Source organism: Bufo bufo, chromosome 5 (genome assembly GCF_905171765.1).
Source record: "Bufo bufo chromosome 5, aBufBuf1.1, whole genome shotgun sequence".
In the NCBI taxonomy this organism is placed as follows: Eukaryota; Metazoa; Chordata; class Amphibia; order Anura; family Bufonidae; genus Bufo; species Bufo bufo.
The window spans coordinates 96,305,960-96,450,138 of NC_053393.1; the positions used below are offsets into that span (position 1 = coordinate 96,305,960).

General features: G+C 45.4%; 1 protein-coding gene across 4 annotated transcripts; it reads left to right on the forward strand.

Annotated features, from left to right (window-relative positions):
- The first annotated feature begins 247 nt into the window (after positions 1 to 247).
- LOC121001282 (myosin-9-like) lies at positions 248 to 96,098 on the forward strand. Of its 4 annotated transcripts, XR_005779021.1 has the most exons (12): positions 514 to 582; positions 6,323 to 6,389; positions 7,445 to 7,534; positions 17,235 to 17,313; positions 33,091 to 33,205; positions 43,855 to 44,039; positions 55,456 to 55,610; positions 61,709 to 61,871; positions 68,130 to 68,288; positions 68,896 to 69,063; positions 79,723 to 80,129; positions 96,088 to 96,098. XR_005779021.1 is itself a non-coding variant. In XM_040432277.1 (11 exons), the coding sequence occupies exons 2-11, from the start codon at positions 6,370 to 6,372 to the stop codon at positions 79,903 to 79,905; spliced, it is 1,317 nt and encodes a 438-aa protein (XP_040288211.1). In that variant the 5' UTR covers positions 248 to 360; positions 6,323 to 6,369; the 3' UTR covers positions 79,906 to 81,021. The 4 variants fall into 4 exon arrangements, 3 of the variants coding, with proteins under 3 accessions (XP_040288211.1, XP_040288210.1, XP_040288212.1); XM_040432277.1 differs by lacking the exons at positions 514 to 582; positions 96,088 to 96,098 and adding an exon at positions 248 to 360 and having other exon boundaries at positions 79,723 to 81,021; XM_040432276.1 differs by lacking the exon at positions 96,088 to 96,098 and having other exon boundaries at positions 79,723 to 81,021.
- The last annotated feature ends 48,081 nt before the right edge of the window (positions 96,099 to 144,179 follow it).

Below are 144,179 nucleotides of genomic sequence, written 5' to 3' on the forward strand. Positions count from 1 at the left end.
TATATATTACGTTTGCTGAAGGTGACAGTTCTTGTTTTCTAATGACTGGTCTAATATTACATTAACACATCATTGGGGCATTCTTATTTTCCTTTATTTACTGCACTGGTCTATGCTGTAGTGACAGGAGTACAGACAATACATGCCATTGTTAATGAGAGTGCTGCCCTCTAGGGATACAAATGGGTATTTTTTTTTATATCCCAGAAAATCTCCACACTATGCTTTTCTTCTCTGAGGGGCTGAACAATGTACCCGGGTACCAGTGAAAAGACTCCGACAAAATGGCTGCCAAGTATGGACGTGCAGAGTTTGTCGTGTGAATCCCTCCTATAGGGAAATATTTCTAAAGTACTTGAGGTAACTTTGTTAGCATTTTAAGAAGCGACTCTTTCACAGCCCCTCTTCTTGCAGCTATGGGCTTCGTTTGCCCACATCCAAAATGGCCGCCGTAATGCAGACTCCGCCTAGCAGCAGTGATGTAGAGGCGTTTGTGTATGCTGCTATGGTGACGGCCGAGCCCGTGCTTTCTCCTCTGACAGCTGTGCACCTGACTGCGTCTGCTGGGGCCAGGAATGGCTGGTGAGTGCGTGTGGTCCATTATACACGTCCTGACTGACAGGGCTACAGGGGGTGAATCTGAGATACCGAGAGCAACCAGTCAAATTGTAGTTCTCATTACACATAGGAGATGCAAGCAGCAATCTGATTGGTAGCTTTGTGTAACTCCTCCCACTCTAGATTTTATTCTTTTATGACTCTTCCCCAATGGATTTTCTTCTGCATTGTTATTATAGGAAACCTAGAGAAAACGTTATAATTAGAGCCCGCCGCATGTGGGGAGATTTATCAAAACTGGTGCAAAGGAAAAGTGGCTTAGTTGCCCATAGCAACCTACCAGCTTCCACCTTTAATTTTTCCAAAATGAAAATGAAAGGTGGAATCTGATTGGTTGCTATGGGCAACTAAGCCACTTTTCCTTTGCACCAGTTTTGATAAATCTCTCCCATAGGTTTTGCTCATATAGTGGTGTGTGGTCGCAGCTGCCACTGCGCCTCTTGTGCTCTCACCTCTCCTGACATGTCTGTCCTAGTAACTACTTGCATCCCCCATGTAATACCAGTTCTGGAGCCTCTACTCTTATGACTCTATGTTGGGCCATTCCTTTATTATTACTGCTAGATGTTTAGGAATTGACAGCAATTTGCAGTAAAGGTACAGATGGGCGTTACCAGTTGCGGGTGTGTCCCTGCACAGTCTGACATCAGCAGCGCTGATTGCATAGTCAGACACACCCACTACTGGTAACACCCAGCAGTACCTTTACTACAATTTATACAGATAATCCACTCAGTTGTATTAGGGTACTTTCACACTTGCGTTTTTCTTTTCCGGTATTAAGTTCCGTCCTAGGGGCTCAATACCGGAAAATAACTGATCTGTTTTATCCTAATGTATTCTGAATGGAAAGCAATCCGTTCAGGATGCATCAGTTCAGTCCCTCTTACGGTGTTTGGCGGAGAAAATACTGCAGCATGCTGCAGTATTTTCTCCGTCCAAAATTCTGGAACACTTGCCGGAATGCCGGATCCGGTATTATTTTCCATTGAAATGCATCCGGCACCAAGTGTTCCAGCAAAACGGATCCGGTTTGCTGGTCTGCGCATGCGCAGACCTTTAAAAATGCAAAAATAAATAAATACCGGATCCGTTTTTTCCGGATGACACCGAAGAGACTGACCTGGTGTTTCAATGCATTTGTCAGACTGATCCGCATTCGGATCCGTCTACAAATGCTATCCATTTGCACACGGATTTCCGGATCTGGCAGGCAATTCAGGTGGCGGAACTGCCTGCCGGATCTTCACAACGCAAGTGTGAAAGTACCCTAATACACTCGTATGATCTGTACAAGTGTATTATCGTACAGCAGCGGCGGCACGAAGCGCACGGCGTCATAGCAACCTGCACTAAGCAGGATGCCAGTCTGGTATCTCACAGACTGTGTTCCAACGGCGTGTGAATTCAGCCTTTCCCTGAACGCATCCGGACCTGATCCGTCACGCTCGTGTGAAAGAGGCCTAAACCCCTTCAGGACCAGGGGATTTTCCATTTTTGCGTTTTTGTTTATTACTCCTCGCCTTCCCATAGTCCTAACTTTTTTATTTTTCCAGTCACATAGCGTTATGAGGGCTTATTTTTTGCGGGACAAGTTGTACTTTCTAATGGCAACATTCACTGTTGCATACCATGTAGTAGGAAGCGGGAAAAAAAATCCAAATGGGGTAGAATTGTGAAAAAACACAATTCTGATAAAGGCTTTTATTTAATTTTTTTTAAACAGTACACTATGCGGTAAAATTTACCTGTTATCTTCGTTCTCTAGGTCAGTACAGTTACAACGATACCACACTTGTATAATTTTTATTGTGTTTTAATACTGAAAAAAAAATTAAAACCTTTGAGGAAATTTTTTTTTTTATAACCATATTCTGACCCCTATATCTTTTTTGATTTTGATTATATTGCCAATTGTGTTCATTGATGTCTATATAGACATCACTGAACACTTTATTTGCACTATACCAATACAATGCTGCCACCTAGTGGCCTGTATTGGTATATTCCTGAAATAGTATATTTTAGCGAAGTAACAGGTTCCCTGATCTCAGTCGGGGAACACTGTTACCAGAGCGGAAGTGCGTGACTGCTGCTTCCTGTCTGATCAGATGCCGTGGTCACATTTGACCACAGCATCTGAAGGGTAAAATGTATGCGATCAGCCTTATGGCTCATCGCATATATGTGCCGTGAGTCTCTGCTATTTAAAATAGCAGAAACCCGGCAGCTATGGCGCCCACTATACGTGCGAGTGGGCACCATGTTTAGGGACCGGACCTCCACAGTACATAAACCGCGGAGGTCCTTAAGGGATTAATGAATATATGTAAATGTGAAATGATGATGATGAAAGAGATTGTATTTAAAGCGCATGGTTACAACCCACAGGCACGCATGATTAAGGGGGCGAGATCCCCGAAACATCGCGCAGCATGGGGTAGCAATCAGTTCAGCGCTCTCAGGATTACTCTGCATTATAGCGATTTATTTATATGAAAAATAAAAGGACTGAAAAATACAAGCAAAGCTTCAAAAGAGTGAGTATTATCTATACCTCACGAATAACCTTTTGAATAAGGCCTCATGCACACGGCCACGGCTGAGAGCGGTCCATGGTAACCCGGCCGGGATTCCTGCTGACAGCAGGAGCGCACGGCGTCATTGGTTGCTATGACGCCATGTGCTTCATGCCGCCACTACTGTACAGTAATACACTCGTATAGATCATACGAGTCTATCACTATAGTGCAGCGGCGGCATGAAGCACACGGCGTCATAGCAACCAATGCCGCCGTGCGCTCCTGCTGTCAGCAGGAATCCCGGCCGGGTTACCACAGACCGCTCTCGGCCGCGGAACACGGCCGTGTGCATGAGGCCTAAGACTAAGGCTAGGTCTACAACACAATGACATTTTTTGCGACTGTTGCGTCGCAGTCGCAGCATGTCGCATGTTGCAGTGCGACACCATAGACTGCCATTATAAAAATTGCCGTGCTACATTGGTGCAACAAAATGTCGCGCAACAAATGTCGTTGTGTAGACCTAGCCTAATACGACTGAGTGGATTATGTGGATATAACTGTGGAGCCTGAGTGAGGGTCTGAATCCGGTCGTGGTATACTACAGGGGGAGCAGCAGGTGATGAGTTATACAGGAAATACAGGAATGGCCCAACATAGAGTCATAAGAGTAGAGGCTCCAGAACTGTAATTACATGGGGGATGCAAGTAGTTACTAAACTGACAAGTCTGGAGAGGTGACAGGTTCTCTCTAAGGCCGAGTTCACACGAACGTGTGTGACCCGTGCCCGTGCTGTGGCCTGCAAATGGCGGGCCGCAATGCACGATCGCCGGCCGTAGGTCAGCCGCATCGGATCCCGGACCCATTCACTTTAATGGGTCTGCGATCCGGCCGTTCCGCAAAAAGATAGGACATGTTCTATCTTTTTGCGGAACGGAAGTACGGGACGCAACCCCACGGAAGCACTCCAAAGTGCTTCCGAGGGGTCCCGTTCCGTGCGGCCGTTCCGCAATTCCGGATTTGCGGACCCATTGAAGGGAATGGGTCCGCATCCTTGATGCGGAATGCACACGGAACTGTGGCCGTGTATTGCGGCCTGCAATTTGCGGCCCGCAATACGGCCACGGATCACACACGTTCGTGTGAACTCGGCCTAAGGCTACTTTCACACTAGTATTTTTTGCGGATCTGTCATGGATCTGCAAAAACGGATCCGTTACAATAATACAACCGCATGCATCCGTCATGAACGGATCCGGTTGTATTATATCTATATCTATATTATAGCCATGACTGATCCGTCATGAACTCCATTGAAAGTCAATGGGGGACGGATCAGTTTTCTATTATGTCAGAGAAAACGGATCCGTCCCCATTGACTTATATTGTTTGTCAGGACGGATCCATCTTGCTCCGCACCACATCGCGAACAGAATAACGCTGCTTGCAGCGTTATTCTGTCCACGATGGGAGAGCAACCAAACGGAACGGAATGCATTTTGGTGAATTTCGTTTCGTTCAGTTCAGTTTTGTCCCCATTGACAATGAACGAGGACAAAACTGAAGCGTTTTTTTTTCCGCTATTGAGACCCTATGACGGATCTCAATAGCCGAATTGAAAATGCAGATGTGAAAGTAGCCTAAACTGTCTTAAAATGGCACCACAAAAAAAAAACTGGTCACAACATTTTTTGCTAAAAAAAAGGGACAAATAAAAGCATTTTACTACATTATTACTACACTTAAAGGGGCTATGCTGTGATTAATATAAACGTCAGACATCCTATAGTGCATGACAGTCTGTAACTATGCTGGAGCCGGCCCTGTACCTCCGGCAGAGGCTTCTTCCTTTCTCCGGGGATTAGGGGCAATAGGAGGTGAGTATTCAGCTTAGGCTACTTTCACACCTGCGTTTAGGTCGGATCCGTCTGGTATGTGCCCAGACGGATCCGCACCTATAATGCAAACGCTTAGATCCGTTCAGAACGGATCCGTTTGCATTACCATGAACAAAAAAAAAAAACTTTTTTTTTGTTTTTTTTTTTTGTTCATGATAATGCAAACGGATCCGTCCCCATTGACTTACATTGTAAGTCTGGACGGATCCGTTTGCCTCCGCACGGCCAGGCGGACACCTGAACGCTGCAAGCTGCGTTCAGGTGTCCGCCTGCTGAGCGGAGCGGAGGAAAAACGGAGCCAGACTGATGCATTCTGAGCGGATCCGCATCCATTCAGAATGCATTAGGGCTGGACGGATCCGTTCGGGGCCGCTTGTGAGCCCCTTCAAACGGAACTCACAAGCGGAGCCCCGAACGCTAGTGTGAAAGTAGCCTTATTTATTATGTGTCGTTATTTAGACTGGTGTTTTAGACGCCCCTTGCGCTGGAGCATGATGTGCCTCTACATAACTTCCACACCTCCAGCCTAACTCTATGCCAGCTCCCTTTCTGGTGTAGATTTAGATCATTTTCTACGCCTAAGGCTACATTCACACTTGCGGCAGAGGATTCCGGCAGGCAGTTCCGTCGCCGGAACTGCCTGCCGGATCCGGCAATCCGGACGCAAACTGACGGATCTGAGAAATGCATTGAAATACCGGATCCGTCTCTCCGGTGTCATCCGGAAAAACTGATCCAGTATTAATTTTCTTTGCATTTTTAAAAGTCTGCGCATGCGCAGACCACAATGCCGGATCCGTTTTGCCGGCACACTTAATGCCAACACTTCAATGTAAATTAATGCCGGACTGGGCATTCCGGCAAGTGATCAGTATTTTTGGCCGGAGAGAAAACTGCAGCATGCTGCGGTATTTTCTCCGTCTAAAAAACGTAAGAGGGACTGAACTGATGCATCCTGAACGGATTTCTCTCCATTCAGAATGCTTTAGGATAAAACTGATCAGTTCTTGTCCGGTATTGAGCTCCTGTGACGGAACTCAGTACCGGAAAACAAAAACGCTAGTGTGAAAGCACCTAAAACAGGCGTAGAAAATTATAAATGAGGCGGGCCAGCCGTCCCATCCTCTTCCCGCCCACCCCAAGCCCCCTTTTTTACACCTGGCGGGAGTGGGGAAAAGTCGCAGATTTGGCTGCAAATTCCCTCAGTGACCGAATCTATGACAGATATCCGTCAAAAATTGGCGTATATCTAATAAATGATCCCCTATTTATTTTTTCCTCAGAAACACTAAGGAAATCCCTTACTATTAAGGGTCTGAAATTTGCTTCTATGGACACTTCAAGTTCCAGGTTAGTTCTTCAGATGCGATGTGCGAATAATGGAAGCCGCGATTCCTTTTATAAAATATTGTGTCTTTGTGCCAGATTTCACCATATCCATCATAGGCACATCCTGCCAGAACCCATTGACTATAATGGGATCTGACGGGGACCTGGCAGGTTTCCAGCTTGAGTGGGGGGTTTCGGCTGGACAAAAACCTGCATGCACCTGTTTTTGTCTGGCTGAAACCTCGTACTCATGTCGGAAATCGGCTGGATCACTGCCGAATACGGTGAAATCTGGTAGTCCTCTGCCTGAACAGACTACTGGATCAGGTAGAGGAGATGTGAACGTACCCTAGGAGACTTTTGGAAAATGTAGGTGGCGGCGGTTTTGGCTGCTGTGGGTAACGTCTCCGCTTTCTCTTTAATCATGATGAATCTGTCAGTTAGGCCTCTTGCACACGACCGCAGGTGTCCCGTTGCCATATTGCGGACCGCATTTGAGGATCCGCAATACACGGACACTGTTCCGTGTGCATTCCCCATCACCCATTCACTTCAATGGGTCCGTATATCCGGAGATGTGGAATGGTGCAGAACAGAAGCACGGAACGGAACCCTACGGAAGCAGTACGGAGTGCTTCTGTGGGGTTTCGTCCCGTACTTCTGTTCCGCAAAAAAATAGAACATGTCCTATCTTTTTGCGGAACGGGCAGATCACGGACCCATTAAAGTGAATGCGGTCAGCGTTTGTGCATTGCGGCCCGCCACGGGGCGCACAGGTTCGTGTGCGTGTGCAGGAGGCCTTAGGCAAGGGCTACATGGTTGTAATGACAGTCAATGGTATCACGCTGCGACGTACTGCGACTGCAACACGACAGTTGCACATAAATCCAACTTGGATTTTTTGCGACTGTCATGTTGCAGTCGCAGAATGTCGCAGTGTGACATCATTGACTATCATTATAGAAAAAAGTCGCACAAAACACACCTCGCCGTGTAGCCCTAGCCTTAGTATGTCCAAATGAAACAATCCACACAACCCCAGAATCCTGATCATTTATCTGTGCTTGGTATTTTAGGAAAATGGATCCTTGTGTCTTAATAGAGACAGAATACATCAAGAATCTTCAGAAACAAGTCTACCTCCTGGAGCTGGAGACCTCCTTCTTATATCCTTCCATTAGTGGACATGATATTACACATCGCCCTGCATTATATTTTATAGGAAACATGCAAGCACATGTGCTTAAAAACCCTGTAAGGTCTCATGCACACGAACCGGCAAACAGTGAGTCTGCAATACATGGGCACCGGCCTTTTGTGCACCTCATCACGGATTCACTTGAATCGGTCGGCAATCCGGACAGAGCGGTGTAGAACGGAGGCACGGAAGCACTACAGAGCACTTCCGTGGGGTTTCTGTCTGTGCCTCCGCACCGCAAAAAAATAGAACATGTTCTATTTTTGCTGTGCGGATGGATGACGGACCCTTGCAAGTTGAATGGGTCTGCATCCGTCTGCAGCAGCCGCACGGATGGTGCCTGTGCATTGGGGACCGCAATTTCCCGTCCCCAATGCACGGAATGGCCGGCATTAGCCCTAATGCTTGTCCTGTGAATATCTAACAGTGTCTACTCCTAGACAGTGCTGCGACATCTGCAGGCTGCCATGTTGGATTTCTATTTATCCAGTCGTATGTTTTCCATGAAGATAAGCAGAGCAGTGCCAATGGTGTCTGGCAGCTGCTTATCGTGTCCTCCCTATGTTCAAGTAATGAGCACGGGGTAGTCAGTGACAGCTGTCACCTGAATGACTGGCTGATAGATATCTCATGTCTCTGGTAGGTTTAGGCCTCCTGCACACGAACGTGTGCGCCCCGTGGCCGTGCAGAGGCCCGCAATGCCCTTCCGCGGGGCAGCTGCAGCGGATCGCGGATCCATTCACTTTAATGGGTCCGCGATCCGCCCGTTCCGCAAAAGATAGGACATGTTCTATCTTTTTGCGGAACGGAAGTACGGGACGAAACCCCACGGAAGCACTCCGTAGTGCTTCCATAGTGTTCCGTTCCGTGCTTCCGTTCCACACCATTCCGCATCTCCGGATTTGCGGACCCATTGAAGTGAATGGGTCCGCATCCGTGATGCGGAATGCACACAGAACGGTGCCCGTGTATTGGTGATCAGCAAATGCGGTCCGCAATACAACAACGGGACACCTATGGTCGTGTGCAGGAGGCCTTAGGGTGAGGCTACACTGCAACATTTTGTTGCGCGACTGACTGATTTTAACTATTTAACTACAGCTGCAGTTCACAAGATTGCATTCAACTGAATGCATCCATTTGGACTGCAGTTGTAGTTAAATAGTTAAAATGTTCAGTGGTTAAAATCAATCAGTTGCGCTACAGAAAGTCGCAGTGTAGCCCAGGCCTTAGGCTAGGGCTACACGACGACATGTGTCGCGCGACAATTTTTATAATGATAGTCTATGGTGTCGCACTGCGACATGCTGCGACTGCAACACGACAGTAGCAAAAAATCCATCCAAGATGGATTTTTCCGTGACTGTCGCGTTGCAGTCGCATCATGTTGCAGTGCGACACCATAGACTATCATTATAAAAAAAATTGCGCGACATTGGTGCGACATTAATGTCACGCGACACATGTTGCAGTGTAGTTGTGACCTATGTGTCGCGCGACTTATTGTCGTCATGTGGCCCTAGCCTTAGGTCTCCTGCACACGACCGTATGGCTTTTTCAGTATTTTGCAGTCTGTTTTTCACGAATCCGTTTTTCAGTTTTTTTGTTTCAGTAGTGTTTCCGCTTCCGTTCCATTTTGCCGTTTCGTTTTCCCGTTTGGTTACCATTTGTGATCCGTTTTTTGCGGATCGGAAACGAAAGCATACAATAATAACATAAAAAAATTGGGCTGGCCATAAGATGTTCAATAGATGGTTCCGCAAAAACGGAACAGATACGGAAGACATACGGATGCATTCCGTATGCATTCAGTTTTTTTTGCGGACCCATTGACTTGAATGGAGCCACGGATCGTTATTTGCGGGCAGTAATAGGACATGTTCTATGTTTGATAGGAACGGAAATACGGAAACGAAGGCATACGCAGTACCTTCCATTTTTTTTGCGGATCCATTAAAATGAATAGTTCCGTATACGGAACGCAAAAAACGGAACGTAAGCAGAAAAAAAAAACGTTCATGTGCAGGAGGCCTTAAAGAGGAGTTGTCACCTTTCTTGATATGTCTTTTTTAGTAAATAATTGTATTGCCCATTGAATAAAAATTCTGGAGCAGCTATTCTTATAAGGGCTCGTTCACACCACCGTTGCCCCTCCGTGCCCATGCTGTGGACCGCAAATTGCACGGGCACCGACTGTGGGCCAGCCGCTTGCGGATCGCGGACCCATTCACTTGAATAGGTCCGCGATCCGTCCATTCCGCAAAAAGATAGAGCAAGTTCTTTTTGCGGTGCGGAGGCTCGGTCCCCAATGCACGGGCAACGTCTGTGCGGCGGCAGGGACGGATCGAGACCCATTCAGCTTGAATAGGTCAGTGATCCTTCCGCACCGGAAAAAAGTAGAACATGTTCTATTTTTTTGCGGTGCGGAGGCACGGACAGAAACACCACGCAAGCACTCCGTAGTGCCTCCATGGGTCCATGCCTCTGTTCTGCACAGCAGCTCCGGATTGCGAACCCATTCAAGTAAATGGGTCCGCAATCTGTGATGCGGAATGCACACGGCCGGTGCTCGTGTATTGCGGACCCGCCGTATACGGGCCGCAATACGGCCACGGGGGGCACACGGTGGTGTGCATGTAGCCTTACTGGCATTTATTTTTAGTCGGTAAAAAATCACCAAAGCAAATTCATGTTCTGGGGTCATTTAAGGTCTATGGAAAGGGGCGTTCTCCAGTGTCTGCTAACAGTAATAAAATAAAAAATGACATTTTTGTTAAGCAGAAAGTCCTTTTAAATTTGCGATGTGATGTCTTTTCTATTACTTAGTCACTAGGTGGCAGTATTTTGTCATTTCTCAGTTCCACCTAGGGCCTAGGCTAACAACCAGATCCCACCTTTCATTTTTCACAGCTCCTTTAGCAAATGAAAGGAGGAATCTGATTGGCTGCTATCGGAAACTAAGCCAGTTTTCCTTTACACCAGTTTGATAAATCTCAGTGCCTTGTAGGACTAAGGGCTCATGCACACAAACGTATTTTCTTTCCGTGTCTGTTCCGTTTTCTTTGCAGAACGTATGCGGAACCATTCACTTCAATGGGTCCGCAAAAAAACCTGGTTAGTCCTCTTTCACACAACCGTATGGCTTTTTCAGTGTTTTGCGGTCCGTTTTTGACGGATCCATTGTTCCGTTTTATGTTTCCGTTCCGTTTTTCCGTATGGTATATACAGTATACAGTAATAACATAGAAAAAATTGGGCTGGGCATAACATATTTTCAATAGATGGTTTCGCAAAAACAGAACGGATACGGAAGACATACTGAGTGCATTCCATTTTTTTTGTGGAACCATTGAAATGAATGGTTCCGTATACGGACTGTATACAGACCGTATACGGAACGCAAAAAACGGTCCGTAAACTGAAAACGGTCGTGTGAAAGAGGCCTTAGGACTCATTCACACGACCGTTGGTGTCCCGTTCCCGTATTGCGGATCCGCAATACACGGGCACCGTTCCGTTGTCATCACGGATGCGGACCCATTCATTTCAATGGGTCCACAAGTCCGGAGGTGCGGAAAGGAAGCACGGAATGGAACACTACGGAAGCACTACTGAGCGCTTTCTGGGGTTCTGTTCCGTGCCTCCGCACCGCAAAAAGATAGAACATGCTCTATTTTTTGCGGAACGAAGGGATCGCAGACCCATTCAAGTGAATGGGTCTGCGATCCCCATGCGCCTGCCCCACGGAAGGTACCCGTGCATTGCGGACTGCAATTTGCGGTTCACAGCATGGGCACGGGACACCAACGGTCGTGTGAACGAGCCCTTACTCCGTGTGCATTCCGTTTCCATATGTCCGTATATCTGTTCCGCAAAAAAATAGAACATGTCCTATTATTGTCCACATTATGGACAAGGATAGGACTGTTATATTAGGAGCCAGCTGTTCCGTTCCGCCAAATACAGAATGCACACAGATGTCATCCGTATTTTTTGCGGATCTGTTTTTTGCAGACCGCAAAATACATACGGTCGTGTGCATGAGCCCTAAACTCATCTGAATGTAATAATACCTTTCATTTAGGTCTCTTGCACGCAACCATATGTAATTTACTGTATTTTACGGTCCGCAAAAAACGGATCCGCAAAATTACGTCCTTGTGCATTCCGTATTTTGCGGAACGGAACATCTGGCCCCTAATAGAACAGTCCTATCCTTGTCCGGAACGGAAATATACGGAATCGGAATGCACACAGAGTACATTCTGTTTTTTTTGCGGAACCATTGAAATGAATGGTACCGCAAATGGAAACGCCAAAAACGGAACGGAAACGGAAATAAAATACGTTCGTGTGCAAGAGGCCTTAGGGATCTGTTGCTTCATTCCGGAGAAAAAGTTAGGGCTCGTTCACACGAACGTGTGCTGCCCGTTGCCGTATTGCCGACCGCATTTGCGGATCCGCAATACACGGGCACCGTTCCGTGTGCATTCCGTATCACGGATGTGGACCCATTCACTTCAATGGGTCCACAAATACGGAGATGCGGAACGGATGCAAGGAACGGAACACTACGGAAGCACTACGGAGCGCTTTCTGGGGTTCTGTTCCGTGCCTCAGCACCGCAAAAAGATAGAACATGCTCTATTTTTTGCGGAACGAAGGGATCGCAGACCCATTCAAGTGAATGGGTCTGCGATCCCCATGCGCCTGCCCCACGGAAGGTGCCCGTGCATTGCGGACCGCAATTTGCGGTTCACAGCACGGGCACGGGCTTCACAAGTTCGTGTGAACGAGCCCTAAGGACCGTATATGGAACCATTCACTTCAATGGGTCCGCAAAAAAAATGGAAGTTACGCTGTGTGCATTCCGTTTCTGTATGTCCGTATTTCAGTTCCGCAAAAAAATAGAACATGTCCTATTATTGTCCGCATTACAGACAAGGATAGGACTGTTCTATTGGGGGCCAGCTGCTCCGTTCCGCAAAATACGGAATGCACACGGATGTCATCTGTATTTTTTACGGATCCGTTTTTTGCATACCGCAAAATACATACGGTCGTGTTCATGAGGCCTTAGAGTACAGCCATATTTAATGGGTCTGCTGTGGCCTTAGGGCTCATGCACATGACTGTTGCCTGTTTTGTAGTGCGCAAATTACGGATCCACAAAACACGGATACCGGCCATGTGCATTCCGGATTTTGCGGAACTTAATGTCCAAGCCATAATAGAACTGTCCTATCCTTGTCCACAATGCGGACAATAATAGGACATGTTCATATATTTTTGCGGATGCCACTGAACGGACATACGGATGCAGACAGCACATGGTCTGCTGTCCACACCTTTTGCAGCCCCATTGAAGTGAATGGGTCCTCATCCAACCCCCAAAAAATGCGGATCGATGCAGACAAAAAATACGTACGTGTGCATGAGCCCTTAGGGGAAGACGTGGATTTCCATGCTGAAAAACCACAGTGTTAGGGCCTCATGCACACGACAGTGATTTTTCACTGTCAGTGATTTGGCTTCAGTGGTCCGTGTCCGATTTTGCTTCAGTTGTGTTTCCTTGTGTCTTAATTATTTTTTTGTCTGACAGGGGGGAAAAAAGGAAGGTTAATGAGAAGTGTAATTTTATTGCACCAAGGTCTTGTAGAAAAAAACGGACACGGACACGGATGACATGCCAGTAGTGCATCCGTTTTTTTTTACGGACCCATTGACTTAAATGGGTCCGTCCTCCGTTTTCTGACAAGAATAGGACAGGTTATATTTTTTTGACTGACTGGAATCACGGACGCGGAGAAAAAACGGAGGACTATCAGTTTTTTTTCACAGTTCCATAGAAATGAATGGGACCTCCGCTAAACTGTGAAAAATGACGGAACGGACGCGGATGCACACAACGGTCGTGTGCATGAGGCCTAAGGCTGCATTCACACATCCGTGGTGTGTTGCAGACCCGCAAATTGCGGGTCCGCAACACACCAGCCCGGCACCCCCATTGAAATGCCTATTCTTGTCCGCAAGCTGCGGACAAGAATAGGACATGCTCTATCTTTCTGCGGAGCTGCGGACCCAAAGATCGGGGCCGCGCACCGCAAATGCGGATGTGGACAGCACACTGTGTGCTGTCCGCATCCATTCCGTCCCCATAGAGAATGAATGGGTCCGCACCCGTTCCGCAAAATTGCAGAACGGATGCGGACCCATTTTGCGGACGTGTGAATGGAGCCTTAGGCCTCTTGCACACAACCGTATGCCCTCCGAGATACAGACAAATCTTGTGGATTTTCAAATCTGCAGCATGTCAATTGTTATGTTTTTATTGTGCAGATTTCACCTTTTTTTTGCAATGGAAGGATGAAATCTGCAGCAAATCCACATAAAAACTACACAAAACTATGAATATTGTTTTTCTGTAGTTTCAGTGCAGAGTTTCTGCACATAAACCTGCACTGTGTGCAGCCACCCTTAGGCCTTTCACACGGGCGCCTTTCACACGGGCGTCATGGTGTTGGGCTGGATAAGATGCCGGTGCGTCATGGAAAAATGCGAGAGTGCAAAAAATTTTAATGCCTTTTGCACGCTCGTAAGAAAAATCACCATGTTTGGTAACCAAACCCGAACTTCTTCACAGAAGTTCAGGTTTGGGTTAGGTGTCACAGAAGTTCAGGTTGGGAAAATAATAGCATTCTGAATACAGAATGCACATAGTACAATAGCACTGGAGGGGTTAAAAAAAATTATAATAATTTAACTCACCTTAATCCACTTGTTCGCGCAGCCCGGCTTCTCTTCTGTCTTCTTTCTTCAGGACCTGGGTAAAGGACCTTTGATGACATCACTGCGCTCATTACATGCTCCATCACCATGGTGATGGATCATGTGACGGACCATGTGATGAGCGCAGTGACGTCACCACAGGTCCTTTTCCTACTGCACAGCAAAGATGAAGACAGAAGAGAAGCCGGTGTAACGTTACATTACCCTACTTCGTGAGATTTCCCTACCTCGTAACTTCCGGTCGCACTGGAAATGACGTGAGGAGGCGTGCCGGAGTTGTGCCGATCTGCGCATGCGCAAAACGACGGTTTAGGGAAATCTCACAGCGGAGTTCAGCTGGACACTGGGACACTGCGCATGCGCCGGAGAGCCTCACCAGCCTTAGAGTAGGGGGAAAATTACGGCCCAGTGCGCAAGCGCGGCTAACTACAGAACATCCATCCGATCTCCGTTAGCCGCGCTTTGCGCACTGGGCTGTAATTTTCCCCCTACTCTAAGGCTGGTGAGGCTCTCCGGCGCATGCGCAGTGTCCCAGTGTCCAGCTGAACTCCGCTGTGAGATTTCCCTAAACCGACCGGAAGTTACGAGGTAGGGAAAGCTCACGAAGTAGGGTAATGTAACGTTACACCGGGCTGCTCGAACAAGTGGATGAGGTGAGTTAAATTATTTTTTTCTATTTTTTTTAACCCCTCCAGCCCTATTTTACTATGTATTCTGTATTCAGAATGCTATTATTTCCCCTTATAACCATGTTATAAGGGAAAATAATAATGATTGGGTCTCCATCCCGATCGTCTCCTAGCAACCGTGTGTGAAAATCGCACTGCATCCGCACATGCTTGCTGATGCTTGCGATTTTCACGCAGCCCCATTCACTTCTATGGGGCCCGTGTTGCGTGAAAAACGCACAAAATAGAGCTTGCTGCGATTTTCACGCAACGCACAAGTGATGCGTGAAAATCACCGCTCATGTGCACAGCCCGATAGAAATGAATAGGTCCGGATTCAGTGCGGGTGCAATGCGTTCACCTCACGCGTTGCACCCGCGTGGAAAACTTGCCCGTGTGAAAGGGGCCTAAGGCCCCTTGCAGACGAGCGTGAGCGGATTAGGTCCGGATGCATTGCGGATGCGTTCAGTCAAAATTGCACGATTTCACAAGCAAGTTTATTGAGTTTTGCCTGCGTTCAGTTGTTCAGTTTTTATCGCGCGGGTGCCATGCGATTTAATGCGTTTTGCACGCGCGTGATAAAAAACGTAATGTTTACAAACTACATCTCTTAGCAACAATCAGTGAAAAACGCATCGCATCCGCACTTGCTTACGTAATCGACATCGTGTGCAGCCACCCTTAGGCCACCTGCACACGGGTGCAGAATACCTGCGGAAAAACCGGAGCGTAATACAGTACCAGCAAAGTGTATGAGATTACACAAATGCACACTTTGCTAAAAAAAATTCAGTGCAGAAATGAACATAAATCAGAGCGGAAATTAGTGCAAAACCAGGCGTGGATTAAAAAAAGAGAAGTAATATCTTTCCTTTATACTTTCTCTCCTTTTATGCTTCTCTCCTGATTTTGGCTTTAAAAACTGCATAAAAAAAACCCTAAACTCCACAGTGGATCTGCAGCAGCAAAATCTGTACAAGTGGTGCGGATTTTATTGTGGAATTGTATAGAAATGCTGTAGGTTTGTCTCAGATTTAACCCACCATCCAAATCCGTGGCGGAGATCCGCAATGTAAATTGACCACTGCTGTCAAGTCATGTGTGGATTTTGTCCGTAGCGTTAAAATCTCATCTACTTTGCTGCTACTGTAGATTCTGCGGATTTTTCCACATGCAAATCCGTTACAGCATTTGCTCCATGTGGAGAAGTACCCATGCAAATATTTTCCTCCACTGTAAGGACTTGGCTCATTCCAACCACGTTATCTGTAAATTCTACATTGCAAAAGGCCCAGGTGTTCAGCTCCCAAGTTAGAAAGAACGTTAATAATCTGTATTTCAAACGTTTAGTTTCAAGTGCGATAGTAAACTGGAATTTAAAGGGGAACTGAACCATTGTCGTGCAGGAGTGCGGAGTGCGTCTTATGTGCTCTGATCTGCTTCTCCAGCGCACGACGTACCGATACCATTTACTTTTTGTGGACACGTACTCTGCATGCTGGAAGAGCCAATGAAACGATGAGAAGAGCTGCTGCATGATTGTGGATTCACCAAAGGTTTACGTCCCCTTTAGAGGCTATGGACACCTTTGCCGTATTTTATATATTTTTTTTATTATTATTTTTGCATTCTACTCATTTTGGGCTAAAAATCACTTTTTGAATTGGTCTTTATTAAAAGTTTTCAACAGTTTTTCCTCTACAGCTTTCACATTCAGTGTGTCTGCAGACTTCTCCCTTCTCAGTGAATCTCAGAGAGTAGCCCTTATCTGTACTTTCCTAACAGCTCATAGACATCATTCTAGATGCACTCTTACCAGATTTATAAGAATCTGAAGTGATCGTATTTAATAGTGACACTATTTTTCGTTGTAGTCTACAATGCTATAAAACGGCAGGGTTCAGACAGACTTCGATGCGAATTTGCAGGTGACCCCACCCTCCCCCCACCCAGCCAACGATTGGCTGAACAGTCACTCCCTGTCTGTCACGATGGAGCAGGAAGCAAAGACCAGTGGGTAACTGGGAAATATTGGGACTGCAGTGCAGGGGTTTTCGGTGAGGTGGGTGTGATTTATTTTATTATCTTATACTGCTTTGAGCCTTTTTAAAAGACATTATAAATGACTGGACGGCCCCTTTAATTTAGCAAAGATAGAGAAACCTGTTTGAATTGACCGACACTGAGAAAAATTACTTAACAAAACTGCACAAGGAACCAGGTCCGAAAAGCCACAAGCAACCAGCCGAGACTTGCGGCAGAAGCTGGACAGATGATTGCAGAACTAAAAGTGGGTATTTATGTTTTATTTGGTCACACCATCATGCCAACCATCATAAAACACTAGTCTATGGGGGTCCAGCTGCTGAGACCTCAAATTATCCATTCCTTAGTATAGTAAAAAATAAAAAATAAAATACTGCACACAAGGTAATGCCTCCACAGTGGTAATGCCCCCTTTTGAGCCACCTCTAATAAAGGCCCCTTTGCATCCATGAAAATAAAAAAATGGGCACTTCCATGATAAGCAGGGGCTTCTTTCTGTCTGCCACCGGTGGCGCAAGCATTGTGACGAGGTGACATTGCTGCACTGGGCTTACCAGAGTACATAGCGGGACAGGAAGCCAATAGTCCTCAGGTCCACCATAGTGCGCACGCCCTGGTGCAGCTTTTGTTGGGCTTCGGGACAGAAATTCCAGATGTAATTTGCATCAAATTTATGAAATGTCACAGGATGTTTGATACATTTGGTGTATCTTACAGGAGGAGTACTCCGGTTGTTTGAATTTATTCCCTATCCACAGGATAGGGTATAAATATTAGATTGGTGGGGATTCTACCGCTGGGACCCCCCCACCGATCATGAGAACGGGGGCCTCGTCCCCCCTGCACGCCCCCATGAAATTAACGGAGTGGCCGTTCACGTGCGTGGACGCTCCATTAATTTGTACAGGAGTTCCAGAGATAGCCAAGTACAGCGCTCACCTATCTCCGGAATTCCCATCGAAATGAATGGAGTGGCCACACGCATGCCCGACCGGCGGCTCCATTCACTTCAGGGAGGATGCAGGTGGTACAAGGCCCCAATTCTCGTGATCAGTGGGGGTTCCAGCGGTAAGACCCCGACCGATCTAATAACAACCGGAATACCCCTTTAAGTGCATCATAAGTCTAAAGGGACTGATGATCTGTCAGGTTATCGGGGAGGAGTGTTTGTATAAATGCTTATTACCGATAATCTGGCAGTGTAAGGTACCAGCCATCACCGGGGACGCACAGTATATCATTGATCCTGGTGTATGAACAACAATCTGCTGCACTGGAACAATGATTTTCTATAGGGGAGAAGCAATCGCTGTACGATCGCCTGTCCCCATACCGCGGAGGTGATTGCTGCATGTAAAAGCCGCCCTCATCTCCGCTGATGATCTGACAGCGATTGGGAGCCTCTGCTTCGTTCCTGATAATCTGCCAGATCATTGGTCTGTGTAAAAGGACCCCGACATTAAGGGGTGCACATGTTAAACCTCCACTCACCAGACACAAATAACCACGCCAAAACACTATTGTGGCAAATAATTTGTGGCAATAGCCTATTTATAGGATCATACAGCACAGCTGGGTGAACTGGACCGACTGCAGCATCTCAGATGATGGGCCGGGGGTCAGACATGCCACAGACAAGAAACAATGCCACAAAGCCTGTGCTTGTCCTGCCATGGCCTGTCCGAAACTGGTTTTCTGCCATGAAGCCCGAGTGCCCACAGAGATGAGAAGCAGTTCCACAAAGTCCATGTACATCTCGCCATGACCGACGCCATGAGTGTGAAGTGCCGCAGTCCAGTCTTACAAGATAAAATATCACAAGAAAACGTATAATAAGGCCTGTTGGGTCTTCTTTTAACATGTAATGTCATTCTGCTATTCCTCACCTGCTCTGTCCTAAATCCCCCCAACATTACCCCCCCCCTAATCCCCTCACCCACTTACCTTTAAACCTATCTTCCATGAGAAAGAACCACCCGCTATTGTTCTCTTATCTCCCCTTAGATTAGCTGTTGCCAGCTGTGCAGCCATCTACATTTTGCACAAAGGGACCCCTACCCCAACCTGTTTAGGTGTCCCCCTCTACTACCACCTTTTCTTCCCGGAGGCTCTCCTTGTGGTTCCTTACATCACGTCGTCACTCTTTCTATCTTGAGATGTTACTCTACTTGCGCCCTTTTTTCCAGGTCGAAAAATGGAGACTTTTTTAAAAATCTCAATTGATAAATCTGGAGTGAAACTTCTTTTTAAAATCAAAACTGTGGGGTAAAAATGCAAAATATCGCAAAAATGTTTGCACAAGTAAGCTCAAACTGTTGAAATCCCTATTTTGTGACTTTTGATGCCAGAATTCTAGAGCGAAGAGCGCAATAACACCCCCTGCTGATAATTATTTCATGTCAAGGACCAGTTTAAGCAGCCATGTCTGCATTGATGAGGTAGGAGGTAGTAACAAAGGGGGTCATTTATTATCCAGAATTATGCCTATATTAGGCGTATTTCTGGCGCAGATTGTGGCGAAACGGTTAGTTGCTCCACAATCTGCAACTTCTCCCCGCTCATGGCGGGTCTAAAAAAGTGAAAAAAGTGGGCATGACGCGAGGGAAGTGGAGGGGCCAGGAGGCCATCTCATTCATCATTTTGTAGGCCTGTTTTAGGTGTAGAAAATGGTCTAAATGTCTAAAACGCTGGTCTTAATAAATGACCCCCAAAGTTCACAACTGTCTGCGCTTTGTTTTAACCACTGTATTGGTAGCTCATATTAAAGGCTATGTCCACCTTTACAACTAGGGATAAGCAAATTGGAACCAAACCCGAGTTCGGGAAATGTTTTTTTTCCAGTACAAATCAATTTATGAAGTCTCACGAGACTTCGCAAAGTAATAACTTCGGCTCATCGGAGCCAATACATTCTAATACTGTACGGAGCGCTCGCTCCGTACAGTATTAAAACTAAGTTTTATGCGAATCGACTTCAGATGTTTCATCCGAAGTCGACTCGCTCATCCCTATTTACAACCATAATTCAATTTTTTTCAATGGATCTAAAACGAAAATGAAATGAAAACCTACTGCAGAGTTGCAACATTTTTAATTTTAGATGCATTAGGATAAGAAAAATGGTTGCAACAAAAAAAGGTGATAAAAAATAAACGTACACAGTAAGGCTACTTCCACACTGGCGTTTTTCTTTTCCGGCATAGAGTTCCTGTCCTAGGGGCTCTATACCGGAAAAGAACTGATCAGTTTTATCCCCATGCATTCTGAATGGAGAGTAATCCGTTCAGGATGCATCAGGATGTCTTCAGTTCAGGCCTCTTTCACACTTGCGTTGTTGGGATCCGGCATGCACTTCCGTTGCCGGAGGTGCCCGCCGGATCCGGAAAAACGCAAGTGTACTGAAAGCATTTGAAGACGGATCCGTCTTCAAAATGCGTTCAGTGTTACTATGGCACCCAGGACGCTATTAAAGTCCTGGCTGCCATAGTAGTAGTGGGGAGCGGGGGAGCGGTATACTTACTGTCCGTGTGGCTCCCGGGGCGCTCCAGAATGACGTCAGAGCGCCCCATGCGCAGGGATGACGTGATCGCATGCGCTTGGGGCGCCCTGACGTCACTCTGGAGCGCCCGGGGAGCCGCACGGACGGTAAGTACACTGCTCCCCCGCTCCCCACTACACTTTACTATGGCTGCCAGGACTTTAGCGTCCCGGCAGCCATGGTAACCATTCAGAAAAAGCTAAATGTCGGCTCCGGCAATGCGCCGAAACGACGTTTAGCTTAAGGCCGGATCCGGATCAATGCCTTCCAATGGGCATTAATTCCGGATCCGGCCTTGCGGCAAGTGTTCCGGATTTTTGGCCGGAGCAAAAAGCGCAGCATGCTGCGGTATTTTCTCTGGCCAAAAAACGTTCCGTTCCGGAACTGAAGACATCCTGATGCATCCTGAACGGATTTCTCTCCATTCAGAATGCATGGGGATAATCCTGATCAGGATTCTTCCGGCATAGAGCCCCGACGACGGAACTCTATGCCGGAAGACAATAACGCAGGCGTGAAAGAGCCCTTAGTCGTTTTGACTGATCAGGCAAAAGAGAAAACCGTAGCATGCTACGGTTTTATCTCTGGTGAAAAAAAATTTAAGACTTGCTTGAATGCCGGATCTGGCATTTTTTCCCATAGGAATGTATTAGTGCATTCAAAATACCGGAATGCCGGATCCGCCCTTTCGGTCTGCGCATGCGCAGACTGAAAAAAAGGTGAAAAAAATAAAAGCCGGATGCGTTTTGCCGGATGACACCGGAAAGACGGATCCGGCATTTCAATGCATTTGTTCGACTGATAAGGATCCTGATCAGTCTTACTAATGCCATCAGTTGGCATACGTTTTGCCTGATCCGGCAGGCAGTTCCGGCTCTCTCTGCCGCAAGTGTGAAAGTACCCTTAGGCTACTTCCACACTGGCGTTTTGGCTTTCCGTTTGTGAGATCCGTTCAGGGCTCTCACAAGCGGTCCAAAACGGATCGGTTTTGCCCTAATGCATTCTGAATGGAAAAGGATCCGCTCAGAATGCATCAGTTTGCCTCCGTTCCGTACTGCTTGCAGTGTTTTGGTGTCTGTCTTACGAAACTGAGCCAAATGGATCCGTTCTGACACACAATGTAAGTCAATGGGGACGGATCCGTTTTCTATGACACAACCTGGCACAATAGAAAACTGATCCGTCCCCCATTGTCTTTCAATGGTGTTCAAGACGGATCCGTCCTGGCTATGTTAAAGATAATACAAATGGATCTATTCTGAACGGATGAAGACAGTTGTATTATCTAAACGGATCCGTCTGTGCAGATCCATGACGGATCCGCACCAAATGAGAGTGTGAAAGTAGCCTTAGGCCTCCTGCACACGAACGTATTTTTTTGCGGTCCGCAAAAACGGGTCCCGTTTTTCCGTGATCCGTGACCGTTTTTTCGTCCGTGGGCCTTCCTTGATTTTTGGAGGATCCACGGACATGAAAAAAAAGTCGTTTTGGTGTCCGCCTGGCCGTGCGGAGCCAAACGGATCCATCCTGAATTACAATGCAAGTCAATGGGGACGGATCCGTTTGACGTTGACACAATATGGTGCAATTTCAAACGGATCCGTCCCCCATTGACTTTCAATGTAAAGTCAGGAGTTAATATACCATCGGATCGGAGTTTTCTCCAATCCGATGGTGTATTTTAACTTGAAGCGTCCCCATCACCATGGGAACGCCTCTATGTTAGAATATACCGTCGGATTTGAGTTACATCGTGAAACTCAAATCCGACAGTATATTCTAACAGAGGCGTTCGCATGGTGATGGGGACGCTTCAGGTTAGAAGATACTAAAAGAACTGTGTACATGACTGCCCCCTGCTGCCTGGCAGGTGCTGCCAGGCAGCAGGGGGCAGCCCCCCCCCCCTGTAGTTAACACATTAGTGGCCAGTGGGCCCCCCCCCCCTGTAGTTTACACATTGGTGGCCAGTGCGGCCGCCCCCCCCCCCTCCCCTGTAGTTAACTCGTTGGTGGCCAGTGGGCCCCCCTCCCTCCCCTGTAGTTAACTCGTTGGTGGCCAGTGGGCCCCCCTCCCTCCCCTGTAGTTAACTCGTTGGTGGCCATTATACTTACCTGCGAGCTGCGATCTCTGCGTCCGGCCGGGAGCTCCTCCTACTGGTAAGTGACAGGTCCGGCCGAGAGCTCCTCCTACTGGTAAGTGACATGACCTGTCACTTACCAGTAGGAGGAGCTCTCGGCCGGACCTGTCACTTACCAGTAGGAGGAGCTCCCGGCCGGACGCAGAGATCGCAGCTCGCAGGTAAGTATAATGGTTCTACAAATTGCTAAGTAACCATGGCAACCGGGACTGCAGTAGCGTCCTGGTTGCCATGGTTACCGATCGGAGCCCCAGCGATTAAACTGGGACTCCGATCGGTACACTCCGCTGCCACCAATGATAGGGGGGGAGATTTTAATTAGGAGGGGGAGGGAGGGGAGAAGGCCCACTGGCCACCAACGAGTTAACTACAGGGGAGGGAGGGGGGCCCACTGGCCACCAACGAGTTAACTACAGGGGAGGGGGGGGGGCGGCCGCACTGGCCACCAATGTGTTAACTACAGGGGGGGCCCACTGGCCACTAATGTGTTAACTACAAGGGAGGGAGGGGGGCCGGCCGCACTGGCCACCAATGTGTTAACTGCAGGGGGGGGGCCCACTGGCCACCAATGTGTTAACTACAGGGGGGGGGCCCACTGGCCACTAATGTGTTAACTACAGGGGGGGGCTGCCCCCTGCTGCCCGGCAGCACCTGCCAGGCAGCAGGGGGCAGTCATGTACACAGTTCTGTTAGTATATTCTAACCTGACGCGTCCCCATCACCATGGGAACGCCTCTGTGTTAGAATATACTGTCGGATGTGAGTTTTCACGAAGTGAAAACTCAGCTATGAAAAAGCTTTTATGCAGACGGATCTTCGGATCCGTCTGTAAAAAGTAACCTACGGTCACGGACACGGATGCCAATCTTGTGTGCATCCGTGTTCTTTTACGGACCCATTGACTTGAATGGGTCCGTGAACCGTTGGCCGTGAAAAAAATAGGACAGGTCATATTTTTTTCACGGCCAGGAAACACGGATCACGGATGCGGCTGCAAAACGGTGCATTTTCTGTTTTTTCCACGGACCCATTGAAAGTCAATGGGTCCGCGAAAAAAAACGGAAAACGGCACAACGGCCACGGGTGCACACAACGGTCGTGTGCAGGAGGCCTTATTCTGGCATTTTTACAGCCTGAGGAAAAACAGCAGTGCAAATTCATGTGTATTGACCTTAAGGCCAATGTCAAACCGCGTCTGTGAAATACAGCAGTATTTCCCAGACTGAACGCTGCTCCTGTGACATGGGCCTACGGTATTATAATGCTGTATGTTGTGGCCCGACCTCAGCTGTACTGAATTGTACTAACAAAATGCCGGCAGTACAATCCAGTACAGCCCTGGTCGGGCCACAACATACAGCATTATAATACCGTGAGTTTGTGTCACAGGAGCAACATTCAGTCTGGGAAATAGCGCTGAGCTTGTTTGTCGGCTGATCCCTACCCTGTTTACACTGGTGAAGGATTCGGCACCAGCCTTCTCACGAATATTCATTCACCCGTGTAATAGGGTTTACTCATAGGACTGCAGCAGATTTAAACATTTGCAGCTTGAGGGCTCATGCCCACGAGCATAATGGCTTAGTTCCTGCAAATAGCGGTCCGCTGTATACCGGCACTGGCCATGTGCTTTTTCGTTTGCGGACCCATTGACTTGAATGGGTCCGCGATCCACCAGATATACGACCTAAGATAGGACTTCATCTATCTTTTGCAGACTAGAGGCACGTATCGGAAGCCCACAGAAGCACTACGAAGCGATTCTGTGGGCTTCCTGGTCCGTGCCTCCGCACCGCAAAAAGATAGAACACGTTCTATCTTTGACTGTATCCTGCAGATCACGGAACCATTCAAGTCAATGGGTCCGCATCTGCAAACAAAGAGCACACAGCCAGTGCCCGTGCATTGTGGACTGCTATTTGCGGTCCACAGCACGGGCACTGAGCCATCACGCTCGTGGGCCTGAGCCCTGACTGGAATTCTCCGTGGATTTGTGGTTTAAACCCCATTCCCTACATTGTGCAGTACTCTATATACAATTATGGTGGGAATTACAATACAGTGCAATGTAGTATGAAAATACTGCATCAAAATCCCTTCCAGAGTGGATTCTAGGCATGCTGCAGACTTTCAAATCCAAGTCTGGTGTGTATCTTTTTCTGGAAGATTTTGCGTCCGCAGCATCCGGATGTAATACACGTGAACGCTGCGAGTTCTTAACCCTGGTGAATCCTTGGGCTTACTGATTTTCAGCTGACAACTCTGGCTAATCCCTACAGCTGATGTTAAGAACTGAGGCTTTAGCCAATGTATTCCTGTCAGGGACACATCGGAGCCCTTTTGCACCACCGTCAAGGTACTTCAGCGTGGCATGGGTTCCTACCATTAGACTACCTACGGAGTGTGAACACGGTCTGAGAGGTTCTAAGATACAACTTACAGCCAAGCTCCCACATATCTAAACATATCAAGAAAAATAACTAAAATAAAGTGGCCTAAATGGGAGGAAATGCTCAAAAACCCCAAACACTGTGGCGTGTTTATAACCGGGGGAGCAATTCCTCCTCATGTGGTCCGTTGCTAACGGCGATCCCCAGCAACAAATGCGTACAATGGAGGATGTCGGCAGCGGACCACATGCACCACAATGGCATCCTACACAAGATGGGATAATGTGTGGATGCAAATATAAAAATACATAAATCACTGCGAAGGGTGCACCACAATGATAGGCAACGGACAACACTGGCCAATCCCTCAAGCTGATGTTAAGAACTGAGACTTTAGCCAATGTATTCCTGTCAGGAATTGGACACATCGGAGCCCCTGTGCACCACCGTCAAGGTATCTCAGCGTGGCTTGCAGCCCTATCCCCTCTCCCACTACCTGAGTGATCTCACTATGGAGGTATGTGGGAGCTTGGCTGTAAGTTGTATCTTAGCACCTCTCAGACCGTGTTCACACTCCGTAGGTAGTCTAGTGGCAGGAACCCGTGCCACGCTGAGGTACCTTGACGGTGGTGCAAAAGGGCTCCAATGTGTTTCTGACAGGAATACATTGGCTAAAGTCTCAGTTCTTAACATCAGCTTGAGGGATTAGCCAGAGTTGTCCGTTGCATATCATTGTGGTGCACCCTTCGCAGTGATTTATGTATTTTTATATTTGCATCCACACATTATCCCATCTTGTGTAGGATGCCATTGTGGTGCATGTGGTCCGCTGCCGACTTCCTCCATTGTATGCATTTGTTGCTGGGGATTGCCGTTAGCAACGGACCACATGAGGAGGAATTGCTCCCCCGGTTATAAACACGCCACAGTGTTTGGGGTTTTTAGGCATTTCCTCCCATTTAGGCCACTTTATTTCAGATATTTTTCTTACTGATTTTCAGTTGCAGAACTTTCTGAACATCTTAGAAAATGAGAAGTAAAATTTCCTCCTCTCCATTCACGCGTGCACCTAGAAAATGATGGAGAGATAAAAGTCCTTTTCCAGCACCTCACCTTCGCCCAGAGGTCACCGTGTTTCTTGTAATCCATAAATCACTGGTCGTGCTGTGCTAATCATGTGCAGATCATTTTCAGAATATTACTCTGTGGCTTGAAATCTAATCTGTCTGGCTCTATGAGGCATTCGATTGTAAAGTGTGGCTAATGGAGGGTTTAATTCCTCTTGGTACAAAGCACTCGCAGGGAATCCTCTGGGGTCCCTGAGATGGAGAGCAAACATCCTGCACTTCCAAGAACCAGGCCAGCCTGCCATTCTTATCTGACATACTATTCTACATGGCTGTGGCCGTAGGATGTACACTAGGGTGTACTATAGGATGTAACATAGGATGGACCATAGGGTGTACTATAGGATGTAACATAGGGTGTACTATAGGATGTAACATAGGGTGTACTATAGGATGTAACATAGGATGTAACATAGGGTGTACTATAGGATGTAACATAGGGTGTACTATAGGATGTAACATAGGGTGTACTATAGGATGTAACATAGGATGGACCATAGGGTGTACTATAGGATGTAACATAGGATGGACCATAGGGTGTACTATAGGAAGTAACATAGGATGGACCATAGGGTGTACTATAGGATGTAACATAGGGTGTACTATAGGATGTAACATAGGATGGACCTTTGGATGGACCATAGGATGAACCATAGGGTGTACTATAGGATGTAACATAGGGTGTACTATAGGATGTAACATAGGGTGTACTATAGGATGTAACATAGGATGGACCATAGGGTGTACTATAGGAAGTAACATAGGATGGACCATAGGGTGTACTATAGGATGTAACATAGGGTGTACTATAGGATGTAACATAGGATGGACCATAGGATGTAACATAGGGTGTACTATAGGATGTAACATAGGATGGACCATAGGGTGTACTATAGGAAGTAACATAGGATGGACCATAGGGTGTACTATAGGATGTAACATAGGATGGACCTTTGGATGGACCATAGGATGAACCATAGGGTGTACTATAGGATGTAACATAGGGTGTACTATAGGATGTAACATAGGGTGTACTATAGGATGTAACATAGGATGGACCATAGGATGTACTATAGGAAGTAACATAGGGTGTACTATAGGATGTAACATAGGATGGACCATAGGGTGTACTATAGGAAGTAACATAGGATGGACCATAGGGTGTACTATAGGATGTAACATAGGATGGACCTTTGGATGGACCATAGGATGAACCATAGGGTGTTCTATAGGATGTAACATAGGGTGTACTATAGGATGTAACATAGGGTGTACTATAGGATGTAACATAGGGTGTACTATAGGATGTAACATAGGGTGTACTATAGGATGGACCATAGGGTGTACTATAGGATGTAACATAGGGTGTACTATAGGATGGACCATAGGGTGTACTATAGGATGTAACATAGGATGGACCATAGGGTGTACTATAGGATGTAACATAGGGTGTACTATAGGATGTAACATAGGGTGTACTATAGGATGTAACATAGGATGGACCATAGGGTGTACTATAGGATGTAACATAGGGTGTACTATAGGATGTAACATAGGATGGACCATAGGGTGTACTATAGGATGTAACATAGGATGGACCATAGGGTGTACTATAGGATGTAACATATGATGGACCATAGGGTGTACTATAGGAAGTAACATAGGATGGACCTTTGGATGGACCATAGGGTGTAACATAGGATGCACCATAGGGTGTACTATCGGATGGACCATAGAATGAACCTTTGGATGGACCATACAATGGACCATAGGGTGTAACATAGGTTGTAACATAGGTTGTAACATATGATGCACCATAGGGTGTAACATAGGATGTACCATAGGATGTAACATAGGGTATACCACTGGGTGTATCATAGGGTGTACTGTAGGATGTATCATAGGGTGTACCATAGGGTGTACTATAACATGGGATGGACCACAGGATGTACCCAGGGGCGTAACTACCATAGCGGCAGACCATGCAACTGCTATGGGGCCCAGGGCAAGAGGGGGCCCAGTCTTAGTTGGGATTATCTCCTCTTCTACTGGAGGTGAAAATTTGGTCAGGACTCTACTCTCTAAAGGAACAACTTTTAGCAAATGAGGCCGTGGCAAAATGGCCCAATGGTCATTGAAAAGGGTTTAGGCAGAAACCTTCTGTCCTGTGTGGGGGGCCTGGTTTGATTATTGCTATGGGACCCTTACTTCTCTATGTACGCCACTGGATGTACCATAGGGTTTACTATAGTATGTACCATAGGATGTACCACAGGGTGTATCATAGGATGTACCACAGGGTGTACCATAGGATGTACCACAGGGTGTACCATAGGATGTACCATAGGATGTACCACAGGGTGTACCATAGGATGTACCACAGGGTGTACCATAGGATGTACCACAGGGTGTACCATAGGATGTATCATAGGATGTACCACAGGGTGTACCATGGGATGTACCATGGGATGTACCACAGGGTGTACCATAGGATGTACCACAGGGTGTACCATAGGATGTACCATAGGATGTACCACAGGGTGTACCATAGGATGTACCATAGGATGTACCACAGGGTGTACCATAGGATGTATCATAGGATGTACCACAGGGTGTACCATAGGATGTATCATAGGATGTACCACAGGGTGTACCATGGGATGTACCATAGGATGTACCACAGGGTGTACCATGGGATGTACCATAGGATGTACCACAGGGTGTACCACAGGATGTACCATAGGATGTACCACAGGGTGTACCATGGGATGTACCATGGGATGTACCATAGGATGTACCATAGGATGTACCATTATTATTTATTAAAGCGCTGGTCATTCCCTGGCGCTGTAAATATGATCTCTGCAGAACCAGTAACCAGAGAGGAACACTTTTTTCATAGTTGGTACAAAGTTAGACAGAAGTGTCTATACATTCACTGGATTTATCATCCAGCCACTGTGATAAACATAGCGCTGGTCTACACTTTAGTAAATCTGCCCCATTTTCTTCAGAAAAGAGGTTGTTAAAGTGGATTTACACTGCTCGATACTCGTTCCTGTGAGCGCTCGTTCCTGACAATCTGCCTGTGTAAATGTGCCGCCGATCACCCAATGAAGAAGCAAAACGCTCATCCATCGGGTGATCCTGTCGTTCACATAAATGATCGTATCTGGGCGGCAGATCGTGCTGTCTAAACATCTATCTGCAGCCCAGAAACAGTGCAGCTGTACGAGGACGAGCGATCACAATAGTGACCCCTTGTCCTCACACTGTGGAGGAGAATGCTTCCTTCCCAACCATGGGCTGCTCCTCGGCCTTTAGTATTGATAGGCCATCAGTATCTGGGCGGCGGTGGTCTGACACCCCGCACATCAGCAGGAGCAGTGCTGCATTAACCAGTCCTCAGGGTCCACCTGCCGGTCATGATTACACAGTGGATGGAGCTACTCTAAAAAAGCTGATCGGCGGGGGTATGGAGAGACCTCCACCAATTGGATATTGATGGCCTGTCCTGAGGATAGGCCTTTAGTAGTAAAATCCTGCACAACCCCTTTAAGAATGGAAAACTGAGAACAAGGGAGGGGGGGTTTATCAAAGGAAAGGCGGATTCTGATTGGTTGCTACGGACAACTAAGCCAGTTATCTTTACAACAGTTTCGCTAAATCTCCTTTATGGTTTTCTATATACTATTACTGCAGCACTATTAGGCTATATTCACCCGGCTGTATGTATTTTACTGTCCGCAAAATGTGGCCCAAAATAGGCCATGTTCTATCTTTTGCAGAACGGACACCTTCTGTGTGCTTTCGGCATTCATATGTCGGTTCCGCAAAAGATGTCAATTTTTTTTGGCCAGAAAATGCAGTTCAAGACCCATTGAAGGCAATGCGTCTGCAACAAAAAAAAGGATGCAACATTTTGCGGATCCGCATTTTGCAGACTGCATAATACTTCCGGTCGTGTGAATTTAGCCTTACGTTGTATATTGGGCAGTAGCACTAATAGAAGAATTGCTGGTACAGAATGCAGACAGCACTGAGGAGGCGTCTGCAAGGACTTCTGTCCGGGAACTTAGACAGCAGCGTATAAACAATGAAGGCTCCTTGTAGACGTGTAGACCTCGTATCCAGCAGAAGGAGACACGAGTTACTACAGCGCAATGTGACCATAAATGGTTTGTTATAGGATGTGGGGGTTTATAGTTCTCTCCTCTGCCAAGTGCAGCTCAAGGGTTTCCAACATAGTCCAGACTGCTGCCTGCATTGCTGCCTCCGTATAGCATACCGCCGCCCAAGTGTCTCACAAGGACTTATCTCTTCTTTGTTTCACCTTTTTGTCTTTGCTTCTGAATTGCCTTTTCTTTTGGCACTGATCAATAGATCCACATGAATACATTTACTATACTGTACACTCAGTACATTCGTTTACGACGTCTGTGCCCAGAGGGTTGTGTGTTTAGGTGATTTTGTGCTAGTTTGTTAGTTGAAAACCCTTGAAGAACAATATATGATCCTTCACATAATGACTCTGAAGCACACAGTCACAGACGGGGGCCACGTGTGGAAAGCAGTACGTTTCTGTGTGGCACTCAGCAGGTGGGCAACACACAATGCACAGTGTGCCGCAAGACTGATAGAGATGGAAAGACGATTCAGAGTAAGGCCTCTTTCACACTACAGTATGTCGATTTCAGTGTTTTGCGTTCCGTTTTTCACAGATCAGTTTTTCCGTTTTTTTGTTTCCGTTTCGGTTCCGTTTTTCCGTTCCGTTTTTCCGTATGGCATATACAGTATACAGTAATTACATAGAGAAAATTGGGCTGGGCATAACATTTTCAATTGATGGTTCCGCAAAAAACGGAACGGATACGGAAGACATACGGATGCATTTCCGTATGTGTTCTGTTTTTTTTTTGCGGACCCATTGACTTTAATGGAGCCAAGGAACGTGATTTGCGGCCAAATATAGGACATGTTCTATCTTTCAACGGAACGGAAATACGGAAACGGAATGCATACGGAGTACATTCCGTTTTTTTTTTGCGGAACCATTGAAATGAATGGTTCCGTATACGGAACGCAAAAAAACGGCCCGCAAAACGGAAAAAAAAAAAAACGGTAGTGTGAAAGAGGCCTAATGGGGAGAGACACAGAACGAAAGCTGAAAGGGGGCGCAATATGGGGGCGTCAGTAATGTTTAGGTTAGGACTTCACGGTGATATATGGTACTCATCAGTGTCTTGTCTAAGCATCTTTGCAGATGGATGAGACCCAATGCATGTTCTACAAAAAGATGGAACCTATATTACCCTAAAGACTGAATGTTGTTGTGTTCTTCATTAGTGAATGCAGGTCTGGGAACAATCACGGTTGCACGCATGGATTTTGTTGCAGAGATTTCAGCGACCGAAAATCCGTTTCATGCTGCCATTCATTTGAATTGGGTCATTTTGGCGAGAAGCTCATGGATTTCTGAAAGCTTCATTCAAATGAATGGAACTGATTTTCAGTGGCAGAAATTTTCCTCAACAAATTCTGATGCTCTTAGGCTGTCTTCACACGCGGTGGATCTTGTAGAACTCTGTGACTGAAAATCAATTCCATTCATTTGAATGGGGCGGCAAGCGCGGTGAATGGAACTGATTTTCAAGGGCGACACTGGTCACGGCCAGGATCACTGAGCAGCGGTGATCCCATAGGAATGAATGTTGTGTTGGATTTCTTGTGACTGCTGCGGTGATCCCATTCATTTCTACGGGATCACCGCTACTCATCCATCCTGGCCGTGACAGGTGTTGCGCGCCCAGTGTAGCCCTTGCCTTAGAGATCTGAAATCTTGTATAGAGTATAGATGAATGGATTTGTCTCATCAAGCAGTGTTCTGCACCTGTGACGGGTCCCCAAAGCTGAGAACGCTCCCCCTGCAGCTTGATTGACAGAACTGAACATCTCGCCCGGCCCTGACAATTCCACACCTATGTTGCGGCTTCGGGTAGTGATGCAAGCGCAGAGGCTCTGCTTCCGCCACTGGAGCAGTGACTGTTCATGCGCCACTACCCAGAAGTGTAGTGGCGTATGCACAATTGGTGCACCATAGGTGGAAGCAGAGCCTCTGCCTTGCACCACTATCTGGTGCAGGCACCAGATAGCCCGGCCCTGTCAATCAAGCAGCACGGGAGTGGACAATAATCATGGCGGACATGATCTTTACTTGGATCCAGACAAGCTTCTAGTGCCTTCATCCCCCAGAACCCAAAGAGGTTTACTGAATCCATCCCAAATCTTTGAACACATTGCAGCGATATCATGCTATATATATTAGTGGTCTCCAACCTATGGCTTTCCCAATATTGCAGAACTACAACTCCCAGTATGTCCAAGCAATCTGTGTATAGCAGTGCCTGCTGAAAGTTGCAGTTGTAGGCTGGCTACTACTTTGCTGCAGGTAATCTGTCACACGTGAAGTACCCTGTATTGCATGCTCTGTCCCAAATTCACACGCATGCATGCAATGTAGTTGTAACTGCACCGCAACCATTACATGTGAAAATATCTTAAGGGTATGACCCGGTAGTGCAGCTGGTTGTATATGACCACGCCCACCGTCAGCAGCCAATGACTGCACAGTTTTGCGGGAAAAATTGTATGGCCATTGGTTGCTGTAGGTGGGTGTGGCATGGGTGTATACCGCCAGCCGCACTGTTGGGTTGTACCATTAGGGTGGTTTTACACATGGATTTCTGTAGAAAGAAGCCAGAAAAAACTGCCAGAAAACCTGCCGCCATGTCTGTAACCACCCATATAGTGTATATTCTTCTCCCTCTAGGACTTGCAGTCTGAGATTAACAGCATGCAGGTGGAGCTGGGCATGAAAGAGGCCACCATCAGAGCACTGAAAGCAGAGGTGGAGTCCCAGCGAAGGCGCCTGCAGGATATCTCAGGTAGTCTCATTATGCAGATGGGGTTTTCTTTGTTTCTCCTCTTCTGTCTCCTTCTTAAATAGCGGGTGTGCCCCTAACAGAATGGAAACGAGACACCAAATGTCTGGGGGACAGGGGCCACCTGTTGTGGTGAGTGTTTCTCCAGACTGGGAGCACGGTGCAGTGTGAGAAGGACAGATCTCTGCAGGGAAGCTCTGTCTTCTCAGCTCGGGTACAATAATCCCTATCACTTCATTGTATTGTCTTTCCGGATACAAAAGCTTCTTACCTTCTTACATTTTTTGTAGATAAAGGTGCACTGAAAATATACAGAATCAGAGGCTGTTTAGATGGAGCGATCTGCTGCCGTCAAATAATGATTTAGTTGACTGCATGAGCAACCCTATTACCCGATGAACTTCATCAGGTAATCGGCGGCACCTTTATACAGACAGATTATCACTACCAGTGTTCCTACTAGTAAGCAGATTAAAAGGGCCTTAGATGGGTTGTGTAAGAATAGGGCGGGTTTTGGCATCCCCTCCCCCTCCCCCATTCTGCCAGACCTGCGAAGGGAAGATAACTTACCGTACCTGCTTCCTAGCACCGTCTCCTGCTGCTTCTTCTCCTGGCCTGTGGTGATCCTCTGGGCTTCATCCATGTCAACATCCAGTATGACCTCGCTGCAGCTGTGTCCAGCTCCCCTTGCGACATGTGACCATTTGTCATGACACAAGGGGAGCCAGTTACCGCCGCAGCCAGTGATTGACTACTGTGATGTCAAACTGGATATTGACATAAATGAAGCATCGCAGGCCAGGAGAAGAAGGAGCGGGGAGCCAGGGAGAAGGTAAGTCATCTTCCATTTGCAGGTCCAGCAGAATAGGGGATTTTGCCCCCCACTCCCATTCTTACACACTCCCTTTAAGCGATCACTTGTCCTCATACAGCGGCATTGTCTCTGGGCAGCAGGTTGTGCTGTTTTCACAGGATGATACCCAGAAACAGTGATTTAGTGTGATGCATGAAAGATCTGCAGCACCTTCACACAGCCCAATTATCTAGAATCAGACTGATAGATACTGATAGATCAGGTTCAGAGGATTCATTCTGAAGGTCGGGGTGAAGGGTTAGATCAGGGGATGCGATAGGCTAACCTAAAAACTGTGGATGTAATAGATTGCCCTAATTCCCTGGGGTAGGGCATTCCAGAGAACTGGTGCAGCTCGGGAGAAGTCTTGGAGCGAGAGGTTCGGATTACAGTGGATGTCTGTAGTAAGTCATTAGCTAAACAGAGAGCATGGGTAGGATGGTATTCAGAGATGAGGGAGGAGATGCAGGGGTACAGCACTGTGGAGGGCTTTGTGGGGGAGAATGCGCATTTTAAAATGAATTCTGTTATGTATGGGCAACCAGTGCAATGACTGGCAGGGCGGAGGCATCGGAGTAGTGGATAAGTTGAGTTCACACTTCAGTTATATGGTCATATATTTCCATCAGTTATTATGAGCCAAAACTAGGTGCGGGTCAAAAGCACAGAACAGGTGCAGATCTTTCCATTACACCTTATCTCTGTGGAGGCTTCACTACTGGTTTTGGCTCACAATAACTGATGGAAATAACTGAAGTCTGAAGTGTGCCTAAGGCCTCATGAACACGACCGTATTTTTTCACAGTCCGCAAAACGGTGTTCCGTTGTTCCGTGATCCGTTTCCGTTTTTTTTTTCGTGTGTCTTCCTTGATTTTTGGAGGATCACCAGACATGAAAAGTGAAAAAAAAATCTAAGTCAAGTTTGCCTTGAAAATGATAGGAAAAAAACGGACACAGATCACGGACGCGCATGACAATCTTGTGTGCCTCCGTGTTTTTTCACGGATCCATTGACTTGAATGGGTCCGCGAACCATTGTCCGTGAAAAAAATAGGACAGGTCATATTTTTTTCACGGACTGGAAACACGGATCGCGGACGCGGATGACAAACGGTGCATTTTCCGAGTTTTCAACGGACCCATTGAAAGTCAATGGGTCCGCAGAAAATCACGGAAAACGGAACAACGGACACGGAACCCAACAACGGTCGTGTGCATGAGGCCTTACACAGATAGACGAGCCTGGCTGCTGCGTTCAGGATAGATTGGAGAGGGGAGAATCTGGTGAGGGGGAGGCCAATCAGTAATGAGTTACAATAATTAAGGCGGGATGGATCAGGGCAACAATAAGAGTTTTTGTTGTTTCCACAGTAAGAAAGGGGCAGATTCTAGAGATGTTTTTGAGGTTCAGACGGCATGAGCGTACCGTAGTATGCCCCAGAAGTAATAATGCTTGCCTATGGTGTTGAGGACAACAATACATCTTAATCCTAAGAGGCCCTACGAACCAGCAATAAAACATTGCTGACAGCTAGGGCAGTCTTGTGTACCCCCTCAACCTGCAACGCATACCCCTTCGGGTACACATACGACAGGTTGCAAAACACTGGTCTAAATGTACCATAGTTCACGGAAATGTACTTTTATATTGATGGCCTATCCTCATGATAAGTCATTAATATCTGATTGGCTGGGGCCCGACTCCCGGCGCCCCCCCCTGATCACCTGTTCTGCAGTAGCAGTGACGTGAATGGGAGCAGCGCTGCAGTACCCAGCTCTAGCCACCACACAAGGCGAAGAGATGTGTCGTTTCGGCATCAACTTCCAATACAGGAGCTATTGCAGAACAGCTGACTGGCGGAAGTAAGAGGTGACGGACCCCTGCCAATCAGATACTGACAGCCTATAAGGATTTACTGATACGGATGATCTATCCTGAGGATAGGTCATCAGTAAAAAAATTCAAAAATCTCAGAAAACCACTTTTAACCTTTTAAGCGTCCATTCAGACGACCGCAAGTTTTTTGCGGTTGGCAAATTGCAGATACCGGAACGCACATGGCACATATCTGTTTTAGCAAACCTTGCATCCCCCACAATATAACAATTCTGGAGCTTTGTTTCTTAGGTCGTTCCTCTGTTATTCCTTCTAGAAATGTATGAATAAATTGACAACTAGGTGTTACCATGGGTATGTGGGTATGTGTTCCTAGAGTCTGATACTGTCCAGTCAGCGCTGGCAGTGTTGGGATACAAGCCTTTGACAAGGAGAATGGTCGCAACCAGTTGTCAATTTATGCATACATTTCTAGGCGGTATAGTAGAGGAACGACACAACATAGGGGGAGATTTATCAAACTGGTGTAAAGTAGAACTTAGTTGCCCATAGCAACCAATCAAAGGAGCTGTGAAAAATGAAAGGAGGAATCTGATTGGTTGTTATGGGTAACTAATCCAGTTCTACTTTACACCAGTTTGATAAATCTCCCCCATGGAGTTATAAGAAAAGATGGTTCAGAATTTTTACTAGAACAGACATGTCAGGAGGGGTAACAGATTCCCTTTAAAGTGGTTGTCGCGTGATGGATACGTGCGAACAGGTGGATAAGTGAAGCCAGGTGACGTTATGGCTAGAAATGGTTAAAAAAGCCTATTCTCCCAGTAGTAAACCAACAAGTAAGGATTCCGTAACGACAACCGTTAGAGTGTGTGGTTGTCAGGTGGCTGGGACATATGTGGAGGCTTCTGCTGTAACGTGACACCACACGGCTGAGTTACTGAACCCAGTAATAAAGGTGACGTGAGGGAACAGCAGCTTCAACGGATGTCTCACTAAGCTCTTGGGAAATTCCGCTATGAAAAATACACTTGGGCCCCTTTTACACGGGCGTGAGGTGAACGCATTGCACCCGCACTGAATCCGGACCCATTCACTTCAATGGGGCTGTGCAGATGAGCCGTGATTTTCACGCATCACTTGTGCGTTGCGTGAAAATTGCAGCATGTTCTATATTCTGCGTTTTTCACGCAACGCAGGCCCCATAGAAATGAATGGGGTTGCGTGAAAATCGCATCCGCAAGCAAGTGCGGATGTGGTGCAATTTTTCACGCATGGTTGCTAGGAGATGATGGGGATGAGCAACCCCGGACCCCATTAAAGTCTATTCACTGTATTATTTTCCCTTTATAAGGGAGTGCAGAATTATTAGGCAAATGAGTATTTTGACCACATCATCCTCTTTATGCATGTTGTCTTACTCCAAGCTGTATAGGCTCGAAAGCCTACTACCAATTAAGCATATTAGGTGATGTGCATCTCTGTAATGAGAAGGGGTGTGGTCTAATGACATCAACACCCTATATCAGGTGTGCATAATTATTAGGCAACTTCCTTTCCTTTGGCAAAATGGGTCAAAAGAAGGACTTGACAGGCTCAGAAAAGTCAAAAATAGTGAGATATCTTGCAGAGGGATGCAGCACTCTTAAAATTGCAAAGCTTTTGAAGCGTGATCATCGAACAATCAAGCGTTTCATTCAAAATAGTCAACAGGGTCGCAAGAAGCGTGTGGAAAAACCAAGGCGCAAAATAACTGCCCATGAACTGAGAAAAGTCAAGCGTGCAGCTGCCAAGATGCCACTTGCCACCAGTTTGGCCATATTTCAGAGCTGCAACATCACTGGAGTGCCCAAAAGCACAAGGTGTGCAATACTCAGAGATTTGGTCAAGGTAAGAAAGGCTGAAAGACGACCACCACTGAACAAGACACACAAGCTGAAACGTCAAGACTGGGCCAAGAAATATCTCAAGACTGATTTTTCTAAGGTTTTATGGACTGATGAAATGAGAGTGAGTCTTGATGGGCCAGATGGATGGGCCCGTGGCTGGATTGGTAAAAGGCAGAGAGCTCCAGTCCGACTCAGACGCCAGCAAGGTGGAGGTGGAGTACTGGTTTGGGCTGGTATCATCAAAGATGAGCTTGTGGGACCTTTTCGGGTTGAGGATGGAGTCAAGCTCAACTCCCAGTCCTACTGCCAGTTTCTGGAAGACACCTTCTTCAAGCAGTGGTACAGGAAGAAGTCTGCATCCTTCAAGAAAAACATGATTTTCATGCAGGACAATGCTCCATCACACGCGTCCAAGTACTCCACAGCGTGGCTGGCAAGAAAGGGTATAAAAGAAGAAAATCTAATGACATGGCCTCCTTGTTCACCTGATCTGAACCCCATTGAGAACCTGTGGTCCATCATCAAATGTGAGATTTACAAGGAGGGAAAACAGTACACCTCTCTGAACAGTGTCTGGGAGGCTGTGGTTGCTGCTGCACGCAATGTTGATGGTGAACAGATCAAAACACTGACAGAATCCATGGATGGCAGGCTTTTGAGTGTCCTTGCAAAGAAAGGTGGCTATATTGGTCACTGATTTGTTTTTGTTTTGTTTTTGAATGTCAGAAATGTATATTTGTGAATGTTGAGATGTTATATTGGTTTCACTGGTAAAAATAAATAATTGAAATGGGTATATATTTGTTTTTTGTTAAGTTGCCTAATAATTATGCACAGTAATAGTCACCTGCACACACAGATATCCCCCTAAAATAGCTAAAACTAAAAACAAACTAAAAACTACTTCCAAAAATATTCAGCTTTGATATTAATGAGTTTTTTGGGTTCATTGAGAACATGGTTGTTGTTCAATAATAAAATTAACTTGCCTAATAATTCTGCACTCCCTGTAAGGGAAAATAATAGCATTCTTAATACAGAATGCTTAGTAAAACCTTATCCAATTGATTGCGTAGCCGACATCGTCTTCTTGCTTCTTCTTTCAGGACCTGCAAAAGGATCTTTGATGACGTAATTGCGCTCACCACGTGGTGACATCAGCACAGGTCCTGCTAAATCTTCTATCTTCATTCAGCAGGACCTGCGCTGACGTCACCACGCTTACCACGTGGTGAGCGCAATTACGCAGGTCCTGAAAGAAGAAGCAAGAAGACGATGTCGGCTGCGCGATCAATTGAATAAGGTGAGTTAATTTTTTGTATTTTTTTAACCCCTCAATCCACATTTTAGCAAGCATTCTGTATTAAGAATGTTATAAGGGAAAATAATAAAATGAATAGAACACCTAACCCAAACCCGAACTTCAGTGAAGAAGTCCGGGTTTGGTTCTGGATATCACAATCGCAGACAAAACTGACTGAACTTGCTTTTAAAATGGTGCGAATTTCACTGAACGCACCCTGAACGCATCCGGACCTATCGTTTGTGTGAAAGAGGCCTTACAGTTAGGCCCCTTTCACACGATCGTGATGGATTGGCTCCGGATGCGTTCAGGGTGCGTTCAGTGAAACTCGCACCATTTTGCAAGCAAGTTCAGTCAGTTTTGTCTGAGGTTGCGTTCAGTTGTTCAGTTTATTCTGTGCAAGTGCAATGCGTTTTGATGCGTTTTTCACGCGCGTAATAAAAAAATGAAGGTTTACAAACAACATCTCTTAGCAACCATCAGTGAAAAACGCATCACATCGCTCCCGCACCGCATCGCTCCCGCACTTGCTTGCGGACGCAGTGTGTTTTTCCCTTAGCCCCATTTACTTCTATGGGGCCAGGGCTGCGTGAAAAACGCTGAATATAGAACATGCTGCGATTTTCACGCAACGCACAAGTGATGCGTGAAAAAAAGCGCTCATGTACACAGACACATTAAAATGAATGGGTCAGGATTCAGTGCGGGTGCTATGCGTTCATGTCAAGCATTGCACCCGCGCGGAAAACTCGCTCGTGTAAAAGGGGCCTAACTGATTATACACCCCCAATGCAAAGTGTGTTTACATTTTACTCTCCTGCAAATCACGGACCCTGCACTTGGATGTAATGTGACTGCGCCAGAAATTCTGACCAGGAACCCTGTACACAGACTTCATTAGGGCACATGGATGTCATAGAGGTGGTCTTCTGCTGTAGACCCCGCTCTGTGAGCAGAGAGGCACTGCAAACAGCAATGTTAGGGTAACTGCATACAATCCGGATTACGTGCGTTTTTTACGTCCGGATTTTCATGCAGAAAACCTGCGGCATAATACAGTACCAGGAAACTGAATGAGATTTGATGAAGCTCATGTACACTTTGCTTTTCCCTCCTGTGTGGAAATGGAATTTTGAAATCTGCAGCATGTCAGTTATTCGTGGGATCCTGCACCTTCTGTAGAGGGGTTTTCCCCATAGACGTCAATGAAATTGTTAACAAAAGCAGAAAATCTGCAACAAAAAACACATAAAAGCCACGCAAAACTGTGATAAATACTGAAAATTTATTGTGTGTTTTTGGTGCAAATTTCTTGCAGCTTTTCTGCACACAAATCTGCACCGTGTGCACCAAATCCGCACATAAAACCGCACATAAATCCACACTGTTGATCATGTTTTTGGTGCGGATTTGATACAGATTTTTCTTCCATTAAGGCTACATTCACACGACCGTATGTGTTTTTTGCGGATCCATTGTAACCGTGTCTATCCTTGTCCGCAAAACGGACCAGAATGGGACATGTTCTATTTTGCGGGGCTACGGAACGGACATACGGATGCGGATAGCACATGGTGTGCTGTCCGCATTTTTTGCGGACCCATTGAAATGAATCCACAAAAAAAAAATGGAACGGACACGGAAACAAAATACGTTTGTGTGAATGTAGGGTGAAATCCGCACAAGAAAAGTGCAACAACAGATTTAAAAATTCGCACAGCTGGTCATTTTCCACACCTAAGAAAAAAGCGAAGTGTACGTGAGATTTGTCTATTTCATACACTTTGCTGGTACTGATTACGCTTTGGTTTTTCTGCACGAAAATCTGCGGGGAAAAACCGTAAATAGTCTGCATGGTACCCATATGTTGCATATTTGTATGCAGAAAATCTGCATGAAAACCACATTAAAAAAAGCACTTAAATCTGCGTTATTTATTGTGGTTTTGGTGCATTTTTTGTGCATTTCTTGTTGTTGACTTTGGCGCGGATTTTCTGTTTATGTTAACAACCCCATTGAACGCTACATAAGGTGCGGATTGGCACAGACAACTGACATGCTGCAGATTATAAAATCTGCACGTCAGGTCAGTTTCCGAACTTTAAAGATTGGACATGAGATTTAGCAAATTTCATTCACTTTGCTGGTATTGTGTTATGCTGCATTTTTCCACACGAAAAAACACGCTGAAAAAACTGACATAATCTGCCTCGTGTGCATGTACCCTCAAGGCAATTCATGATAGAGATTTCCACCGCAGATTTCACCCTTTGCAGTGCATTGGGTGAAATCCGTGACACATCCGCATGTACTGCATGCAGATTTTGCAGTGGAATTGTAAGGGTCTATGCACAAGGGGCGTATTCTGCGCAGAATATCCCCAGCGTAATAAAGTACTGTCTAAGTAGATGAGATTATCAAAATCTCATGTACACGGTGGGGAAATTGTACGTGTGGAAATCGACCTGCGGTGCAGATTTTGAAATATGCAGCCTGTCAGTTGTTTGTGTGGATTTTCAGCGCAGATTTCATTCGTTGAAATGCAAAGGATGAGAGCTGGGGCAAATCTGCTTCAAAATGCGCAAATTACAGAAACCGAAAACCGCATAAAAATCCACACAGAAAATGTACATAAGTTACATCACCACGTGCATATACCTTTATGGATCTTGCAATGGAAATTCCACCCGTGTGGCTATACCCTCACGCCAGCAGACCCAGACATTGAATGGACGGCGTGTAACGCTACACCTCCACCCTCAAGGGGCAGTAGAGGCGCACTCATGCTTTGCAGTTTTTCCAAGGAGCAGCATTGAATAGATTTTCCATATATAGATTCTTGGACGTTGTACGTTTTTTCTCCTGACACCAGCCAAATCATCGGACAAAGGCGCCATCCATTTTATAGGTTCATACCGTAGGTGGAAGGTTTAGTGAGAGATAGGGACATGAGCTCACTGGAGAAATACATAAGAAAATGACTATGGTGAATGAAGTCTTAAGAAGAAAAAGTGAGTAGCGGAGTTGTGGTTGATTTGACGGGAAAAGATACATAATAAATTTGAGAATTATCAAAACCCAGTTTACAAGGAGGGGCGCATTGGACAGTAAGATTATTATACTTCCCAATAATGGAGCGTTGATACTGGAGGTCATGAGAGGCTTTTCATTCATGGTCCTGTAAGACAACAGACTCTTTATTAGAGTCAACATGTACTACTAATGAAACATGAATCAAAGCCCATTCTGTTAAGGCCCCCATACATATTAGTGTGCTGTTGGCCGAGAACGGCGGGTTCGGCCAACAGTCTGATATTTGTGGGGAGCTTCCAAATATTTCCCCCCGATCCTTCTGTTCTCCTGAGCGATAAGCCACCGCCAGAGCATGGGCTTTCTCTGCTCTCCCTATAGAATACACATAGACATTCAGTCGAGCTGAATGTGTACGGGGGAGTCGGGAGAGATAGCTGTCAGCATTAAAGAGTTTGTGCCAAGTATAAAGGTTATCTCCTAACTAACTGATCGGTAAGTTCCCATCCTGAAGGATCAGCAGGCTGAGCACGCGCGATTGACTACTTCCAGCAGTCTCATAGAGAATAAATAAGGCAGCAGGGTGCATGCTTGGCCTGTCACTCCATCACGACGAGACCACTGGGACCATACTGTTCTTGGGATTGGTGGGGGGATGACCACTGGACAGGGGATAACTCTTATACTTGGCCAACCCCAATATGTGCAAGCACAACCACAGCAGCTGGATTGCAGGGTGGTCGTAACTCCTGGAAATGGGCAGTGGAAAAATGAATCAAGCCAGCAAAGGAGACAATATGGAAAATAAAAATACAAGTGCCTTGTAGTAACTTTGTCTACATGATACTGTAAATGCTATTTACCAAAGTGAGAAAACCCCTTTAAGGGTTTTTGGGACTTTTATATTGATGACCTATCTTTAGGATACGCCATTAATATTAGATACATTGGGATCAGACTTCTAGAACCCCCACTAATAAGAAACTAGAAATCTGTGTCCGTTGTATAGTGGCTAGAACTGGTTACTGCAGCGCTGCTCCCATTCACTTGACCGGGGCCAGGAATCTGACCAGTGCAGATTGCATACTAATAGCCATCAATATGAAAGTCCCAGAAAACCCCCTTAATTGAATTTTCCATACAAAAAAGCATGCACAGTAACTCTTCCAGAAGGAAGAAAACGCTTTCTGTTGCCACCAATAGGTGGCTGTCTTGTGAGTAAGTGTCCAACCTTTTAAAAAGTGCCTTGTAATTATGTCTCCCAATATGTAGCATGAGCTGTCCACTAGATTTAGCCGAGTTTTCTTAAAGGTACCTATGTTTCCAAGAAATTCTAACCTGAAGTTTGTCCTTCTTTTATCGCAGATGTGTAGGAAACACAATAATTGTGAATTTTAGAAGGCAGCTTTTATATGTACAGCGAGAAGCCATAAGACGTACTCTAAAGGTCCTGTTTGCTCCATCCATCCTCTTCCCCTTCACGCCCTCTTTGGTCTCTAAGGAAATGTCATAAATCATGAAGAAGTTTTCATTCCTCAATCAGTTCTTTAGCTTGTTGGTGGAAGATAGGACTTCCCAACTGCTTATTCAAGTTTCTACCATTAGTTCTACCTCAGATGTGTGTAGCTAAACCTTCAGGCACCCGCTTTGGCATTTTGTTGATATTTGCAGTTTTATAGATGTTTGGACTGGTCTTCCCGGTCAGGTGAAAAATAATTCAGTCTTGTCTTTCCATTTCAGATGCCAGTATGAGAGAGAAGAGCGTCCTGGTGGAGGATGTGACCCAACTAAAGAAGCTGGCAGATGTTTCTGTACAAGATCTTGCACATAAAGAGGAGGAACAGAAGAGCATTCTTCATCAGTTGCACAGCACCATTCACAGTGGGAAGGAGAAAGACCGAGACCTCCTCCTCCTGCAAACACAAGTAATAATGTCTGCCTCCTTACAATAGCACAATGATCTATTCTAGGTCAGGGCAGGACAGTTCTCAGCGCTTATGCAGTGCTGAGGTCCGGGAGGCCACAAGAAAGTACACAAACCCTGAATTTTGTTAATATTTTGAAGAGCCACCCACATGGACCTCCGAGGCTCCACTTTTACGTCTGATTTCTTTTTACTATGTTGATAATTTTTACTGTAGACTTTAGATATTTGTCAGTGGACCACATAAATTTAAGATTATATAGTCGCTGGACATGGCAGAACCTCGATCGTCCAGAAACTTTGCTCTAAAGGGACGCTTCTATAATTTTTCTAAAAATAGTAAATAGTTTTTTTGATTTCTGCCTTTGGCAGTACTATACCATTGAAAGTTAGATACAGAATATTGTCTTTCTGTAACAGTCAACACAAATGATAAAACCTATTTTATATATATATATATATATATATATATATATATATATATAGAGAGAGAGAGAGAAAAATGGCGGCACTAGCTACAGAGGGAAATTGCGGGTGCACGTCCCTAGGGGAATAGGCTGATATCCCCGATGAATAAATCCGGAAAAAAGAGCGGCACTCCAAAAAATGAAAGTAAAAGCAAGTGAACCTTTATTCACCCCAGTGGTGCAACGTTTCGGCTCTAGTCACGAGCCTTCCTCAAGGCTTGAGGAAGGCTCGTGACTAGAGCCGAAACGTTGCACCACTGGGGTGAATAAAGGTTCACTTGCTTTTACTTTCATTTTTTGGAGTGCCGCTCTTTTTTCCGGATTTATATATATATATATATATATATATATATATACAGTACAGACCAAAAGTTTGGACACACCTTCTCATTCAAAGAGTTTTCTTTATTTTCATGACTATGAAGGCATCAAAACTATGAATTAATACATGTGGAATTATATACATAACAAACAAGTGTGAAACAACTGAAAATATGTCATATTCTAGGTTCTTCAAAGTAGCCACCTTTTGCTTTGATTACTGCTTTGCACACTCTTGGCATTCTCTTGATGAGCTTCAAGAGGTAGTCCCCTGAAATGGTCTTCCAACAGTCTTGAAGGAGTTCCCAGAGATGCTTAGCACTTGTTGGCCCTTTTGCCTTCACTCTGCGGTCCAGCTCACCCCAAACCATCTCGATTGGGTTCAGGTCCGGTGACTGTGGAGGCCAGGTCATCTGGCGCAGCACCCCATCACTCTCCTTCATGGTCAAATAGCCCTTACTTTCAAAGTTTTCCCAATTTTTCGGCTGACTGACTGACCTTCATTTCTTAAAGTAATGATGGCCACTCGTTTTTCTTTACTTAGCTGCTTTTTTCTTGCCATAATACAAATTCTAACAGTCTATTCAGTAGGACTATCAGCTGTGTATCCACCTGACTTCTCCTCAACGCAACTGATGGTCCCAACCCCATTTATAAGGCAAGAAATCCCACTTATTAAACCTGACAGGGCACACCTGTGAAGTGAAAAACATTTCAGGGGTCTACCTCTTGAAGCTCATCAAGAGAATGCCAAGAGTGTGCAAAGCAGTAATCAAAGCAAAAGGTGGCTACTTTGAAGAACATAGAATATGACATATTTTCAGTTGTTTCACACTTGTTTGTTATGTATATAATTCCACATGTGTTAATTCATAGTTTTGATGCCTTCAGTGTGAATCTACAATTTTCATAGTCATGAAAATAAAGAAAACTCTGTGAATGAGAAGGTGTGTCCAAACTTTTGGTCTGTACTGTATATATATATGTAATCGTTCGTCAGTTTTCTACTGCTGTGAGAGGAAGCGCTTATCAGCAAGGTAATCCTCATGATAATACTAGGTGTAGAATTGAGCTAACAGTATGACAGCTCTATTGTCCTCTTGATAGACCTAGAAAAAGATGTCCACAGAAGAGCATTGCTCTGATTAGTGTAGTGTGTGATGCTCTAATTGAGTCCCTACAGTGGAGCTCTGATTGGTCACAGTGAATGGTCTGGCTGAAAAAGTCAAGTGAGGCAAAGAGGAAGTTAAAGAGCAAGGGCAGGAAGTAGAATACATGAAGCGACCGCAAAACACTTGTGGACGTGTGAATGGACCGTAATACTGTAAACTTTCCTTCAGCACAGCGTGAGTTCATGCTGTCCTCTTGCTCCTGTCCAGATGCTGGTTAAGTTGCTGATCAGTCTCCCTATTTAGCTGGGATGTGGTTTCACCTCCTCGCTTGAGCTTTGTGATTTTCTTCTTGCTAGTAACCAGTAAAGGTGATCTCGTCTGAATATCTGTGTACCGAACCTTGTCTGCCTACTGATTCTGTTTCTTGCCGCCTGTCCCGACCTTGGAACTGTGACCTGGATTACACTAGTACTCAGCCTGTCCTGACCTTGGAATTGCTATCTGGAATACGCAAGTACTCAGCCTACCCTGACTATTGGACATTGTTCAGACTATGTTTTTTGCCTGACTCCATTACCGGTGTCAACTACATTAGGACAACTCCAGGCGGTAGCAGCCTGGTTGGTTCTTTACGGCAAAGTCCAGATCCCTGTATAGGGGTTAAAGGGTGAATACCAGGAAACCACCAGCACAACGCCCTTGGGTTTAGCCCCAAAGTGAAACTGGCTATTTGGCACAGTGGGTCCACACACCCTCACCGTTACGAAAACAAGTCCAGTAATAGCGATTAGAGCTAAAAAAAATAATTATTTTATACAAAGGAAAATATCACCATTAAATGCAGTGCAGTCTGCATGTTATAGAGCAGGAGGAGCTGAGCACATTGCTATGTAGTTTTCTGGGGAAAGCTTTAGCAAAACTTGTAAGTTATTCATTCAAATTTTCTGACTTCAGTTGTACATAGGAGACGTCTTATCAGTGACTGATCGATTCACTGTGTTAAGCTGCATTTAGATACTGCAAGGAGCAGCCGATTGTCGGGAAGTAAGTGTGTTTTCCCTACGATCGGCTGCTTGTTAAGTGGAGGTCAAGCACTGCATTCTGCAGTTTTCTTGCACTTTTCAGCCCTCAGGAAAAATGCACACGCTGTGTTACCCCCCTGACTTTGTTGGAATCCAGAGAAAATATAGATAAAACTAAAATTAAAAAGCATGGGACATGTTTATTAATATTCTATTCTCCTTGAAGGAAAGTATTATTTTGTTTGATTTATTTAAACCTAAGAAAATAAGAGAATAGCAAAAGGACGAAAACGTTACAAAAGGGTTTGTTGTGAGGTGGGGGTTAGGAAAATGTTTTATTTTTTTAAAATTTTGTAAAGCTAAGATGCATATGTGCAAAATGCTATATACTATAATTTTCACTTTATAAGATGCATCTGATGATTAGATGCACTTAGGTTTTAGAGGAGGAAAAAAAAAAATATATATATATTTTTCATCAGACCTCAGAACAGATCCCCAATCATTATCAGACCCCCAAACTGGACCCTCAGACCTCAGATCAGACCCCCATATCAGACCTCAGATCAGACCTCAGATCAGACCCCCATATCAGACCTCAGATCAGACCCCCATATCAGACCTCAGATCAGACCCCCATATCAGACCTCAGATCAGACTCCCATATCAGACCTCAGATCAGACCCCCATATTAAACTTTTGATCAGACCCCATATCAAACCTCAGATTAGACTCCCATATTAGATCAGGCCATCACCAGAACTCATATCAGACCCCCCCATGTCAGACCTCAGATCAGATGCCCATCAGAAATAAGATAAATAAATTCACTTACCTTTCCTGCTCCGCCTCTACTCTCCAGGTCCTGTGGTCTCTCCTGCAGTCGCTCTCCCTGATCTTCTCTGGCCCGTGCTGCACTGTGACCTGATTGCGTTCAGCGTCAGGTCATATAGTGTGGACTACTTCCTTATGCCTTATTCACACAGTCAGTGTTCAGTCAGTGATTTCCATCTGTCCAGATCTTTCCCTAATACCTTGTCTGTGGAGGCTCCAATCCTGGTTTTGGCTCACAATCACTGATGAAAACACTTACGTGTGAATAAGGCTTTACGCTGTATGCAGTCAGTGCACGCACTCGGCGCCCAGAGGAAGACCAGGGAGAGGTGAGTACCAGCAGCATTAGCAGCGCATAAAGGGGTTGTCTCATCATGGACAATGGGGGCATATCGCTAGGATATAGCCCCATTGTCTTATATGTGCGGGTCCCACTGCTGGGACCTGCACCTATATCGAGAACGGAGCCCAGCAAGGTGGTGGCTGGAGGACTCATTTCCGGCCACGACCAGGCCGGCTCCCTATAGAAGTGAATGGGAGCGTACCGCGCATGTGCAGTCCCCGCTCCCATTCATTTCTATGAGGCTGATGGAAATGGCAGAGCCAGTACTCGGCTATTTTCGTCGGTCCCATAGAAAATGAATGGAGGGCGGTTGCGTATGCGCAGTGCGCCCTCCTTCACCTTCAGGGCTCTGTTCTCGATTTCGGTGAGGGTCCCAGCAGTGGGACCCGCACATATAAGACAATGGGGGTAAATCCTAGCGATATGCCCCCATTGTCCATGATGAGACAACCCCTTTAACTCCTTGTTCTCCGTGACTCCTGCATACTAGTGAATGCTTAGAAAGCAGAAAATATGTTATATATACCATATTTTTTGCTTTATAAGACGCACTTTTTCCCTTCCAAAAGTGGGAGGGAAATTGCAGTGCGTCTTATAAAGCGAATGGTGCAATTTTTACATGGCTGACACTGATACATCGCCGGCCGCTATGCTGCACAGCGTGGCCTGCGATGTATCAGTTACAGTAAGCGGGGTGGGAGGAGGGGCTGGAGGCGGCCGCTCACAGCAGTCTTTTTATATGTAAAGTTTATTTATTTAATGCTCAAGCAGTGGCTCCCTCTCACTAGCTCACTCAAAGCAGCGGTCAGGCCGGCAGCGTAACGTCGCTCACTCGGTCATGCTCCTCCCACTTACGCTGCCGGCCTGACCGCTGCTTTGAGTGAGCTAGTGAGAGGGAGCCACTGCTTGAGCATTAAATCAATAAACGTTACATATAAAGACTGCCGTGAGTGGGGCCCGGTGTAATGGGGTCACTATACAGAGGGACATGAGGGGACACATTAATAATTACTGTGACACATAGGGCCATGAGGCGGACCAGCATAAGATGCTATATGTGTGTCATCCACACATCCCCTGATAACAGTGTCATCTACCCATCCCCCCATAACAGTGCATCATCCACAGATCCCCCATAACAGTGCATCATCCACACATCCCCCATAACAGTGCATCATCCACACATCCCCCATAACAGTGCGTCATCCACAGATCCCCCATAACAGTGCGTCATCCACAGATATCCCCCATAATAGTGCGTCATCCACAGATATCCCCATATCAGTGTGTGATCCACAGATATCCCCATATTAGTGTGTGATCCACAGATCCCCATAACAGTGTCATCCACAGATCCCCCATAGCAGTGCATCATCCACAAATCCCCCATAACAGTGCGTCATCTACAGATCCCCCATAACCGTGTCATCCAGAGACCACCATTAGTTCAAAAACCACCAAAAGCACACCTTTTGGTTCAAAATATTTTTTTTTCTTATATCATCTAGTCAGCTGGCAACGCAGAGGTAAAACCACATGCAGATTTTCCGGCGACAGTATGCAGTTGATGGCATATATTCTCACTGGTAGTCTCTGCAGACTTACAGAATTTCCTAATTTAAAGAGAACCTGTCACCTCCAACAAACATCCCAAGCCGGCAGCAGTACCTGAGAGTAGCCAGCAGCATGTTTATAACGATCCTTTTCTTCCTTCAGGTAGTTGAAGCAAAAGCTGTAAAAACGTTCTTTAATCCCCTGCCCGACACGCTTCTCTAGTCAGGCTTGAAGTCACGGAGGCAGCGGCCTCCTTGCTTCAAGTCACGGTAACCGCGCCCCCTTCCCTGCCCCTTCGCTGTGACTGACAGCACTAATGCACAACAGTTCAGCTGGCTTTGCTGAACTGCCGGCTGTCAGTCACAGCGAAGGGGCAGGGAAGGGGGCGCGGTTACCGTGACTTGAAGCAAGGAGGCCGCTGCCTCCGTGACTTCAAGCCTGACTAGAGAAGCGTGTCGGGCAGGGGATTAAAGAACGTTTTTACAGCTTTTGCTTCAACTACCTGAAGGAAGAAAAGGATCGTTATAAACATGCTGCTGGCTACTCTCAGGTACTGCTGCCGGCTTGGGATGTTTGTTGGAGGTGACAGGTTCCCTTTAACCACCTCCGGACCGCCTAACGCAGGATCGCGTTCCGGAGGTGGCAGCCCTGCGCAGAGTCACGCATATATGCGTCATCTCGCGATGGCCGAGATTTCCTGTGAACGCGCGCACACAGGCGCGCGCGCTCACAGGAACGGAAGGTAAGAGAGTTGTTTTTTTTAACCCCTAACAGGTATGTGTTTTTTTTAACCCCTAACAGGTATATTAGACGCTGTTTTGATAACAGCGTCTAATATACCTGCTACCTGGTCCTCTGGTGGTCCCATTTGTTTGGATCGACCACCAGAGGACACAGGTAGCTCAGTAAAGTCCCACCAAGCACCACTACACTACACTACACCCCCCCCCGTCACTTATTAACCCCTTATTAGCCCCTGATCACCCCTGATCACCCCATATAGACTCCCTGATCACCCCCCTGTCATTGATCACCCCCCTGTCATTGATTACCCCCCTGTAAAGCTCCATTCAGATGTCCGCATGATTTTTACGGATCCACTGATAGATGGATCGGATCCGCAAAACGCATCCGGACGTCTGAATGAAGCCTTACAGGGGCACGATCAATGACTGTGGTTATCACCCCATATAGACTCCCTGATCACCCCCCCTGTCATTGATTACACCCCTGTCATTGATCAACCCCCTGTAAAGCTCCATTCAGACGTCCGCATGATTTTTACGGATCCACTGATAGATGGATCGGATCCGCAAAACGCATCCGGACGTCTGAATGAAGCCTTACAGGGGCGTGATCAATGACTGTGGTGATCACCCCATATAGACTCCCTGATCACCCCCCTGTAAAGCTCCATTCAGATGTCCGCATGATTTTTACGGATGCACTGATAGATGGATCCGATCCGCAAAACGCATCCGGACGTCTGAATGAAGCCTTACAGGGGCATGATCAATGACTGTGGTGATCACCCCATATAGACTCCCTGATCACCCCCCTGTAAAGCTCCATTCAGATGTCCGCATGATTTTTACGGATGCACTGATAGATGGATCCGATCCGCAAAACGCATCCGGACGTCTGAATGAAGCCTTACAGGGGCATGATCAATGACTGTGGTGATCACCCCATATAGACTCCCTGATCACCCCCCTGTAAAGCTCCATTCAGATGTCCGCATGATTTTTACGGATGCACTGATAGATGGATCCGATCCGCAAAACGCATCCGGACGTCTGAATGAAGCCTTACAGGGGCATGATCAATGACTGTGGTGATCACCCCATATAGACTCCCTGATCACCCCCCTGTAAAGCTCCATTCAGATGTCCGCATGATTTTTACGGATGCACTGATAGATGGATCCGATCCGCAAAACGCATCCGGACGTCTGAATGAAGCCTTACAGGGGCATGATCAATGACTGTGGTGATCACCCCATATAGACTCCCTGATCACCCCCCTGTCATTGATTACCCCTCTGTAAAGCTCCATTCAGATGTCGGCATGATTTTTACGGATGCACTGATAGATGGATCGGATCCGCAAAACGCATCCGGACGTCTGAATGAAGCCTTACAGGGGCGTGATCAATGACTGTGGTGATCACCCCATATAGACTCCCTGATCACCCCCCTGTCATTGATTACCCCCCTGTCATTGATTACCCCCCTGTAAAGCTCCATTCAGACGTCCGCATGATTTTTACGGATCCACTGATAGATGGATCGGATCCGCAAAACGCATCCGGACGTCTGAATGAAGCCTTACAGGGGCATGATCAATGACTGTGGTGATCACCCCATATAGACTCCCTGATCACCCCCCTGTCATTGATCACCCCCCTGTCATTGATCACCCTCTGTAAGGCTCCATTCAGATATTTTTTTGGCCCAAGTTAGCGGAATTTATTTATTTTTTTCTTACAAAGTCTCATATTCCACTAACTTGTGTCAAAAAATAAAATCTCACATGAACTCACCATACCCCTCACGGAATCCAAATGCGTAAAATTTTTTAGACATTTATATTCCAGACTTCTTCTCACGCTTTAGGGCCCCTAGAATGCCAGGGCAGTATAAATACCCCACATGTGACCCCATTTCGGAAAGAAGACACCCCCAGGTATTCCGTGAGGGGCATATTGAGTCCATGAAAGATTGAAATTTTTGTCCCAAGTTAGCGGAACGGGAGACTTTGTGAGAAAAAAATAAAAAATATCAATTTCCGCTAACTTGTGCCAAAAAAAAAAAATTTCTATGAACTCGCCATGCCCCTCATTGAATACCTTGGGGTGTCTTCTTTCCAAAATGGGGTCACATGTGGGGTATTTATACTGCCCTGGCATTCTAGGGGCCCCAAAGCGTGAGAAGAAGTCTGGTATCCAAATGTCTAAAAATGCCCTCCTAAAAGGAATTTGGGCACCTTTGCGCATCTAGGCTGCAAAAAAGTGTCACACATCTGGTATCGCCGTACTCAGGAGAAGTTGGGGAATGTGTTTTGGGGTGTCATTTTACATATACCCATGCTGGGTGAGAGAAATATCTTGGTCAAATGCCAACTTTGTATAAAAAAATGGGAAAAGTTGTCTTTTGCCAAGATATTTCTCTCACCCAGCATGGGTATATGTAAAATGACACCCCAAAACACATTCCCCAACTTCTCCTGAATACGGCGATACCACATGTGTGACACTTTTTTGCAGCCTAGGTGGGCAAAGGGGCCCATATTCCAAAGAGCACCTTTAGGATTTCACAGGTCATTTACCTACTTACCACACATTAGGGCCCCTGGAAAATGCCAGGGCAGTATAACTACCCCACAAGTGACCCCATTTTGGAAAGAAGACACCCCAAGGTATTCCGTGAGGGGCATGGCGAGTTCCTAGAATTTTTTATTTTTTGTCACAAGTTAGTGGAAAATGCTTATTTTATTTTTTTTTTTCATATAAAGTCTCATATTCCACTAACTTGTGACAAAAAATAAAAAGTTCCATGAACTCACTATGCCCATCAGCGAATACCTTGGGGTCTCTACTTTCCAAAATGGGGTCACTTGTGGGGTAGTTATACTGCCCTGGCATTCTAGGGGCCCAAATGTGTGGTAAGGAGTTTGAAATCAAATTCTGTAAAAAATGACCTGTGAAATCCGAAAGAAGCTCTTTTGAATATGGGCCCCTTTGCCCACCTAGGCTGCAAAAAAGTGTCACACATCTGGTATCTCCGTAATCGGGAGAAGTTGGGGAATGTGTTTTGGGGTGTCATTTTACATATACCCATGCTGGGTGAGAGAAATATCTTGGCAAAAGACAACTTTTCCCATTTTTTTATACAAAGTTGGCATTTGACCAAGATATTTATCTCACCCAGCATGGGTATATGTAAAAAGACACCCCAAAACACATTCCTCAACTTCTCCTGAATACAGAGATACCAGATGTGTGACACTTTTTTGCAGCCTAGGTGGGCAAAGGGGCCCACATTCCAAAGAGCACCTTTCGGATTTCACAGGTCATTTACCTACTTACCACACATTTGGGCCCCTAGAATGCCAGGGCAGTATAACTACCCCACAAGTGACCCCATTTTGGAAAGAAGAGACCCCAAGGTATTGGCTGATGGGCATAGTGAGTTCATGGAAGTTTTTATTTTTTGTCACAAGTTTGTGGAATATGAGACTTTGTATGAAAAAAAAAAAAAATCATCATTTTCCACTAACTTGTGACAAAAAATAAAAAATTCTAGGAACTCGCCATGCCCCTCACGGAATACCTTGGGGTGTCTTCTTTCCAAAATGGGGTCACTTGTGGGGTAGTTATACTGCCCTGGTATTCTAGGGGCCCAAATGTGTGGTAAGGAGTTTGAAATCAAATTCAGGAAAAAATGAGGAGTGAAATCCGAAAGGTGCTCTTTGGAATATGGGCCCCTTTGCCCACCTAGGCTGCAAAAAAGTGTCACACATCTGGTATCCTCGTACTCAGGAGAAGTTGAGGAATGTGTTTTGGGGTGTCTTTTTACATATACCCATGCTGGGTGAGATAAATATCTTGGTCAAATGACAACTTTGTATAAAAAAATGGGAAAAGTTGTCTTTTGCCAAGATATTTGTCTCACCCAGCATGGGTATATATAAAATGACACCCCAAAACACATTCCCCACCTTCTCCTGAGTACGGAGATACCAGATGTGTGACACTTTTTTGCAGCCTAGGTGGGCAAAGGGGCCCATATTCCAAAGAGCACCTTTCGGATTTCACAGGTCATTTTTTACAGAATTTGATTTCAAACTCCTTACCACACATTTGGGCCCCTAGAATGCCAGGGTAGTATAACTACCCCACAAGTGACCCCATTTTGGAAAGAAGAGACCCCAAGGTATTCGCTGATGGGCATAGTGAGTTCATAGAACTTTTTATTTTTTGTCACAAGTTAGTGGAATATGAGACTTTGTAAGAAAAAAATAAAAATAAAAATAAATCATAATTTTCCGCTAACTTGTGACAAAAAATAAAAAGTTCTATGAACTCACTATGCCCATCAGCGAATACCTTAGGGTGTGTACTTTCCGAAATGGGGTCATTTGTGGGGTGTTTGTACTGTCTGGCCATTGTAGAACCTCAGGAAACATGACAGGTGCTCAGAAAGTCAGAGCTGCTTCAAAAAGCGGAAATTCACATTTTTGTACCATAGTTTGTAAACGCTATAACTTTTACCCAAACCATTTTTTTTTTACCCAAACATTTTTTTTTTATCAAAGACATGTAGAACTATAAATTTAGAGCAAAATTTCTATATGGATGTCGTTTTTTTTGCAAAATTTTACAACTGAAAGTGAAAAATGTCATTTTTTTGCAAAAAAATCGTTAAATTTCGATTAATAACAAAAAAAGTAAAAATGTCAGCAGCAATGAAATACCACCAAATGAAAGCTCTATTAGTGAGAAGAAAAGGAGGTAAAATTCATTTGGGTGGTAAGTTGCATGACCGAGCAATAAACGGTGAAAGTAGTGTAGGTCAGAAGTGTAAAAAGTGGCCTGGTCTTTCAGGGTGTTTAAGCACTGGGGGCTGAGGTGGTTAACTCTGCCTGTGCAGTGAATTTGGAGCCCTGTACACAGCTCTTTCACACAGTGTACTTTTAATGCATGTGTCAAAACCGTTCCAGTTTTTCTTGTGTCATATTCAACATTTCCATTATTTTACGGCAGCTTCAGGAGCAGAGAAAGCAACAGGAAGGCGTGGAAGCACAGTTGGCGGAGAAAAGATCGCAATGCCTGTTATCACAGGCCGCAGTACATCAGCTAGAAGAACAGTATTTAACCACTGCTCAGTCTGTTCAGGACCGCATTGTATCTGAGCTTCGGTATGTATATTACAAATGGGCCTCCTAAATCAAATATGATGAGATCCATGAATACTAGCTATTTTAGGTCTCTTTCACACGGGTGTCATGAATTTGGGCCGGATAAGATGCGCGTGCGTCGCGGGAAAATGCGCAATTTTTCCGTGTGAGTGCAAAACATTTTAATGCGTTTTGCACGCACGTGAGAAAAATCGGCATGTTTGGTACCCAAACCCGAACTTCTTCGCAGAAGTTCGGGTTTGGGTTAGGTGTTGTGTAGATTGTATTATTTTCCCTTATAACATGGTTATAAGGGAAAATAATAGCATTCTTAATACAGAATGCTTAGTAAAAATAGGGCTGGAGGGGTTAAAAATAATAATAATAATAATTTAACTCACCTTAATCCACTTGTTCACGCAGCCCGGCTTCTCTTCTTTCTTCTTTCTTCGGGACCTGGGTAAAGGACCTTTGATGACATCACTGCGCTCATCACATGATCCATCGCCATGGTGATGGATCATGTGACGGACCATGTGATGAGCGCAGTGACATCACCACAGGTCCCTTTCCTCCTGCACAGCAAAAAAGAATAAAGAAGAGAAGCCTGGCTGCGCGAACAAGTGGATTAAGGTGAGTTCAATTTTTTTTATTTCATTTTTTTTTAACCCCTCCAGCCCTATTTTACTAAGCATTCTGTATTAAGAATGCTATTATTTTCCCTTATAACCATGTTATAAGGGGAAATAATAATGATCGGGTCCCCATCCCGTTCGTCTCCTAGCAACCATGTGTGAAAATCGCACCGCATCCGCATTGCACCCGCGCGGAAATCTCGCCCGTGTGAAAGAGGCTTTATGGAATGGGAGTCAATGGGAGTCAACCCAAGTACGGTATGCTTCTGCATCTCCATCCACTGTTATTTCTGGCACTGGTGGTTGATCGGCGGGGGTTTCGGACCCCCACCGATCTAAGGTCTCATTCACACGATCGTAGTGTTTTGCGGTCCGTAAATTGCGGATTCGCAAAACACGGATACTGGCCCTTGTGCATTCCGCAATTTGCAGACCGCACATGGCCGCCCCTATAATAGAAAATGCCTATTCTTGTCTGCAATTGCGAACAAGAATAGGACATGCTCTATCTTTTTTGCGGGGCCGTGGAACGAAACAACGGATGCGGCCAGCACATGGTGTGCTGTCTGCATATTTTGCGGCCCCATTGAAATGAATGGGTCCGCACCCATTCCAAAAAATTCCCGAGGATGGGTCATCAATATTAAGAGCCTGGAAAAACCTTTTAATGAGAGCTGTATACATTTGATCTGTGGAAAAAAACATAATGCATCAGCACTCTGCAAACACAAATAAAGTACAATAATACCATGATTATAGAAAACATTCTGGTGCTAATGCTACGCTTATTTTGTAAATTTGAGATTCATGGCAAATACATTTTGTACAAAATTATTTGGACCCGTCTGCCAAACGTCAAGGCGATCTCTATAAGACGGGAACCTGACACTAAATACTACCTGTTATGTGCCATACTGGCCACCATAAAATTCAGGGAATGCAGGTTCCACATGCATGCTGGGTCCACTCTGCTTTTTACCATTTCTTGTGCCATAATGGCCTCCATTAAATCCAGGGAATGCAGGTACTGACATGCATGCTGAGCCCACTCTATACCTCTCCTGGTGCCAGAAGCCAGGCAGACGGGTCCAAATAATTTTGTACATAATTTTGCCAAGAATCTCAAATTTACAAAATAAGAGTTGTATTAGGACCAGAATATTTCCTATAACTATGGCATTGTACGTTATTTGTGTTTGCAGAGTGCTGTTGCATTGTGTTTTTTGTTTTTGTTTCGTCTTTTGAGCCATGGCAGCGTGCACCTGCGCACATTGGGATGTGCTGACTGACCCCCTTTTTCTTGCAGTTGTACATTTGATCTGTCCCTAGTAAAGGTAGGTGTCTGGAAAGCAGTACAATAGCATATGTATGCCCTACCTCTGTAGCTATTCAGGAGGCCATTCTTGCATTGTAAAATATACACTGATCTATACAATTAGTCACTTCTGTTAGTGATGCAAAATAGTGTGTTTAGCAGGATCATTCATGTAATCATGTTCATGAATAGCATTACTGAGATCCAGGGACCCAGCAACAGATTTCCATAAGGTGGAGTGAGACCCGTGTACTTGTGGCAGTTTACCCCTGGGCCGATAAACAGCTGACAATATGAAGATCATTATCATGGTAATGACCCTGTTTACACATAAGAAGGGCTTGTAACAATTTGGGCAGTTTCATAGGAGACTAGATATTGTTCACACCCCAAGAACTGTTCTCCGTTCATTCAGTAATTGTCGGACTACTCATGTCTCCGGTGGCAACTAGCCTTTACAATAAGAAAGAAAATAATGATAAGCATACGTCACACATGTTCCAAAGCATGTATCTTTAAGCTATCATGACTAATTACTAATTTAGCATATGGCTATGGCACAGCAGGGACTTTTGGACCCCAATCTTTTCCTATAGAGAAAACCGATATGGGCAACTCATAGGGAATTCTTACAGTTGCCACATGACTTTTTATTCTGTAGGGAACATTAAGGTGACACGATGATCGGCGGATTAACCAAGGTGATCATGCGATCAATAGTCATCATGGAGTTCTAAGGGCACATTTAGAAGAGTGATCCATGTTCTGTCCGGTAAAAACTGATTATTTCCATCCATGTAGAATCAGTTTTGTCTCTCACTGTGTTCCCTTTGTCCCTTTTTTTTCTATCCGTTGTGGGGTTTCTTTCTGGTAGATGGGGTAAGCGGACGCAGTACAGAGGCAAAAGACAAGTTCTTAACGCAAAACTTCAGTGTTTATTCTTACTTGAGGCAAATGCACAAAACAATGCATTACTTTGCAGTCTTCGTGTTTACTTCACACACAATGGAAAGTACATCTTGGTGTTACTTCACACAAATTGGAAAGTTTAATATAAGACAAGTAGCCTTGATGTCCATTCTGCCTCCAGCAGTCCACGGCAGGCTTTAGGGCGCCTGTTTCCTCGGCCCATGGGTCTCAGCCCTCCAACCTGGCACCAAGCCTCAGATCCCAACACAGAGATCCTGCTGCTGAGCCCAGCTGCCTATTCAAGGACAGCCAGGTGATCCCACCTGGCTGCAAATCAGCCCAGCAGCACACGCTGGGAGGAAAATACCTGTTTTCCCAGACCATTCCCCTCACTGTGTCACATACCCCCCCTTTTTTCAACCCTGAAGGGGTGAACACTTGCAAGACAATGTACTCGGGACAGGGCATCCGCATTTCCCTGCAACCGGCCTGCCCTGTGTTTCACTGTAAATTTAAAGTTCTGTAGGGAAAGGAACCATCTGGTGACCCGGGCATCTTTGTCCTTGGCCTGGCTCATCCACTTGAGAGGGGAGTGGTCAGTCACCAGGCAGAATTTTCTCCCCAACTAATAATAACGGAGAGACTCGAGTGCCCACTTGATAGCCAGGCACTCACTCTCCACTATTACTGTACCTGGTCTCGGCTGGGATGAGCTAACAGCTGAAAAAGACAACGAGACTTCTCGTTGACTTCCTGAGACAGTACAGCACCGAGGCCTACTTCAGAGGCATCGGTCTGTACTATAAATTCCTTTTTGAAGTCGGGAGTCACCAAAACCGGGGACCCGCACAGGGCCGACTTCAAAGCGGAGAAAGCCTCTTCCGCCTGATCATCCCGGCGAACCATCACTGACTTGCGTCCCTTCAAGAGCCCTGTCAATGGCGCGGCCACATTAGCAAAGTGGGGAACAAACCTCGTGTAATAGCCCACCATTCCCAAGAACGACTTTACTTGCCTAGTAGTGACAGGTCGGGGCCAATTCCGTATCGCCTCTATTTTGTTCACTTGGGGTTTGATGACTCCGCACCCAATGACATACCCCAGGAATTTAGTCTCCTCTAACCCTATCGCACATTTTTTGGGGTTAGCGATTAGTCCAGCCTTCCGAAGGGAGTCCACTACGGCCTGCACTTTGGGTAGGTGACTTTCCCAGTCTGTACTGTGGATGACAATATCGTCCAGGTAAGCTGAAGCGTACTGACGATGTGGACGAAGCACAATGTCCATAAGTCGTTGAAAAGTGGAGGGGCCCCATGCAGACCAAAGGATAACACCTTATATTGGTACAGCCCCTCTGGTGTGATGAAGGCAGTTTTCTATTTGGCAGCCTCCGTCAAGGGTAGCTGCCAGTACCCTTTGGTGAGGTCCAAAACAGAAAAATACCGGGTTTGTCCTAACCTCTCGATAAGCTCATCCACCCGGAGCATGGGATACGCATCGAATTTGGAAATCTCGTTTAGTTTACGAAAATCGTTACAGAACCGTAACATCCCGTCCAGTTTGGGTATTACAACTATAGGACTGGCCCACTTACTTTTAGACTCCTCAATAACGTCTAGTTGCAGCATTAGCTGCACTTCCTCCGAGATGGCTTGTCGCCGATCCTCGAGTACCCGGTATGGTTTTAACCAGACTTTTGCCTGAGGCTAGTGACAATGTCATGCTGAATTGTGGAAGAGCGTCCGGGGAAGTCTGAGAATACATCCGTGTTCCTGCTGATGAACTCTGTTTAGAGGAGAGGCTGTCAGCAATCTTCACTGTGGCAACCGCTTACCTTGCAGACCGAGGGGCCGGAACCTCTTTCCCTAGAAAACTTGGCTGCGGGCTGTCGTCAGTACCGGTCTCCCTATCTTTCCAAGGTTTGAGTAAATTCACATGATACACCTGCTCCGGCTTTCGCCGCCCTGGCTGGTGTACCTTGTAGTTTACCTATCCAACTTTTTTGATTATGGGTCCCTGCCACCTAGCCAGGAACTTACTGTCCACATTCGGTACCAGAACCAAAACCTGATCTCCCGGGTTAAAGATCCGGACCCGAACCTGCCGATTATAGAGCCGACTTTGAGCTCGCTAAGCTGCCTCCATATGCTCTCTTACAAGAGGCAACACTGTTTCCATATGTTCCTGCATCTGGGTGACGTATTCAATAATATTTTTATATGGGGTGGGTTGTTGCTCCCACGCCTCTTCGGCTATGTCCAACAGACTACGAGGATGTCTGCCGTATAGCAGTTCGAAGGGCGAGAACCCAGTAGAGGCCTGGGGCACCTCTCACACTGTGAACATAAGATAGGGCAGAAGGAGGTCCTAGTCCTTCCCATCCTTAGACACCACTATTTTTAACATGTTTTTTAATGTTTGGTTAAACCTTTCTACCAGGCTGTCAGTTTGCGGATGATAAACGGACGTCAGTACTGGGCCTATGAGGTCCATAGCGATTCGCTCAAACTGTACCTCGATGATCGGGAGAGGTACTAAGGGATTGCGGAAAAGGTGCCGGGGGCTAGTTGTTGGGCAGGTCGGGCAAGACTTGCAAAATTCTTCAACCTCTCTCAACACACTGGGCCGGGTTGGTTCAGTGTTATGGAATGGGGCTCTGCTATTGAGTGTACAGCATATGTAATGCACTGGATACCACACTATCCTAAAATGTATCACCTATTTATCACCTATTCACACCTGTGTCTGTGGTTCCACCCCTGGGCTACCCACTGATCACGAGAATGTAGGTCTCTAAGTCCCCTGTGTGAAAGAAGCCGTGGTGTGCATGCGTGACCACCACTCGTCTGTCTATGGGAATGCCGGGTACAGTGCTCAGCTGTCTCCAGCATACTCGTAGACATGAGCAGTGGTCACACAGTGGACTTTGGAACCCCCTATTTATGGGTGGCAGCAGTTGGACCTCTAATGATCAGACATTTATCACATATCCTGTGGACAACCCCTATTAAGACGCGAATAGAATTTATAACCCAATACATATGTTTACATATGATTGGAAATAAATAAATTGAAGGGGTGCTGCAGCAGAATGGTGGTCTCTTTGCATCTCTTACAAACACAGCACCACTCTGATCTATGGGCTGTGTCCAGTATTACAGCTCAGCCCTATTGACTTTACTTGTAAATCTTTGAAAGGGTTCTCAGGCCTGTGTTGCATCGGGGATTGCAGTTATTCTATTCAATTATCTATTTTATAGCAAAGAGGCAGAAAAGTTACGGACTCAGGTGAAAGAAAGGCAACTTACGGCAGATGAAGATAAATACCTGCGAAGCAAAATGATGGAAGATTGTGCACGTCTTACCAAAGAAAATGGCCACTGGCAATCTAGAGTTCTGGAAGCTACCAAACAACTTGAAGAGGTTAGTACCCTAAATACCGTAACAAAAAAACGGTATCACGTATCGCAGGCGCGGTAGCTGATAAGAGGTAACAGATTTTTCTGTTACCGTAAATACCGTTTGCTTCCAAACTTCAAAAATATTTGCTCGCTTTCAGTCATGCTCCTGTAGTGATGTTATCATAGCATCTGTCAAAGGTTCCGACTTGTAATCATTCCCTATGTCTGAATGAGTCTATACACTGGTGCTTTTAGACTTCAGTGCAGGCTTGGACTAATTAGAAGTGTATGTAGGATCATGTGTATGGCCAGTCAGCTGCCAGCAGTACATAAAGCTGCTGAATTATGTAAAGAGAAAAAACAAACTTTTTTTTGCACAGCTCACCCTGAATTTGCGTAATCCAGACACTTATGTAATATGAAGGAAAAGGCAGCACGGATGAATCCTCCGGAACTGGGGTCATGAGAGACTTCAGTAAAAAAATTTCAATGGATCCAGCACCTTGGAATTTAAAATAAAATGTAACTTTTTTTTACGTGAATAAAAAAAAAACATGGTGTCCTCAGGTGGACGCGTTTCGTGCAGATCGCGCTTCATCAAGCAGCTCCACATTATAGTAACTAATGGTGGGAACAGTTCTGAACATTAGGAAGAAGAAAAACAGGCACTCACCATCTGGATTTTGAGTTAAAATGTACAGATATCTTTATTATATTTTTCCACATAAAATAAAGATTAAAACATACAATATAGAGCTACTGCTTCTTTTTATGAACACTGGCTGGTGGAGGTAGTTTCTTGTCCCTTGACTGAAGATCACTATTTAGTATATATTGTGATACAAATATGTGTATATTACCAATATGCATATACTTTTAGGGGAAATATATCAAATGTATATCACCTAAAATCTCGTAAATATTGTGCCTATATTTACACCATGAACTATGAATGCTTGATAGCTGAATACATATAATTTAGTGCATAAAAGGTTGAGTACATTCACCGTGAATTATGAGTGCTTAATAGCTGAGTACATAGTTAAAAAACTAAATAAGTACCGTATAATATGTGCAAAAAACATTCCCCGTAAATTAATAGTATTTGATAGCTGAGTACAAAATTGAAAGTTAATTGCTTATATTGTGCATAAGGTAAAGGCTGAATACATAAAATCTCTACAAGCTGAATACATATACTATATCCACAAATAGTTAAAAAGGTAAAAAAAAGTTCATCCCAAAAAACGGAAAAATGTCACTTTAATCCACCATACGTGAGTACAGCCTTCCCTTTGTTAAGAGCGGTAGGGTTATAGTCTCTGTATTATACAGTGTGAACTTGGTACAGTCCTCCAATCAATAGTATAAGTATGCATACATCTGTCCAAATGGCTATATTGATGTTAATGGGTTAATCCTTATGGTAGAAAACTGTTAATCCGTCTAAGAATGGGTATTTAAGTCACTCCTGTTGATATACTTTCCAATTTGCTGAGTACATATAGGTTAAGTATATATGAAAACAGAATGACTAATTCGGCAGAGTAAACAGGTTGCGGTGTTCCACAGGTTAGTATATAGTGGATACTACGGTGAGTATGTTAGTTGGTTAATCGTTATGTCTCTACTCACAAGAGACCTTTTTGTATGGTGGCTGGTGGCGGGGGCGTCCCACCCGCTGCACAGCCCCTCACCCGTCCTTGTTTCTTTGCGTGGCACTGCTGTTCTGTCCCTGATGGATTCGTGTAGTGGTTCCCACTACACAGACGGCGTCTCACGTGGTGTAGAGCCGATCATGTGAGGTAGGGATAGCTCACGTGTTCTTTCGTGGAGTGCTGCTTGTTCCTATTATGATTCAATGGGGATATTGCCTTAATTTCTTACAGTCTTGTAGTGCCGACCATCAGATTAGGTATACAGTATATAGAGGGTCCCGTCCTGTATCCGCCAGACGCGTTTCGAGGTATTTCCACCTCTTCCTCAGTGGCTATGAGCAAGGTCGGGTCCCTCCTGCTTTTTTATACTCGCATTTTCTCAATTTTCCACAAAATGTGGAATGGATTTTTTAAAATTTTGTATCCATTTTTACAGCTGGTAAATATAAGGGTTACCCACTCTTGTCTTATATTTCATATGATATTGCTTCTCTACTATACATAAGAGCAAAATAAATAAAAAAGGCACTAAAAAATCTGTTGCGTTTCTATTGCAATTTACATGCAGGTTTTTTAGGTTTAATGCGTTTTTTTGTAATTGGTTGCTTAAAGGGAACCTGTCACCAGGAATTTGTGTATAGAGCTGAGGACATGGGTTGCTAGATGGCCGCTAGCACATCCGCAATACCCAGTCCCCATAGCTCTGTGTGCTTTTATTGTGTAAAAAAAACACGATTTGATACATATGCAAATTACCCTGAGATGAGTCCTGTCCCTGACTCATCTCACCTACAGGACTCATCTCAGGGACAGGACTCATCTCACACAGAGCTATGGGGACTGGGTATTGCGGATGTGCTAATGGCTATCTAGCAACCCATGTCCTCAGCTCTATACACAAAATCCCGGTGACAGGTTCAACTTCATTATCCACACTAAACCATTATTTTTCATATATTATTAAAGGACTCTATTTCAAACATGGATCGGCTTCTAATTCAATACATGAGTATATGCTTTCTTTTTGTATTCTTCTGTTATGTTCTTATTAGTAGAAAGAGGGGTGCTGGTCTTACCCTGAGGGGAGATCATGGCGCCAAGAAGTTGGCTAGGCACACGATGTCCCATCAGTGAAAGACCCCCACCCCTGTAATCATAAGAAGCTGAAGATCTCAAATTCTGAATTGAGACCTCCGGGTATCAGAGTTTTGAAATCATAAATACGTCTCGATTCCTGTCTTGACATTTTTGAAATATGGTTTCCACCTCTTCACTGTACCTCTACTTTCTCAAGGGCTGTAAATAGCAATCCACTTGGATCTTTATTGTGGTGGTGTTTAAAATGTAGAGATAGTGAGTGTTTCTCGTATCCATTTTTAATATTGGTGACATGCTCAGAGATTCTTTTTTTTAAGGTTCTTTTGGTTCTTCCTACATATTTTTTTTTTGCATGGCCACTCTATTATGTATATTACACTGAACATTAAACATGGCCGGTCTAATTGCCTCAGTGGAACGAGTGAGGCAGGGAAGGGTTGGTTATGGATATGCCATATATGTGTGAGATAAGCATAAACCCTTTAACATGTATGCAGCTTTCTGTTTGCATTGTATGCCCGAAGGCTAATTATTTCCAATTAACTGAGGAGCCCCCCACAATTCCTTTATTCATCTCTATCTCCCCTGACTCCACCAAAGACATGCCTACGAGCAGATACCAGACAATGGGGTAGAGAAGTCCCACCTGTACATTGCCTGTGTCTCCTGATGACACACATTCTGCAGATCACCCTAATTATAAGATTGTCAGCGGATTTGCAGATGAACGCTTATAGATGGCCAGCCTTCCCTTGCTGCTTATCTCCCAGGAGAACAAAGGATCAGACCGGTTACAATCCAAACTGTCCAATCCTCTCTTCCTCCAACATTCGATATCTGAGGGCCACGGCAAAACATTGGTTGTGCATTGAATGATTATGAGATCCATATTACTGATTACTAAATGATGTACCCAGAAGGCTAAGAAACAACGGTCCCATCATTTAAAGATGCATACTATCTCTTGGATAATATGCCAAAACAGTAGGATCAGTTAGGGACCCCTAAGAACAAAGGGACAGAGGTCCCCTCTGCATTATGCTTGGAGCGGTGTTACAATTCCCTAAGTAAGTAATGGTCCTTTCATTCTAGGAATCATGCTGGTCCTGGCAATTGGTCCCCCATTGAGCGGAAGATGATGCCATAGCCAAATAATACACCATCATTTACCTTAGTGGGAAAACCCCTCTGAGGTCCATTTAAAGTGACACAGTTACTAACCCCTAGCCCAGCAGTCGGCAACCTTTGACACTGCCGCTGCTGTGAAACTACAACTCCCGGCATGCACACTTGCTTGACTTTTCTTGTAATTCCCTTAGGCCCCTTTCACATGGGCGTCCCGGATTTGCTCCGGATGCGTCACGTGTGCATTGCGGAAAAACTGCGCGAGTAGGCACGCAATTGCAGTCCGTTTTGACTGCGATTGCGTTCCGATGTTCAGTTTTTTTCCACGCGAGTGCAATGAACTGAATGTGGTACCCAGACCGGAACCTGGACTTCTTCACTGAAGTTCGGGTTTGGGTTAGGTGTTCTATTCATTTGGCGCTCATCTGAACAGCCCGATTGAAGTGAATGGGTCTGGATTCAGTGCGGGTGCAATGCATTCACCTCACGCATTGCACCCGCGTGGAAAACTCGCCCGTGTGAATGGGGCCTTAGAAGTGAAATGCTTCTGGGAGTTGTAGTTTCAGAACAGGTGGGGGTTGCTGATTCCTGTACTAACCCCATTTCCTGTCTACATTTGACACAAATTTCAGAAACTAGAAAGAACTTACAGTACAGTAGAAGCAAGAACGTAAAATTGTGTACCTTTTCAGACTTGATTTGGATTTTAATTCTCTACTCTCATACAGTGCCTTGCAAAAGTATTCACCCCCCTTGACTTTTTTCGTATTTTGGTGCCTCACAACCTGGAATTAACATGGATTGTTTGAGGATCTGCATCATTTAATGTACAGAATATGCCCAGAACTTTGAAGATTATTATTTTTTATTGTGAAGCAAACAACAAATAGGACAAAATAACAGAAAAGGTCAATGTGCAACTATTCACCCCCCTAAAGTCAATACTTTGTAGAGCCATCTTTTGCGGCAATCACAGCTCCAAGTCGCTTTGGATAAGTCTCTGAGCTTGCCACATCTTACCACTGGGATTTTTGCCCATTCCTCCTTGCAAAACTGCTCCAGCTCCTTCAAGTTGGATGGTTTGTGCTTGTGAACAGCAATCTTTAAGTCTGACCACAGATTTTCTATTAGATTGAGATCTGTGCTTTGACTAGGCCATTCCAATCCATTTACATGTTTCCCCTTAAACCACTCAAGTGTTGCTTTAGCAGTGTGTTTGGGGTCATTGTTCTGCTGGAAGGTGAACCTCCGTTCTAGTCTCAAATCACGCACAGAGTGGTACAGGTTTTGCTGAAGAATATCCCTGTATTTAGCACCATCCATCTTTCCTTCAACTCTGACCAGTTTCCCAGTCCCGGCTTCTGAAAACCATCCCCCCAGCATGATGCTGCCACCCCCATGTTTCACTGTGGGGATGGTGTTCTTGGGGTGATGGGATGTGTTGGGTTTTCGGCAGACATAGTGTTTTCTTTAATGACGAAAAAGTAAAATTTTAGTCTCATCAGACCAGAGCACCTTCCTCCATTCATTTTGGGAGTCTCCCACATGCCTTTTTGCAAACTCACAATGTGCCTTATTGTTTTTAGCTGAAAGTAATGGCTTTCTTCTGGCCACTCTACCATAAAGCCCAACTCTATGGAGGGTGCAGCTTATTGTCGTCCTATGTACAGATACTACAGTCTCTGCAGCTCCTCCAGGGTTACCTTAGGTCTTTGTGCAGCCTCTCTGATTAATGCCCTCCTTGCCCGGTCCGTGAGTTTTGGTCGGCGGCCGTCTCTTGGCAGGTTTGCTGTTGTGCCATGTTCTTTCCATTTTGTTATGATAGATTTGATGGTGCTCCTGGGGATCATCAAAGATTTGGATATTTTTTTATAACCTAACCCTGACTTATACTTCTTAACAACATTGTCCCTTACTTGTTTGGAGAGTTCCTTGGTCTTCATGGCAGTGTTTGGTTAGTGATGCCTCTTGCTTAGGTGTTGCAGCCTCTGGGGCCTTTCAAAAAAGGTGTGTATATGTAATTACAGATCATGTGACACTTAGATTGCACACAGGTGGACACCAGTTCACTAATTATGTGACTTCTGAAGGTAATTGGTTGCACCCAGAGCTTTTTATGGGCTTCCTAATAAAGGGGGTGAATACATACGCACGTGCAGATTTTCTGTTTTCTATTTCTAAACAATAGTTTTATTTATATATTTTTCTCATTTCACTTCACCAACTTAGACTATTGTGTTCTGATCCATCACATAAAATTCTGATTCACAAAACATTGAACTTAAGGCTGTAATGTGCCAAAATACGAAAAAAAAGTCAAGGGGGGTGAATACTTTTGCAAGGCACTGTATGTTCTGAAGATTCAGAATTTTGACTTTTATACACATTCGCACTTACAGGAACGACAACTCCGAGAACAAGAAAGCTTGAATCGCACAAAAAGAATTTCTGAGATAACATCAGGGAAGGAGAAGGAGAGACATCTAGAACTGACCCTGTCACACTGGAGAAGACTTGTACACGATGAGAAGGAAAAAGTTGCTGCAGCTCAGGAACAGGTTTGCTAATAATATAGTAATTATATTATATAAGTAATATAATGGTTATAGTAGAATAGTAGACATTTACTGTAGGCTGTAATATCCACAAAGCACTGCGTGGAAGGCTATGCACTCAGTGGTTGGTAGGACTAGGTGTTCACCAGAGCCAGCTGCAGGGCAGAATGGATTTGGCTGCAAGGACCCAGATTATGTCTGCAGAGTAAGGTATCGGACTGCTGGTGGGAGCTTGCTAGAAGCAGACTGACTAGAATGGCCGGGCTGCAAACAGTCGACAAGCATGGCCAAAACCTGGAGAGGTAATCCAAAGACAAGCCACAGTCAGGATACCAGGAATAATCCGAAGAAACAGCTATGACCTTGTACAGAAAATAATAGCGCTCTCTCAGTCGTCAGTGTTGATCCTACATTAGACATTTTAATTCATTATTTTCAGAGAAAACTAGGTCTGTATAAGAGCTGCCTATAAAACAATAGGATTTCTTTAACATTTAGACCATTTAAAAATGTTTTTCATTTATTTTAGTTGCATGACAGCACACAATGGTTGCAGGGTGTACATAAGTAGTTTGACCTTATACACAGGTTGCATTACTTTGGCTCCCAGGTGCTGCAGCTACAGCGAGGCAGGAAATCTGGAGAGATGACTGGAAGTTCACTGCACAAGCAGCTGACAGATTTACAGAACAAACACTCCAAGGTTCAGCAGGAAAACTCCCTCTTGCGTGTAGAGAAGAACCATTTGGTTGAGCACATCTCTCGGCTACATAAACAGGTACGTGCTCGAAACATGCAAACTTCATATTCGCTGGGCACACAATGGGTGGGAGTGGTGCTTACTATGTGTGACCCATCAGAAGAGGCCAACGAGGACAAACCTGAGGTCAGCGACAAAGTAGGAATTTGGTATGTGTCGCTCCCCCACTAGACTGCTCGGATTTCTGTTAAAAAAAAATGTCTCTCTTAACATAATTGTGGATCATAAAACACTATACATAATTGTCACCGTTGAACGATAACATTAAGGTACTGTATTTTTCTGGAACTGTTATTTGCCACTTTTTGTAGGTTGTTAAAGTAGTTCTTGTTCGGAGACCCTTTACATAAGGTATAAGAAAATTGTAGGAACCCAACCATACATTGTTAGTGATCTAATTATTATTAATTCATAGAACCAAGTCCATAACACTTTATAGAAGATATCAATGGGGTAGCACTAGGTTCGGACAGACCCACAGGGGTACAGGTGAATCCCCCAGTGGGCCCCTGAGCAAGGTGGGCCCCTAGTCTCCCACCCCCTGCACAAGTGGCACATAACGCAGTAGACTGACTGCACTACATACATATACTCAGTGTACAGCACCTCCACCAGCCTATGGTCATATAAAAACTTGATAGATTATTAAAGAAACTCCCCAGTTTATTATTATAGACACAATCAGAGCTGAGATGTCTTCTAGGTATAGGGGAAAGCCACCAGTGTCCTCTTCTCCCCAGGACCTACCTTCTCAAAGTTGATGCAGTGACCCCCATATTCAATCATCTGGTAGCATCTTGCTGTTGTGTGAGCAGGGAATATTTAAATGTATCCGTGCGGTGGGCCCCTAAAATACATTTTACTAGGCACCCCAGTTCAACACTGATCATAGTAATGCCTTTACGGAGCTAAGCTGCAGTGTAAAGCAGGACAAACAATGTGTCTCTATATCAGTGCATGAAGTGAAGCTGACACAGAGACACTTACTGCACCTGAGTGCACAGGGCATGGTGTCGTTACACTGTGTTGGTGACTGAGAGGGTGAAGAATCAGGTTCATCTGCAGAGCTGAGAGAGTAGAACTCTGCATCAGAACTGGGGGTTCAGCACTGGAAATGAGGGGTTCACTTCACACCCAAAACACATAGTGACAGCACAGTCACTTCTCACCTAAAGTCATTGTTTCTGCAGAAGTCACTCTCATCATCCTTGTCACTTGCAAGTTGCTTGCAGAGGAATAAAATCCCAAATCCCACGAAACAGGAAACTAAAGTTTCTCTGCTGGGCGCTAGGCAAGGATCTGCAAGCACTGCTAATGGCCAGCCCCGCAGCGAGACAACATGGAGCGCTAGTCTGGACTCCAGCGGGTGCAGCGCTAGCCACTGATGATGTGCTGAGTAAAGGAGGGCCCCGAGGACAGCGCAGAGGAAGCAGGGAGCTGGAAAGCATTCTACTTGGATGGACGTCCACTTGGGGACTGTTTTGATGCAGAGACTATATTCAACAAGTAGTTACCTGTGGAGGGTCCATCTTCCTCCCCCTATGGAAGTGAACGTGCACACTCAGCCAATTCAAGCATGCCTGTTAACGGGGGCATTGGCAGAGATAGCTGTCACGACAGCTACCTCTTGTAAGTCACTGGCTTAAAGGGGTATTCCAGTTTTGTGATATTACTAACCTATCCTCAGAATAGGTCGTTAATATAAGATCAGTGGGCAGAGGCAGATTGGCCATGGACCCTACAGGGAATTTTGCCGGTGGGCTGATGCTTTGAGGGCCACCTGAGCTCTCCTCACTGCTGCTGGCCTGGCCTACTACTGGGGGAACTATAGAAGTCTATTACAACTATTAGAGGAAGTCCAGGCAGTATGTTGAAGGTAGGGCTAGCTTGGTGTTGTGGCCCACATCTTACTTCCTAAGCCCCCTGCTTCATATCCGTATCAGAGACAACTGGAGCAGGAGGAGGACAGAAGGTGGCAGCTATTGATGGCCACCACCGAGGGACAGCTTCTGGGGAGGTTTTTGTGCTGCATTGTGGTATTTGGTTTTGTAGGATGGTATTCTGTGCTGCACTACGGTACTACTGACTCTGACAACTTGTATTGGCCCCATCTACTTGTGTTGCCCCCTCCCATGTCACTTTGGACCCACCTACAACATTGTGGCATCTTTTAGGATTTTTCCAGGCCCACTTTAAGTTCCCAGTGCGCCGCTGTTGGTGGGGTCTGATTCTTGGCTTCCTCTCCCATTCACCTGAATGGGACAAAAAGTTGTAATTACATTGCGTCCAGGGGCGTAACTATAGGGGAAGCAGGGGAAGCGGCTGCTTTGGGGCCCTGACCCAGAAGGGGCCCATCCAGGAGGAGGACTAAAAGATTTTGTCAGGGCCCCCTCAACACACAATGAAATGATATACAGTGGCAGTATAAATGGATGGAACAACTGCCGGGGAGGGGGGCCCCTAAAAAAATTTGCTGTGGGGCCCAGTCATTTCTAGCTACGCCACTGATTGCATCACCGCTACATTGTAGACCACGTGCAGGTAAACCCTGAAGAGAACACAGCTCTGGCACTAGCGCCACAGCCCCTTGAAACTGCTGATTGGTGGGGGTGCCGGGAGTCCAGCGCCAATCTGAAACTGATGACCTATCCTCAGGACAGGTCATCAATATCATGCAACTGGAATATCTCTTTAACATAGAAAGCGCTGGTAATAATGGCTTCCAATACAGAGAAGTCTGCTGAGGGAAGTGCGATTGTGTAACAGAATTCCTGGAGACCATGGCACAAGACGTCTTATGAAAGCCTTCCAAGTTGTGTAATGTAAAGACCTGCACCTTACTGTCTAATAACAAGGAGATCAGAACTCAGCAGCCCTGTGATAGACTCTGGAATGTCTAAGACTTCGGATACACCTGATGTGCAGATCTCTATGGTGATTGTTGGAGATTGTAGCTTACAGCTAATGTGTCCAGCAAACCACACGTGAAACATTAGAAAAAAAGATGCATTTAACCGACATATAAGCATCTAGAGAACCAAACGTATGCCAAAAGTACGTTTTCTCTATTTTGCACTCCTATCCGTTTTTCCATTTTTTTTTTGCCAGATTTAGCAATCATAGAAACTCACATTCGTTTTTGGAATGGATCCAGTTTCTCTAAAAAAAAAACGAACAAAAAAAGCTGGTGTGAAAAATAAACTTTTATAACAAAATGGACAAGAATAGGACATGTTCTATTTTTTTTGTTGCAGGGCTGTGCTGTCTGCATTTTTTGTAGACCCATTGAAATGAATGGGTCCGCATCCTATCCGCAAAAAAAAAAAACGGAACAGACACGGAAACAAACAACATTTGTCTGCATAAGGCCTCATTCACACGACAAAAAAAAATGCAGACAGAATACGGATTTCATTGGCCATGCCACAAATTATAGAGCATGTCCTATTCTTGTCCGTTCTGCAGACAGCCAGTATACGCCGCGGATCTGCGGTTTGCAGACCACAGTATGACTGCAGGTCCAGGGATCATGAAATATGTTGTCTGTATTCATGGCATGTCAGCTGTGCATAGGTATTGATTAATTTTAGGCTATGATGGCCCTATGTAATATTTTTCTTTTGGATCTCGCTCCCTATTTTATTTATTGTACACTGGCTTACACTACAGCACATAAGCCACATACGTTTCCATTAAAAGGGTTTCTACCACCAGAAATACTGTTATGTAGCTGACTGATATAGCGATGCGCTAATGTCAGCACTACATAACAGTATGTTTCTAACATTAGTCCCTGCAGCCGTTTTTGTAAAAAATTCACTTTTATTATATGCTAATGAGCCTCTAGGTGCTATGTGGGCGTAAAATCAGCACCTAGAGGCTCCGTCCACTCACCCATTATCCCGCCCAGGTCCCCTGTTCTGCCTGCCCCGCTCCTCTTGATTGATGCCACGGTCCACTGCATCGTTGACGAAATCCCGCGCCTGCGCCGTTCACTTCTGTATTCGGCGCAGGCGCAGTGAGTGAATGATGCGCTCCTGGTGCCAGATTCCTCACTGCGCCTGCGCCGACTACATCACAGTGAGGAAGCCGGCATCAGGAGAGCGGCCTTCACTCACTGCGCATGTGCCGAAGACAGAAGTGAACGGCGCAGGCGCGGGATTTCGTCAACGATGCGGTGGACCGTGGCATCAATCAAGAGGAGCGGGGGCGGGCAGAACAGGGGACCTGGGCGGGATAATGGGTGAGTGGACGGAGCCTCTAGGTGCTGATTTTACACCCACATAGCACCTAGAGGCTCATTAGCATATAATAAAAGTGCTTTTTTTACTAAAACGGCTGCAGGGACAAATGTTAGAAACATACTGTTATGTAGTGCTGACATTAGCGCATCGCTATATCAGTCAGCTACATAAAGGGTTTCTACCACCAGAAATACTGTTAAGTATTCAGTTTGCAGCAGATTGTTCCAGCTCCCTGGATTTCTCATTACTGTGACATCACAGAAAACTCCTTTTCACAAGTTGTATATTTTTGTGAATACTTTTTCTGTTTTTGATGCTAATATAAACTCATGAAATTGATTCATCTGAACACTTTGATGTAAATTGTTGGACCCAATATAACAATTTGATTATAGAACCAGGCTGGGTTCACATCTGCAATGGAGGTTGGAGCTGGAAGCCTCCATTGGCGATTTTGGCTGAAAAAAAAAAAGGACAAAATACAGCATGCAGCGATATATTGTCTGGCAGAATGCTGGCACATTGGCCGGAAACCCATAGGACCCCGTTATAGTGAATAGGATCTGTCGGGCGCCAGCGGTATCTGGTATATACTGGATCCAGCCTATCTCATGTTGTTCTTGCAAATTAAAACTTTGTGCTAAAGTGGTTATCATATAGGACATGACAACCTCTTTCTAACAAAGCTAGAACCAGCCCTGTACCTCACATGGATCCAGAGATCTCCTCATTCATTGCTCCGATTGTTCTGCTAGACTTATTTGAAGCTGGCAGCTCAGGGGGCATGTCCTTTCTCAGAGGATGTGTCCTGTCTGCTGCAGCTGGTGGTGTTCTGTCAGAAAACCTTAACTAGTCAGATTCCCTTACCCCACGTGACTCCCGGGGGGGGGGGGGGGGGTCCGCTACCAGGGCATGGATAAGGTGAAATTACAGTGAGCGTTGACTCATGGACTCGTGCACAGGAACAGCGCGTGCTCTCTCAGGGGTAAGGAGATCTGACGGTCTTTTGTCTTGTTAAATCTCCTTACCTTCACACTGCGCACGCGCGGATTGTAACATCTCCATTCCCTCAAGCGCGCTGTGTAGTGAGGGTGAGGAGATTTTACAATCTGCGCGTGCGCAGTGTGAGGGTAAGGAGATTTAACAAGACAAAATACCGTCAGATCTCCTCACCCCTGTGAGCGCAGTCAACGCTCACTGTAATTTTAACTTACCCATGCCCTGGTACTGTGAGGCGCTGTGCCGTAGTACTGCGCTCGCGCAGAGGCGCACACCCCCGTAAGTCACGTGGTGTAAGGGAATCTGACGAGTTAAGGTTTTCTGACAGAACAGGTGGCAGTCGAAGGATAGAACTGAGCATGTGCTTCTATCTCAGTGAGCAGGACAGAGAAATTAGAAAAAGTGCAAACAGCAGGTGGCGCTATACAGATAGATTTCAGTGAATAACTCACTAGCTGCTGTATAATACATTTTTCATTACATGCAATTACAAACCTATTCAGATCCGGATGCTGGTTTGAAAACTGTAAAATATTTTTCGCGTGACAACCCCTTTAACTCTTCTAACAAGGAGACTTTTGTATCATATGTTTTAATGGTTTTTAACCCGTTTTCTCCACCATCTTAAATGCAGCACATGAATACCCCAGAACAAAATCTATATCTCTGGGAGACCTTGCAGCATACGCCAGTCTTCCATCCCTCTACCCGCCGTGCCAAAGCAACAGGTTATTTCTCAAATGCTGGGATCCTGCCATGTAAAATACCTCCCAATCACCAGTTTTGCAATAACCCGCTGCTTAATAACATTAGTGATTCTTTCATTACATTCAAAGACAGGAAATAAACTCATCTCTACAAAGTTTTTTTTTTGTACAGCTTTTTAGTGGGGCTTTATCATTAACCCTTTACTGCATGCGGACCGCTACATGGCCATATGGAGATCTGCTGCTATGGTGTTATAGAAAATATAGGATCTATACTTGGGTAACAGATATCCGTGCACTGCCTCGGGGTCTAAGCAGATATGGCGTAGGAAGTGTGTGTTCTGTAAACCTGAATTTCTTGTTTCCTCTTCAGATTATTCATGGGGCAGCTGGTGACCAGGGCAGGTGGGGGAGGATGCGTACCAGCAAACTCTGGACGTTACTCTCCCCCATCGTACTCTTCCTGCTTACTCGTCCCTTTACAGTTAGTGCTTTCTTACAATTTCCTGCTAAAATGTTAAAAATATATATGTACTTGATAAGATCCATCCAACAGACCAATTCAAGGATCCTCCATTCTTGAATGTATGGTTTGCGAACCGGAAACATTACTCTCTTTCATTTTCCAGGTTGTTTGCCCCGTACAGATATCTGAATAAAACATTTAACAAGTTGTCCGTTTTTGATGTAAAGATGTGCTCAGAATATATATGGTACCCTAAACCTAAAAGAATCATTAATAATGTAATAATTACCACTGTCTACAGCATAATGGCGTTAGTCATCACACATAGGCGACCACCGTTCTGGATAGATTCACGTCTCGTCACAATTCTTACACAGCTACCAGTGTACAACAGATGGACATGGCACAGAGGATTAAAGCACTAATGTGTTTAGAAGGGGCCAGCAGTGAGGGACATGAATGGTTTCTTTCAGTTCTGACTCTGTAACTGCCAGGGCTTGTAAAAAGCATCTTTAAGAGATATTACAACTGCCCAGTATGATGTTCACCAGTGAAATGACTCCACAACACAGTCCCTGCCTTTAGCTGGGGTCCCTCTTTTCTCATGAAATGTTCTCCTTTTGCAACTTAACCATAAATTAATACATTTTCTAATTTAAGTTCTTTACTGCAGATCGTCTCCCACAGTATACAATATCTCAAGATTTATTGCCAGTTAGTGCTAAGACGTTGCATATTCACTTGACTTTTATGTTACCGTGTAAATTAAAAAACGACTGAAGCATATGGACATGCATGAAAAATTTGATTTTTAACAATAAACCTTTAAAGGGTGTCCTGGCGATACAGTTTTTTCAACATGGGGCAGATTGGGTTAAAAAAAAGAAGCATTACTCACCTCACCGATTTCCCTACCACTGCCGTTGTGATGCTAACCTGGTCCCTACTGGTCTCCGTTTCTTAGTCCCGACTCAACACAGAGGAAATGGCAAGAGAAGCCTGTTCATCCCATCACTGGCTGAGGCAGGTACCACTGCAGCCATTGATTGGCTGAGGGGACATCTTCTGACAATTCCTGTGTGTCAAGATGGGGCCAAGATTGCTAACAAGGAACCTTAAAGTGTGTTCCAGCGATACATATTTTTCAATACGGGGGAGAATGATTAATAAAAAATGAAGCATTACTCACCTCACTGAATTCCCCACCACTGCCATTGCAATGCCCACAACCTCTCTTCTGGTCTCCGTTTCCTAGTCTCAACTCAACACACTCAGGAGATGCCCACTCAGCCAGTCACTGGAGCAACGGTGATTGGCAGAACCAGCATTTTCTGCCATTTATTGTGTGTTGAGATGGGACCAAGAAGATGTAGAGCAGGATTGTAAGTGCATCTTATCATCTTGCAAGACTAGTATTAGAGGATTATTTTGCCTACAATGAAAACGCCATGACATGAAGAACCCAATGTAAAGATCATAAACTATAGACAAAAATTCAAGTGAAAATAAAAAAAAGCCCCATTATACATATAAATAGCAGCTTGACTCTAGATGTTTCTTGCTAAAAATATTCTGTGTCCTGTAAATAAGAGTAGCTTCCCGATACTGGTTGCTACAGTTGTCATGTCCAAATCCAGATTTTGTCTAAAAAGAAGGCCAACCATTGCTTTTTCATCCTTCAACAACGATCAGGCAAGATCACCAGACGACTCCTTAGGTCAGTGTTCCTCAACTCCAGCCATCAGGGCCCACCTGCCAATCATGATTTGAGAATATCCCACAGAATGAATACCTGATGTATTAACACTAATTATGGCACCTGCTCAATGCTAAGGAAATCCTGAAAACCTGTCCGGCAGGTGGGGACCAAGGATTGGGGCTGAGAAACACTGCCTTAGGCCTCATGCACACGACCGTATGTATTTTGCAGTCTGCAAAAAACGGATCCACATAAAATACGGGTGACATCCGTGTGCGTTCCATATTTTGCGGAACTGAACATCTGGCCCCTAAAAGAACAGGACTATCCTTGTCCTTAATGCGGACAATAATAGGACATGTTCTATTTTTTTGCGGAACGTAAATATGGACATACGGAAACAGAATGCACACGGAGTACCTTCCGTTTTTTTTGTGGACCCATTGAAATGAATGGTTCCGTATATATGGTCCGCCAATAAAGCGGAATGGACACGGAATAAAAATACGTTCGTGTGCATGAGGCTTTAGGGCAGGACCACATGATCAGGTTTCCTGATGCAGTTTTGGAAGCCACAATCAGGTGTGGATCATAAAAGGAGATAAAGGACAGATGTGACTTCTACACTGCGTGCAGAATTATTAGGCAAATGAGTATTTTGACCACATCATCCTCTTTATGCATGTTGTCTTACTCCAAGCTGTATAGGCTCGAAAGCCTACTACCAATTAAGCATATTAGGTGATGTGCATCTCTGTAATGAGAAGGGGTGTGGTCTAATGACATCAACACCCTATATTAGGTGTGCATAATTATTAGGCAACTTCCTTTCCTTTGGCAAAATGGGTCAAAAGTAGGACTTGACAGGCTCAGAAAAGTCAAAAATAGTGAGATATCTTGCAGAGGGATGCAGCACTCTTAAAATTGCAAAGCTTCTGAAGCGTGATCATCGAACAATCAAGCGTTTCATTCAAAATAGTCAACAGGGTCGCAAGAAGCGTGTGGAAAAACCAAGGCGCAAAATAACTGCCCATGAACTGAGAAAAGTCAAGCGTGCAGCTGCCAAGATGTCACTTGCCACCAGTTTGGCCATATTTCAGAGCTGCAACATCACTGCAGTGCCCAAAAGCACAAGGTGTGCAATACTCAGAGACATGGCCAAGGTAAGAAAGGCTGAAAGACGACCACCACTGAACAAGACACACAAGCTGAAACGTCAAGACTGATTTTTCTAAGGTTTTATGGACTGATGAAATGAGAGTGAGTCTTGATGGGCCAGATGGATGGGCCCGTGGCTGGATTGGTAAAGGGCAGAGAGCTCCAGTCCGACTCAGACGCCAGCAAGGTGGAGGTGGAGTACTGGTTTGGGCTGGTATCATCAAAGATGAGCTTGTGGGGCCTTTTCGGGTTGAGGATGGAGTCAAGCTCAACTCCCAGTCCTACTGCCAGTTTCTGGAAGACACCTTCTTCAAGCAGTGGTACAGGAAGAAGTCTGCATCCTTCAAGAAAAACATGATTTTCATGCAGGACAATGCTCCATCACACGCGTCCAAGTACTCCACAGCGTGGCTGGCAAGAAAGGGTATAAAAGAAGAAAATCTAATGACATGGCCTCCTTGTTCACCTGATCTGAACCCCATTGAGAACAGGTTGTCCATCATCAAATGTGAGATTTACAAGGAGGGAAAACAGTACACCTCTCTGAACAGTGTCTGGGAGGCTGTGGTTGCTGCTGCACGCAATGTTGATGGTGAACAGATCAAAACACTGACAGAATCCATGGATGGCAGGCTTTCGAGTGTCCTTGCAAAGAAAGGTGGCTATATTGGTCACTGATTAGTTTTTGTTTTGTTTTTGAATGTCAGAAATGTATATTTGTGAATGTTGAGATGTTATATTGGTTTCACTGGTAAAAATAAATAATTGAAATGGGTATATATTTGTTTTTTGTTAAGTTGCCTAATAATTATGCACAGTAATAGTCACCTGCACACACAGATATCCCCATAAAATAGCTAAAACTAAAAACAAACTAAAAACTACTTCCAAAAATATTCAGCTTTGATATTAATGAGTTTTTTGGGTTCATTGAGAACATGGTTGTTGTTCAATAATAAAATTAATCCTCAAAAATACAACTTGCCTAATAATTCTGCACTCCCTGTAATCTTTTTAAATTCATTTCTGGTTTTGGCTTTCAAAACTGCATGTAGAAACCTGACCATGTGGCTGTACCCTTATAATTTCCTGATCCTTAAATAGATGGTCTGAGAACAGGAAGACGTCTCACCAATCAAGGGGGTCCGTGAGACACATTTCACTGAGTATAAGATATGAACATGGACAGACTTCACCGATGGCTGACTGCATAGAAAACCGTCATGTGGTTTATATTTGTTACTACGTTAACATTGTTCAGATCACAAGGAACCCATCTGTGTGCATTATCCATCCCACCGCCAGGCCCTCAAAATTCATTAATAAGCTTCCTTCACCACTTTGCACAGCCATTGAGCACAGCAGTTCTTTGAACCAGAAAACAAATGTTTTCATTCTTTTCAGATTGCAGAGAAGAATGATGAAATCCGGCGCATGCAGGGTCATGTGGACAGCTTGTGCTACGATATGGATAGCCTGAAGCTCCGCCGAGATATGGATGACTCTTCCGACAAAGAGGCCTGGCAGCAGCTCTCCAGCATAAGTCACAATGTAGAGAGAGTAGCAGCATCCATGAGCTTGAATTAGTCACTCCAGTGAACACTTTTTATATACCCTTTTATTGCGAGCAGTGATTTCAGATTATTTTATATATATATATAGTAAATGAACATATATCGTACATGTGGCATCTTTCAATCACAGTGTATTTCACTGGATATTCAGTATATGGTATTTTATTTTTGGAAGAGAAATGATATGTTCCATTTTAGATCGTAATTCAGAAATGACATTTGGTGATGATTATTTAGGTGATGTAAGTTTAGCATATACACCATAAAAGCTTATCCATAGGTTTTAGCCCAATGAAGGCAAACAGAGTGTCTTTTGGCATCCATTTGGCTGATATACATATGTCGCAAAAAAAAAAGTGGGTGGAATAGTGTAGAAGACTATGGGGGAGATTTATCATGAGGCGAAAATTTGAAGTCAGTTTTGCTTGAGTCTGCGTTGGAGTACTTTATGCCACATTTGTCAAAGGTCTCATGTTACTTGATAAATTTGTCTTATCCTTAGACCTAACACATTTGTCTAGAGAAGCTACTCCATCCTCCTAATGGAGTGAGATCACGACTTTAAAAAAGTCCTTTTTTTGTGACTTTTTGATGCCAGAATTCTGGAGTTGAAGGTATGATAAATCAGGGCCAATATTTCATTCAACAGTATACAGCAAAACATTGTATTCAGTAAAAGTGTGGTTTTTTTTTACAATGGGACCCAATAGATGATGAATGCAACTGTATACGTTGTGGAGAGACAATTTGGAAGCCATTTTATTACGCTCATGGGGTGTCGTTCCTGGGCCCTGGGTAACCCTGCTGTGATTAAAGGGGTTTTGCAGACATAGATATTTAGGATACATTGACTAATTATGCCATAAAAGTCAGAACATGGTGGCCTACCGCTAATTTCCATGGAAAGTGATCAAGCGTTCAGGTCCACCTTTATGCTAAATGGAAATGTGGCTAGGCACTGGAATTATGGGGGTCCTAACAATCCTCAAACTATAATAGCAACTAAATATACCCCCAATATGCCATAAAGGTCTATGGGAGAGAACTAGAAGTCACTGTTATGCTGTACGTGCAGTGGATTTGTGTGAAATTGACCTACTCCATTGATTGACAATAGGACTCTCTTTATAATATTGGTGGTAAAGCAAATATTTCTGTTATCTTTTGCTCATGTTTTGATTTTCATCATTTGATTCTGTTTCCCACAAGATCGGACTCAACCTAAAGTTTTTATTTTACACTGCTGATCATAAATGAATAAATTGTGGTAGCTTTATTGTGTACTTTTTTTGTTTTGCTGTCTGTTGTAGTCCATGGAGCTATACCTATTGATTCAAATATGTTTTTTTTTCTCAAAGGGGTATTCCCATTGTCTGATAGGTGTGGGTCCCACCTCTGGGACCCACACCTAGCTCGTAAACTGAGCCGGCAAAGTGAAGGAGGGCTCACCGCGCATGCGCAGCCATCCTCCATTTATTTCTATAGGGTCGCTGAAAATAGTCAAGCGCTGGCTCGGCCCTCCTTCACTTTGCTTGCTCAGTTTAGGAGATAGGTTTCAGTCCCACCTCTGGGACCCGCACCTATCAGACAATGGAGCCACATCTTAGCGATATGCCCCCGTTGTTTGAGATGGGAATACCCCTTTAAGCATTTCATAATCTTCTGTTCAAGCTGTACATAAATGTGGAGACATGGATTTAGAGGTGGCTGCAGATGCCATCATCATACAGTATGTGTATGGTACTCATACCTATACATGTTTCATTGACTGTTATCATTGTAAGCAGGTCTCTTTGGTCATGTCTTGGGTCTGTTTACTATAATATGTGCATACCTCATACCTTACTATATTGTCATCTCTATTTTCTTGTCAAAATTAAAGCCTTTTTGTGGTTATAATGGCCTTCGCTCCTCTTGGAAGGCTTTCAACAAGATTGTGGAGTGTGGCTGTGAGAATTTGTACCCGTTCAGCCAAAAGAGCAAACATGAGGTCTGACACTGATGTTGGAGGAGAAGGACTGGTTCACAATCCACATTCCTATTCATCCCAAAGGTGTTCTGCAGGGTTGAGGTCAGGTCTTTGTGTGCAGTCAGGCAAGTCCTTTCTCACCAAACTCGTCCAACCTTGTTTTTATGGAGCGGTCTTTTGTGCACACTGAGGCACAGTCATGCTGGAACACGAAAAGGCCTTCTCCAAACTATTGCCACAAAGTTGTAAGCATACAATTGTCTAAGATGTCTTTGTATCTTGTAAAATTAACAATACATTTCACCGGAAATAAGGGTCCTAGCACAAACCCTGAAAAACACTCTCATATATTATTTCTCCTCCACCAAATTTTGCACTAGGTACTATAAAATTCAGATATTGAGCGTTCTCTGGGCATCCACCAATCTGAGATTAGTCCATCAGACTGCCAGATAGTGAAATGTGATTCATCACACCAGGGAATGTGTTTCCATTGCTCTACAGGCTAGTAACGTAATGCTTTACATCACTACAGCAGACACTTGGCATTGTGCATGGTGATCTCAGGCTTGTGTGCAGCTGCTCGACCATGGAAATCTATTTCATGAGCCTCCCAATGCACAGTTCTCTAATGCTGACGTCACTTCCAGAGACGGTGTGGAGCGAGTGATGTAACAGGGGAGATTTACATGCTTCAGCACTCGGCATCCCCGCTTTGTGAGCTTGTGTGGTCACGACTTTAAGACTGAGCTGTTGTTACTTCAGGAACAGGCTTGTTGCAAAGCGCATCTTATGACAGCGCCACGTTTCAAGTCACTGGGGAAGACTTATCAAAAGTGGCGTAAAGGAAAGCAAGGAAGCAATCGGATTCCACCTTTCATTTTCAAAAGGAACTCTAAAAAAATGAAAGGTGGAATCTGATTGGATGATATGGGCAACACCGCTTTTGATAAATCTCCCCCGGAGCTCTTTCCTACAGGCGGTCCGTGCCGAAAAACTAAAATGTCAATTGCACCATTTGCGTTAATAAGTCCTAGAGCTATGCAGCTGCTGTCTGGTTGGCACACAGTCAGAAATTACTTCCGTTTGAACCAGGTCTTACATTAAACTAATACTAACCACTTTTGCATAGCCGTAAAAATTCTGTCAATCTGTTGGCTGTTATATTGGGTGTACGGTAGCATTCTGGCTTCTGGCCAGAGACTGTAATATGGACACGACAATCCACCCGTATTATGGTCACGTAAAAGAACTTCAGATTGACAGATTATTATTTTTTAATTATGATGGCTGAGCTATGAATTTACATCTAGTTCTATACCATCGTTATTATGAGGCAGAGCAGCGCTCTTAATAGTTCTCCATGCCCAGCCTGTAGTCTGATCTCTAGTTATGTAGTCACTGATTAACCTGCGTGTGAAAGTAAACTGTATAATAATCCTGGGCAAAATGTAATAAAATCATAGGTTGAAAATATAACACTGTAGTAATATGAATTCATAGGTAGGTGAAGGGAAAATTCCACTATAAAGGGGTTATGCCATGACTGATGTGAAAAATGAAAATCAGACATCATATAGTACACAGAAATCTCTTTCTAAGGCTAGTTTCACACTAGAGTTCGGGAGATCAGGCAGGGTAGAGCCTGCTGGATCTCTCCGTATCCGGCATTGCCGGAAACTACATTAAAGGGGATCTCTAGGAAGTAAGAAAATGAAAATAGGTAAATATTACTTTATTAGGAATATATTCTCAAATACCTTTCATTAGTTATAATGGCTCGTTTTGTCTGGGGCGCAATCATCAGGGGAAACAAAATGTCTGCCGTCCTATTAGTGCACACAAAACCAGTCCTAATCGCACAGGAGGACAAGTTACTTCACAACTCTGAGGTAAAGAGCTGCCTCATCCTCCTCTCTGCTTGGCAGGGATTATGGTCCTGAATACAGTTTAATATGATCTTCAGCTAAAACTCTGTAGGAATGGACTTCATGAGGAGACATGAAGAACAGAGAGGAGGTGAGGATGTGGCTGTGTCCTGCTACGTGATTAGGACAGGTTTTGTGTGTACTAATAGGCGGCCATTTTATTTCTCCTAATGATTGCTCTCCATACAAAACGAGCCATTATAACTAATGGAAGGTATTTGGGAATATATTTATAATAAACTAATATTTTGGTATTTTTATTTTCTTCATTCCTGTAGAAAACCATTAAAGAGGTTTTTCGGGCTAGGATAGGTCATCAATATCAGATCGGCGGGGGTCCGACACACCCAGGCACCTACGCCAATGAGCTGTATGAGGAGATGGCAGATGCAGTGTGCACATGCCGTCTCCCTTCTTTCTTTCTGTCCGCTGCTACGGTCTATGGTCTTTGCCATAGACACCTGGGACCCGTGCCGATCTGATAGTGATGACCTATCCTGAGGATAGGTCATTAATAGTAAAGCCAACCACTTTAATTCCATTCGACCCCATTAACTATAATGGGGACCGGCATAGATTCTCTGCCAGAGAAGCCTGTCAGATCTCCTGAATGCTAGAGTGAATCTAGCCTAAGAAAGCTAGAACCAGCCCTTTACCTTACACGGATCCAGAGATCTCAACATTCATTGTTCCTATTGCTTTGCTAGATTTATTTCAAGATGGGAATTCAGAGGATCAGTGGTGTGCCCAAGGGAGGGGGCGGTCCGCCCCAGGTGCTGGCTCTCAGCGCTCTCAGTGGATGCCAGAACAGAAGCAATGAGCGCTTCCATCAATACAGATGGAAGCGCTCATTGCTTTCCCTTTATAAGATGCAGTGCATCTTATAAAGGGAATACTAGTGAGCGCTTCCATAATGGAAGCGCTCACTAGTCTGCAGGAGGAGGGGGAGTGAAGCGCTGTGAGCGCTGTCCAGTACTTACCCCTCCTCCTGCTCGCTCTTCTCAGGGCCCGCGCTGCTGTGTCCTGGCTGCCTGCAGCATCAGGACATACAGAGTGCGCTCTGACCTGATGCTGCAGGAGGTCCGGTGACTGAAGTGCGGACCCTGAGAAGAGAAGACAGTCAGGACAGGGAGAGTGGCGGCAGGAGAGGTAAGTGACTTTATTATTTTACAGTCTGATCTGAGGTCTGATATGGAGGTTTAATGAGGGGTCTGTAGAGGTCTAATGGGGGTCTGGAGTGGTCTATGGGGGGTCTGGAGTGGTCTATGGGGGGTCAGGAGGTCTGACTGAGGGGGTCTGGAGGTCTGACTGGGGCTGGGTTTGGAGGCCTGATTGGGGGTCTGGATGTCTATTGGGGGTCTGGAGGTCTGACTGGGGGGTCTAGAGTTCTAATGGGGGGTCTGATTGGGGGTCTGGAGGTCTGACTGGGGGGATATGATTAGGGGTCTGGAGGTCTAATGGGGGTCTGATTGGGGGTCTGGAGGTCTAATGGGGGTGTGATTGGGGGTCTAATGGTGGTCTGATTTGGGGTCTGGAGGTCTAATGGGGGTCTGGAGGTCTGACTGGGGGGTCTAGAGGTCTAATGGGGCTCTGATTGGGGGTATGGGGGTCTGATTGGGGTCTGGAGGTCTAATGGGGGTCAGATATGGGGTCAGAGGTCTGATATGGGGGTCTGGTCTGAGGTCTGATATGTGGGTCTGGAAGTCTAATGGGGGTCTTATCTGAGGTCTGATATTGGATCGGGGTCTTACATGGAGGTCTAATGGGGGTCTGATCTGAGGTTTAAAACTGGGGTCTTATATGAGGTCTGACATAGAGGTCTAAAGGGAATTTGGTCTGAGATTGGGGGATCTCATTTAGGGTTTTTATGGGGGTCTGATCTGAAAGGAAGGTGTTTTTTTTATTTTATTTCTAGCGCACAACATAAAGGGGTGTATCTGTTTGGTACCAGTATTTTCAGGGGGACTGTTTTTGCAGGAAAGTATTGGGGAGCACAGTGGACAGAGTTTTGGGGGTGGCAGGATGGGGTGTTGAGAAGGTGGGAGGATGATGGAAAAGTAGGAAAATAAGATGTATGTTTGTTAAACTCTGCAGAGACGAGGCGCGGCTCAAAGAAGTCACCATGGTGGTCTGGTCTGACAGGAGAAGAAGAGGAAAAAGAATATCTACATCAGAGAAGAGAAGTCACTGGATGTAAGAGATGTAAGAGAACACTTAAACAACACAATGTAACTCCAAGTCAATCACACTTATGTGAAATCAAACTGTCCACTTAGGAAGCAACACTGAGTGACAATCAATTTCACATGCTGTTGTGCAAATGGGATAGACAACAGGTGGAAATTATAGGCAATTAGCAAGACACCCCCCCAATATAGGAGTGGTTCTGCAGGTGGTAACCACAGACCACTTCTCAGTTCCTATGCTTCCTGGCTGATGTTTTGGTCACTTTTGAATGCTGGCGGTGCTTTCACTCTAGTGGTTGCATGAGACGGAGTTTACAACCCACACAAGTGGCTCAGGTAGTGCAGCTTATCCAGGATGGCACATCAATGCGAGCTGTGGCAAGAAGGTTTGCTGTGTCTGTCAGCGTAGTGTCCAGAGCATGGAGGCGCTACCAGGAGACAGGCCAGTGCATCAGGAGACGTGGAGGAGGCCGTAGGAGGGCAACAACCCAGCAGCAGGACCGCTACCTCTGTCTTTGTGCAAGGAGGAACATGAGGAGCACTGCCAGAGCCCTGCAAAATGACCTCCAGCAGGCCACAAATGTGCATGTGTCTGCTCAAACGGTCAGAAACAGACTCCATGAGGGTGATATGAGGGCCCGACGTCCACAGGTGGGGGTTGTGCTTACAGCCCAACACCGTGCAGGACGTTTGGCATTTGCCAGAGAACACCAAGATTGGCAAATTCGCCACTGGCGCCCTGTGCTCTTCACAGATGAAAGCAGGTTCACACTGAGCACATGTGACACACGTGACAGAGTCTGGAGACGCCGTGGAGAACGTTCTGCTGCCTGCAACATCCTCCAGCATGACCGGTTTGGCATTGGGTCAGTAATGGTGTGGGGTGGCATTTCTTTGGAGGGCCGCACAGCCCTCCATGTGCTCGCCAGAGGTAGCCTGACTGCCATTAGGTACCGAGATGAGATCCTCAGACCCCTTGTGAGACCATATGCTGGTGCGGTTGGCCCTGGGTTCCTCCTAATGCAAGACAATGCTAGACCTCATGTGGCTGGAGTGTGTCAGCAGTTCCTGCAAGACGAAGGCATTGATGCTATGGACTGGCCCGCCCGTTCCCCAGACCTGAATCCAATTGAGCACATCTGGGACATCATGTCTCACTCTATCCACCAACGTCACGTTGCACCACAGACTGTCCAGGAGTTGGCAGATGCTTTAGTCCAGGTCTGGGAGGAGATCCCTCAGGAGACCGTCCGCCACCTCATCAGGAGCATGCACAGGCGTTGTAGGGAGGTCATACAGGCACGTGGAGGCCACACACACTACTGAGCCTCATTTTGACTTGTTTTAAGGACATTACATCAAAGTTGGATCAGCCTGTAGTGTGTTTTTCCACTTTAATTTTGAGTGTGACTCCAAATCGAGACCTCCATGGGTTGAAAAATTTGATTTCCATTTTTTTATTTTTGTGTGATTTTGTTGTCAGCACATTCAAGTATGTAAAGAACAAAGTATTTCAGAAGAATATTTAATTAATTCAGATCTAGGATGTGTTATTTTTGTGTTCCCTTAATTTTTTTGAGCAGTGTATGTGGTGCTGTATGACCCTGTATGTTCTGTAGCGCTGTATGTAATGCTTTCCAAGTATGTCTTTAAAGGGGTTGTCCGCTTTTTTTTTTTGTATGGGCGCTACCTTCTCTGCTCTGTTTACCTGCTCATCACTACAAATACTATGGCGAGCAGGTGAACAGAACAGAGAAAGCAGCTCTCATATGAGCCCTGCCCTCTCTTCAAACAGCTGGGGGTACAGAGGGCATTACTACTATGGAGGGGGCACAGAGCCAGAGGGCATTACTACAATGAAGGGGGCACAGTGGGCATTATTACTGTGAAGGGGCAGAGTGGGCATTATTATTGTGAAGGGGGCACAATGGGGATTTCTACTATGGAGATGGCACAGTGGGCATTATTACTGTGAAGGGGGCACAATGGGCATTATTACTGTGAAGGGGCATTATGAGCATTATTACTGTGAAGGGGGCACAGTGGGCATTATTACTGTGAAGGGGGCACAATGGGTATTATTACTGTGAAGGGGCATTATGAGCATTATTACTGTGAAGGGGGCACAGTGGGCATTATTACTGTGAAGGGGCACAGTGGGCATTTTTATTGTGAAGGGGGCACAAAGGGCATTATTACTGTGAAGGGGGCACAATGGGGATTACTACTATGGAGGTGGCACAGAGGGCATTACTAGCACAGTGGGCATTATTACTGTGAAGGGGCACAATGGGCATTATTACTGTGAAGGGGCACAGTGGGCATTATTACTGTGAAGGGGCACAATGGGTATTATTACTGTGAAGGGGGCACAATGGGGATTTCTACTATGGAGGGGGCACATATGGCATTACTAGCACAGTGGGCATATTACTGTGAAGGGGGGGCACAATGGGCATTATTACTGTGAAGGTGCACAATGGGGCATTATTACTGTGAGGCCTCATGCACCCGACCGTTTTTTTTTAAGGTCCGCAAAAACGGGGTCCGTAGGTCCGTGATCCGTGACCGTTTTTTCGTCCGTGGGTCTTCCTTGATTTTTGGAGGATCCACGGACATGACGTTTTGGTGTCCGCCTGGCCGTGTGGATCCAAACGGATCCGTCCTGACTTACAATGCAAGTCAATGGGGACGGATCCGTTTGACGCTGACACAATATGGTGCAATTGCAAACGGATCCGTCCCCCATTGACTTTCAATGTAAAGTCAGGAGTCCCTATTATACCATCGGATCAGAGTTTTCTCCAATCCGATGGTATATTTTAAATTGAAGCGTCCCCATCACCATGGGAACGCCTCTATGTTAGAATATACTGTCGGATATGAGTTAGATCGTGAAACTCAGATCCGACAGTATATTCTAACACAGAGGCGTTCCCATGGTGATGGGGACGCTTCAAGTTAGAATATACTAAGAACTGTGTACATGACTGCCCCCTGCTGCCTGGCAGCACCCGATCTCTTACAGGGGGCTGTGATCCGCACAATTAACCCCTCAGGTGCTGCACCTGAGGGGGGTTAATTGTGCGTATCATAGTCCCCTGTAAGAGATCAGGGGCTGCCAGGCAGCAGGGGGCAGACCCCCCTCGGCCTCCCCTCCCTCCCTCTATCGTATTAATTTCATTGGTGGCACAGTGTGCGCCCCCCCCCGGCCCCCCCTCCCTCCCTCTATTGTATTATTTTCATTGGTGGCACAGTGTGCGGCCTCCCCTCTCCCCCCCCCCCCCCCCGATCATTGGTGACAGCGGAGAGTTCCGATCGGAGTCCCAGTTTAATCGCTGGGGCTCCGATCGGTAACCATGGCAACCAGGACGCTACTGCAGTCCTGGTTGCCATGGTTACTTAGCAATATTAGAAGCATCATACTTACCTGCTGCGCTGTCTGTGACCGGCCGGGAGCTCCTCCTACTGGTAAGTGACAGGTCTGTGCGGCGCATTGCTTAATGATCTGTCACTTACCAGTAGGAGGAGCTCCCGGCTGGTCACAGACAGCGCAGAAGGTAAGTATGATGCTTCTAATATTGCTAAGTAAGGGGAGGCCGCACACTGTGCCACCAAAGAAAATAATACAATAGAGGGAGGGAGGGGGGGCCGGGGGGGGGGCGCACACTGTGCCACCAATGAAAATAATACAATAGAGGGAGGGGGGGCCGCACTGGCCACCAATGAAATTAAAACTGGGGAGGGAGGGGGGTCTGCCCCCTGCTGCATGGCAGCCCCTGATCTCTTATAGGGGGCTATGATATGTACAATTAACCCCTCAGGTGCAGCACCTGAGGGGTTAATTGTGCGGATCACAGCCCCCTGTAAGAGATCGGGTGCTGCCAGGCAGCAGGGGGCAGTCATGTACACAGTTCGGTCTTCGATCTTCGGATCCGTCTGTATGAAAGTAGCCTACGGACACGGATCACGGACACGGATGCCAATCTTGTGTGCATCCGTGTTTTTTCACGGACCCATTGACTTGAATGGGTCTGTGAACCGTTGTCCGTCAAAAAAATAGGACAAGTCCTATTTTTTTGACGGACAGGATACACGGATCACTGAGGCGGATGACAAACGGAGCATTTTCCGAGTTTTCAACGGACCCATTGAAAGTCAATGGGTCTGCAGAAAATCACGGAAAACGGAACAACGGCCACGGGTGCACACAACGGTCGTGTGCATGAGGCCTGAAGGGAACACAGTGGGCATTATTACTGTGAAGGGGCAAAGTGGGGATTATTACTGTGAAGGGGGCACAAAGAGGGCATTACTAGCACAGTGGGCATTATTACTGTGAAGAGGGCACAATGGGCATAACTACTGTGAGAGGGCACAATTTGGGCATAATTATTGTGAGTGGGCACACATCTGTACAAAACTACTGTGAGTGGGTACAATTTTTTTTTAAGTATTTGAGGAGGGGGGGGGGGGGGGGTGGTGCCAGAGAAAGAACCCGCCCCGGGTGCCAAACACCCTAGGCACGCCACTGCAAGAAGTGTGTCCTTTTTGCGGTGGTTATCTCCCTGTTATTTGGTCAGTTATTTCCATCAGTTATTGTGAACCAAAACCGGTATTGAAGCCTTCAGAGACCAGGTGTAATGTAAAGATCTGCACCTGTTCTGTGTTTTTGACTTGCACCTTGTTTTGGCTCACAATAACTGACCAAATAACTGAAGTGTGAACTCAGCCTTAGGCCTCTTGAACACGAACGTTGTGCATCCGTTCCATGCATTGGGGACCGCAATTTTGCGGTGCCCAAAACACAGATCCGGAAAAAAACTGATGACATCTGTGTGACGTCCGTGTTACATGTTTGTTTTGCGGACCTGTGGTAGCAATGCCTGTCCTTGTCTGCAAAACGGACAGGATTAGGACATGCTCTATTTTTTTGCAGGACAGACTTGTGGACATTGTGGCCCCACATGCAGTTCCGCATATGGGCCACAAAAAAATACGGACTGTATTATAGATTTATTGGCGTCATGTAACTCAGGGTCTATGGGAGAGATTTATCAAGACCGGCATGTGCTTGATATCCCCTGCGCCACCGGAGGATGCGCCTAATATATGACGAGGCACAAGCCTCCTAAACTGAGATCTATGCCAGCTCATAGCTGGTGCAGATTTCACTCATCATTTATGCCGGTAAATTCATAAATGATGACTGTGTCGGGGCAGATGGCCACGCCCCAGGACACGCCCCGTTTTCAGAAAGTGGTGGGGGCAGCATAGAAATGCCACTTGCACCTACATTCAGGCGCAATAGCATTCAAAAATGTGCAAACCAGTGGTTTGGGACTTTTGTACGCCAGAAAACAGGCGGAAGGAGGTAATAAATCCCCCCCTGTGGTCCTGTCAAAAATAAGGATTCAGGATTTCAGTAATTAACTGCTTAGTGGTCGAGCTGGAGATTATTATTGATTGCCTGAATGCTAATGAATTAAATTGTGAAAGTGGAGGGATATGACTGGTGAGAGGTAGTTGGACTGTGAAGGTCGGTCAGTTCTCCCATCTGTCGCATGCTTGTCTTGTACATCCTTAAAATAGAAATACATTGGTTTTAATTAGTCATCACTAGTTCTGGGGTAATTAATAGTAGTGGTTAGTGTCTATGCAATGTCATTTACATGTATATTATATCATGTAATTACACTGTAATTATTTATTTTGAGGTTAGCCTGTATTATTATTAAAAGGTAAGTAGTACTTCACAGGCATAATTACCCGCTTACTTTTATCAACCATATAAAATGACTCATCCTTAAACTGATTACTTAAAGGGGTTGTCAGGTTCAGAGCTGAACCCGGACATATCCCCATATTCACCCAGGCAGCCCCTTTAATGCTCCGATGCTCTGCCTTGCATCGCACAGGGCAAGGGCTGTTTTTTTATATTTCTTACACTGTTTTACAGGTTAGGGCAGCGCTAAAGCCCGCTCATTAGTGCCGGTGGCGACACAGGGCCTCCACCTAGCTTACCCATAGAGAGCAGGAAAAGGGGGGCGTGGTGAGGGCCGCACCGCCAATTGGGCAAGGCCCTGGTGACAAGTGGGGGGCGTCAGCGGCAGGGCAGGGAGAGATGAGCGCTTATCTCTATATTCATCTGTATCACTGTCCTCAGGACAGCGATACAGATGGATGTGCTGCGGGGAAGCGGAGAGGCGTCTCCCTTCCCCGTTCCTCTGATAGGCTGCAGCCTATCAGAGGCCGGTGCAGGCAGCGCAATGACGTCATCGCGCCGCCTGAGCCGTACAACATGGGACACAGGCCAGAAGAGGCCTGCACCGCTTTACTGTGAGTGTAATGTAGGTAAGTGTTTATTTTTTTCATATGACACATAATGCAGAGGAGTGCTATGGGGGCATCTAGGGAACTCCTTACTGGCACATTATTTGGGGGCACTATGTGGACAAAAAAGTATTTTATATGGGGGCATCTAGGGCACTCCTTACTGGCACATTATTGGGGGGCATTATGTAGGCACAAAAGTGGTATTTTATATGGGGCACAGTATGGGGGCATCTAGGGGTACTTCTTACTGGCACATTATTGTGGAGCACTATGGGTGGGCACAAAAGTGATATTTGATATGGGGGACACTATAGGGGCATCTAGGGGAACTTTTTACTGGCACATTATTGGGGGGCACTATGTGGGCACAAATGTGGTATTTTATATTGAGGGCACTATGGGGGCATCTAGGGGCACTTGCAGCGTCCCACTACATGTGTGTGGGCACTGCTTAAAAGCACTTTTTACCCTAAAAATTGCATTATGCTGTATTATGTGACTTTGTACTAATTTATCTGCAAAATCCCTGGTACCAGGCAGATTAGGTGTAATTTATACATCCCACCACTAGATGGGGATAAAACTTAGGTTCTATATATACCGTCTTTCCCCGAAAATAAGACATCCCCCGAAAATAAGACCTACCTCTAGTTTTGCCTATCGCTGTAATATAAGGCATCCCCCCGAAAATAAGGCCTCCCCGATAATAAAGCATCCCCCGAAAATAAGGCCTCCCCGATTATAAAGCATCCGCCGAACATAATGCCTCCCCGATTATAAAGCAAGCCACCCCAGAATGTAAGGAGCTCACTGATTGGCCGCAGCCGCCGCCAGGACAAGCTGCTGCCTTTTTCCGCCCGCTGCTCGCTCTGCCCTGATGGAGTCTCACAACTTGGCTGGCAGGGACACACAGGAAACGGGGTGACAGGTAGGGGGGGGAATATCTGATGGAAGGTGGGGGATGTCTGGTGAAGATGGGGGGGTAGACTAAAAACGGTAATTAAAATGACACAGGGTGATCAGGGTGGGGAGGGGGATCATTTTAAATGACACAAGGGGATCAGAGGGGGGAATCAAAATGACACAGGAGGATCAGAAGGGGGTACTAAAATGCTATAGTAATCCCCCCCCCCCCCTCTGATTCTCCTGTACCATTTTGATTCCCCCTTCTGATCCCCCTGTGTCATTTTAAGTGATCCCCCTCCCCACCCTGATACCCCTGTGTCATTTTGATTCCCTTCTCTGATCCCCCTGTGTCATTTTAAGTGATCCCCCTCCCCACCCTGATACCGCTGTGTCATTTTGATTCCCTTCTCTGATCCCCCTGTGCCATTTTAAGTGATCCCCCTCCCCACCCTGATTTCCTTTTTTTTTGTTCAACAATAAATGTGTACCGTATTTTTCTTCATGGAAAAATAAGACATCCCCTGAAAATAAGACCTAGCGCATCTTTTGGAGCAAAAATTAATATAAGACACTGTCTTATTTTCGGGGAAACAGGGTACCTAGGTCAGGCCTAGTGAGAGAGTAGAGAGTGGATGAGATTAGAGCAGATCAGATTAGTGGGAGAGAATGTAGAGTGAAGACTCCACACCACAGATTAGTGAGTAGAGCAGAAGAGCGTTTTCCTTCTGTGGCCGGACTATAGACTTGCATCCCTGACCAGTAGGAGAAGAGTTTGCCTCCCTGGAATAGAAACAAGCTTCAGAAAGCTTAATCAGTGATAAGAGCCATTATTGAGGGCCACAGACACCTTTGCGCATGGTGGAGGACTTATAGCTTCTGGCAGCCACACCATAATTCTGGGAGGCAGATTAGCTACCTGTCTCAATATTCAGCTTGGAGGGAAAGGACAAGGAATAGGACTGAGCACATCAACAGGAATAAGGTACTCCTTACCCACAGCTCAAATCAAGCCTAAGAAAGCCTAGGAACAGTGGACTTGCAGATTAAGGCTACATGCACACGACCGTATGTGTTTTGCGGTCTGCAAATTGCGGATCCGCAAAAGAAAAACGGATGACGTTTCTGCGGATCCGTTTTTTTTCAGATCCATTGTAATAATGCCTATCCTTTTCCGCAAACTAGAAAAAAATAGGACATGCACTATTTTTTTTGCAGGGCAACGGAACGGACATACTGATGCAGACAGCACGCGGTGTGCTGTCCGCATTTTTTGCGGACCCATTGAAATGAATAGGTCCGCATTCTATCCGCAAAAAAAACGGAACGGACACGGAAACAAAACACGGTCGTGTGCATGAGGCCTAACTCTAATACCAACAAGAGACTGTATTTTGTACTGCTGCAACCAAAGTCATCAACAGTAAAAGTTGTGAGTTGCATCTTACCACTGTCTACCTCATTATTACCACTATTGGTTGTACCACCATTAACGGTACTGGGCGTCACGACAAAAACCATCAAAGGACTCAGCCGCAACAAGCACCCTAAGCACCCCTAACATCAAGGGCACCTCAACCACCATCTTGGCTGATGCTTCCCTACCACAGAGCGCGCCCCGGAGGATTTCTTGCTGTCTTCCTCATCACTGTGCTGCCAGCCCAGGGAGGCTTTCTGCTAACCGTGAGTAAACTGATGAACTGTGTGTTATAGTTTGGCCCCTCATCGGTCCACCGTGCACCTCACGTGTTGCCCCTGCGCTACTGGCTGGCTGCATATTCCTTACTGGCACATTATGGGGGGCACTATGTGGGTACAAAAGTGGTATTTTATATGGGGGGCATCTAGGGGCACTTCTTACTGGCACATTATTGGGGGGCAGCTACTTAGGGCACAAATAAGGGGTATTTTATATGGGGTGCTCTGTATAGGGGCATTTTATAGTGGGACACATTATAGGGGGTACTATGGGGAAAGAAAAGCACTATGAGGGCATCTACTGGGGGCACTAAGAAGGGGTATTTTATACTGGCAAATTATGGGGGACACAGGGCATCTACTGGGGCACTATATAGGGGCATTTTATACTGGTACATTATGGGGGCACTATGGGAGAAGGGGGGAAAGGAGCACTACGGGGCATTGACTTTATATAGGGGTATTTTATACTGGCACACATTATGGAGGCACTATGGGTACATTAGCTCAACTGGGGGCATTAAAAGGGGGTTTTCTTTGCACTGGCACACATTATAAGGGGGCATTTTTTTCTACTGTCACATAAGGAGAATTATCACTACTGGGGGGGGGCATTTTGGTGGGCTTTATTACTACTGGGGGACTGTGGGGAACATAATTACTAGTATGGGCACTATGGGAGCGTTATTACTTCTGGTGAACAGTGGGGACATGTTTGGGGCACTGTAGGGGCAGTATTACCACCAAGTGTGCTCTGGCAGAGAATTATTAGTTGGGACTTTTGGGAGCACTGTTACCATGGGGGCACCCCGGATTTACCTGTTTCTGCAGTATAGTACTGGGAAACACAGCGGCACAGTATTGTGGGGGGTAGGATGATTTGTCCAGAAGATGGGAGGATGATGGAAAAGTAGTAAACTAAGATGTTTTTTGTCAAACTGCAGAGACGAGAGATGGCTGAAATAAATCATCATGGTGGTCTGTACTGAATGGAGAAGATAAGGAAAAAGAATATCTACATCAGAGGAGACGTCACTGGATGTAAGAGGTATGGGGCGCTGTATTACCCTGTATGTTCTGTAGTGATATATGCAATGTCAGGAGGGAAGGGGTTAAGTTGAGAATTTAGTGGGGGGGGGGGGGCAGTTTCAATTTTCGCCTCAGGCAGATGAAAGGCTAGGTGCACCCCTGGGGGTGGTGTGGGCAAGGAAGGGGGCCCAACTCATTTATAAATTTCTACGCCTGCTTTTGGCGGAAAAAGTGACTGATTTAAGCACATCGCACGGCCAAGTTATGTAGAGGCCGGCACATCTACATAACTTAGGCACGTCAAGTGCCAGCGGACATGGACTAAGGCTCCATTCACACGTCCGCAAAATGGGTCCGCATCCGTTCCGCAATTTTGCGGAACAGATGCGGACCCATTCATTTTCAATGGGGCCGGAATGTGCTGTCGGCATCCGCATTTGCTGATCCACACTTCCGGATCTGCACTTCCGTTCTGCAAAAAAATAGAACATGTCCTATTCTTGTCCGCAATTGCGGACAAGAAAAGGCATTTTCTATGAGAGTGCCGGCGATGTGCGGTCCGCAAAATGTGGAATGCACATTGCCGGTGTCCGTGTTTTGTGGATCCGCAAAACACATACGGACGTGTGAATGGACAGGTGTCTAAATCGCCAGTCTTAGTAAATGTCCCCCTTTATCTCTCACCTAAGGCCTTAAAGGCATTATCCCATGATTAATGTAAAAAATGAACATCAGATATCGCATAGTACATGACAATGAACCAGCCCTGTACCGCATATGGATCCAGAGATCTCCCCATTCATTGCTCTGCTAGATTTATATCAAGGGGAGTGTCTATTCTGCTGCAGCTCAGGAGGCGTGTCCTTTCTGCTATAATTCTCTCCCTATCACAGCTCAGGAGGTGTGTCCTTTCTGCTATAATTCTCTCCCTATCACAGCTCAGGAGGTGTGTCCTTTCTGCTATAATTCTCTCCCTATCACAGCTCAGGAGGTGTGTCCTTTCTGCTATAATTCTCTCCCTATCACAGCTCAGAAGGTGTGTCCTTTCTGCTATAATTCTCTCCCTATCACAGCTCAGGAGGTGTGTCCTTTCTGCTATAATTCTCTCCCTATCACAGCTCAGGAGGCGTGTCCTTTCTGCTATAATTCTCTCCCTATCACAGCTCAGGAGGCGTGTCCTTTCTGCTATAATTCTCTCCCTATCACAGCTCAGGAGACGTGTCCTTTCTGCTATAATTCTCTCCCTATCACAGCTCAGGAGGTGTGTCCTTTCTGCTATAATTCTCTCCCTATCACAGCTCAGGAGGTGTGTCCTTTCTGCTATAATTCTCTCCCTATCACAGCTCAGGAGGCGTGTCCTTTCTGCTTTAATTCTCTCCCTATCACAGCTCAGGAGGCGTGTCCTTTCTGCTATAATTCTCTCCCTATCATAGCTCAGGAGGTGTGTCCTTTCTGCTATAATTCTCTCCCTATCACAGCTCAGGAGGTGTGTCCTTTCTGCTATAATTCTCTCCCTATCACAGCTCAGGAGGTGTGTCCTTTCTGCTATAATTCTCTCCCTATCACAGCTCAGGAGGCGTGTCCTTTCTGCTATAATTCTTTCCCTATCACAGCTCAGGAGGTGTGTCCTTTCTGCTATAATTCTCTCCCTATCACAGCTCAGGAGGTGTGTCCTTTCTGCTATAATTCTCTCCCTATCACAGCTCAGGAGGTGTGTCCTTTCTGCTATAATTCTCTCCCTATCACAGCTCAGGAGGCAGTTGAAGGAGAAAAAAACTGAGCATGTGCGACCTTCTCAGTGAGCCAGACAAAGAAATAGGAAAGAGAACAAAGAGCAGGTGGTGCTGTACAGATACATTTTATTGAATAGCTCCATTCACTTCAATGGGACGACTCCCTCCTATTCACTTGAATAGGAAGGAGCCGTCCCCACACACAGCTGTCGCGTCCAGATTCGCGAGGGTTGTTGCTTGACCAGTGTTACTGTGTAGCCGTACCCTTAAAGTCTCGTTTGATGAATATGGAGTAAAACTCATATTTCAAAACTGGAGTGAGTGCAGTAAAAATGCAAAAAGTCGCTATATTTTTTATTTTTTTTGCAAGTGACCCTAAAAAGTCTCAAAGCCCCTAGATTGTGAATTTTTGAGGTGCAGGCCATGATAAATTCCACCCAATATTTTTATACACTTTGGGTTTTAATTTCTTGCCATGTCTTTTAAGACCTTTGTTTGCTGTCAGCGAACTGAAACAATCTGGAAGCAGAAAACAATAAAACGGACCCATTGTTCCTTTTACATCACGTACAGGAGATCGTTATGTTATGTTCAAGAGGCCTGATATTTTCAACAGTTTAAAGTTATCTACCATTGTATCCAGTCTTGGCAATCGTCTGTGAGCTGAATGCATGAGTGCTGTACTGTATCAGCGTATATAATGTAAAACGCCAGAAGTATTACTAATGGTCTTCAGCCTCCAGCTGCAAACAAAATTCTTCTCATTCTGTCACAGAAAGACAGATCATCTGAAAAAAAAATATATATATACAGTATATATATATACAGAGAGTGCAGAATTATTAGGCAAGTTGTATTTTTCAGGATTAATTTTATTATTGAACAACAACCATGTTCTCAATGAACCCAAAAAACTCTAATATTTTTGGAAGTAGTTTTTAGTTTGTTTTTAGTTTTAGCTATTTTAGGGGGATATCTGTGTGTGCAGGTGACTATTACTGTGCATAATTATTAGGCAACTTAACAAAAAACAAATATATACCCATTTCAATTATTTATTTTTACCAGTGAAACCAATATAACATCTCAACATTCACAAATATACATTTCTGACATTCAAAAACAAATCAGTGACCAATATAGCCACCTTTCTTTGCAAGGACACTCAAAAGCCTGCCATCCATGGATTCTGTCAGTGTTTTGATCTGTTCACCATCAACATTGCGTGCAGCAGCAACCACAGCCTCCCAGACACTGTTCAGAGAGGTGTACTGTTTTCCCTCCTTGTAAATCTCACATTTGATGATGGACCACAGGTTCTCAATGGGGTTCAGATCAGGTGAACAAGGAGGCCATGTCATTAGATTTTCTTCTTTTATACCCTTTCTTGCCAGCCACGCTGTGGAGTACTTGGATGCGTGTGATGGAGCATTGTCCTGCATGAAAATCATGTTTTTCTTGAAGGATGCAGACTTCTTCCTGTACCACTGCTTGAAGAAGGTGTCTTCCAGAAACTGGCAGTAGGACTGGGAGTTGAGCTTGACTCCATCCTCAACCCGTAAAGGCCCCACAAGCTCATCTTTGATGATACCAGCCCAAACCAGTACTCCACCTCCACCTTGCTGGCGTCTGAGTCGGACTGGAGCTCTCTGCCCTTTACCAATCCAGCCACGGGCCCATCCATCTGGCCCATCAAGACTCACTCTCATTTCATCAGTCCATAAAACCTTAGAAAAATCAGTCTTGAGATATTTCTTGGCCCAGTCTTGACGTTTCAGCTTGTGTGTCTTGTTCAGTGGTGGTCGTCTTTCAGCCTTTCTTACCTTGGCCATGTCTCTGAGTATTGCACACCTTGTGCTTTTGGGCACTCCAGTGATGTTGCAGCTCTGAAATATGGCCAAACTGGTGGCAAGTGGCATCTTGGCAGCTGCACGCTTGACTTTTCTCAGTTCATGGGCAGTTATTTTGCACCTTGGTTTTTCCACACGCTTCTTGCGACCCTGTTGACTATTTTGAATGAAACGCTTGATTGTTCGATGATCACGCTTCAGAAGCTTTGCAATTTTAAGAGTGCTGCATCCCTCTGCAAGATATCTCACTATTTTTGACTTTTCTGAGCCTGTCAAGTCCTTCTTTTGACCCATTTTGCCAAAGGAAAGGAAGTTGCCTAATAATTATGCACACCTGATATAGGGTGTTGATGTCATTAGACCACACCCCTTCTCATTACAGAGATGCACATCACCTAATATGCTTAATTGGTAGTAGGCTTTCGAGCCTATACAGCTTGGAGTAAGACAACATGCATAAAGAGGATGATGTGGTCAAAATACTCATTTGCCTAATAATTCTGCACGCAGTGTATTGTAAGAAGGTGCAAGGGTCCGTCATTGATGGAAGGTATGTGTCACCGAGATACTTGGCCTCGGTGAGGTAAGAGCCGGTAGTTTCAAGTGTCAGCGGCAGCTAGTGCTGATTGACACTATTATTTGTTAGTATGGCTGTAAAGCCGATCCGGGCCAGCTCTTACTGGAAGTAGCCAAAGTGCTGGGTGGGTGGCTCCTCCCCACGCTCCAGGCCGGGTCTTTTTTGGCCTATATAAAACCCAGCCAGCAGTCTCAGCTGGGTGTGGATTATCCTCCTTCTGACATGGAAGCTGGGGAGTCTCTGTGTTTTGGGACCTGTGAATTTGTGCTGCGCTAAAGGGCTGAGAGCCGCATGCCGGGAAACAGGCCCCTAAAGCCTGCTGTGGACTGCGGATGGAAAACTGCTAACCAGGTGAAGATTTTGTTCTATGGACATTGCATGGTGGGAATAAACACCGAACTGTTTAAGCTAAAGACTTTGTGATTGCCTCTATACTGCGTCCGCTAGCCTGTCTACCAGAGCAAAACCCCACAATATATATATATATATATATATATATATATATATATATATATATAAAATTACAAAAGGGCTGGTTTCATTTTACAATAATTATGCTTTCTTTACATAAAAAGAGAAACCACTTTAAAATGGATAAACTGACATGTTAGCTACACACAGCCAAGTCTCCATATTGTACAGAGTAAGGTATTGATTGCAGAGGCGTCTCCTTCCTAAAACTGTCACACCTAGAGGCTCTGCTCTCTCTGCACTTTGATTGACAGGGCTAGCGCTGATGATGTCTTTACTGCCTGGCCCTGTCAATCAAATTGCAGTTGCAGAGAGAGCTGAGCCTCTAGGTGTAACGGTAACGCCCCCGTTGCTCCTAGAGCCTAATTTGCATATATTAAAACATCATTTTTCTCAGCAATGCGGACACATATGAACATGGGACCAACACAGATGTCTTCAGCTGCCAAGTGCACATGTAACAGGTCAGCCAGTGTCATAGGGACAAAACTGCTGACAGATGCCCTTTAAAGTATTTTGTATTGTGCATATCGGCGTGTTTTTGGCCACATTGCTGATTGTGAGCTAAGCCTTTTAAGGTACACAAAACTTAGAAAAAAAATCACCATAAAATCTAATGTTCTAGATAACTAATGTGCCCGAGGTTTCCTGTCCTATTTTTGCTTCTGCCTTACATACGGGGGACTAAGGCATATTGGTCTCGCATAGCGGCGGCCACCTCCCTGCCAAGAGGAATAAGGAAGTGTCTGCCAATATGCAGAATTCTTCATCAAAAGGACACCACCGTGAACATTTTTATCACATATTAACAGCCTATATGTAAATATTGTATTTATTTATTTTTTTACTAAAAATGTATGGACAACTTAAAAAACAGCCCCTTTCCTTGTACCTTTAAAGGGAACCTGTCACCTGGATTTGGGGTATATAGCTGATGACATAGGTTGCTAGATGGCCGCTAGCACATCCGCAATATCCAGTCCCCATAGCTCTGTGTGCTTATTGTGTAAAAAAAAAAGATTTGATACATATGCAAATTAACATAAAAGAGTCATATCTTACTTGTGTGACCAGAAAAGAGTCATATTTTTAAGCTCTGACTCATCCCAGGTTAATTTGCATATGTATCAAATTGGTTTTTATACACAATAAAAGCACACAGAGCTATGGGGACTGGGTATTGCGAATGTGCTAGCGGCCATCTAGCAACCCATGTCCTCAGCTCTATACACAAAATCCAGGTGACGGGTTCCCTTTAAGTCATTCAGGTGGTTTTGTCAATTTCTTTGGCATCCAAACAAAAACTGATTATGATCTGCCTTTCTTATTACAGATTGTATATGACATCATCTGTGTTTTAACCCCCAAATTACTGCTAGTGATTCTAACAGAACGAAGAATTTTTCTTCTTCTATAATTCATTAATCCAAGCAGCTGTCCTGCCTTTCCGCCTCTTGTGTAGATCTGCGCAAGGGGGGCGATCAGAGGCATTTCTATTGTGATACTACGAATGCGGTTCTCCTCATTTTCTCCACTTAGATGATCCATATGTGTTCCAATCCAAAATCTGCCCATTGGGAGTTCATAGCTATTAGGCTGCCAAATGTGCTCTTACCCGTAATCATCCAAGTGAACAAAAGACAGACTACGGGAGCGACGAGCGATGCAGCTGAAGCCGTGCGCTGCAAGCTCCGTCACCAACCTGGTCCACGTCTTTACAGTGGCAACGAGATGTTTAAAATCTGTACATTGTGGCGGAGGCCTTCTATAATACCCACAATGATAACAGAAAGGATGACCAGTGATACGTGTCCTCCATTGACGGTCTGCCATTCACCACCTGCTTCGTGTTTTATAGTCTGACCTCTTGCACTAGTAGACGGAGATCTCCCCTGTTAAACAGTCACACCTCATTGTTTTATGTGACGGCAGAGAATACGGTGTCCTACTTCTGTGCTGCGCTTCCTTAATGCGGCCGTCATAGCGTTTTCTTCTGAACGACTGCCTGCCAATGTACATTAGACCACATACTGTTATTAGATTATGGTGTAGTGCAGTGGCGTAGCTAGAAATGACTGGGCCCCACAGCTAATTTTTGAATAGGGCTCCATCCCCCAGTAATTTTTTCGCAACCCCTTCCTTTCATGCCGCCCCCATTCCTGTGGCTAGTAAAGATCGCTCTCTCAGACCGAGGCCGGCAGCTGTTCCATCCGTTTTCTACACTGTCTACACTGTCACTGTATATAATTTCATTGTGTAATACTGTTGAGGGGGCCCTGACAATATCTTTTAGTCCTCCTCCTCCTGGATGGGCCCCTTCTGGGTCAGGGCCCCAAAGCAGCCGCTTCCCCTGCTTCCCCTATAGCTACGCCCCTGGTGTCTCACTGCAACTAAAAGGTACCCGCTCTATATTATAACGGGTTTCCATGATCCCAGTGAGATACTGACCCCCCCCCCCCCCCCCCGCCCCGGGTTTTATTAACATAAGGTTTGGAAAAACTTTTGCACCTAAAATCCAGCTCCATTTATCTGAATGGGTTTGTTTTGGTGAAAAACCCATGGATGGATGCAAGCCCCATTCAGTTCAATGTGAAAGTCGCAGAAATGTCAAATCTGCCGTGTAAAAAGTAAGGGTAACGGCCGCATGTGGTGTTTTTTCTGCATATTTTCTGCAGCGGATCTGGCCGAAATCTGTCAGCGCAAAACCCGGCCAAAATGGGTTTTCACCGTGGCATCGCTGCGTGAGTCACACCAGATCTTCTGCTGCTTTTAAACCTTTGAATTGAAAAGTAGTATAAGTATAACCGACAGCATAAAAGGACATGCAGCGGAAAGATTCTGAAATCTCATATACTTCACTGCTACTGTAAATGGTGTAGATGTTCTGCACACAATTCCACTTACTCCGCGTATGGCAGTACCCTTGATGTGCTCGATGTAGGAAAATACAAATCTTTCAAATACACTTACGACCATATGGCTTTTTCAGTATTTTGTGGTCCGCAAAAAATATGGATGACGTCCGTGTGCATTCTGTTTGTTGTGGAATGGAACAGCTGGCCCCTGATAGAACAGTACTATCCTTGCCCGTTATGCGGACAATAATAGGACATGTTCTATCTTTGAACGGAACGGAAATACGGAAACGGAATGCATACGAACTACATTCCGTTTTTTTTGCGGACCCATTGAAATGAATGGTTCCATATACGGACCGTATACGGAACACAAAAAACGGAACGTAAACGGAAAAGAAAAACATTTGTGATCAGTTATTATGAGCCAAAACCAGGTGCAGGACAAAAACACAGAACAGGTGCAGGTCTTTCCATTATACCTGGTCTCTGTGGAGGCTTCACTACTGGTTTTGGCTTACAATAACTGATGGAAATAACTGACCAAATAACTGATGTGTGAACAAGGCCTTATCATCTTAAACAAGTCTCCAGTGTTGCAGCCTGCAGCATTGCCTGTACTGGGCCTTTGTTTAGAGTGACCACAGCCTATCATGCAGGGGAGGACTGGCCATAGAACCTACAGGGAAATTTCCCGGTGGGCTGATGTCCAGTTTACCACTGGAGCCCTCCTCATGGTCACTGGCTGGGTACATAATTATCTGATGCTCTCAACACTAATTATTGCTAGGAGCATCAGGTACTTATGCACAGCCAGTTCCCTCCAGTCCCGATCCAGTGCTCTGGCGGCGGCAGGGCAGCTGGAGATGTTCACTTCCATTGCTTTGCACACCGTTGGGTGGTATGTGTGTTTAGTGTACACTCACCTAAAGAATTATTAGGAACACCTGTTCTATTTCTCATTAATGCAATTATCTAGTCAACCAATCACATGGCAGTTCCTTCAATGCATTTAGGGGGGTGCTCCTGGTCAAGACAATCTCCTGAACTCCAAACTGAATGTCAGAATGGGAAAGAAAGGTGATTTAAGCAATTTTGAGCGTGGCATGGTTGTTGGTGCCAGACGGGCCGGTCTGAGTATTTCACAATCTGCTCAGTTACTGGGATTTTCGCGCACAACCATTTCTAGGGTTTACAAAGAATAGTGTGAAAAGGGAAAAACATCCAGTATACGGCAGTCCTGTGGGCAAAAATGCCGGGCCGACTGATTCAAGCTGATAGAAGAGCAACGTTGACTGAAATAACCACTCGTTACAACCGAGGTATGCAGCAAAGCATTTGTGAAGCCACAACACGCACAACCTTGAGGCGGATGGGCTACAACAGCAGAAGACCCCACCGGGTACCACTCATCTCCACTACAAATAGGAAAAAGAGGCTACAATTTGCACGAGCTCACCAAAATTGGACTGTTGAAGACTGAAAAAATGTTGCCTGGTCTGATGAGTCTCGATTTCTGTTGAGACATTCAAATGGTAGAGTCCGAATTTGGCGTAAACAGAATGAGAACATGTATCCATCCTCTGAAGGCTACTTCCAGCAGGATAATGCACCATGTCACAAAGCTCGAATCATTTCAAATTGGTTTCTTGAACATGACAATGAGTTCACTGTACTAAAATGGCCCCCACAGTCACCAGATCTCAACCCAATAGAGCATCTTTGGGATGTGGTGGAACGGGAGCTTCGTGCCCTGGATGTGCATCTGTCACGGCTGAGGATGGGGAAAATCCTCAGCCGTGCGATGCCAGATGATGATAGGCTGCTCAGCCAGGACAATAGAGTTAGGGAGCGGGTCACCTCCTACAGCGTCCCTAACCTGACCCTAACTCCTACCTGCATGGGCCAACCTTTAAGGTAGGAGGACCCATGCGCAGGAACCTCGGAGCCCTGACTTACCCTCCGACCGGTCCCTGGGCTAGGAGTCAGGGTAAGACGGCCTGTTCCTACTGGACACGGAGGAACAGGTGTCTCACTGGCCAAGCTGCAGGGAAAAGGGGAACACAAACAGTCTTACGGATATGGCGGGTGAACTATACGAGTTCCACCTACCTGCCACAGCCTTGCTGACTGGATCCCTGTGCAAACAGGAATCCAGATCCATAAGCTGCACTAAACAACATAGGAAAATCCCAACAGACCATCACATAGACATCACACATAAAGATGAACATAAACTTAATGTGACATTATGTTTATGAACCACAAGGGTGGCTCTCACTGGCAGGTAGAAAACACAGGAGGCTGCTCCAGCTAAGCATGGCTGAAGCAACCCTCAGACCTGTGCTAACAGTGAGGCTATATAGGGCCAAGAGGCCACACCCAACAATCAGACACACCCCGTGACTCACACACACAGAAAGGGAGTTAACCCTTCCAATACCACAGAAGGGAAAACACAACTTAAAGGGGAAGTGTCTAAACAACAAACACACTGTGGCTGTTGCCGCAGGCAACGACATGGGTGGCAACCGTGTCCTGGGAGTCAGCCCGGAGGCCGGGATACTGCCACCACATGTACACACTACAATCAAACGTTGCCACGGGCAACCACAGTGAGGAGAAGATGTAAGTGCACACCAAACATAAACAAAGTGCACACAGACATACAAAAGTGCTACAAATGTGCACACAACTCCAAGGGAACCGCACACATAGCTGTTGTCCGCGGCAACCGCACTTGAGGCCAACATTATGCCTCAAGCTGCGGTTGACACTACAACCCAAAACCGCGGGCAACTGTATGCGGCTCCCAAGGAGTCACGGCCAAGACCGTGGCCGTGACAGCATCACTCAAATCTCCATCAACTGCAAGATGCTATCCTATCAATATGGGCCAACATTTCTAAAGAATGCTATCAGCACCTTGTGGAATCAATGCCACGTAGAATTAAGGCAGTTCTGAAGGCAAAAGGGGGTCCAACACCGTATTAGTATGGTGTTCCTAATAATTCTTTAGGTGAGTGTATATATGGTGTATTTATGTATGTGTACCATGTATATGGTGTATTTATATGTGTGTTGCATATATATGGTGTATGTATATGTAAACATGTGTCGTGACGCCGCGTGTCTACCGTTGAGTAGGGAACCTGTTGTTAAAAATTTGAATCCCACCCCTGGTTATGCACCTGGCCAACAGCCGCAGGTGCCCCCTAAATTCAACTGTATGGACGTCCTCAGGATGGTGATACAGTTGAATACTGTGACGAGGGCGGCAGTATTTTTATGCTGCACTGTGGTATTTGGCCCTGCTGAGGCGGTATTTTGTGCTGCACTATGGTATTGCAGGCCCCTTTAAGTTCCCAATCCACGCAATTTTTTTTATTCTATTTCCATCTTGCCCGAGTCGTTCTTAACAGCATTTAGAAAGCATTAAGAAAATTGCTTTACTGCAGCCCCATGGCCCATAGACACAGTGGTCAGGAGGGGACCTCATTGGCTTCTATGGGAGAGTTTCCTAGGCATGCTCTGTGACCTGTGCAGAGGTCATTGTACAAGGAAAGAATAGATAAGATGTGACAATCAGCTACTTTGAATGGAGGATCCTGTCTTATCTGTCATTCTAATCCTGCCTGTAATGATATCACCTCTGTGTATAGATAAGCAGGTAACTGCAGTAAAGTGATCTGTACAGACCAAGAAGTGGCGCTTATTATTAGTCTTAGTGGCCAGTGTGAAAACAACATGATTTTATGATTTTTGTTTAAATATAGTTAGTGACATGGAAAATTAAAAATAACATCACCAAAAATTATTTAACAATATGTTAAACATAAAAACGTGATTTAAACAATAGGTCCTTTTCTGATGACACATTTTGTTTAAAAGCCCCCGCACACATTAGCATTAGTCTCAGCAGTGTATAGGATGTGCCTGACTCTCCCCTGACAGTTGATGTTGGGGAAGAGAAGGATCAGACGAAGTGGATATTTTCACCCAATTGTTTTGTTCTCGCAGGAGATGAGATGCGACCAGAAGTGTCTGGCCGCAGCTTTCTCCCCTGTGCTCACTGACAACGCATGCACAGTCGGCTAAACTGAACGTGTATGGGTGAGTCGGGAGGGAGTCAGGAGAGACACAGCTGTCCGGCAAACCTGATCCAGTAGTCAGAGGAACAGACTGCCGGATACTGCCATTGACTGCCAGACCCCATTGACTATAATGGCGTCCGGTAGAGATCCATCCGGTTTCTGGCATGCAGTATGTGCTGTATGCACCACTTTTTGTGCAGACGAATCCTGGCCGGAAACCCACTGGATCGCATTATAGTCAGGGGTGTCCGGTGGTGGATAGCAGCAGATCAGGTAGTTCAGATGTGTGCGTACCCTTAATACCCTCAATTTACTGGGATTACATCTTTAGCCAAGGCTGTGGTCTCTTAAGAACAGGATGTAGATAAGATTTGCCATGATTCTGTATAGATTATAGAGTCAGTGACAACATTACAGTAAATTACTCTCCTTGTTCTAGATGGCATTATTTTACCTGACAGCCTATTTAATGAAATAAATAAAAATATATAAACTCAGCAAAAAGCTGAATGTAATGAATTTAAAACAAAAGCACTTAAGGAAGGAAAAGTCAGCTTCTTCCATCAAATGATGCAACATGTTGGCGTCGCTTAGTGAATCTTCACTTTTAATGGCACAGAAAAGATTATGTGGTAAATGCAAAATACACATGCACAGTCATGTCTCAAGGCCTATTTAAAGGCTCGAAAATTGACTTATAGCAGGGATGTTTAACCTGTTGCCCTCCAGCTGTTGCAAAACTATAACTCCCAGCATGCCTGGACACCCTACAGCTATTAGAACATGATGGGAGTTGTAGTTTTGCAACCGCTAGAGGGACGCAGGTGGAGCATCACTGACTTATTGTATAGCTGCCTTACATCTGGTGGCGTCAGAATTCCAGAGGAGCATGTACAGTGCTGCACATAATTATTCATACTCCTGGCAAATTTTTACTTAAAGTTACTTTTATTCAACCAGCAAGTAATTTTTTGACGGGAAATGACATCGGTGTCTCCCAAAAGATAATAAGACGATGTACAAGAGGCATTATTGTGGAAAAAAAACATTTCTCAGCTTTTATTTACATTTGGGCAAAAAGTGTCCAGTCCAAAATTATTCATACCCTTCTCAATAATCAATAGAAAAGCCTTTATTGGCTATTACAGCAATCAAACGCTTCCTATAATTGCAGACCAGCTTTTTGCAGGTCTCCACAGGTATTTTTGCCCATTCATCTTTAGCAATGAGCTCCACATCTTTCAGGTTGGAGGGTCTTCTTGCCATCACCCTGATCTTTAGCTCCCTCCACAGATTCTCAATTGGATTCAAGCCTGGACTCTGGCTGGGCCACTCCAAAACGTTAATGTTGTTGTCTGCTAACCATTTCTTCACCACTTTTGGTGTGTGTTTTGGGTCATTGTCATGCTGAAATGTCCACTGGTGCCCAAGGCCAAATTTCTCTGCAGACTGCCTGATGTTGTCGTTGAGAATCCTCATGTATTGCTCTTTTTTCATGGTGCCGTTTACTGTGATTAGGTTCCCTGGTCCATTGGCTGAAAAGCACCCCCAAAGCATTAGGTTCCCACCACCATGTTTGACAGTGGGGATGGTGTTCTTTGGGTTGAAGGCTTCTCCTTTTTTACGCCAAATGAAGGAAACATCATTGTGACAAAACAATTTAATTTTTGTTTCATCTGAACATAACACAGAAGACCAGAAGTCTTCATCTTTGTCCAGATGAGCTTTTGCAAAGGCCAAGCAAGCTTTTGTGTACCTTATCTGGAGAAGTGGAACCCAACAGTGCGCAGTGTCCGTTGGATTGTCTGCCTTGAGACATTGCCACCAGCAGAGCCCAGATTCACCAGGATGGTCTTGGTGATGATCCTTGGATTCTTTTTCACCTCTCTAACTATCCTCCTGGACAGCACAGGTGTCACTTTTGGCTTCCGACCACGTCCTCTGAGATTTTCCACTGTGCGGAACATCTTGTATTTTTTGCTCAAATGTAAATAAAAGCTGAGAAATGTTTTTTTCCCCCACAATAAAGCCTCTTGTACATCGTCTTATTATCTTTTGGGAGACACCTATGTCATTTCCCATCAAAAAATTACTTGCTGGTTGAATAAAAGTAAATTTAAGTCAAAATTTGCCTGGGGTATGAATAATTATGGGAAGCACTGTATAACCTATAGGGGTAAATGACCACGTTCAGGATTTATGTGCGGACAATCTGCACTGAAATCCGCAGGTGTTCACAGGGAAATCCGTGCGGTCAATCCGCATCAATTGATGTGGAATTACATGTGGATTTGCATGAGGATTTGATACGGATTTTCCGCATGTGGGTTTTACTCTCCCCATTGAAGTAAATGGAGAAAATCCGGTCAGGAAAAATAAAATAAATTGACAAGCTGCGGATTTTAAAATCTGCACCGTAGGTCGAAATCCGTGCTGAAAAAATCTGCATCGTGTGCATCAGAATTTCAAATTCTCATAGAATACAATGTACATGACCTAGGGTAAATGCACACGATCAGGATTGCAAATCCGCACGCAATCCGATTGTGTACATTTACCCCAGGTCTCCTCACTCCGATTTAAGGCGCTCTTTCCCCAAGGAGAGATAGTATCCCCCAAATCCATGCATAAAAACTAACATCTCTAGTGTCCTGCTTCAACAGGGATTTGCTTTTTTTTCTCCAACAATTGTCTCCTTTTTTTGTTAATGTGACCTATAGATGCTTCTTCATCCTATATTTAATACCTGCACCCCATATCAAGCAGGCAGAATTCACTGCAGACATACTCTTCAGCGTGTGGATGACATTTTTTAAATCTCATCCTCTTATGTGCTGCTGTAAGCACTTTCTGATTTTACCTCCCTACATCTCTGAGCTACTTTCCCGATACACCCCCACACGCACTCTCCGATCCTCACAAGACCTCCTTCTCTCCTCTCCTCTTATTGCCTCTTCCCACAATCGACTCCAAGATTTCTCCCGTGCATCCCCCATACTCTGGAACTCGCTACCCCAACATATCAGACTCTCACCTACAGTGGAATCCTTCAAAAGAAACCTGAAAACCCACCTCTTCAGACAAGCCTACAACCCGTGACCCTGCTGCCTCTATACCGCCATGACCAACTTAACCCGCACCTACTGTGTCCTTCTCCCATACCATGTAGATTGTAAGCCCTCACGGGCAGGGCCCTCTCTTCTTCTGTACCAGTCTGTAACTCGTCTTGTTCCTGCTTAGTGCACTTCTCTGTATTATGTATGTGCACCCCTTATCATATGTACAGCGCTATGGAATGAATGGCGCTTTAATAATAAATAATAATAATAATAATTTTTTGCATGCAGTTCTGCTGCAGAAAATCCTGACTTTACGCTGTGTGTGGCTTTAAAGGGAACCTGTCATCAACTTTATGCTAACCTCACTGAGGGCAGCATAAAATAGTGACAGAAAGGCCTCATGAACACGACCGTTGTGTGCATCCATGGCCGTTGTGCCGTTTTCCATTTTTTTTCGCGGACCCATTGACTTTCAATGGGTCAGTGGAAAAATCGGAAAATGCACCATTTTGCAGCCGCATCCGTGATCCGTGTTTCCTGTCCGTCAAAAAAATATGACCTGTCCTATTTTTTTGACAGACAACGGTTCACGGACCCATTCAAGTCAATGGGTCCGTGAAAGAACACGGATGCACACAAGATTGGCATCCGCGTCCGTGATCCGTGGCCGTAGGTTACTTTCATACAGACGGATCCGAAGATCCGTCTGCATAAAAGCTTTTTCAGAGCTGAGTTTTCACTTCGTGAAAACTCATATCCGACAGTATATTCTAACACAGAGGCGTTCCCATAGTGATGGGGACGCTTCTAGTTAGAATATACTACGAACTGTGTACATCACTGCCCCCTGCTGCCTGGCAGCACCCGATCTCCTACAGGGAGCTGTGATCCGCACAATTAACCCCTCAGGTGCTGCACCTGAGGGGTTAATTGTGCATATCATAGCCCCCTATAAGAGATCAGGGGCTGCCAGGCAGCAGGGGGCAGACCCCCCTCCCTCCCCAGTTTTAATTTCATCGGTGGCCAGTGCGGCCCCCTCCGGCCCCCCCTCCCTCCCTCCCTCTATTGTATTATTTTCATTGGTGGCACAGTGTGCGCCTCCCCTTACTTAGCAATATTAGAAGCATCATACTTACCTGCTGAGCTGTCTGTGACCGACCGGGAGCTCCTCCTACTGGTAAGTGACAGATCATTAAGCAATGCGCCGCACAGACCTGTCACTTACCAGTAGGAGGAGCTCCCGGCCGGTCACAGACAGCGCAGCAGGTAAGTCTGATGCTTCTAATATTGCTAAGTAAGGGGAGGCCGCACACTGTGCCACCAATGAAAATAATACAATAGAGGGAGGGAGGGGGGGCCGGAGGGGGCCGCACTGGCCACCAATGAAATTAAAACTGGGGAGGGAGGGGGGTCTGCCCCCTGCAGTAGCGTCCTGGTTGCCATGGTTACCGATCGGAGCCCCAGCGATTAAACTGGGACTCCGATCGGAACTCTCCGCTGCCACCAATGATCGGGGGAGGAGAGGGGAGGAGGCACACTGTGCCACCAATGAAAATAATACAATGGAGGGAGGGAGGGAGGGGGGGGGCCGGGGAGGGGCCGCACACTGTGCCACCAATGAAAATAATACAATAGAGGGAGGGGGGGCCGGGTGGGACCGCACACTGTGCCACCAATGAAAATAATACAATAGAGGGAGGGAGGGGGGGGCCGGGGAGGGGCCGCACACTGTGCCACCAATGAAAATAATACAATAGAGGGAGGGGGGGCCGGGTGGGACCGCACACTGTGCCACCAATGAAAATAATACAATAGAGGGAGGGAGGGGGGGTCGCACACTGTGCCACCAACGAAAATAATACAATAGAGGGAGGGGGGGCCGGGGGGGACCGCACACTGTGCCACCAATGAAAATAATACAATAGAGGGAAGGGGGCCGCACACTGTGCCACCAATGAAATTAATACAATAGAGGGAGGGAGGGGGGTCTGCCCCCTGCTGCCTGGCAGCCCCTGATCTCTTACAGGGGACTATGATACGCACAATTAACCCCCCTCAGGTGCAGCACCTGAGGGGTTAATTGTGCGGATCACAGCCCCCTGTAAGAGATCGGGTGCTACCAGGCAGCAGGGGGCAGTCATGTACACAGTTCTTAGTATATTCTAACTTGAAGCCTCTGTGTTAGAATATACTGTCGGATCTGAGTTTCACGATCTAACTCATATCCGACAGTATATTCTAACATAGAGGCGTTCCCATGGTGATGGGGACGCTTCAAGTTAAAATATACCATCGGATTGGAGAAAACTCTGATCCGATGGTATATTAACTCCTGACTTTACATTAAAAGTCAATGGGGGATGTATCCGTTTGCAATTGCACCATATTGTGTCAACGTCAAAAAAGGATCCGTCCACATTGACTTGCATTGTAAGTCAGGACGGATCCGTTTGGCTCCGCATGGCCAGGCGGACACCAAAACGACTTTTTTTTTATGTCCATGGATCCTCTAAAAATCAAGGAAGACCCACGGACGAAAAAACGGTCACGGATCACGGACCAACGGAACCCCGTTTTGCGGACCGTGAAAAAATACTGTCGTGTGCATGAGGCCAAATGCTGATTTCAGCGGGGTGTCACTCATGAGCTAAAAGTAAATGGTTGCCGAGAACCAGCCTCATAATCATTGCAGCGAGGCCTTGATAAGAGTCTATCTAATCTACTGGAGAAGAGTCCTGGTTATTCATAATCTCCTGCTCTCCCTGCCCATCTGCAGATGATTGGAAGTTGTTTCCTAGAGAGAAAGGGAGAAAACTAGGTAGATAACTGCCAATCATCAGCAGGTGGGCAGGAGAGCAGGAATTCATGAATAACCAGGACTCTTCTCAGGTGGCTGGGACTCTTTTCTAGGCCCAGTCTGCAATGATTGTGATGTTGGTTCTCGGCAACCACTTACTTTTAAATGACAGACCGCTGAAATCAACTCACCTGTCCCTACTTTATGCTGCTGTTAGTATGGGCAGCATAAAGTTGATGACGGGTTCCCTTTAACCTAAATGCTCTGCTAAGTACTAACTTTAGGTATTTTTTTTAGACATTTGTCATGGATTGCAACCAATAGTGAAGCCGAGGCATCACCATGTTCTAATGTTTTGGCTGATGTAGCCCCAGAAGAAAAAGACAAAATACAATTAGGCTATGTTCACATGGGCAAGATCTACTACTGATTCAGCAGTGGCAAACAGGCTTTTTACACTGCATAATCGACATTAAAAAGGACCCGTAACCTCTCCGGATGTGGCTGTTTTAGTAACTACTTGCATCCACCATCTAATAAGAATTCTGGAGCATCTATTCACATGACTGTATGCTGTGCCATTCCTTTATTATTCCTGCTAGAAGACATCAATGAATTAATGTCAGTTTGCAATGAAGATCCAGATTAGAGATGAGCTAAAAGATTCTACATAATTATTTTGTCCAATCAGCAGGACTATTAAAATCATTTTGTCCAATCAGCAGGTCTTATGCAAATAAAGAAGCCTGCTGATTGGACAAAATGATTCATTATTAAAAGCCCGGAGAACCCCTTTAATGCTTCAGCATACCAAGACATTTAGGACAATTATATACTTCCAACTTTGTGGAAACAGTTTGGAGAAGGTCTTTTTCTGATCCACCATGGCTGTGCCACTCTACCCAAATACAGGTCCATAAAGACATATTTGTTTAGTTTGGTGTGGATAAACTCGAGTGGCTGCGCAGAGGACCACAACCCAGGCTGCCCTGTTCCTGGCTCCTTTCAGTGGTCTTCCTATCCCCATTTTGTGAACCTTACATGCGTCATTGCACTGCTTTGGGACACATCACCTATAAGGTCAATTGCAGGTAGGACTAATTTCTACTTTCCAGGATGTCCTCCATGACAGCACCACATGGAGCAGCACTACATCAGAAGTTATTCAGAGACAAACAACAGCTTGAAGGGCTTCCATCAAAAGGCCATGTCTTGGTTTGCAAAAATGTCAAGTCTATAATGTTTGCAAAAGGTATGGAAACTGAACCAGGTGGCTGCTCTGCAAATTTGGTCTACCGAAGCTTCAGCTTTCTCAGTCCAGGGTGAAGCCACCGTTCTGGTAGAATGGAATGTAACCTCTAAAATGAAGAGTGAGACAGAGTAAGACAGACAAATATTCGATTGTATCCATTTTGACAACATCGTTTTCTATATTTTCTTCCTTCAAATGAAGGAAGAGTTTTTCCTCAAGTTCAGTTGTTTCAAGATGCTTAATTACTGTCTGCCTGATGTCCAAGGTGTAAAAAAGTTCATCTTGTTCATTCCTGTGAGAAGTACAGAAAGAAGGAATGATTATTTCTTGACTATGATGGAATGCCGGAGGTACTTTATGTAAGAATACTGCGTCCAATCTGAGAATAATCCTATCTTCCAGTATTCTTAGATAAGGTTCTCTGATAGAGAGAACCTGTAAATCCCCTATTCTTTGATCCAAAATGATGGCAACCAGGAAGGCCATTTTCATAGATAATAATTTTTGGCCACAGTCAGGGAACCTGTCACCGGGATTTTGTGTATAGAGCTGAGGACATGGGTTGCTAGATGGCCGCTAGCACATCCGCAATACCCAGTCCCCATAGCTCTGTGTGCTGTTTGAAAAAAAACCGATTTGATACATATGCAAATTAACCTGAGATGAGTCCTGTCCCTGACTCATCTCACGTACAGGACTCATCTCAGGTTAATTTGCATATGTATAAAATCTTTTTTTTTACACAATAAAAGCACACAGAGCTATGGGGACTGGGTATTGCAGATGTGCTAGCGGCCATCTAGCAACCCATGTCCTCAGCTCTATACACAAAATCCTGGTGACAGGTTCCCTTTAAGAGGTTCGAATGGGCGTTTACATATTCCATTAAAGGAGATCTGCAGCTTTTTCTTACTGATGATCTATCTTCTGTCATCTGATCGGCAGGGGACTCCCGTCGATCAGCTGTTTGAGAAGGCAGTGGTGCTGGCAATAGTGTTGTGGCCTTCTTGTTGTTTCCCGCAGGCCCAGTGATGTCACGACTAGTATCACTGGCCTCGGCGGGGCTAAGCCTCATTGAAGTAAACGGGACTTAGGGCTTGTTCATACGACCATGGTTTGGTTCTGCATCCGAGCCGCATTTTTTGCGGCTTGTGTGCGGACCCATTACCTTCAATGGGGCAGCAAAAGATGCGGACAGCACTCCGTGTGCTATCCGCATCCGTTGCTCCGTTCTGTGGCCCCGCAAAAATTATGAGTTGTGTCCTATTCTTGTCCGTTTTCCGGACAAGAATAGGCATTTCTATAAAGGGCAGTCCGTTCTGTTCCGCAAATTGTGGAAAGCACACGGGCACCATCCGTGTTTTGCGGATCCGCATTTTGCGGACCACAAAAAACGGCACGGTCGTGTGAACGAGCCCTTAGCCGCACCCAGGCCACTGATAGTAGGATACCAGGAAAGAAACTTCTTCCAAACTTTGTTGTAGATAGAGAAAATGTATTTAAGCCTTATCTGAAAGCCCCAATCTCTTCAAGATCTGCCACTCAGGCATTGAATTTTAATCTGTGCACTTATGGATGATGAAGAGGGTCTTGATGGAGAAGATCTTCTCTTACTGGAAGGAGTATAGGATCTTTAAAGGCTAAGGATTTTAATATTCAGAACCAGCTGTATTTGGGCCAGAGTTGAGTTATAAGTTTTGTGGATACTCTCCGTATTTTCCTGAGAAAAGGAGGTCTGTGGAGATGAGGAGAAAAGAAGGGAATACAGAAACCAAATCCATGTCCCAAACCTTCAATAGGGCATCCACTGCTTCTGGTTTGACCCAGGAGTGTAATGAAAAGAAACAAGGAAGCTTGGTATTTTTCCTTGTGGCGAACAACTTGTGGAATCCCTAATCCGTTGCATAGATGGAGAACAAGCTTGCTATTAAAATACCATCCAGGGAAGCCCAGCTAAGGAAATTCACAGCCTGGTTTTCTAAACCTTTGAGATGAACTTCTGAGATGGATAGTACGGATCTTTCCACCACTGTTTTGCCACGGACCAGAGAAGAGGATATCTCATGCCCCTCTGATGTTTTAGAAAGGACATTGTCGCCATATTTTCAGACAGAATACACAGATGATGACCTCTGAGGACAGGATCTGCTCGAAGTAGTTTTTCTAGAATTGCTTTTAGTTCTTTGTAATGTGATGATTTCCTGCTGACCTCCTGGGACCAGAGATCCTGGAAATAGACATCAAAGACCTGAGCTCCCCAATTCTTATTGCTGGTGCCCGTTGTTACAAGAATGTAAGGGCCCAGACTCCAGGGAACCCCTTGTTGTAAGTTCCACAAACTGGTCCACCAGCTCTGACTTTATCTGTTGGGAAGAGGAATTTTTGAATCTAGAAATATGAGATTCCGATCCCAAAAATAAAGTAATTTTTGGAGTGGTCAAAAGTCAAAGTGGCTCCAGGGAACCATAGGGATACAAGATGTCTCACTAGTACCAGAATGTGCATATTCTGCCTTAGAGAGTCTAAAAGAGTCCCCAAACTGGTGTTTGAGAACACATCTAACTTCTCTAAATTGATCAGCCAGCCAAGGTCTGATAAAAAAGACATGTATAACTCAGATGATCCTGTAAAAAAAACTGTATTTGTGAATACTAAATCTAAAATGGCCTTCTCCCAGGTTGGCTCCTCAACTACTTGCTGTAGAGATAATCCCAGTAGGGAATTTAGATTATCTGTACTCCTGGCAGAACTAGCTATTTTGGTTTTCCAGTTTACATCAGGAAGATTAAAGTCTCCCATAATGATAACTTCCCCTTTCAATGTCATTTTAACTATTTCCTCAACTAGTAGATCATTGAATTCTTTGACGTGGCCAGATGGTCTATATATCACACCTACATGAGTTACCTTATTATTATCAAGCTGCAACGTAACCCAAAATGGCCCTGAAAGCACTGGAATGATGGCTCCTAATTGAAGAAATCTGAAATAGATGCTGCCTCAAATTTTGTTGCGTCAAGGTAAAATTGGATGGTATTGGGGTTGAAGAGAAACCACTTAACCTTGCCTCCTTTAGAGTAGCTCCATCTTCAGGGGCAGACTGCCCGTTGACCCTACAGGGAAAGTTCCCGGTGTGCAGATGCCCAGCAGCCGCCCAAATCCTCTTCACAGTCACTGGCTAAGTACCTAATGATCTGATGCTCTCAGCATTAATTGATGCTAGGAGCATCAGGCAATTATGCACCTAGCCAGCAGCCAGGTGCACTCCTGAATTCAACTTTAACACCATCCTGGAGTATGGTGATTGGGCAGTATTTTATACTGCATTGTGGTATTTGGTTTTGCTGGGGCAGTATTTTGTGCTTCATCACGGTATTGCTGGACCTGCCTACTTTTGTTGTCCCTGCCTACTTGTGGCTTGTGTTGGCCATGCCTCCTTGTGTTGCCCCGCCTTCTGTCAATTTGGACACACCTACAACATTGGGTCGCTTTTAGTTTTTTTTTCATGGGCCACTTTAAGTTCCCAGTCCGCCCCTGTCCATCTTCTTGTTTTTTCCTTTTCCTATGGTAGAATGACCTTGATGTCGATGTACCAGCTTCTGAAAGGACTAACCCTTTTTTGTTTTTTCGTTCCTCTTTGTCATTTGCCTTTTCCAAAATATTGTCTTATACTAGACACAGAAACCTGAAAACAGAATAGCACACAACTTATTCTTGGAAGAGATGTCCCCTGACCAAGTTTTTTGCTGTAGGGCCCTTCTGGTTGCATAGTACATACAGGGCCGGACTGGCCTACCGGGATACCGGGAAATTTCCCGGTAGGCCGCTGGCCCTGGGGCCGCTTTAAGATATTCCTGCACTTTTTTGGCGGCCGGCAGGCCGAATCCGAAAGCTCTGAGTTCTGTAGTGGTGGCCGGTGGGTGGAGCTGAGCAGGCCGGCCGGCCTCCGTGGGAGCGGCACTACTCCCTCCGACCACCTGGTGTCGCTGTGAGCAGCAGCCCCTGATCCTCCTGGCCCGGCCTGGCTGGCTGTCCTGTGTGTGGGCGGCCGCCCCTCTCTTCCTGCAAGTGGCCTCAGGCTCCCACCGCCTCACCTCCAGATTCAATATGCCGGGCCCAGGCCGCAGACCAGAAGCAGAGCCAGACCCAATGTAAACACAGCCCTGAGAGGACTTGAGGAGCCGCAAATACTGGGGGTAAGAAGGGGCCAGGCTGTGCCCACATGTGACTGTGCAGTCTGTCAGGGTTATGTAGTATATATTATTTACATACAGTCTTATAATTTATAAGACTGTATGCACACTAATATACACTACATAACCCTGACAGCCTGCACAGTCACATGTGGGCACAGCCCTGGCATCCAATACATGTCACAGAGAGCTATACTGTGCATTATAAGCTATACTGCACAGTATAGCTCTCTGTGACATGTATTGGATGCCAGGGCTGTGCCCACATGTGACTGTGCAGGCTGTCAGGGTTATGTAGTGTATACTATTAGTGTACATACAGTCTCCAGTTTACAGGAATCTCCAGGAGTGGCATCAGCTGGGCAGATCAGCATCTAGGATCTGGGCTCCATGGGCCCTCTGTGGCCCTCACATGCATCACAGCAAGGAGATGATTGGGGCAGTTGACAGCAGGGCTCTGGCTGGAGGTAACACTTTGTGAAAGGTTGTCACACAGGTTGTCAGGGGCTGGGAGTGGAGAACATCTTGGTGTGTAACCTGGTGTCACTGTGCTGTACCAAGGATCTGCTGGGCATGGTGCCTCCACAGAGGGCAGGGAATCAGATTGACTGAGGAGGGCTTGTACTTTGGAGAAGAATATGTGGCTTCATGTGACAGAGCAGAGGAATGGCACAGAAGAGTGTGTGGATGAGGATACGTCGTGTCTCCAGGAGCTCTGCCCCTGACATCTCCAAGTGACAGACACTGCTGGACCCCCCTGGCACCCTGTACACATTATACATGCACAGTATAGCTTTCCCTGATATGTATTGGATGCCAGGGCCATGCCCACATGTGGCAAGTGGCGGTGCATTGTACACAGCAGCACGGTGTCCGGTACTCACACAAAGACGTGGTAGACAAATGCCCAGCCCCGGGGTCTCTCCAACACGTTGCGCAGGTAGTTATGCAGCCTCCGGTACTTCACGTTCCTCCGGCAGCTCTGGCTGCTGTTATACGACAGCGGCTTCCCCAATAAGCTCATGCGGCGGCTCTCCTGCAAGCCCCCTCCCGGTCCCACACCGCTGCCCCTGTCAGTGTCACTGGTGCCCAGGAGAAGCAGCCCGTCCCCCCTACTGGAGTTCAACAGCACCCTGTTGCCCCGACCCGTAGTAACGGTCCCTGCCCCTGCCTTTACCTCCAGAGCTGCTTTTTATCCAGAGCCTCCCACATCACCTCCACTATGGTTGCGGGACATGGCATCACCGGCGTGGGCACAGAGGGCTCCGGGTGCATGCACAGAGCAGACCTGGGGACAGGGTGGCAGCGCTTCCTGGCTTCAGACTGTCAGATCTGATCACAAGTTGGCACCAGCCATACATACATGAAGGCTCTGTGTGCAGGGTGCCAGGGGGGTCCAGCAGTGTCTGTCACTTGGAGATGTCAGGGGCAGAGCTCCTGGAGACATGACGTATCCTCATCCACACACTCTTCTGTGCCATTCCTCTGCTCTGTCACATGAAGCCACATATTCTTCTCCAAAGTACAAGCCCTTCTCAGTCAATCTGATTCCCTGCCCTCTGTGGAGGCACCATGCCCAGAAGATCCTTTGTACAGCACAGTGACACCAGGTTACACACCAAGATGTTCTCCACTCCCAGCCCCTGACAACCTGTGTGACAACCTTTCACAAAGTGCTACCTCCAGCCAGAGCCCTGCTGTCAACTGCCCCAATCTCCTTGCTGTGATGCATAAAGAAGCATGTGAGGGCTACAGAGGGCCCATGGAGCCCAGATCCTAGAAGCTGATCTGCCCAGCCGATGTCACTCCTGGAGAGTCCCTTGCTGCTCACTGTACAGGAGGGGACAGTGATCACACAGCTCTCTGCATCCAGCAGGCTGCTCAGCCTCCACACAGGCAGCTCCCAGCAGTCTACTGTGCCTCCATAGATAGAAGCCTGGAGGTCACTTCCAGGCAGCTGAAACTCCATGCATGATGGTCAGAGTGGCTGTGAGAAGCTTGGAGCCCACCACCTCCAGGCAGATGCACTTCAACAACTTTTCCAGGAGAATCCAGCAACTCTGTGACAGCAGGAAGGGGTTGCCAGTCACTCACTTGTCCCTGTGCAGCCTGCAGCTCCAGTCCTTCTCCTGGTGCTGCTGCTGACATACATTCAAGGGGGACAGAACGGGAAGGGAGGGGGGGGAAGGGGGGTGAGGAAGAGGGGGAAAGCCAGGTACTTACAGGAGGACTATATCTGAGTATAAATTAAAGGGGTTGTTCGGGTTCAGAGCTGAACCCGGACATACCTCCATTTTCATCCAGAAAGCCCCCCTGACTTGAGCATCGGAGCAGTTCATGCTCCGATGCTCTCCTTTGCCCTGCGCTAAATCGCGCAGGGCAAAGGCATTTTTTGAAGATCTGGTGACGTACCGGGGCTCTCCATGGGGCTGCCAGGAAGCCCAGTGACGTCACCGTCGGCCGGGATTTAGCGCTGCCCTAGCCAGTAAAACGGTAATATGAACAATGGGGTTCTACAAAAGAGCTATTGTGGGGCAAAGTTCATATTCGTGTTTACACACGTGTTTTAAAATGAATGCTTTCCCCTTTTATAAACAAGTAAATAATGACGCAACGCCGTGGGGCTGGTGTGCAACTTTTTCCAGGGCTGGTTTTTATCCCCAGTCCGGCCCTGAGTACATAGCAGTGTTCCTGATGGATTTTGCTGAAGCATCTGCCATAACCACCTGTGGCCATCCTAAGGAGGGGGATAGAGTCTAGGATTTCTTCTCTGGAAGTTTTCATCTTTATATGGTTCTCATACTGGTTTAACCATAGAAACATCGATCTAGTAGCTGAAGTTGCTGCAATATTAGTGTTTATCAAGGCTCAGAAGAATTATCAGGTTCTATTTAAAAAGCCATCCCTCTTCCTATCCATGGCATCATGAAATTGAGACATATCTTCAAACAGTAAAGATGTCTTTTTAATGACCTTGGCTATAAGAATATGAATTTTAAGAATATTGTGCCACAATTTTGTATCCATAGGGTCAAAAGCCAGAGAATTCCTGAACTTCCAGGAAAGTACTATATAGCCTCTTTTCAACATCTTTCCACTCCTCTAGGATAAGATCTCTCAAGTTTCAGTTGACTGGGAACTCACTTCTTCGTCACCCTTAATGCTCTAAACATTTCTTCCTGGACGGAATGTGGCTGAGAGACATCTTTAATGTCCATAGTCTGGCAGACTGCTGCAATGAGCAGGTCCATATCCTCTGAGGAGAAATAATATTTCCTTACCTCTTCAGCTAGCATGAAACGAAAAACATCTTTCAGTTCACAGTCTGTCATAAGCTGGCTTCCTGCTTCCATTTCTTGGTCCCAGTCATCTTTTGTCTAGGTCTCTTGGCTTGAAAAGACAGTGGTCGATGGTGGACCAAGACTAGCTATGGACGACTATGCCTCTTCTGGGACCTTAAGCCTTAATATGGACAGGAAGGAAGGCTGTACTTCTCTAATAAACTAGTCAATGTAATCCACACAAAGCTGCTTTTTGTACAATTCCTGTAGTTTCTTTAAACATGTAGCAGTGTTTTACTTTCCTCTTTACATCCGTATGGGACCTATGGTCTGGATCTTTGCCATCCTAACAACAAAAGCATATAGGAGACCAAGGGACAATATACATACCAGAAAATACAGTCACAATAGCAAGGTCTGTAAGTATACTACTTACAGTACATGACCCTGTGCAGGGTTCAGCTGACCAGCTGACTAGACTTAAAACCGTCCATGCTGCCAACAATACCTAAACCTGGAGACATGGTTGCTCAAATAGGCTTAAAGAAGACCTTTCACCACTCCTGACATGCCTGTTTTTTTTAGCTTCATGCATTCTCCATGTGATAACAACTCTGGAACATCTAGTCTTATGACGGTATGTTGTTCCATTCCTTTATTATTTCTACTAGAAGTTATGAATTAATTGCCAGCAGTCTGCAGTAAGGGAACACAGGGGTGGTAACTAAAGATGAGCTAATTTTTCAAAAATTCGATTCGGCCGGTTCGCCACATTTTTCGGAAAAATTTGATCCGAATTTTTTCACGGTAAATCACGTTAAAAAAACGTCTATTTTCTGGCTCCAAAGAGCATTTATAGGGCTGTAGAACACTGTGTCTAGCAGTAACACGCATAGGGAGTCTGCTGTGGTAGTGAAATAACACTGTTAGTCAGTATGACATGTAGATGACAGGCGTCGCTCTTAGAATCACTGCACACTTCACTTATTTGGGCAGTCACGGGGCCAAAACTGATCAAATAACTTAAGTATGAACTCAGCCTTACAGGTAGATGTTAGCGTCAAGAAGAAGCAAACTCCTTTTACACCCTCATCAGCTGATTCCACATAGATGTCTACAGAACCTGTTCTATTAAACACTTATACAAGTAGAGCCCCTCGACAGAATGGAGAGGGTGTCAGCAGTAAGTTTGTGTTGACGTCACTGATTATTTTGCCCTTCCTCTGATCCGTCACAACAATAACCCCTCAAAAAACGGATCCTGTCTGTTGAGCATTTGCCTTCACTCGGTCAGCATTTGGTCAGTAATCCATCAGTATTGCTAATGCCAAAAAAAACAGGAGTGGATCTAAAACAGAGATGACACGTGAACCGAATATTTGCATGTCTTCTGTGTTTTCTACCCACTCCTGCTTTTGGCTACCAAATCATAAGCCAATTCTGATGGGACCATACAGGCCTTACAGCTACTACACAGACAGGATCCGTTGTGCGTCTCATTTTTCCGTGCTTCTGACGAACTATCAAATAAATGATAATGTCAGCCAGGCCGAAAGCCAGAATAGTGGACCATTCATGAAGTGGGGAAGGGTGGGAACAGCATGAGAAGTCCACAGAGTGGACCTATGACATAGGGGTGAGGTGGAAGCAGCATGAGGAGACCACAGAGTGGCCCAGTGACAGGGTCTGGAGGTGGAAGCAGTATGAGGAGGCCACCGAGTGCCACAATGACCGAGTCTGGAGGTGGCAGCAGCATGAGTAGGCCACAGAGTGGCACAACGACAGAGTCTGGAGGTGGCAGCAGCATGAGGAAGCCACAGTGTGGCACAATGACCGAGTCTGGAGGTGGCAGCAGCATGAGTAGGCGACAGAGTGGCACAATGACCAAGTCTGGAGGTGGCAGCAGCATGTGGAAGCCACATAATGGCACAACGACAGGGTCTGGAGGTGGCAGCAGCATGAGTAGGCCAAAGAGTGGCACAATGACCAAGTCTCCAGGTGGCAGCAGCATGAGTAGGACACAGAGTAGGTGTGTAAAATATAAAAGTGAAACTGGACCGCACATCCTCAATACTATGCTTTCATCTAATAACTGCTTCTCAGCATAATTAACATCGCTTCTCAGCGCAATTTATAGTATACTTGCCACTATGTTGCATACTGTACATGAGGCATTAGTATACAATTTGATCAAAAAGCATAGGCCCGAGGGGGCGGAGCCTGCGCACGCATGGAGAAGGAAGCGTAGTCCGGAGCTCCTCTCCTGCCTGGCGCCTTACCTGGCTCTTTTTCAGCTATTAGCAGCCTTACCATGGGGAAAATCGGCAGGGATAGAAGTAATGAGACTCCCGGTACCCCCAGACCACTGAAACAGCAGTCGGAGATGTAGAAGTTTCTAAAAAAGAAGGATCTTGCTACTGGAGCTGTGGTGTCCAAGATGGCGCCGGCTGCTGAAACACTAGATTCAGATGCAGCTGAAGATTTCGACACAGACAGTGCAGCAGGAGGGGTGAGAGACTCAGAGCCCATCACTCGTACTTTCTTGAAGCACACCATTTCACAGGCTATGCTACCAATTATGAAAGAGCTAAAGATTATCAGGGCAGACCTCAGTCATTTAGGAGGCCGCATGGATACATTAGAAGACCAGCAAACTGCGGTACTTACCTTCGGCGATTCGGTGAGATCCAAGTTCATGGAACAGCAGTGCTAACTTAACACAGCCTTTAACCAATTAGAGGACTTAGAAAATCGTTACCGCAGAAATAACCTGCGTTTTAAAGGCATACCCGAAAAGCATGCTGGGGAGGATCTTCATCAGGTGGCTGCTATCATTTTCTCTATAATATTGGGCCAGGAGCGAGCCTCGAACATAAAGATTGAGCGTATCCACAGACCCCTGCGTCCAAAGCCTGGTCCGGTGATGTAACATGTAAATTAATGAACTTTGCAGACACTTCTGCAATCCTACGTCAAGCACGAGAGAAAGGGGACATCCTGCTAGAGTCTGCTACTGTGCATTTATATCAGGACCTCTCTCCTACCACCTTAGCTAAAAGAAGAACCATGAAGCCCTTACTGTAACACTTGAGAGCTCATGGCTTATTATATAGGTGGCTTTACCCCTTTGGGATTGTGATCCTGGAAAACAACAAGCAACTGGTCATCCGTACACCAGAAGACCTACAGGCTGCTTGGTCTAAACTGGAAATTCCACCAGTACAAGTTCCTTCTTGGATGCCGGTCCCGATGGAGGATGATCTACCAGCTCTGCCTGCACCGCCAGATCCATGGTCCACAATGGGCGACAAAAAACAACAGCAGCGGGCAAAGAGATCCTTCTTGAAGAATTCTGCGTCTTGAGCGTATGAGACTTTTGCAAGTATCTCTATATTATACGGGATATTTCTCATTTTAATAGGGAAAGAACTCCTATTGGGATGGGTGGTCACTGGGCTCACCTAGTAAAGTGGGTTATATTTTCTGGTTCAGAAGTTAAGAAAAGGTTTGAGGCCATATGTTTCTGTAGTCACTTAGTGAGTCCAGAATTTATGATAAGGCTCATGCATCCCCCCCCCCCTCCCTTTTACCTCCTCCATCCTTGTTGTTGCTCTACTATAAGTCTCCACAGCGTATAATTTCTTGGTTATCTCAATGCTGATGCCCTCCTATGGGTACTACGCTAGCCAGGTCTGGCTGCCTATGTGGGGCAGGCTTAAGTAATGATATCACATTTGCACCAACTCCGCCCGACTGTCCTTTTGCATTGGAAAAGCCCAATCTGGTAGAGTTGGTGGCTACTCTGGGTGTTCTCGTGTGGGCTTCGGAGTCAGCCGAACTTGAGCTCGTCAAAATATTACCTCCTTTGTACTTATTAATGCAATCTCTCAATTATGTTAAGTTTTACATTTTTTGCTTGCTGGGACCCACGGGTGGGACGGGGGGACGCACTATCTATAGGGGACGCACCCTTCTCGAATTTGTGACATGACAAGACACACGGTCTACTCCTTCAATGAGAAGGGGTTCAATGTACCTCAAAAGAGATCTCAGGTTTTTACTTTGATACGCAAGAGCTCGCCTTCTATACTCTTCTTACAGGAGACACATTTTAAAACTCATAAAATTCCCAAACTCCAATACTCACCTTTCTACCAATGGTTTCACAGCTGTAATGCTTCTCAGGCATCTAGGGGTGTTAGTATTGCTTTTAAAAAAGGTTTGGCCTTCACTTGTTTCCGATCAAAATCTGATCCAGAAGGCAGATTTTTATTTGTAAAAGGGAAGTTGGCCGACATCCCCATTACCTTAGAAAATGTGTATGCCCCAAATCAGGGCCAGGTGAAATGGCTAACTAACACTATTCAGCAACTGCATTTGTTTGCGGAGGGTTTGATTATGTTGGGGGGAGACTTCAATGTCACTCTTAATCCGTTATTAGATTCATCATCCTCGCGTTCTACTATTTCATTCACAGCTTTACGTACTCTGAAGGCTTCTCTAGAGAGTCTCCACTTAGTAGACACATGGAGAGCGCTTCACCCAGATGCTAAAGATTACTCTTTTTTTTTTCACAGGTGCACCACTCATACCAGCGTATTGATTATCTTTTTATTTCTCGGGCACAATTAGCCGGGGTGGGGTCGGCTGGTATACAGTCAATCTCAGTCTCAGATTATGCTCCCATTCATCTCACTCTACAGTTTCCATCTCCTGGCCGGAAAGCCTGGTCCTGGGGACTCAACGAAACCCTTTTACAAGATGATACCACAATTTCAGCACTAGGTAAGTGTGGCAAAAATAACCTCACCACTGGGTTTTGGAGGGGCCTGTTTGCCAGCCTCTTGCCTCAAGATTATGGCCCATATACTAACTTTGAAGGAGAAGATAGGCACTTTCTACCTTTTTCCTCACTAATATCACTTCTGATGATGTCTCATTCCTCATGATATGGGAGGCTCATAAGGCCTACATCAGAGGAGAGTTCATAGCTTTAGGAGCAGCTGTAAAAAAGAAAAGATCAAAAGAGGTTGACCTCTGCTAAGCCAAATCTCAGCCTTAGAGAAAGTACATAAACGTTCCCTAGCAGTCTCACAACTCACGGAGCTATCTCACTTAAGAAGCCAGCTAAAGAATCTACTGGGAGTAAAATATGTGAAAACCCTAATGTACTCAAAATAGCGCATATATGCTCATGGGGGTAAAGCGGGGAAGATGATGACTGCCCTGCTTAGGGGCCCCTCTGCCCGCTCTCACATTGCCTCTATATGCTCTTCCACAAACTTTTTGTTGCATCAAACTGAAGAAACAGCTTCTCAATTTGCCAATTTCTATGAACAATTATACAACTTAAACACAACGGAAAGTTTGGGGAAGAAAGAGGCGCGAACAGGAGATATCAGAAAATTTCTAAATTCTCTACATCTTCCTGCTCTTTCCTTTGGGGAAGCCTCCCAACTACTAGCACCAATTTCTATGCTAGAAATCCAACACGCGTTATCATCAACACCTGTAGGGAAAAGCCCAGGTCCGGACGGTCTTCCCATAAGCTATTACAAGAAATTCCAAAATACTCTATTACCACATTTCCAATCCCTTTGTCAGGTATTACTGAAGGGTGGGGAGTTCCCTAGACAGGCATTGGAGGCACACATTGCCATCTTGCCAAAAGAGGGCAAGGACATGGAGCTATGTGGTAGCTACCGCCCCATTTCTCTCTTGAACTGTGATGTCAAGCTGTGGGCAAAAATACTGACTAGACGCATACAGGTATTTCTTCCCTCTTTGATACATGCGGAACAGACAGGCTTTGTCCCTTCCAGAGAAGGGAAAAACAACGCTAATAGAGTCTTAAACGCCATACATTCTGCCAAATCCAACAAAATTCCTATGGTTCTTGGCACAGATGCCGAGAAGGATTTGATAGAATAGACTGGATTTTTATGAAGGAGACCCTGCTTAAGTTTGGTTTCCCCTTACCTTTTCTCAACGATATTTTTTCACTATATACATCTCCATCAGCAAGGGTCAAGGTTAACAACTCACTGTCACCAACTTTTAATGCGTGACACACGCATTCGCACATGTTTTTTTCCTATTTCAAGATTTTGGAAGGTTATCAAATTTTAGGATAAATCTGGGGAAATCTGAAGTTCTTAATATTACTCTAGGAACAGAGGAGATGGAGAACCTGAAAGCTTCCACTCCCTTTGCCTGGCAAACTACCTCTATAACATATCTGGGAATGAAGGTACCTAATGATCTTTCTAAGGTTTTTGACCTGAATTATCATCCCTTGCTTAACCAAGTACATGCACAATTATCTAGAGACAGAATACCCTTTCTCTCATGGATAGGGAGAAAACATTATCTCACCACTTATATACTACCTAAATTCCTATACATGAAGCAAGTCGCTCCTATACATCTTCCAGCTTCCTTTTTTCAAAAAGTCAGACGGTTATTCTCCAAATTTCTTGTTATAAGCTTCTTTCTTTACTGAAGCAGCAAGGAGGGATTGGCCTACCAGATATAAAATCATATTACACAGCTATACAACTACAACGTTGGCTAGACATTAACAAATATGCTGCCAACTCCTTGTCTGCGTTATTGGAGAGAGACGGATTAGATCGCTCACCTATGCCTCTAATGTGGTCTAACACTAGGCTCCGATATTCAGTTGGTAACATTAACGTTCTATCTAAAGGTCTCTTATTATCCTGGCACGGGATCCGGAACCATCCAGCAATAGCACCCTTCGCCTCACCTGAAACACCTGCATATTACTTGCGTATATATTCAGGAGTCTCCCACCTCCGGCACATGCTATGGACTTATGGGAACAGTTACAATTGTGCCCTATATCAGTCCTCCTTCAATTCCTCCGTCACACAACTCACTCTCACAGAAACTTACTGGGCCCCCTCTGCATTTTTTGCAATACTCGCACTTTCATCACATTTGCCAAAAAGCTATCGTCAGTAGCTCAAATAGTAGACAAATCACAGAATTTGAGAAAGCACTGTTCTCTGCCCGACCCTTGCCGAGGGCAATGTTCAAAATTTACAAATTAATACTAAGTGCTGCGACAACAGAAATACCAAGGTTCTTGAGGGACTGGGCGGTGGAGCTACGTACCTCCTTTTCCAACACAGATGCCCAGCAGATCCTTTCCAGATCACATGGCTTTTCCAGATGTGTTCGTCTGCAAGAAAATTCATATAAGACATTGTCTAGATGGTATAGGACACCAGCATATTTAGATGAGAGGGGAGTGGTAGATACCGATGTATGCTGGAGATGTCAATCTAGCTTAGGAACAATATCATACATATGGTCTTCACAAACGGGGATTCGGTATATGATCTCATTGTAGGCGAAACCTTGGGATCTAGTGATCACCAGTCAGTGTGGTTTAATATAAGAACTGTGAAAGAGTCCCACCACACAAAAACAAAAGTTTTAGATTTTAGAAAAACAGACTTTTCAAAAATGAAATTAGTCATAAATGAGTCCTTATCAGACTGGAACGGATTACATGGAGTCCAGGAGAAATGGGACTACTTAAAAAGGTGCATTATTGAAGGCAACAGAAAATTGCATTAGACTTGTCAGTAAAAGCAAAAAAAAGGAGGAGACCAATGTGGTACTCAGCAGAAGTGGCCCAAATCATTAAAAATAAAAAGCTAGCATTTTGTAATTAGAAAAAAACCAAGAGCAATGAAGATAAGGAAATCTACAAGATTAGGCAGAGAGAGGCCAAGCAAGTTGTAAGAACTTCTAAAGCGCAGGCAGAAGAAAAACTAGCTCAGTCTATGAAAAAAGGGGATAAGACATTCTTCAGATATATAAATGAAAAAAGGAAATTAAAACAAGGAATAACTAAATTAAAAACAAAGGACGGAAGGTATGTAGAAGAGAATAAAGGGCTAGCCGACTGCCTTAATGAATACTTCTGTTCAGTTTTTACAAAAGAAAAAGGAGAAGGACCTCCACTAGAAAGAATGACTATTAAATCGTTTGATGCATGTATCTTTACAGAGGAAGATGTTCTAAGTTTGCTGTCTAAGGTGAAGACAGATAAGTCACAGGGGCCTGATGAGATACACCCAAAATTATTAAAAGAGCTTAGTGGTGAGCTGGCAAAACCGTTAACAGATTTATTTAACCAATCATTAGTAACAGGAGTCGTCCCGGAAGATTGGAAATTGGCAAATGTCGTGCCCATTCACAAGAAAGGTAGTAGGGAGGAATCGAGCAACTATAGACCAGTGAGTCTGACATCAATAGTAGGCAAATTAATGGAAACCCTATTAAAGGATAGGATTGTGGAACATCTAAAATCCCATGGATTGCAAGATGAAAAACAACATGGGTTTACTTCAGGGAGATCATGTCAAACAAATCTTATAGATTTTTTTGACTGGGTGAATAAAATAATAGACGGTGGAGGTGCAGTAGACATCGCATATCTAGATTTTAGTAAGGCTTTTGACACTGTCCCACATAGCAGACTTATCAATAAACTGCAGTCATTGAGCATGGACTCCCATATTGTTGAGTGGATTAGGCAGTGGCTGAGTGACAGACAACAGAGGGTTGTAGTCAATGGAGAACATTCAAAACAAGGTAATGTTACCAGTGGGGTTCCACAGGGATCTGTACTGGGACCGATTTTGTTTAATATCTTCATAAGTGATATTGCAAAAGGCCTCGCTGGTAAGGTTTGTCTTTTTGCTGATGACACAAAGATATGTAACAGGGTTGATGTTCCTGGAGGGAAACGCCAAATGGAAAAGGATTTAGGAAAACTAGAAGAATGGTCAGAACTCTGGAAACTGAAATTTAATGTGGATAAGTGCAAGATAATGCACCTGGGGCGTAAAAACCTAAGGGCAGAATATAGAATATTTGACACAGTCCTGACCTCAGTATCTGAGGAAAGGGATTTAGGAGTAATTATTTCAGAAGACTTAAAGGTGGGAAGACAATGTAATAGAGCAGCACGAAATGCCAGCAGAATGCTTGGATGTATAGGGAGAGGTATAAGCAGTAGAAAGAGTGAAGTGCTTATGCCGCTGTACAGAACACTGGTGAGACCTCACTTGGAGTATTGTGCGCAGTACTGGAGGCCATATCTCCAGAAGGATATAGATACTCTAGAGAGAGTTCAGAGAAGAGCTACTAAACTAGTACATGGATTGCAGGATAAAACTTACCAGGAAAGGTTAAAGGACCTTAATATGTATAGATTGGAAAAAAGAAGAGACAGAGGGGATATGATAGAAACTTTTAAATACATAAAGGGAATCAACTCGGTAAAGGAAGAGAGCATATTTAAAAGAAGAAAAACTACCACAAGAGGACACAGTTTTAAATTAGAGGGGCAAAGGTTTAAAAGTAATATAAGGAAGTATTACTTTACTGAGAGAGTAGTGGATGCATGGAATAGCCTTCCTGCAGAAGTGGTAGCTGCAAATACAGTGAAGGGGTTTAAGCATGCTTGGGATAGGCATAAGGCCATCCTTCATATAAGATAGGGCCGGGGGCTATCCATAGTATTCAGTATATTGGGCAGACTAGATGGGCCAAATGGTTCTTATCTGCCGACACATTCTATGTTTCTATGTTTCTATGGTGGTTTTGTGAAAAGATTAAGCCCTTCTGGACAGGGGTGGAGGAAACAATCAAGAAGTCCTGCCCTGAACCCCCGATTTTAACGCCTAACCTAATATTGCTATGGCAAGACACCACTTCTTTCAGCCCTAACAAAACGACACTGTCCACTTTCCTTATTTTGGCAGCCAAATTGTTAATACCTTTACATTGGTTGAGTTCCTCCCCCCCTTCTCAACAGGAATGGATAAATAGGGTTGATCAGATTTGTAGGCTTGAGGAACTTACCTCTTGGATCGACCCCAGAAACAATTTTTTTTATGGATATGGAAGCCCTGGATGATCTGTAAAATGTGATTAACTCTTGTGTTATTATGTTGTTTTTCTAGATGTACCTGTTACTATCTCTACAACAGCATTTATTATACATAGTACCAAATAATCCTTAAAACAAGTCACAGCACTCCTGAACCAAAGTGTATCAGTCGTGTTACTTCGTCCTCCCCGGGGGCTCCGGCGGCAATATTATTTGTATGTCATTATTATTTTAGTGTAATTTTCCTGTTATTAATATATTATTTTATTTTGAATCTATTAAGAGCACTTTTATCACTAAGTAGGATTTAGGTTCCATATTTGTAGCCCTATTTATTCACAAATATCAGGACACTTAAGTGGGCAAGATGATGCATCTGTGGGCTTATCGCAACAATCAGAGAAAAAAGTTTTTATAATCTACAGTTCATAGGCCGCCTGCGTGCGGTCCATTTGTTGTTGAAAATCTCAATCGCATTCTGTGTACAATTCTTTCAATAAAAAGAGATTTATGAAAAAAAAGGATAGGCCCACTCACCACGACAAGGTTGCCTTCTCGAGTGGATCGCACATCCTCAATACAATGCTTTTATCTAATAACTGCTTCTCAGCATAATTAACATCGCTTCTCAGCGCAATATATAGTATAACTACCCCTATGTTGCATACTGTACATAAAGCATTGTTATACAATTTGATCAAAAAGCATAGGCCCACTCACCACGACAAGGTTGCCTCCTCGAGTGGGAACCTACTCTAAATTTGGCGCGGCGCTGTGCGGCGACCACTGGCGCTGCAGCACTGCACCAATAGGAAGCGGGAGTAGCAGAAGTCAAACAATAATAGCACAAGGTTGGTGGCTCACTCTCTGATCCGCTATTGGGTAGGTGCACTGCCCGACAGCACTCCCTAATGCTGGTATAGTAAAAAGGTAATTAATTAAATTGGGCGTCACTCTTTATCAGGCAACACAGACAAGTTGGTTGGTATATCAGAAATTATTTTTATATACGATACTTTAAAATAAGTCAAACAATGAAGTCAAACAATGCCCCCAGCTGTCTGGTAAAGCCACCCTGGCACAGAGTGGCACAATGACCGAGTCTGGAGGTGACAGCAGCATGAGTAGGCCACAGAGATCCACAATGACAAAGTCTGGAGGTGGCAGCAGCATCAGGAGGAGGCCACAGAGTGGCACAATGACAGAGTCTGGAGGTGGCAGCAGCATGTGGAAGCCACAGAATGGCACAACGACAGAGTCTGGAGGTGGCAGCAGCATCAGGAGAAGACCACAGAGTGGCACAATGACAGAGTCTGGAGGTGGCAGCAGCATCAGGAGGAGACCACAGAGCGGCACAATGACAGAGTGTCGATCGACCAAGACAAAGCGTTAAGATAGCTTTGACCCCAGAAAAGTTGTGAAGTTCATGAAGATACGTCACAAACCACATATATCCGCAGCGCTGACCACAGAATACATTTTGGTTTTTCGACCAAAATACTTTAATAAAGATTTTACCGCATATAACCGCAGCTCTGACCACTGAATTAATTTTGTTTTTCGACCGACATACTTCAATAAAGATTTTACCGCATATTACTACAGCGCTGAACGCTGAATAAAATTAGTTTTTCAACCGAAATAAGTCACAAAAGATTTTACCGCATATAACTGCAGCGCTGAACGCTGAATAAAATTTGTTTTTCCACCGCAAAACGTCAATAAAGAATTTATTGCATATAACTGCAGCGCTGAACAAAATTTATTTTTCCACCGAAATAAGTCACAAAAGATTTTACCGCATATAAAGGAAATGAAGAGGGTCTTTGGATTCCATCCACACTAGGGCTGCACGATAAATCGAAAAAATAATCGAATCGCTATAATCGGCAAATGCGATATGGCGATTTGGCCGACCCAAAAATGCCGCGATTATATATGAAGGGGCCCCGCGCACATAACTGGCTTTGTGTGTAAATTATTTTACTAGTGTGTGAAACAATCTCTCTCCTATTGATAACAGGTCCAGCCTCTGTACTCACTGTCACTATGAATGCACTGCAGCGACGAGCAGGCCGGCCGGCGCGTGACTGACGTCACTTAGTAACGCTCCTGCTTCCTGAAGTGGGAGGAGCGTTACTGAGTGACGTCAGTCACGCGCCGGCCGGCCAGCTCGCTCCCGCTCGCTGTAGTGCATTCATAGTGACAGTGAGTACAGAGGCTGGACCTGTTATCAATAGGAGAGAGCTTGTTTTACACACTAGTAAAATACTTTACACACAAAGCCAGTTATGTGCGCGGTTTAGGACACATGAGGGGACACATAGGGCCATGAGGGGGACCAGCATAAGATGCTATATGTCTTATGCTGCCCCCCCTCATGGCCCTATGTGTCATAGCACACATCCCCTATAACAGTGTCCTCCACAGATCCCCATAACAGCGTCCTCCACAGATCCCCATAACAGCGTCCTCCACAGATCCCCATAACAGCATCCTCCACAGATCCCCCATAACAGCGTCCTCCACAGATCCCCTGTAACAGCGTCCTCCACAGATCCCCCATAACAGCGTCCTCCACAGATCCCCCATAACAGCGTCCTCCACAGATCCCCCATAACAGCGTCCTCCACAGATCCCCCACAACACAGCATCATCCACAGATCCCCCACAACACAGCACCATCCACAGATCCCCCACAACACAGCATCATCCACAGATCCCCCACAACACAGCATCCACAGATCTCCCACAACACAGCGTCATCCACAGATCCCCCACAACACAGCGTCATCCATAGATCCCCCACAACACAGCGTCATCCACAGATCCCCCACAACACAGCGTCATCCACAGATCCCCCACAACACAGCGTCATCCACAGATCCCCCACAACACAGCGTCATCCACAGATCCCCCACAACACAGCGTCATCCACAGATCCCCCACAACACAGCGTCATCCACAGATCCCCCACAACAGTGCCATCCACAGATCCCCCACAACAGTGCCATCCACAGATCCCCCATAACAGTGCATCATCCACAGATCCCCCATAACAGTGCCATCCACAGATCCCCTATAACTATGTCATACCCAGCCACGTCAGCGGCTCATATGGGAAAATCCAAGCAAATAGACCTCTAGCACAATTCCCTTAAAATATTGCATTGCATTGCATATCGTTATCGCAATTTTTAGGACCCTAATCGCAATCGCACAAAATTCCCATATCGTGCAGCCCTAATCCACACTATATGAACGTCTCAGAAATGAACCGCTGCTCCCGACAGCAGCTCCTGGGAAGGTCATGGAGCGTCCCGGGCATCCAGCATCTATTCGCTCCGCTGAAGGATTATTTTTAAAGAGTGTAGAAGCCACACGGGGCCCCCACACTGCAGATTTATCATGGAGACATCATGGAGATTTTACGGCATATAACTACAGCGCTGAACGCTGATTACAATTTGTTTTTCCACCAAAATACATCAATAAAGATTTTACCGCATATAACTGCAGTGCTGAACGCTGAATATTATTTGTTTTTCCACTGAAATACGTCACAAAAGATTTTACCACATATAATGGAGCACGGAGATGAAGAGGGTCTTTGGATTCCACCCGCACTATACGGACGTCTCAGAAATGAAGCGCTGCTCTCGACAGCAGCTCCTGGGAAGGTCATGGAGCGTCCCGGTCATCTGGCATCTATTCCCTCCGCTGAAGGATTATTTTGAAAGTGTGCAGAAGCCACACGGGGCCCCCACGCTGCAGATTTATCATGGAGACATCATAGAGATTTTACTGCATATAATTACAGCGCTGAACGCTGATTACAATTTGTTTTTCCACCGAAATACGTTACAAACTATTTTACCACATATGACTGCAGTGCTGAACGCTGAATACAATTTGTTTTTCCACCGAAATACTTCAATAAAGATTTTACCACATATAACCGCTGCACTGACTGACTGCTACCGCCGCTACTTCCGTGAACCCCTTCACCACTACTTCCAGGGTAGGTAGGCTGCTGCGAAGCAGGTGCTCTACACCGGGCATGTTTAGATCCGGACCTCCCACTGCTGCCACCCTCCTGACTCCCAGCCATGCTTTCAACACATATAACCGCCAACGTGAACTGAGAATATATTTTTCTTTTTGTACTGAAATAGGCCACTATACGCTTTCAGCAGAAAAAACTTAAAGAGTGAAGTGCGTATATATTTTTCTTGTAGTACTGAAATACGCCCCTATACGCTTTCAACAGAAATAACAACAACAGTGCAGTGCATATATTTTTTTCTTTTTTTACTGAAATACGCCCCTATACGCTTTCACCAGAAATAACTGCAGAAGTGAAATGCGTATATATATTTTTCTTGTAGTACTGATATAAGATACTAAGATATAAGCAGGCTTTTCAACATAGCACTTGCACCCCAATAACAAATTGCTGGAATGACAGAGGTGTATAATGGCTATTTGGATCCCCAAATAATCTTTCCCTGTACTTGTAAATCGCTTTCCTAGCAATGTCCCTAGCGCCTTCTGACGTCTCTCCCTGCACTAAGATGCTGGGAAATTATTCCTCCCTATCCTTTCCCTGCACTTATAAATTGTTTTTTCTGTCTTTTTTTTCCCACAATCAGGTTTTTCCAATTGCTGTTCCTAGCATCTTCACACGTCTGTCCCTGCACTCTGAACGCTGGAAAATGTCTGACTGTAAGATGGCCGCCATATTTATAGGGCTGTGACAGGGCTGGCTGGCTGCTGATTGGCTGCATGCAGACATGTCAATCAGGGTGATCCCGCCTTCCCAGAGTTCCTTGCCCCATGTCCTCAGTCCTCATATGTATAGCCGCCATTTTAGGAAAAATGCGATTAGTAACCACGAAGCGTGAGGAAATTCACATTCGTTGCGAATCAAATATTCGGATCGAATTCCACTTTGTCAGCTTCGATTCGCTCATCTCTAGTGGTAACCAGTTGGGGGGTGTCTCTGCACATATTCACTCTATCCAATCAGTGCTGCCATTTTCAGACTGTGCAGGTACACCCCCCCAACTGATTACCACCCCTCTGTACCCTTACTGCAGACTGCTAGCAATTCTTTCATAACTTTTAGTAGAAATAATGAAGGAATAGCACAGCATAGAGTCATAAGATTAGATGCTCCAGAATGGTTATTACATGGGTATGCATGAAACTATTAAAACAGGCTTGTCGGGAGTGGTGAAAGATCCTCTTTAAGTACTTTCACCTGCCCATCCCTGCTGCCATTAGGCTCTGCTCCTTGTTTCTGGTGACTTGAGGACTGTCAACCCAGTCATTGCAATGTGAGTCTCCCCTTCTGGGGTACTCAAGCATTGTTGTACCTCCCACAGAAGCACCTCTGGGGCTCTATAACTGAACTCCGGGTCCTGCACACTGTGCCTGTAAGTGATGTCAGAAACCAGGACTGTATGCCAGAAGATGATTACTCCAGTGTAAACCTTCAGAAGCCGACAAACATGGTAGCGCCAATTAAAGCAAACAACTGGAGCCTACAGTCCCCCATAGGAGGTGAAGCAGCATCCAGAACCTGATCCCGTAGCCAGGACCCCCAAAGAGGACTCAATAAAAGTGGTATCTGGGTAGGCAAGGGCACCCCAACTTCAAGGGGTGCTTACCTAGCTGAGCCCCAACAGGGAAGGAAGGAAAGGTATAGGCCCCCTAAATCCTATCCCAGGCTCTAGTTCAATTCTTGAAAGCAATCTACATTCCCCAAGCAAGGAACCTCTGTGTTTGAACTTGTCCACTGTAGGGACAGGAAGAACACTGGCGGCTGGGGGCCTTTTAACCTCTATATGTTCCTGTCCCTACAGAGACCAATAAGGACATCCTCCATGTGGTGCTGTAATGGAGGTGGTCCTGAAAAAGATGCTCCAGAATTGTTATTACATAGGGAATAAAAAAAAGTCATAATTTAATGGCAGCAACGTGGTTCAAAAATGGGTAACAATAGGCTGGAAAAGTAAGTGGTACTAATATCCCACCATCTATAGAACATAATATCATCAAATGATTCAGAGAATCTGGAGAAATCCATGTGTGCAAGGGAAAAGGCTGACGGTCAATATTGGATGCTTGTGATCTACAGACCCTCAGGAGGCATTGCATTAAAAACAGGCACTTTTATGTACTAGAAATCACTCCCTGGGCTCAGGAACTCTTCCAGAAGTCATTGTGAACATGGTTCACCATGCAATCCACAAATACAAGTTAATACTTTATCATGCAGTTAAGTAGCCATATGTCAACATGATCCAGAAATGCTTCTGTCTTCTCTGGGCCAATGCTCATTTAAAATAGACAAGAGGACATGAGGCAAAAAGTGTCCGTGGTTTCCAAAATTCAGCTTGTTACCAGTACACAGTTCAAAAGCCTGCATTTCTGATGGTATGGGGTTGTATTAGTGCCTATGGCGTAGGCAGTTTACACATCTAGAAAGAGATTATAAATGCTGAATAGAATATGGAGGTTTTGAACAACATATGCTCCCATCCAGACATTTCTTTTGGGAAGGCCTTCCATATTTCAGCTAGACAATGCTAAACCACATACTGCATGCATCACAACAGCTTGGCTTCGCAGAAGAAGAGTCCGGTGCTGAACCAGTCTGCCTGCAGTCCAGACCTTTCACCAATAGAAAACAATTGGGGCATCATGAAATGAAAAATCCAGCAAAGAAGACCCAGGACTGTCGAGCAACTAGAATCCTACATCAGGTAAGAACGGGACAACATTTTTTCCCAGAAACTCCAGCAATTGGCCTCCTCACTTCCCAGACTGTTGTAAAAAGAAGAGGGGATGCTACACAATGGTAGAGATGGCCCTGTCCCAACTTTTTTGAGATGCACTACTGCCATCCTTTGGCGGACTGGCCATAGACCCATAGGAAACTTTCCCGGTGGGCCAATGCCCAGAGGCCTGTCCAAGCTCACCTTTTGGCTGCCAGCCAGGTACATAAAGATCTGATGCTATCAGCATTCGATAATGTTGGAGCATCAGGCACTTATGCACCTGGCTAGTGTCTGCAGGTGCCCTCCTGAATTCAACTGTATTGCCATCCTCAAGACAATGATACAGTTTCATATTGTGGTGCGGGCGGCAGTATTTTGTGCTGCAATGTGGTATTCGGTTCTGCTGGGGTGGTATTTTGTTCTGCACTACAGTATTGCTCACCCCGCCACTTCTCTTGTCCCACCTTCTGTCAATTTGGACCCCCCTATAGCATAGGGCCACTTTTATATATTTTTTTTTTCCAGGGCCACCTAAAGTTCCCAGTCCACCCCTGTTGCCATCAAGTTCTAAATTAGCTCATTTTTTTCATGAAATGGTAAAATGTCTCACTTTCGACATCTGATATGTGCGCAAAAGCAGGCAGCTGCCCGTTTCATGTTTGCGCTACGACTTGTGTCGTGTTCAGGATAGCAGAGTAGCGGCAATCGCAATCCCATTCATTTCTAACAAGGCGGGTAGGGCTATTACAGGGGGTGTATTTGGGCTCCGGCAACCATTAATCTCATCCCACTGACCACTTTGAAGCTCATTAGCATAACTAACACACTTCATTTTTGGGCATTTGTCTACGTGTATAAACCGCACAATGGTATCCCTTTAATGCTGGTACACACTGCTGCATTGCCTTTTGTTATATGCAGTGGATGTAGCTGACAGATTCCCTATAATTTACGATGAAATGAGCCCTGTCATAAATAAAAGTGCATTCTCCAGCGGTGCAGGGCTTCAAGACCGGTGCAGAAAACATCAGTTTTGATAAATCCCCCCAGTAGTGTCAGGGTTGAGGAACTAATCATACTCCATAATTTTTCCACAGCAGGTTAGAGAATAACAAATGAGTCAACCCTAACAATGTCCTGGTGCAGCGGCCATACATGTGTTCAGCCTACAGCTATCCCCCCAACCTCCCCACTGTTCATTTCAGTGGGGGCAGGGAGACAAGCTGCTTCTGACAGCTGCTTATCTCCTGGTACAAGAAAGGATCAAGCAGTTGACATACAACATGTTTTATCTCCCCCCCCCCCCCAGAAGTCTTCTATTGTGGCACAGTGAGAAAGCCCCCCCCATACACAATACATTTCTGATGCCTGTCTCCAGAAGAATATTTTCTAGAGTATCATGTACGAAAACTATTATAGGGGTTGTCTCATTTTAGCCAATGCCATTAATCATGTAGAGAAAGTTAATACAAGGCACTTACTAATATATTGTTATTATCCATATTGCTTCCTTTGCTGGCTGGATTCATTTTCCCATCACATTATACACTGCTCGTATTCAGAGGTTATGACCACCCTGTAATCCAGCAGTGGTGGTCGTGCTTGCACACTATAGGAAAAAGCACCAGCCTATGTGCGCTCCCACGGCCCCGGCCACCAGAGAGGCCGGCGTTTTTTCCTATAGTGTGCAAATACGTCTACCACTGCTGGATTACAGGGTGGTTGTAACCAAGGAAACGAGCAGTGTGTAATGTGATGGAAAAATGAATCCAGCCAGCAAAGGAGGCAATATGGACAATTACAATACATTAGTAAGTGCCTCGTATTTAAAGAGGACCTTTCACCGATTCTTACCCTATGAATTAAGTATACAGACATGTGGAGCGGCGCCCGGGGATCTCACTGCACTTACTATTATCCCCGGGCGCCACTCCGTTCTCCTGCTATGCCCTCCCGTATCTCCGATCCCTAAGTTATGGTAGGCGGAGTCTGCCCTAGCGCTGGCCAATCGCATTGCAGAGCTCACAGCCTGGGAGAAAATAACCTCCCAGGCTGTGAGCTCTGCGCTGCGATTGGCCAGCGCTAGGGCAGACTCCGCCTACCATAACTTAGGGACTGGTATCTCCGCCTACTATAACTTAGTGACCGGAGATACCGGAGGGCATAACGGGAGAACGGAGCGGCGCCCGGGGATAATAGTAAGTGCAGTGAGATCCCCGGGCGCCGCTCTACATGTCTGTATAGTTAGTTCATAGGGTAAGAATCGGTGAAAGGTCCTCTTTAAATGCCACTTGCTGAAATGAGACAACCCCTTTAAGAGAGTCTACTCATCAGAAAATGAAATATATGCCACCATGGAGCTGGCATGGATTACAGGTATAACGTGCACCAGTTTTATGCCCACATATTGTTAGATATGTTGGACCACATAGGCCCCTCTTCTCTGCCCACTTTTTTTTTTAAACAAGTGGAGGGTGTCAGAAAAGGAAGGGGGGGGGGGGGGGCCAACAAAACTTTCTACTTTTCCTCCAATATATTGTTGGTCGACCCCCATACACAGTCTCTCCAATTTCTACAAGATTGGCCGATCATCTAAGGGCTCTTTCACACTTGCAGCAGGACGGATCCGACATGCTGTTCACCATGTCGGATCCGTCCTGCCGCTTTTTCGCCGTGCCGTCGGACCACCGCAGCACGGCGAAAGCCGCCGGACTAAAAAGTCGGACATGCAGGACTTTTTAGTCCGGCGGCTTTCGCCGTGCACCGCCGGAGCTCCGCCCCCGTCCCCATTATAGTCAATGGGGACGGAGCGGCGGTGGCGGCACGGCGAAATAGCGGCAGGATGGATCCGACATGGTGAACAGCATGTCGGATCCGTCCTGCTGCAAGTGTGAAAGAGCCCTTAGATGATCGGCCAATCTTGTAGAAATTGGAGAGACTGTGTATGGGTGGCTATAGCCTCACTGCTCTTATTCTACAAACATATATGAACATGGGACCAACACAGATGTCTTCAGCTGCCAAGTGCACATGTCAGCCGGTGTCATAGGTACAGAACTGCTGACAGATGCCCTCTAATTAGAAAATCATTAGTATCCTTGCAGATATTGTGAAAACTGGCAGAATACAGGACAAGGGCGGCTCAGCAGTTGGCACAGAGGTTCCAGGTAAGAAAAGCACTGTACTACAGAGCATCCAGTCTCTGCAAAACCAAGGGGCACATTTATTAAGACCCGTGTTTTAGACGTCGGTCTTAATAAAGCCCCTTCGCTGGATCCGCCGGTTATATAGAGTCGCCAGCCTCTCCATAAGTTCAGTGCATCCACTGCTGCTTCTAAATGTAAGACAGCTTCTGTGCTGATTTACATTTAGACCATTGTCTACACCTAAACCAGGCGTAGGAAATGATGAATGAGGCAGGCCTGTCCCTGCCACGCTCACAATTTTAGACCTGGCGTGAGCGGGGCAAAGTCGCAGATTCTGCCGAACCAGAATCTACGCCACGAAAGTCGTGAGTATCTGGTCCTAATTGACCCCCAAAATGAATACTAAGAATAACTATGTCTTGGCCTCAAGTAAAAACCCACAGCATAAGTCTCTAATACTAATTTATTAAAAAGACCAAATCACTGAGGCGATCATCCGAATAAAAACATTGAAAACCCCATTTCTGACCAGTATGGTCCTGGTCTGGTAAACGGATCAAATAATACGTATATTGTGTGCACGCTAAAACTCAGTTCACACCTGATGTGATTGTGTCCAGCATAAAGTCAATGGGGAGTTACTGCTGTTCTAGAGATCAGTGTGTAAATGTATCTGCCGCTTATACAATTGCAAGAAAAAGTATGTGAACCCTTTGGAATGATATGGATTTCTGCATAAATTGGTCATAAAATGTGATCTGATCTTCATCTAAGTCACAACAATAGACAATCACAGTCTGCTTAAACTAATAACACACAAAGAATGAAATGTTACCATGTTTTTATTGAACACACCATGTAAACATTCACACTGCAGGTGGAAAAAGTATGTGAACCCTTGGATTTAATAACTGGTTGAACCTCCTTTGGCAGCAATAACTTCAACCAAGCGTTTCCTGTAGTTGCAGATCAGACGTGCACAACGGTCAGGAGTAATTCTTGACCATTCCTCTTTATAGAACTGTTTCAGTTCAGCAATATTCTTGGGATGTCTGGTGTGAATCGCTTTCTTGAGGTCATGCCACAGCATCTCCATCGGGTTGAGGTCAGGACTCTGACTGGGCCACTCCAGAAGGCGTATTTTCTACTGTTTAAGCCATTCTGTTGTTGATTTACTTCTATGCTTTGGGTCGTTGTCCTGTTGCAACACCCATCTTCTGTTGAACTTCAGCTGGTGGACAGATGGCCTTAAGTTCTCCTACAAAATGTCTTGATAAACTTGGGAATTCATTTTTCCTTCGATGATAGCAATCCGACCATTCCGTGAGGCAGCAAAGCAGCCCAAAATCATGATGCCCCCACCACCATACTTTACAGTTGGGATGAGGTTTTGATGTTGGTGTGCTGTGCCTCTTTTTCTCCACACCTAGTGTTGTGAGTTTCTTCTAAACAACTCCACTTTGGTTTCATCTGTCCACAGAATATCTTGCCAGTACTGCTGTGGAACATCCAGGTGCTCTTGTGCAAACTGTAAACATGCAGCAATGTTTTTTTTGGACAGCAGTGGCTTCCTCTGTGGTATCCTTCCATGAAATCCATTCTTGTTTAGTGTTTTACGTATCGTAGATTCGCTAACAGGGATGTTAGCATATGCCAGAGACTTTTGTAAGTCTTTAGCTGACAATCTAGGATTCTTCTTCACCTCATTGAGCAGTCTGCGCTGTGCTCTTGCAGTCATCTTTACAGGACGGCCACTCCTAGGGAGAGTAGCAGCAGTGCTGAACTTTCTCCATTTATAGACAATTTGTCTTACCGTGGACTGATGAACAGCAAGGCTTTTGGAGATACTTTTATAACCCTTTCCAGCTTTATGCAAGTCAACAATTCTTAATCGTAGGTCTTCTGAGAGCTCTTTTGTGCGAGGCATCATTCCCATCAGGCAATGCTTGTGAAAAGCAAACCCAGAACTGGTGTGTGTTTTTTATAGGGCAGCTGTAACCAACACCTCCAATCTCATCTCATTGATTGGACTCCAGTTGGCTGACACCTCACTCCAATTAGCTCTTGGAGATGTCATTAGTCTAGGGGTTCACATACTTTTTCCACCTGCACTGTGAATGTTTACATGGTGTGTTCTATAAAAACATGGTAGCATTTCATTCTTTGTGTGTTATTAGTTTAAGCAGACTGTGATTGTCTATTGTTGTGACT

Bases quoted from the DNA above. Each gene is read 5' to 3' on its own strand.
- LOC121001282 (XM_040432276.1), top strand. The intron at 6,390-7,444 runs GTTAGTTCTTCA...TTGGTATTTTAG, and splicing joins ATGGACACTTCAAGTTCCAG to GAAAATGGATCCTTGTGTCT. The intron at 55,611-61,708 runs GTATGTATATTA...TCTATTTTATAG, and splicing joins CGCATTGTATCTGAGCTTCG to CAAAGAGGCAGAAAAGTTAC.